Genomic DNA, 144,179 nt, shown 5'->3' on the forward strand with positions numbered 1-144,179 from the left:
TTAGCACCTAATCCATTCAAGATCTGAAGAACAATATCTTGTTCACTTATGTTAGAACCAGCAATTATTAAAGAATCAGCAAGAGACTGAACTTTATCAACATAATCAGATATGGACAGATTTCCTTTGTGGACATTGGAAAACTGACCTTTCAATTGAAGCAATCTGGCACGAGATTGACTAGCAAATCTCTGTTCAAGTGCTCTCCAAACTGCAGAAGAGGTATGATGATTAGCCACATAAGCAAGAACACCCTCAGTCATGGATGAACAAATCCATGACAGAAGAAGCTGATCACGTTTCTTCCAGTGGTGAAAGGCAGGATTGAGAGCTCCATTGATGAAGAATTGGGGGGGCGATATACCAATGAACAGAATATCGTCCAAATCGTGGCCGATAACCGTAGGCACAACCTGAGACTTCCAAGAAAGGAGGTTAGTACGATCAAGCTTGATCGTGAGAGAGGTAGAAAGAGAACTCAAAAATGGATTCCAAACAGAGGGGGAAGAAGCAGCGGATTGTGCAGACACGTCTGGTGCAGGTGCTGTGACTGTCTGAGGAGGATCGGAGGGTGGAATCGACGACTCCTTTGAAAGCAACTGATACCATGTAGAAGCTAACAAGCTAAACAGAAAAAGGTAGAAACCAAGAAGCAAAGAAATCTCAGAGAGAAAGTAAAAGACAGAGGAAAATTTAGCTGAAAGCTTAACTCTTGAAATGAGTTAAGTCCCTTTATTTATACCACTCAATACAAGATACAAGAGAGTTAGTTAAGAAACTAACTGACAAGAAACTAACTAACTGAAATAGAAAAACAATAAACTAAAACAAAACAGTTAGTTAATACCCACAAACCATACATTGTTTATTTAACACATAATTAAACTTGAATTAAGCAAAAGCAAATTAAACAATATTATAATAATTAATTACTTAATAATAAATTAACGACCATTTTTGATTATGTTGTCAATAGCTTGAAGTGACTGAATGGCTGATTGAATATAGTAGCTAAGAGCTCCAACAATAGGACCAAGTGGATCAGCCTCAAGTTCTTCCTTCAAATCATCATCTGCATTGGGCAATGGCTTAGTTGGATCCTCATCGAAAGCCTTGGCTTGCTCAAGGTAAGAGTTCATACGAGGTGTAGCAAATAAACGCATCCTATCAACATCTCCTCTTGAAGCAAAACGCTGTCGATCATGAGATGTCTCGGAAGAGAGTAAGAAAGGACGTCCTTGTTTTTCGTATATGTCTTCTGATTTCATCAACCTCGATAGTTGTTGTAACTCGAATCTCAACATCTCAACCATCGAATAATTAGGGCTTGACTCATCAACAAAAGCAACGCCGTCCTCCAACATGTTTTGGGCATCAACAATCTTGTCTCGTGCCTCCTCAAGTCGTTTATCGTTAGCCATAGATCTCGCTTCTTTCATTGTCTTTGCAACAAAAAGACGGTTATCTTCCATCATCACATCTTCCTTCTCTGTCTCTTCTACTAGTGTTTCCTTTCGCCTTATGTTAACGCGTTGAGGAGTTACCCTAAATAATTTCCCTCCAGTGCTGCACATATAAAGATAGAATATGTGCAAGTATTATCGTCGAGTCTCACATATTTTAATTTAACATATATATAGTACTTGTTGGATAAATCTCCATATTAACTGTCACATGGAAAATATCTTAAACAAGTTTAAGGAAAAATAAAGTAAAATTTTTTACAAGGCTCAAGAGACTATTATAACTATGCTATATATAAAATTGTTGCTAAGTGGTTAAGAATATAAGAATAAGTGAAATATTATTAATTAAGTAATAATTAATTACCTATAATTGTAATCAATTGTTAGAACATCTGCACCCCTTGGCTTAGGAATAGAAGGAAGAAGAAGGTGTACTAAGACCTTACGTATCTCTTTGTCATAAAGATCACCAAATGAAATGGTAACAGAGCCGGCGTCGATGTCCTTCGATTGAGGGTAGTTTCCGGCAGAAACATTCTCAATGCTCGATTCTGTTTCGACTTCTGTGAGAGTTAGCTTTAAGTCTTGAACAACCACAGTTAAAAGACCAGCCAAACACTGAGAAAATGCAATGCTCAAGTTGTCTTCATTTTGAACAGCTGAGAATGTTCCTCCTGCACTGTTGTCTGCCACAATCTTCAGCACCTATATAACCAAAATTATCACAAATATTTATTGTAAATGACTTTTCTATCTAATTTATAATAACAAGTTTATTTCCTCAAAATAAAAAAGATCGCATTCATCTTTGATTTTGAACTAGTATAAACTCCTAACTTTTTTAAATATCTCATTAAAACTCTATTTTATCTATTTTACATTACAACATACATCAACTTCTTTAACATCCATCACCAAAATCTTACACATTTTAAAAACTTTATTATATTTTATAATAATAATTCATACACACATCTCTATACAAAAATAATTATATTAAAATTCAAAAAATATATCTAAAACAATGAATATTAATTAATATTCTATGAATAGTATATTTAAAGAAACTTTAAAATTAAAAAAAAATTCATTTTTTTTTTTGAAGAGAGAAGCTATTGTGAGTGTTTTAAACGTGCTTTAAATAACACTGTTGATATATAAAAGTTGGCTAATTAGCAATTTTTCTTCCCGAACTTTGACATATATCAAATCATGCCCCCTGAACATTTTTGGCGATTAAAAATTCCCCCTGAACTATTGAGATTGTTAGATTTAAGGACTTTTGTCTCATTTAATTCAATTTTCTGAACTATTGAGATTGTTAGATTAAGGACTTTTGTCTAATTTAATTCAATTTTACTGTTTCAGTGATTGTTTATGTACTAAACCATGCTCCCCAGACTTTGATATCTAGTAAGTTATATCTCTTAAATTTTAATATGTACTAAATCATGCCCCTGAACTATGATCCATGTTAGAATTTTTTTTATTAAAATTAGATAAAAGTCCTTAAATCTAACAATCTTAATAGTTCATGGGAATTTTTAATGACAAAAAAAATTCAGGAAATATAATTTAGTATATGTAAAAGTTGAAGGAAAAAATTACTAATTAGCCATAAAAGTTTAATGTTACCATATATGTATATATATAAATGAACTTACTGTTGGATCATGGTCTGCCCCAAAACCAAATGTGTAAACAGGCACATTCCCAATCTCAACTTTGGTAGCATCACGAGGGCCATTTTGTTGACCATCAGACATAAGCATAATACCAACCACACGACCTTTACTGAGTGTTCGATCATTAACAACTTTCAACCCAGTTTCAAGGCCAGCACTAATATTAGTGGCACCTTCCGCAATTAAAGCTGTCACTAAATTCTCAATCTCAGATTGAGCATTTTCAGTAATCTGACGCAATGGGCATAATCTCATCGAATTACCATTGAAAGTAACAACTGACAATCGATCAATTGAACTAAGTTTCTTAATCACAAATTGCATTGCCATTTTCATTTTTGCTAACTTCTCACCACCCATTGACCCACTCACATCTAAAACTGTTACAAGATCAACTCCAGATCTATCGTTACCAAGTCCTGACCCTGTCAATTCCAACATCACTTTCAATTTGTTTTCTTCTAATGGTGCTTCTGACTTGTTGATGATTGATAACTTTGTTTTCCCTTCTGGAAATTGTGTCGAATTTTTCTCTGTGTGTGTGTCACATCCCAAATTAATTCAATATTAATAATGCATATATAAAAGGATAGGAAACACTCTCTAATTAAAAGTGAAGCAAGTACACAATATAGTTATTTAAGATATTTTATAAAATTTTGAAATATTCAGAAAAATTTAACATGCCGAAAACATAGTTTAAAATGTTTGTTGTACGCGTATAAAATAGATTGTTTGAACATTATTTTTTATATTGTAAGTTATTTCGAATATCTTAAAATTTTGAAGGATGTCTCTTAAATAGCTATAACGGACTAAACTTTTTTTCTAAATATCAAAATATACAAGAGTGTATCGGTGCTTCCATTTTAAAAATTCATCAAAGCACCCAAAAAGATATATAATTTACAAATATATAGTAAATTTTTTAGATAGGCACTACAATATTTTTTATTTTTAGTCAAAACAAAATTTGTGACTAAAAGTAAAAAAGTTGTGACTACAAGGTCCGTGACAAAAAATATTAGTCACAAAAATTACAATTAATTTGTTGTGACTAAAACTAAATTAGTGACAACTTGTATTTAAAAACTATGTTTTAGTCACAAGTAATATTTTGTTGTGATTAAAAGTCACATTTAGTCACAAAAAAATTATGTTGTGACTAAAAAATTGTCACTAAATGGGCATCACTCTTCCAGTTACCTGTTTTTAGTATATAAAGAAATTATTAATTAACCAATTTGATAGTGTATATTGTAATTATAAAACTAAACATTTTGCATGTTTTTTAATTTTCTTGAATAATTTATAATGCGCGAAAATTAAATTTTAAATTGTTAGTTGCACGTCGGTTTCTATTTTATTTTATAGTAAATATATAATTTCATGATAAAAAATGAATTGTGACTTCAACAATTGAGATTGATATAACTAACCGAATAATACTGTTGTAACCATCATGGTTACATTTTTCTTTTACTTATAATAGCAGGTTACCAATAGGTAAAACTTTCTTTTTTAGAATCAATTAATTACAATTAATTATTTTCTTAAAATAATTAATTAAATATTTAACAGTCTAGCCATTTAATTATAATATTTACAATGAAATTTTATTTTTTATTTACAAAAATTAAACTTCTTTTTACACAAATTAGAATTCTCTTCTTGTATAATAAATTTTTAAATAATTAATTATTTTTAAATGATATTAAATTATTTTTTTTATAAGTAGAAGAACTAAGTATGGATTTTCTTATTCGAGTTTGAGGTTGTTTCGTTTTCTAAGAGAGTTTGACTTTGTTTTTTTGACTCTGGTTTGGTTTTTTGAGTAAATGACTCCCTCATCAGAAAAAAAAAATGGAGGAGTTTAGCCTCTTTTTTTTTTTTTTTTTTTTTTGAAAAATACATTTAATCTATTTCACTTTTTACTTTTTAAATATTTAAATAAAAAAAACTAAATAATTAAGTGTAATAATTTTAAATTAAAGTTATAAGTGTAATAAAATTTTAATTATAAAATTATATGTGTATAATTTTAAATTATAAAGAATTTTGCTATAAAAATTTTAATAATTTAAGAGCAAAAAAAGTTACTAAAGGATCCTTATTTAATAATAAATTACAAAAAAATAATTAATAATTATAATTAATTTATTTTTAAAATATAATTAATCTTGATTAAAATTTTATAAGGAAATAAATTATTAGGTCACTATTAGGTTATAAGTTAATTATTATTTATTTTTAATTAATTTCTAAATTAATCACAACCATTCAATGATAATCTAATGGCTAAAAAAAATGTAACCATGATGGTTACATATTTAATGTAACTATTAAAACCTCCTCTATATTTATATATGTAAATGTAATAATTAAAACCACCGGAGTTGGTGTATACTCTAATGCATAAGCTGCCAATTAACTATTAAAATCAACATAGTTATTAAATTTTTATTGAAAACGAGTAATTTGTAGCATAAATACTTAAATTTAACTCTTAATTGTAAATAAATATCTAAGTTTAATTTTTAGCAGTATTAATGCTAGCTTAAGTTATTTTTTGGAACTCTGTAGGTAAATTTTAAGTCATTATCCATGTATTATTTTCTTATTGGTATATTTAAATTACTTTTATAAAAAAAATTAAAAAATTTAATGAGTTGCACCAATTAAAAATTGACACGTGACAATTTACTTAATATTTAACAGTTAGGTACTTACAAAAGTTTCAGAATTATAATTTAAGTATTATTACCGCCAAAAATTAAACTTAGTATTTATTTACAATAATTAGGAGTTAAACTTAGATATTTATACCGCAAATTACTCAAATAATATATATAAAATAAGTCATTTAAATAAATATAAAAAAACTTGTTAAAAAGCTTTTAATTAATAAAATTAATTAGTAGCAAATAAATAAATAATGTAATATTTATTATGGTGCAAATTTGATTCATATTATATGTTATGATAATTTTCACCTAATTTTTAGCCTATGTTAATTAAAATATGCTAAAATATAATAATAAACTATTTTTATAACCCATACTCTAATTAAATTTATATAATCTACTACTCACATATATAGTTGTGAAACATATATATATATATATATAATTATGACATTTTTAGTATGAAGCATATAATGTAACAATTGTTGTAGATAATATGAAGCATATATATTTATGACATTTTTAGTATGAATGAAGCATATAGTATATAAATGAAAAATTGAAAAAAAAAAAAAAAAAGCACAAACCTGGTACATCTTGGATTGAAACAATTTGCTCATCATCATTGTAGCTCATTTTGCCAAATAGATTAATACGAATTAAGCAATCTCTTGCACAAAAAAATTATGAAACATAATGTCAATATTCAAGTTAATTAATTTTATATATATACATAAATTATTGGTTTCAGCTATTTTTATATGTTATATATATTAGAATATTTCTAATTAAGGAAATAAAATAATATTATTGATTCTGATAAATGAATATTTTATATTCATTGAATCTGGACAGAATCAATTACGTAATATTCTATATATGGTCAGATTTCTATATTCATTACCTGATTTGATTTCCTGAATTAATTGTCATAATATTCTGACAATTAATGTGGCATAGATACTGATGGAGTATCTCACCTATAAATATAGGGTCTCGGTCCCCGAGCTCCTCACTCATTCTGTTCATAACAGCAAATTCCATCTAAAGAGAGTTGAGAGAGCGAGGAAGCCCGATTACCCATGGTAGTCAATTTCCTTTGCAGATCAAAACTTATGTGGGTTTGAAGCTCAAGATTCAATGGCTGGAGGTATTTCGATCCTTATTCATAGTGTATATATGTTTGATTAATTCCGCACTTAATACTTAAACATATACATTTCAGTTTATATATATAAATGTCTAACAGTTGGTATCAGAGCGGTTTTTATCTCTGCCTTGATTTTAGTTTGAGTTTCATATATATATATATATACTCGTATATACAGTGTTTATATATATATTTAATTCAGTGTTGATATATGTATTTATTTTCGTTTGTGTATATATTTATATATTCATATTCATTCAATCCCAATTATATATATACATATATATTTTCATACATATATACTTGTTTATTCATTGAGTTCATACATATATATATTCATATACAGTTTATAAATATATATATATTTTTCTTCATTTCATTACGTATATATGTTGTATATATATATATATATTATTTATATATCTAAATGCTATATACAAATATATACATATATACATTTCATCTTTATATATATACATACAGTATTTTTATTTTTCTGTATATATATATGTATATATATATATTTATATATATATTGTATATGTATTAATACATTCATATATTAATATAGATTGTTCTAAGCATGAAAATCCACTTTGAAAAAACAAAGAAATCTCAAAATTATTTTTCAGAAAATTTTGGTGATTTTTAAAGTCTTTGTTTTATGTATTTTCGATGCATAAAATCTATATGAATGTCTTAATTTTGCATTTAGATTCATTTGGAATTGATTTCATGATTTTTGGAAGTTTAAGGAAATTTTATTATGTCGTTTATGGCAGTGTATTTTTCAAAAAAAAAAAAAAAAAGGGAAAAAAAAAATTTCGATTTTTTTTTTTTATATATTTTTTATTTATTTGGAAATATAAATTATTCTCCTATTGTTAATTTAGTCAATAAATTGCATTCATTAATTTCCATTTTTAATTTAATACATATATTTAGAATTAATATGTTATTTAGTATAAACTGAAAATGGAAATTTGTTTTAATATGGTAATTAATTACATGATTTATTTAGGCATGTAATAATTGTGCAATTTGTATAATTGTGCATTTAATTATTTATTACCAAATTTATGTAATTTATTGTTTAAAATAATAAAATTTGAAAAATCTGCCATTAAGTATAGTCTTTAATTTTGCATTTAATTCATTTCATATAATTAATTGTACTAATTTGTATAATTACCTTATTTATACAAATTAATTATTAGTATAAATATTTAAGATATTATATGGTCATAAATGCATAATTAATTATATATTATGGAATTAAGCATTTAATTTATTATCATACAATAATTGTATTAATTTGTATTTATTTGGCAAATTTATGTTTAATGCAATTAATTTAGATTTGTATGATTTAAATGCTATACATAAATTCCTTTTATAGTGCTAGATATATTTAGAAATATTCAAACATTAAGATAGGTTGAATATTTTATATAGCACATTAAGTTTCATAAAACTTCATAAAATATTCATAAAACTTCCTAAAATGAATAAAATATGAATAAAATGTAAGTAATTTTGTGGTTTGACATAAGAAAACATGAATTTGGGACAAATGCTCATATCTAGAACGGTTTTTAATGATCTTCGGACGACCACACTAGGAGCATTAATCTCAGTGATTGTCTACTATGTTAATAACGAAATTACTTTTAGGTAGAGCCCAATACCTAATGTCAAAGTGAAAATATAATTTTATATAATTAGGGAGTAGCCACAGCATCCTTATTTGTATAAAATTATATATTAATTAAAATTCACCTTAATGGACATAACTTGTAATTAATTATATAGGTATAATAATTTTACCCCACAGGGATTTTATTATATTTGTATAATTAATTAGGATAATATGTTAAATTAAATTCTCTTAATTTACCCCACAGGGAGTTATGGGGATTTAATTTAATAGTGTTATCACAAATTTAATTAAAGATAGATAATAAACCTTCATTTTCCAAAACTAATTGTTTAATTAAATCTATCATAAAGTTCATCTAATTTTATTAAATTTAAAATTTAGCCCACAGGCAATTTTGGATTTATTAAAATTTTAATCTTCGATTTATACTTTGGTGTCTAGTGAACCACATAATTTTAAATAATTAGGGAGTAGCCACGGCATCCTTAATTATATAAAATTATATATATTAAGTGGATTAAGATCACATAATGGACATGAATTATGTGAACATAATAATCTTACCCTACAGGGATTTTATTATATTCACATGATTAATATGTTAAATTAAATTCTCTTAATTTATCCCACATGAAATTATGTAGATTTAATTTAATAATTTTATCATAAAGTATAAAATTTTGAAACATTTATAAATAATTAAGTGTTTCATACCTTTCATTGAGATAGAAATATTAAACTTTAAGTTTTTCATAAATTGTGTAAATCTATCATAATCTACATCTAAATCTAATCTTATTAAATTAAAAATTTAGCCCACGGGCAATTTTTGTTTAATAAGATTTCATATTTAAGCATGTTTATTCATTGGTAAAAACATGATTCATTTAAACCTCAAAACTATATATGTAATTTTATTACATCACTATTCATAAATTTCTTCCATACTAGTAGAAAATTTCTTCCATAAGAGTAGAAATTTTCAAAATTTATTACGATAATTTCATCTAGCATATACGGTTTTCTTGTATAATTAAGAAAAATAAATCACACTTTATTATCACCAATAAATTTTAATTTATTGTGTATGAATTCATTCTAATATAGTTAATGTGATTATTAACACATAGTGGATTATTTTAGATTGTTATTCCACATTCATAATTTCTTGCAAGGTTTACAAATAAACCTAAGAAAGTCAGTGACTGTGAGCAAATCTTATCCACAGACAAGATAACTTCTCACATTTAGAAGTTTAAGGAACAAGCAATATAGTAGTGACTTTGTTTTAAAATTGGCAAAGATCTTTATGTTCCAAGATTCTATTGAAACTTGATTTAGACACATTTAGAGGTCTTTACTACAAATGATGTCACTCATAAAGATATGCAAGTTCAATCTGACAATAAGAAATGTGTTATTAATAAGAATTCTTCTACATTATAGCACCAAAAATTATGGAACATATCTCCATAAATAGAATAAATGTTAGTAAATGGTGGGGATCTTCATTACACTAGATTTTACTAACTTTATTTAGAACTTGTGTGAATTTCATTAAGAATATGTATTCCAACAAGTCAAAATCGGTGCATACTAGAATTCTATCATATTAGAAATCATACAAGTCAATTAATTTTGAAGACATGGACTCAAATTTTGCATCTCTTTTTTAACGATTACTCACATAAATAATTTTTCTACAAAAGTATGGATTTATATGTTTCAAAGACATTTAAATCTTAAGTAGAGAAATGGTGCATTTTGCATATTAAGATAGTGAGATCAAATATAAAATGGAGAATACTACATCAAAATTCGTGAGTATGGATAAACTCCCAGTGTATTTGTAAAGTTTCTTTAAAAGCATGGGTTCATTGCCCGATACATATGCTTGGTACACCCAAATTATAGTGTGTAACGATTTAAGAAACTAAGCATTTTTTGGACATGGGGTGGAGCCTACATAGCAAACTCCAATCTTTCCTAAATCTTTGTCTATTGATACTCAACAATGGGGTGTACATATCGAATCGTGTTCTAACCAAAGTTGTTTCTCAAACATATTTTGAGTTGTGATAAGGTTGAAAACCGAGCTTGATGACATGTACACATTTTATAAATACCCATATATAGTTAGAGTACAATTGTCAAAGAAAAGATCCGGGCCCTAAACCATAAATGAGCATATTTCATTTGAAAAGCTATAAGGTTTAAGGGGTACATATTTTATTATCCATCTCACAACACTAGAATTGTGGAATTAAGAATTGACTTGATCGATGGGAGTGATCAATCTAGGAACCTAGTTTCCGAGAAAGATCATTCATATTTTCTCAAACTTCCACCTCAAAGTGTTAGATTAATTATGATTCACAACATCCCTTAAGATTAATGGTTATTGAGAATTCATAACTAATCATTAATAATATACAAGTCATTGGTAAAATTCTAATAAGTTATGTTATTTAGTAATTGCTTACAATTTCTAAAATAACATGTTATTGAACCATTTGCTCTTTTAAGAGTTTGTTGGTCCATCCTTAAGATGACTTATTAGAACAGTAAGATCAATGTTTTCTAGTGATTACATTTTGTACAATAAGAGTTCAACTACAATATTAATTTGAGACACAAATTAAATTATAGAATGATAAAGAATTGAAGTTGTAGTACAATATGCCATGAATGAAGAAATGAATATCTTAAATAGCAATAAAGTTTATCTTTAGTAAAGTTGTCTAATGGGGTGGAGAACATTAATTAAGCATAGGTTTTTTCACCAATAATATTCATTAGGCAACATTGAGAAACATAAAGATATAAAAGAATATTCATTGCTAAGAAATTCATTTTGAACTAAGAATCAATAACAAATGAGATTTACATTCTCACTTGTTTTTATAAAAGATTCTATTATAGACCTTGGCATTTGTTGCTTGTTTTAATTCATTAATCAATTCCAAACAGTGAACTAGAGAAGAAGGTATACGGTACCATAAAGATTTTTCTCTAATAGTGGTGAACATATGCAAGCTTAAGATGTCTACCTATAGATTAAAACAAACATCTCACAAATTGGTATTATATCATCTTTTCCTTTAGGTTTGAAAAGAGAATTATGGAAATAATTATATACCAGAAGGTTAGCGGGAGTAATATTTGTTTTATACGTAGACAATATGTTACTTGCAAATGATGATAAAAGTTTTCTATATAAGTTGAAACAATTCATATCTCAAATTATTATTTTGAGATAAGGAATATAAATAATATATATATTTTTAATTAATTAGAGAGTAGCCACGGCATCTACGATTAAATAAAATTATGTATTATTCATACGATATAACTTTTATCTTTAAGTGTGATAAATTCAACTCGAACCAAAGCATACGAAAAATGATCTCGGAGTGAGAATAAATTAAGAACATTCATTTGCTTCTATTTTAGAAGCCTAATGTATGCCTAAGAGTCTGAATAAGACTTTGCATTACATTTGTTTCAGGATCGTTAAGTAGTATCAGAATAACTAAAGTTAAGACCACTTTATTTTTCATACAAAGTGATGAGGTATCTTTAAGATACTAAAAATTATATTCATACATATTTTAAGATGAATTGACCATATGGAAATATAGTTAACCAATTAGATTCTAACATACTTCACTGGTTGTATTTATTAACGTAAATCAATATTTTATTACGTCCTTAAGATTACCAGTAAGTTATATTGTAGAGAATCTTGATTGTTATTTCACTATAGAAGTCAGGTTCATTTATTGTTTTGAGGATACATCTCGTATGATGTATTATAGAGTTTCATAGTAGGCCTAGAGTTCAGAATTACAGTTTCATTAGGCCATTAAGAAAATTTTGCGATAAATTCGGCTACAATATTTATGGCTAATAACTCTAAGAGTACTGGTCGAAGCTAGCATATCGACATTAAGTATTTAGCCATAAAAAGGCGTGATAAGTGGTCATTAATCACGCAAACTGAATTGGGTGATCGCATAGATCCTTGACTAAAGGCATGCCGCAACACAAATTCAAGGATCATAAAGTAAATATGGGATTCAGTTAACCCATATGCAGTTTTTTTTATTTGTACAACCAAAAATTATTTAATGAAACTCTAATTTCGATATTTTCTCATATTTATGTGCACCTTAATTTCATCTGAGAAAATTATCGTAAGAGGACCTGAATAAACATAAGGGTTAGGGTTTATTCACTTAAGTACATTGCCACATAAAGTACATTGTTATATAATAAATATATCGTAATACATGGAAGATAATACTCGACTTATAATGAGGACATGTCGCTATGATTCGTATGTTTATTATATAATGAGGAACGTTTGGGTTTGAATGTTTTAGTTTAAATGCTGACCAAGTGGGAGAATATTAGAATATTTCTAATTAAGGAAATAAAATAATATTATTGATTCTGATAAATGAATATTTTATATTCATTGAATGCAGACGAGAATCAATTACGTAATATTCTATATATGGTCGATTTCTATATTCATTACTCCTCGGGATTTGATTTCCTGAATTAATTGTCATAATATTCTGACAATTAATGTGGCATAGATACTGATGGAGTATCTCACCTATAAATATAGGGTCTCGGTCCCCGAGCTCCTCACTCATTCTGTTCATAACAGCAAATTCCATCTAAAGAGAGTTGAGAGAGCGAGGAAGCCCGATTACCCATGGTAGTCAATTTCCTTTGCAGATCAAAACTTATGTGGGTTTGAAGCTCAAGATTCAATGGCTGGAGGTATTTCGATCCTTATTCATAGTGTATATATGTTTGATTAATTCCGCACTTAATACTTAAACATATACATTTCAGTTTATATATATAAATGTCTAACAATATATACCCATCATGTTCTTAATTGATTGGAAAACATCATACCATATTAGAAAATAAGTAAATATAGTTGTATAATTATTTAAAATTTTGAGCTTGTAAGTAGTATAAATATAATAATTTTTTTAGTAGTATAAGTAATTAATATTAATCAAATTCTGTTAGTACTATGAACGGACTTCGTTCCTGTCGTAATTAAAAAGAAGACTTATGCTACATCATTTTGTTCAGACTTAGTCTAATAATTTAAAATTTAAGTCTTATATTTTGAATAAAATACTAATAGAGTGTTAATGAAACTAAACAAAAATTACACTTATACTAACATTAAATATACTAATTAATAAAACAAATTATAATTATAAAACATAAACAATCCAATCTAAAAAAAAATGTCATATATATATATGATATGTGTAATTTTTGTAGTACATAATTTAGGTATATATATTACATTAATTTATATATATATTATCTTACACCAAACTATTATATATATGTATGTATATTATATTAAGAAAACTTTCAAATATAGACACAATATGAACTCAATCATAATAAGAAATGTGCACGTGAAAGCTCAAATGGCCAGCCATCATATATATATATAAATTTATATATAAATAAATATATAGAGTTCATCTTCTTGAAAAGTTAGCTATAGAGCTAGAGCATGCATGCATATATATATACTAGGTGATTGTTACGTGCCAAGGCACGTAGTGTTAGTTTTATTTAATATTTTAGTTTTTTATTTTAATTAATAATTAAAATAGTATAATTATTTGAACGATTTGTTTTATAAAAATAAAATATGTGTCAGTATATTTAGTAAGTAAAACATAGTTGTGTTATAATAATGTATGTTATTAATAGTAAAATGTACATTAATCTTCTAATTGAAAAAAGTTCTATTATCTCATTTCATATCTAATAATAGCTACACAACTATATATTTATAGACTTTCACATTCTTTGCAAATTACTAATAAGCACCAATAATATTTTCATATTCTAATATTTTTCAACCTTCTCCTCTTGGTGGTAAAATTAAAAATAAAACTAAAAATAAGCACAAACATATAAGGTAAATACTAATTACAGTAATGTCGTTTTAACATCTTAAAACCAAGAAATGTCGTTTTAACATCTTAAATCAAATCACCACTTGTTTTTGTTATTTCTTAACATATAAATTATTGGTTGATTTTACAATATATCATTTTAAAAATAATGCACTAATGTACTCTTTATTTTTTTAAGATACCGTATTATAGAATTTTTCTAAACAAAATTAATTAATTGTTGAATAATAATATATAAGATTTTATCTATATTTTTATTTTTTAAAAAATAAATAAAAAAATTATTAATATTCTACAGATAGGTTTGTTAGAGAGATATGTGGCATGATTTTTTTAATTTAAAAAGAGATTATTAATATTTAAAAGATTGTTTAATTTTTTGGGTTTAATTATTGGGTTTATTTTTTAACGGGAGATCAAACCTAATCGTTAAAACCAAGAAATGCCGTTTTAACATCTTAAATCAAATCACCACTTGTTTTTGTTATTTCTTAACATATAAATTATTGGTTGATTTTACAATATATCATTTTAAAAATAATGCACTAATGTACTCTTTATTTTTTTAAGATACCGTATTATAGAATTTTTCTAAACAAAATTAATTAATTGTTGAATAATAATATATAAGATTTTATCTATATTTTTATTTTTTAAAAAATAAATAAAAAAATTATTAATATTTTACAGATAGGTTTGTTAGAGAGATATGTGGCATGATTTTTTTAATTTAAAAAGAGATTATTAATATTTAAAAGATTGTTTAATTTTTTGGGTTTAATTATTGGGTTTATTTTTTAACGGGAGATCAAACCTAATCGTTAAATTTAACAGAATATTCTTTTTATTTTTAAGTATATTCTGTTAAACCAAGAAACCAAGAAACGCCGTTAGATAGGCACTTTTAATATATAAAGATATATAAATATATATATATTTATATTTAAATTATCTTACTACAAAGTTTATAGTATATATAATATATATGATTTAACAAAGCCTTAAATTGAAGAATCAAAGAAGTTTTAGGTATGAAAATATGTCCTTACATTGGATGTTGTAATGTATAGATGGAGCCTTACGATTCTCTTTCTCCTTCTTCTCAGCTTTTGACTTATATAATTAAAAACTACAAAGTTCTTGCGTTTGGTTTATAACCTAACTCATCATGACCAGTACTACTCCTAGTTAACATAACATATCTAACTAAACCAAGCTAATAAACCCTACCTCACAAATAGCTAACTCGAGTTAGGTCACAACTAGCTCCCAAAAAGTTTTTTTTTTTTTTTTTTTTGCCCTTTTTGGTAATATTATATATAATAAAACAAATAGTTCTCTGGTGGTCCCTTTTTGTAGGTGGAGATGTAATATACATATTAATTGAAAAAATATCTAAACCACCATATCTCAAGAGCAACAAGCACTGTATTAGGTGGGGTGATTTATTTAAATATAGCATATGCTGTCAACAGGTTTTTGAATATAAATAAGATTCTTTGACCACCAAATTATATTATTATCTCCCGTCAAGATAAATTTGGCTAAGGTATAAACAACACCATTAAAAGATCTATTAGAATAAACTAATACCTAATAACTCTAAACCTATTGTAATATTATCTAAGACTAAACCTAAAGAAGTAACGATAGAAGCATTTGTTTTTAATTTTAAACACAACATTCAATCAATTAGATTCAATACTGATGTTTTTATTTGGTGTTAGTTAAAGTTAGTTAAGTCTAGCTATTATTCAGTTACAACCAGTAGATTTTTTAAAGCTTCATTTTCGACAGTTAAGTTAGTTGGAGACAATATTGTCTTTCCAACACTCTTGGACATTGCCTTTAAATATCAACTTCTTCTACAATCAGAGTTATTTTTTTTTAACTTCTATTTCCTCCTCTTCTAAATTCTCTCTGTACAGAAATAAAGCTATAGAAATGTATCCTCTTATGAGTTCATTGTTGTTCGTGATTATCACCATTGTAACACCAAGTGTGAATCAATAAAGATTAAAGCCAAAGGCTGTTCTAACCGAGAAGTAGACAATTGCCACTGCAAAGTAAAAAATCTAACCTTTGGTGGAAGATTAAGAGACAATCTTTTTCCCCCATCCAACAAACCACCAGATGGAGAATCACGAAGCACGACCTAGTGTTAGATTTAGTGTGACTATGTAATATGCCACATAAGCAACTATTTTAATTAACTAATCAAGTTAGTTAAAACCTATACACGTGTCGGTTTAGTTAGTTGTAGTAGTTGTGTATTAGCTCCTATAAATACCATGTAATCGTAATGAGTAGTCTAATCTCTCTGCTTGTAAAATTTAGATTCATATCAATAAAGAAAGTGCTATTTTATTTCTGTTTAAGTTCTTTAAAGTGGTTCATTGGCTTTGTTAATTGGTTTCGGTTAAGTGCTTGAGTGGAGTGTTCTTGGATGTATATTGAACTCTCTTTGTGTGTGAGATTGAACTTTGAATCTCCAACAAGTGGTATCAGAGCTTGGGTTGATCGAAGATGGATCTTGGAGCTGTTGAAGTTGAATCTTGATCAATCAAGAAGGTGATCTGCTCTGTTGTTTCAAGCTTCAGAACTAGGTGATCAATCGAGCAAGAAGATGGGGAATGTCAAATTCGATCTTGAGAAGTTTACAGGGAAGAATGACTTTGGATTGTGGCGAGTCAAGATGAGGGCACTTCTGGTTCAACATGGTCTGCAGGATGCTCTATTGGGGGAGAAGAACTTGCCTATTGATTTAACAAAATTATATAATTAAATTAAAAAAAATTGAAAAAACTAAAATTCGCTTGCTTTTAGCCTCGGTTGCTACGCTACATATGGCGCCGGTTATTAGCTAGGAACCGACGCCATAGGTACCCCTATGGCGTCGGTTCCTAGCTAATAACCGACGCCATAGGGGTACATATGGCGTCGGTTCATATAAACCCTTTAGCGTCGCCCTGATTAGCGTCGGTAGCAAATTTCGCGAAAATCGACGCTGAAATGGCTTAAAAACCGCCTCTAAAGGGGGGTTTTTGTAGTAGTGGTTTCCTCTTTTTCAAAAAAAAAAAAAATCGATTCACACACCATATTTTTCATAAAGTTAATAAAAAACTTTTATATCAAATTTACGAATCTAACCTATATATAGACACACTCAAATTTAATTATGTGAGTTTTGGTTAAGAATATAGTATACATTACCTAATTAAGAAATTTTAAATATTTAAAAAATACGATATTTATAATCATATCCAAATGACACACCAATGTAACAATAATTAAATTTTTTTTCTTAAGGATCAAAATCTCAAACCCCATTTAAAAATTAAAAAAATACATTACCTAATTAAAAAAAATTAAACATACATGTATTGCACTTAAGATCACCCAATTAAACCTAATTAAAAAAAAAAAACTAATTATACGTGCATTGCACATAACATCAACCTAGTATATAAATAGATGTGAATTGGATTAGATCCCGTTAACATCTAATCTATATAAATACATATTACACAAGGTACTATTTTTTACAAAAAAAATTATAGTTTTATGTTTAAATAATTTTTTTTTACATTTTTACGGTTTTTCATAAAAACAACACGAAAATAACAAGAAAAACTACATAAAAATAACGGAAAAATAGCATCAAAATAACAACAAAAAATAACATACAAATAACAAAAATTCAACAACAAATTAATAAGAATACAACATAAAAAGACCGTATTTTCTGTAAATAAAATCAAAAAAATCGTAAAAATGTTTAAAATTCCGTAAAACCGTATTTTTTATAATTTTTTTGTTATTTTTGTGTATTTGTGAAATAAGTAGGAATTTTATTAAGTATTTTAAGAATATTCCTAATTAAAGCATAAATAATAATATATTCCTATTATATTCTTTAGCCTTTTGTTTTTGTTTTTATTTTTTTTGTTTTTTTTTCTTCTTCTTTTATAATTTGTTTTTTATTTTATTTTTTTATGGCAGCTATTGGTCATAATTTGTTAGAATAAATATTTTACAGATAGATTGTTGTATTGTATGGATATAGATCAATTATAATGCTTTATCTCTAGCTAGATAAATATTGACAAAGATTGAATAATATTTCTCAATGTGATCTCTCTCTTTTTTTTTTTTTTTAAATGGTCACCTGTGATCTTTGTCAGTTTGTATTTATAAATATGCAACATGTGAACTAAAATAATCATGTGATTAACGTTATTTTATTTAGCCACGTGTATGATTGTAATTGTACAATAGAAGTGACCAATATCACACACACGTGTATGATTGTAACGTTACTTATTAGCCAATTTATTGCCATATTAAATATCTCAAAATGACAATGTAAAGATCTAACATTTTTTTTTAAAATAAAATAACTAATTTTATTAGTAAAAGTTAAATAATACATTAGTTATTAAATAAAGAAAAAAAAATTTAACCAAAAAATTTCGTATTACCATAAATTAATGATGTGCTACAGTATTACTATTTCACATTACGTTGAAGATATACACTTAAAAAGATAAACAACGAGAACCTAATAGATTTAATAAAACAATCTCACTCTCAGAAAAAAATAGACTGATTTCACGATAACTTTAGGATCACTCTCTACGAAAAAAAAAATAGAAAGACATGAACAACTTTGGAGAGGAGGAAATCATCTAAGCAGCATGAATATGAGAATTTTGTGCTTGTGAAGAGGAACCTCCCATAAAGAAAGAATATTTTAACTACAAATAAACAAAATATACATTAGTAAGGAAGAAAAAATAAGAAACATATTTACAAACTAACTGTAGCACCATTAAAGGCATAATCTTCTTCTATACAATGGTATTTTTATCTCTTTCCAAAGCTATCTACCAAACTTTATCTTTTTTTTCACCTTCTTTTCTTTATGGAATTTTTTTTCACCTTCTTAAGCATGACCATAATCATCATATATATTTTGAATATCCTGTTGTATGATATATACAATATTGAGCATAGTTAAAACTTTAAAATCCCACAAAACTATGTTCTAGTTCTTTCAAATGTGATACACAAGAGCTGCAATAATAACCACAAAAACTTGTTGAAAAAATAAAAGTGAAAGTCGAAAGTCAAGCATAAAAAATCAATCCAACAACATTATTATAGTTATCTTGAGCATCTGTGAACTTCCTACAAAATAAATAAAATTAAATTAGTAGATTAAATATTAACATATATTAAAATAATATTCACAAAAGTAATATTTTTTTTTCAAAAAATTAAAAATAAAAATAAAAAACTTGTACGATGTAAGGATGTAAAACAATAAATGAATAAATTAAAAGACTGCTATTACATTTTTCATATAAAATTAGAATAAATTATCAAAATCATAAATAAACTAAATTCAGATATATCTACAACTGAAACTATATATTTAATTAAGTAAATTTATAACTCACCAAAATAAAAAAAATAAAAATATATCCTAATTGAAATAGTAATTATTTAATTAAAAAATGATAATAATGTAACAAGAAATGAAAAAAAAACATTTAATACTCTATATGAGTAAGAGAAGGAAAAATAAAAATAAAACATTTAATACTCTATAAAGAAAAAGAAAAAGAAAAAAAAAAGACAAATAACTTTATCAAACTAAAATAGTCTAGAAGGAGTTGAATGAACCTGCTGCAATAAATTTACTATTGTATCTTCTAAGCGATAGATTAAACTGAATATAAGTGTTCTTAAAGTTAATTATGATGCTAATTTTTTTTTCATCTCACTTTATTTTAATTATTTTTGTATATAATGATATGAGAATCAGATGACCGATTAGTTGACTCGTTTTTCTGATTCTTATATGTTGGTTGTGTTTCCAATAAAAGAAATATCCTGATTTGATTGCAGATTGCTATTAATAAAATTGCATAATTTCTTAAAAAAAAAAACTAAAATAGCCAAGTGTTTCTAAAAAAGAAAAATAGATGAATGTTTTTCTTTCTTTTGTTGAATGGTAATAATGTCACATGCTCATAACTCAATTTAGAATGAAATTATAATTTTAAAGAACATGCTCATAAGTCATAACTCAATATTTTATTTTTTAAAAAATGAACATTTATTGAAACTAATTTGAGTTTAATACATTATCAATAAAAAAAAAGAGAAATTATCCATTTAAATTACTTTTTCATCCACCTTAATGCACAAACTGCTAATTCATACGTACAACACGAACATAAATTAGAAATATCTTACAAAAAATTAGATAACAAACTAAAAATATCATCCAAGAAAAATACAAATAACAAAAAAGATCTCATAAGTCATATCTTAATAACACTTTTGATTGGCCATAAATCTAGAATATATTATATAATACTATTTTATTTCACCTTCGTGTGCATTTTTTCTAAAAGTTTTTATATATATAAATATTACTAAAAATTGTTATTTTAGTGATAATTTTTAATCTTTAACATATATTATTTTTTATGATTAAATATCTTTATAATGATAATTATTTAGAGATAAATTGTTGTTAATTTAATTTTAATAACTGTTGGGCTAAAAATACATTTAATGATAACAAATTGTAATAAGTTTGTGACTAATTTTTTTAATAATGGACATTAATGGAATGATATATAATTTATATTTAATTACAATTTTCTTAGTTTTAGTTAATACTATACAAATATTACTTGTGTGAAAAAAAGACTTTTATCTACTTATTTTTTTTTATCAAAAGATTAAATTTAATTATTAGTCAATTAATTGGAGATCGATGACAAATGTGTTTCTTTCATGCCAGCTATTTTCACACCATTCATATTGATTTCTTGTGTAATATTTGTCTATATATAATTTATTAGCACATGTGATATTCAATGAGAAAAAATAAATAATCAAGTTCTAAGATAGTTAACCCGAGTTAGCTATTTAACTATGGTTAGGGTTAACTAAACTGTGGTTAATTTAACTAAGGGTAGTGGTTAAGGTTGGAATAGTTGAAAACTAATAAAAGAGAGTAGCAAGTCTTCCTTAACCAAAAATATCACATTGAGTTCTTGGTGAGAAGCTATAAGAACAAGGATCATTTCTTTTGTTCTAACACACATTAAGGTAAGTGATATTTTATTAATATTTCGATTTTTAATTTATTTATTGTTATAACTATCTTTATTACTAGTTTATATTTTCAAATTTTGAAGTTTGGACAATGATCAACTTCTACTAATTTATTATTGGTTATATGTAGATTTTTAGTAAAAATATTATTTTCGCGCTATTTTTTATTTTTGGTATCTAAAAAAATTATACTCAATTTATTTTTATATATATAACGTTGTATATTGTAGTTATACTAGATATCCCTATATTTAAAAAATTTTAAATAATTAATAATATCAAAAATAAAATTCAAAATAATAAGTTACACGTATATGTAAAAAAACATGCATGAGTACAACTATCTGTTTAAATTTTTATATAAACATTATTATGAAAAGAATTAGGATATAATGCTCTTATATCTTTGGTGTAGTAACTAAATCTTTTTTTTTTAAAAAAAAAAAAGATCAAAAACACTTCTACTTAAAATATTACACATGGGCTAAGATTATTTTATCGGCTGAAAAATAATAAAATCAATATATATATGTTACATTGTATTACATTTTTTTATTTTAATGTAATATCTCTCACAATTTTGCTCATTTTTTGTTCATTAATTTATAGCTAGATATGGGAGATGAGAAGAGAGGTAGCATTGCATTTTTCTCAACATATAGACCACCACTACCATTGGACATATACTCGTCTCCTCTTTTAGTAACATCAAGAAAAGATGAGCTTCACATGACTGATGGACTTTCTTACAATTACAATGCCCAAATCATTCCATCAAATGCTCTTAAAAAGATTCTCACTCGACCAAAAATGGCTTCTGAAGGCAATGAGGCCGATGTAGACTCAGGTCGACTCTCGGCCATGGTTTTTGTCTCTGAGCGCGAAAACCTCGAAACACTTCACATTGCTCTCCAATTCAAAAATGATGATGAAAACTCTCTTAGAGTGAAAGTCTTTAGTTTTTCTGATGTTTTCGACACATTCAATGGTATTCGAATGGAGGATAGCGGTTGCATTGCAGGTGATCAAAGCTATTTATTTATTATTTACAATTTGACATCTTAAGATGTCTTACACCATATCAACAAGGTACCTATAATTGATTATTAAATTAAAATGCATCAATAATAATTTATCATTTCTTATAGTGCGTGGTACTTTAGTTATGGTGCCCTTTAATATTTTTTATTTATTAATTATAGCGGTTGTAGTCCTTCAAAAGAAAAAAAAATCTACAAATTTTAATATATATTATATGTAAATTATATATATACATATTAATTATAATAAATATCGGTATAAGTACTCAAAGTTTTAAGTTTGTAAGCGACATAAAGTTTTTTTTTTAGCAACATATTATAAGTACACATGTGTAACTTAACCTACATATTTATGTCTAAATCCAATTACTAAAACAAATGATTTAGAATCTGTGTCTTATATATGTGTGTCATGTTTAAATTAATAATAGAGTCTGTACTGACGAGATTAGAGAAAAATTATAGTTTTACAAATATTAAGTACTTATGTCGTAAAAAAAAACATTAAATTTATACTACTTACAAACTTAAAACTATAAATATATATGCTGTTATATTTACCTTATTAATTATTTTAACTTGTCTTTCAAATTATATATTTCACAATTTTCTCTCCCAATCTACATTGTTACCCTCTGTCGCAGGTGATTATCTTGTTTATGTCACCACCAAAGATGAATCGAGAGATCGTCGTCAACCATGGACTGCTGTCTACAAAACTAACCTTAAGACTTCCAAAACTAGTCGCCTTACTCTAAAAGGTTGCTTCCTCCTCTCAATTTTTATTATTAAATTGCCCTTTTTTTTAGTGATATCTAACTTGAATTGTGATAGTAAATATTACATATGTTCTTTATAAATTTTAAGTGCATTTTCATATTTTGGTAAAGTTTTGGAAAGGTAGATCAAAGAACTATGAATATATAGAATGTTATCTTGAAAAATGTAATTTGATGTGGTATATTCAGGCCGGCTGGCTAAGGTCATTTAAATTTTGGGATCTTACTTTCAAAAATATATAAAAATATATTGAAAAAAAGAGCTGAGATGTAAAATGACTCTAAATTTAGAAACTAAGTTAGTAAATGTTTTCTATTTAAAAAAATTAAGAAAATAGCTAAATATAATAAATTAGCTAATAAAAATTATAAAAATACATTTGTCACATATTTTTTTTAAAAAAATATATGTAATAATAAAATTAAGTTATATAAATTTTTTAGTATTACATATTATTATATTATAACAAAAATGAATAAATATATTACATCATTAAATATATATATAGCAGTATTTGATATATCGTATTATTGAAAATTAATATACTGTAGTAATAAAATTATATACCACAAAGAAATTATAACAATACTAAATTAATACTAAAATATATATATATCATGCTAACAAAATTATATATACCACTATTAAAATATGAATGCATACCAAAGAATTTGTATATAATAAAATAGAAACTAAATATCATCTTAAATGATATACTATTGACAACAAAAATCATATACCATACAAGAAAACGTATATATACGAACAATAAAAAATAAAACAAATAAATTAATATAATATTATTAAAAAAATTGTATTTATCATATTAACAAAACTATATATCACCTTTATGTATAATAAAATAAAAACTAAACATGCATTATCTAAAATAAAATAATATGCCATACAATAAAACTTATATACCATATAATAGAAAATATATACCTTACAATAGAAATATATATTATAATAACAATAAATAAAAATAAAAATATAGAAGATGCTAATTAAATTATATATCATGCCAACAAAAGTACAATAGAAAATAGAACTTAAAAATTATTTAAAAAATACATATACCATTCACCAAAACATATATACAGAAAATAATAATAATAATAATTATAAAAATATATCTATTCTATATAAATATGGCTATATAACACAATTATTGGTTTATGAGAAATTATTGGGTGACTTTTTTTTTAAATGTTGCAGTCAACATCCATGTAGTTAATTAAACCTAAATATAATTAATCCACCTAAAGTGTTGCAATTAATAATAAATTTGTTCATATTGTTTATTTTTTTATTAAAAATTATTTTCAAATTTTGATATTTAGAATTAATTAAATTTAAATATTATGTTAAATTAAATTTGAATGTTTTGATAGTTTAACGAGATGAGCATTTTCATTAATTGCGAAGATAAATTTAGGACGAATAATAATTTTTTTTAATTACTATTACAAAGTATAATAGTAATTTTTGTTTTTATTTAAATCACTATTATTTCAATGATTATCACTACATTGAATATTATTAATTTTAAATTATGATATTAAAAAAGACTAAAAACTAAAATAAAATTAACATACGTGACTTGGCACGTAACATCTATCCAGTATTTACTAACCAAATTATATACAACAATTAATATATATATCATGATAACAAAATTATATACTACTATTATAAATAATAAAATAAAAGCTAATTAAATATTATTTAAAATAAATAATCATACAATCAAAATATATAAAAATAATAATTAAATATATGTAGCATGCCAATAAAATTATATACATACATTAAAATATTTTTATTATGCTAATAAAATTATATACCACTATTATACATATCAAAATAACAAATAAATATATCATCTAAGAATAATAATATACCATACAATAAAATAGAAATACACCGTACAACAAAATCTATATACCAGCAACCCATAATAACTCATAAAAACTTTAAAAAATTAACATAACTTTTAAATAAAAAAGATTTTAACAAAACTATTATAGATATACCATAATCTTTAAATAATTTGCTTCTAATTCTAAAAAAAAAATAATGATTTTTTTTTTATGTGACAAAAGACAATATAAATAATAAATAGTTTAAAAAGGTCATTTTTCTACAAGTTTTGAAATGATGACATTTACTGTCCTAAGATTTAGGGGCCATATGCTATAATTTTTTGAAATGAGGACATATACTAATATAGTCTCATGATTTGGAACCATTTGCTATAATTTCCCTTAAAAAAAGTATTATAAGACTTAAACTCACATAATTGTGTACTGTGTCATACATCCCAACCAGTGAATATTTATTGTTTACAATATTACACATAATTTTATTTAAATAAAAACCTAATGAAGTTTTTATTTTTTATTTGGGCCTCCCGCAAAGTGTAGGGCTTAAGCACGAGTCTAGCACGCCAATGCATAAGGCCGACTTAGGGTATATTGGATATATTAGTGTGAATAGATATATGGGATAATTTCAAAAAAAAAAAAAACACAACACAAAAAAATTACGAAAAATACGGTCTGTACGAAAATTTCAACATTTTACAATTTTTTAGATTTTATTTACATAAAATACTGTCTTTTGATGTATTTTTATGTTGTATTTTTGTTATTTTGTTGTTAATTTTTTTTTTGTTATTTGTATATTATTTTTTATGTTATTTTATTGTTATTTTGATGTTATTTTTTTGTTACTTTTATGTGAGTTTCTTGTATTTTTATAGAATAATACCGTAAAAATATATAAAAAAAAACTTGAAACATAAAAATATAAAATTTTATAAAAATTGATATTTTATGTAATTATCCATAAATAGATATTCCATTATAATTTTATTTTTTTTGTCACGAACATATTATACATAGATATCAAATGAAACTAATTAATCATCTTATACTTGTAAATGAATTATAGGAGTTGCTGATTTAAGTCCAGCAGTATCACCATCTGGAAAGCAAATAGCAGTGGCATCATTCCAGAATTATGGGGGCTGGGATGGCGAAATCGAAGATCTTAAGACTGATATTTTTGTGATGAACACCGACCCACCCTTGGGTCGCAAAATGGTTATAAGGAATGGTGGTTGGCCGAGTTGGGGAAGTGATAATGTCATATTTTTCCACCGCAAGGTTGGAGATTTTTGGGGTGTATTCAGAGCTGACATTAGCAAAGGTCGCGCAACAGAATTCTTTCGTGTCACTCCTGATGGAATAGATGCTATGACTCCAGCAGCCATCAATGCTACTACTGTGGCTGTTGCAACTATTCGTCAAAAATCTAAATTTAGTGACATTCGGGTAGGGACACAATATCGACACATTGAAGTTTTCGATTCAACTGGACAACAAAACCCTAGACAAATTACGATGAACATAAGACCGAAAGCCGACCATTTTAACCCTTTTGTAATAGATGGTGGAAAGCGCATTGGTTACCATCGTTGCAAGAGTGAAATGTTGAAGGTACGTTACCAATTAATCTAAGAGAAAATTATATTGTATACCCACTTTACTTTATTTGTTTTGATTTTTACCTTCATTTTTCATTCTCTTTAAGATATACCCACAATTATAGATGATGTCCCTATTATACCCCTTAAGTTAATGTAAATTATATGCTAAACTTAAGTGGAAGGTGGGGTATATTTGGCAACTCACTCACAAAAGTAGGTATATTTCAATAAAATATAATATAAGGGTATTTTTGATTAATGGACACAAAAAATGGTATTTTTCAAGTTATCCCTTAATCTAATCATATACAAGAGATTGCTATAAAATCCTTATGTATGGTGTCCAACATTTCTTTTTTTTTTTTTGAAAGAATATGGTGTCCAACATTTCACTCTTGCATATATTGTTTATTAGTGGTATATTTTTTAAAAAAATAATACATTAATTATATTTTATCATTGATAGTAATAATGTATATGTATATGTAATTTATAAATTTAAAATTTACATAACACACTAAAAATTTATAAAAAATAACAAAAATATGTTAACATAATTTATATTTTTTTTTTACGTTTTGAAATTTTTTATTTACAAAATACTTTTTTATTATAAATAATAAACTGTTGTTTTTGTTTTGTTTTATAGTTGTCATGACACTATTTTGGTTGTTTTATAGTTAATTTATCGTTGTCTATTTACTTTTTGTTGAGAAAAGTGTATTTTTGTAAATAAAAATTTTAGGCCGTAATATTGTACGTAAATAAAACATAAAAAATGATATTTTTGAAAAAATCCCTTATAAATAGGGGCTAAGTTGAAAAATACAACTTTTATTAATCAATTAATCAAATTTACCTCTAATTTTATATTTAATTGAAATATACCTCTTTTTATATATATTGTACTCAAAATACCCTGACATAAGAGAGTCACATATAGAGAGTATCTAGAAGTGACAGGGGAAAAAGTGGTACAATGTTTAAAAAAAAAGAGGTAAAAATAATAGATTTTAAAAAAGAGGGTAAAAATAAAAGAGAATAATATAAAAAGGATATAAAGTGTAATTTCCTCTATATAAATAGTTACATATATACAGTAATATATATACTAATAATTAAAAGAATTAATTGATGGAATTTATTACATAATCCCATATTTTTTTTTTTTAAAAAAAAAACGCCAATATAATTTCATGAAAATTGTCTGATATAAATTAATAATATATTTACATATTAGGGTGACTATTCAATGGTTACATTTTTATTGTAACCATATGGTTACATTTTTCTTTAACATGTAATAGCAGGTTACTAATAGGTAGACTTTCCTTTTTAGATTTAATTAATTATAATTAACTATTTTCTTAAAATAATTAATTAAATAGTAGACATTCCTTTTTTAGAATTATTTAATTATAATTAACTATTTTCTTAAAATAATTAATTAAATATTTAACAAGACCTCTTTTAGTAATTAATATTTATATTTAAATTCTTACTTGAATTATTTTAATAATTAAGCCATTTAATTATAATATTTACAATAAAAATTATTTTTTTTACAAAAATTAAACTTCTTTTGACACAAATTAAAATTCTCTTCTTATAATAAATTTTCAAATAATTAATTATTTTTAAATGATATTTAATTATTTTGTTACAATTATATGAACTAAGTATGATGCCTCAAGCTAATCAATCGATAACAAGTGCAGCCATTTTTTTTCTAAAAAATCCTTCAACTTATTTCATTTTTTACTTTTTAAAATATTTAAATAAAAAAATTAAATAATTAAGTGTAATAATTTAAAATTAAGATTACAAGTATAATAAAATTTAAATTATAAAATTATATGTGTATAATTTTAAATTATAAAAATTTTTGCTATAAAATTTTAAATAATTTAAGTATAAAAATAATAAATTGCTAAAAGATCCTTATATAGTAATAAATTGCAAAAAATTAATTAATTAATTATAATTAATTTAATTTTAAAATATAATTAATCTTAATTAAAGTTTTATAAGGAAATAAATGATTAGGTCACTTTCAGGTTACAAGTTATTTATTATTTATTTTTATTTAATTTCTAAATTAATCACAACCATTTAATAATAATCCAATGACTTAAAAAAATGTAACCATGATGGTTACAATAAAAATGTAACTATTGAAACCTCTTCCTTACATATTAATATGATAGTGAAGTGATGAAACTTAAGAGACTACTTAATTAATTACTGAGGCATTCTTAGTTTAGTTAATGTTCGTCATATAGCCATTAAGACTGCTCATGAATTAGCAGTGGGGTGGATGATGAATTAGTTTGGATTAAAGATTATTTATCTTTTTATTGATGCATTAAATTTTAATTATTGTTAATAAGAATTTAGTTTCAAAAAATTATATGCAAGTGCTAATTATGTATATTTATAATTATTACATATATATATATATGTGATATAGAGTGGAGACGATATCGAAAGACAATTCCATAAGCTTGAGTCCCCACAAGAAGAAGTAGGGTTGTTTAGGGTTTCAGGAGTGTTTCCAACATTTTCTCAAGATGGCTCAAAGCTTGCCTTTGTTGATAATGAGTTCAAAGCTGTGTGGGTAGCCGATAACAAAGGATTGCGTATTGTTCATGAGGTACAACCTATATATAAGCATAAGTTGTTTATTGAGGAGTCTTAATTAAAACTTTTTAATCAACTTTTACGCCCGAAATTATACGTCGAATTATTTTTTTAATTTTTTTAATAGCGGTATTTGTTATAGTTACAATATCATCTCTGTAAATTTTTAAAAAATTCTGAATAGTTTACAAAATCAAAAATAGAATTCTTGTAACTATTCAAAATTTTTAAAAATTTACAAAAATAATGTTGTGAGTACTATAACGAATACCTCCATAAAAAAAAAAAAATTCTAATGTGTGATTTCATGTGTAAATATTGATCTTAGAAGTTTATTTATGATTAACATTAATTAATTTATATATTATAGACAAAAGGCCCAGACAACATCTTCGCACCAGTGTGGAACCAAAATCCAGAAAAAGATGTATTGTATGTATGCATGGGACCATCTTTCAATGCTAACAAAAAACTTGACATTTGTGCTATTCCTCAAGTCTCAAGTGGTAGAGGACATTATAAAATTCTCACAGCACTTAGCAATAATGCATTTCCTTCTACCAGTCCAGATGGTAAGCATTTTATTTATTTATTTATTTAATTACATTATATATCCATTATATAAATAATAGAAAGATTATTAGGTTATGAATTATTTCAGAAATACCTAAAAATAATAAAAAAAAATTATATATATATTTTTTAAGTAATTTGTGGCATAAATACTTAAGTTTAAATATTCTTAATTGTAGATAAATACTTAACATTAATTTTTTACGGTAATAATATACTTAAGTTATATTTTTCGAACTTCGGTAAGTATATGACTATCAAGTGTTAAGTTGGTCTACGTCATTAAATTTTTTATTTAAAAATTAATATAAATATACTAATAAGAAAATTATGACAACCTTTTGATTCCAATGACCAATCATGACTACCATTGACACTTGACAGTTAAATATTTACAAAAGTTCCAGAAATATAATTTAGGTATTATTACCATAAAAAATTAAACTAAGTATTTATCTGTAACTGAGGATTAAACTTATTATGCCACAATTTATTTATTTTACTTTTCTACTGATTTGTATTCTCTCTAAATTCGTAAAAATATTATATAAAAAAAATTCATATAAATATATATAAAAAAAGTGCAATTTTAGGTATTTTGTATAAATTTCTTCTCCTTTTAATCATTATATTCTATATTAAGTATTTTTAGTATGTTTGGTAAGTGTGTTACATGAGATTTCACACAAATTTTCATAAAAGTTCAAATAATTTAGTATGACGAACAAAGATTCAATAATAGTTTTGACACTCACGTACAATAATAGACTGTTTGAACTCTAATTTCAACATGTACAGGAAGTAAAATAGTATTTCGATCAACAAGAGATGGAGGAGAAAAAAAATACAAGAATTTATACATAATGGAGGATGCAGAAAGTGGAGATTATGGAAATGGGGAAATAACAAGGTTGACAAATGGGCCTTGGACTGACACACATTGCCAATGGTCACCAAGAGGTGATTGGATAGTTTTCTCTTCAACAAGAGACAAGCCAAAAGGGGCACCAGAGACTGATAATGGCCTTGACCCAGGATTCTTTGCTGTGTTTATAGTAAAGGCAAATGATCCTTCTGTGGTGATAAGAGTGTTGGGAAGTGGAGATGATCTTGGTGGGCATGTAAACCATCCATTCTTCAGTCCTGATGGAAAGAGCATTGTTGTGACTGCTGATCTTGCTGCTGTGTCTGTTGATCCAATCTCTTTGCCTTTGTTTTTGCACTCTGTTAGACCTTATGGAGACATCTTCAGTGTCGATATTGACCCGGATGACATTAACAAAAACAAGAATGTGAAGAACTTCAAACGTCTTACACATAGTAGGTATGAGAATTCTACTGCTAGTTGGACAATGTTTTCAACTAATGACCCAAAAGCATCATGGAATCTACTATTGAAGGAGGACTATGATTATGCACCTACTTGCCCTTATGCATATCCTGATGGTGGTGAAAGTTGGCACATGACTGGTCACCTTTGTATTCCTAAAAGATGTTGTTGAGTAATTAATTATGTATCGAAATTTATGTAGTAAAACTTTTTAAAGGATTGTTCTGTAGATTTTTAATTTATTTTGGTATTTAAAAAAAAATTTAGTTTATTTTTTTTCTCTTTTCATGATCGCGTACATGTTGTAGCTATTTAAGGCAACTAGTAAAATTTTCAAAAAATTCTGAATGATTTACAGTGTCAAAATTTAGATTTAAACAATTTCTTACACTGTATTATAAGAAAAAATAGTTGTGTATGCAATAAAATAAGTAAATTTTATTTTCGACATTGTAAATTATTCAAAATTTTTTGAATATTTATCCGTGATCATAAATAACTATAACATATACGATCATGAAAAATAATAAATTCGTATGCCAAAATAGATAAGAAGTGTAGCAAATATTGTAAACTTACCCATTACATATATGTCTTTGTTTCTCATTTTACTACGTACGAGTAATGAAACTTTGTGAGACCCATCATAAATCAATGTGATTAGTTATGTTGTATGCTTATGTTTTTCAATACTAAAATTTGATGTTCAAAAAAAAAAAAAAATACTAAAATTTCAAAGTATACCCTTCTTCTTGTTTTCAAACTATTGCTATAACAAATATAAAAGATAGAGATAATGGATAGGGAAATTCGATATTACATTTTAAAATTATACACATGTTTAATTATACCACCCATATCAAAGTAGGGAATATATATACTTTTAGGGCTTGTTTGGAACGCCGTATTAGATCGTATTGTATTGTATTGTATTATATTGAATTGGATTATATATCATATTTTTATATAATACTATGTTAAACTTTAATTTATACTAAAATATTATATATTTAGGTGTCCATAAAAGTTATTACCACATATAGTTTTACATAAAAATATTGCATAAAATACAATTTAATATAATACAATACAATACAATACGACTTAATACGGCGTTCCAAACGAGCCCTTAATATCCATACTTCTAAAAATACTCTCCCCATTTCAAATCCTTCACTCTCTAAAATTATTATACATGCTATTACCCATATAATTTATAAATAAAAGTAGAACTTAAAATAGTCGATTGCATGTGTATTAAGAAAAATTACGCTTACAACACAATAAATCATTTTATCTTTTTAAAAAAGAGATAATTTCTACTATAAATAGCTTTCAATGTATACAACATATAAGAATATTTTAGCTATATATATCATCCTCAAGCTTCTTATAATCTTATCCATCTTTCTCTTTCCTTTTTCCTACCAAACATAACCTATATACTTTTGTCTTAGGATGACATCATCTATTTGACACTATATATTTCATTTTTTTTTTAATAATTAATTAATAGGTTGTATTGAGAGATGCATGGCATCCTAGATCTGTTCACGTGGGTTGGAGATTAATTAGTCATTTAAAATTATTATTATTATTATTATTAAAGCAAAGACTTAATTTCACGTGGCTATGTTTGCATGGTATGACTTACATTAGATTAATTATAATAACAATGTTTAGATTCCTTAAATTACAATAAAAAATGTTATCTACCTTATTAATTAATTAGCTTAAACAACTATATCGATACATACACCCCTTAAGAATCCAATTATTTTTTATATACATATATATTGTTATTAAAGTTTTTCGGTGTGTAATTTTTTTTAAAAAAATTTCTTAAAATTTGTCTTAAATAATTATAATATACTTGCTAACTAAATTTTTTTTTTATAAATAATGAAATAAATAACACCCCTTTAATGGGTGCATATCATATAATCTTTTCTTAACCTATATATATAAAAGATAATTAATTAATAGGCACTACAAAAAAATTTACTTTTTTCTTTTTTTGAATGGAAAATGTAAAACTTCATTAACCAACAAACTCCGTCACCAAACAAGGTAACAAATCAGTAGGAACAGACTCCATACTGAAGGTACGATCAGGATACAACTTAGAGGCTCTAGCAAAACTATGAGCCACTGAATTAGCAGATCGTTTAACAAAAATAACCTCAACGGTACTCAAATCCGCAAGCAAATTTTTACAACTTTGAATGACTTGACCAAACAAAGAAATCATACAAATAGAACTCCGTAATGCTTGCACAACCCCAAGACAATCACTCTCCACAGTCACATGATGCCATTGCTTCAATTTGATCCAAGTGAGAGCTTCCTTGACAGAGATAGCTTCTGCAAGGATTGGTTCCACCATGTTCATTGCCAAGATGGTTCGGCCCTCAATTAACCAACCTCGGTCATCACGCGCTACCATACCCGACCCAAAAGACCGCCCATCATCAAATAAAGCTGCGTCTACATTAACCTTAGTCACAACTAAAGTTGTAACTAATTGTAAATTAATATCATTCTTATGTTGTGACTACAAGATCCATGGCTAAAAATATTAGTCACAAAAATTAAAATTTATTGTGACTAAATGTATTTTTAGTCACAATATTTATTGTGACTAAAACTAAATTAGTGACAACTTGTATCTAAATACTATGTTTTAGTCAAGTAAGTTTTTGCTGTGACTAAAAGTCAAATTTAGTCACAAAAATTTATGTTGTGACGAAAAAGTTGTCACTAAAAATAATAGTTTTTTGTAGTGTGGTAATATTATAGATGTGCATGACAACCTAGATCCATCCTAGATCTGTTCACGTGTGTAGCGCGCACCCAATGACTGACCCATGATTTTTGATCTGTGGGGGCTTAATTGTTATAAATATATTTATTATTTATTTTACATTAAAATTATAATTATTTTGTGAGGACTTTTTACTATTTTGTTGTATAATTATTTAACTAAATAGAAGATATTTAATTTTTTTTTTTAACGTACTAATTTTTTTTTGTACTGGGGGCTATAGCTCCCACACTATCATTAGTGTGTCCGTCCCTGGTAGCACCCTCTCCTACATGTTAATATCGCTATTGGTCCAACTTAGTATCATGTTCTATATAGTTTAATGTAATAATTTTTAAAGAGTATTATTAGTCAATCGCAAGACAACATATCTAAAAGGTCTGATGCCTAATAGCAATGTTTTTAATATCACGTGGCTATTTGCATGGTAGAGCTAGAGATTAGTCAATTATAATTATAATGACTTACATTAGATTAGTTATAATAATAATGTTTAGATTCCTTAAATTAGAATAAAAAATGTTACTCAACCTTATTAATTAACTAGAGAACTAATCCGCGCTTCGCGCGGTGTTGGACAACATTTGTTATTTTTTTTTTTTTGAAATTGCTATTTTTTTTACCAAATTACTGATATAATATAGAATATTATATAGTATTGTGAAAATTATTGAAATTATATATTTTTTTATTTTTAAATGTGCATAAGTTTAACAACAAATTCAACATTATTCTCTTTTCTTTTGAAATTATTTAATTAAATATTCAATTTGAAAATACATGTGCTATCTTTTTTTTTAATTCCCTTTGTAGGTTTTTTTTTTCTTTTAAATAGAATCCCTTTTCGTAGTTTGTTATAAAATATTGAATTAGTTGTATAATTATATATGTTTTATTTTTAATTTAAACTAAATAAAATATATATCAAAAAGATTTATAAGCATAAGTGAAATAGAATAAAAATAAATATTATCTTAATTATTTTAATTTGTAAGTCTTTGCTCTGAAATTGTCATAATAATAAATAAAACATACCTAACATAATATCAATATTATTATTGTTTGAATTTTTTTTTTAATATTTTTATTATTGTCATTATCACTATCAATATCATTATTGTTTAACTATTTTACTTTTTTTTTTTATAAATACTTTAACTGTTTTATTTATATTTGTGATTGGTTAAATATGATATAAATAAGTCATTAATATACTAATTAATTTTAAAAAATTCTATAAGAAATCGGTTATGGCTTCATTTTTTTATTTCATTAATTGGTGGTCATCTGTCATTAATTGAAGTATTTATGAATTAACATGAGAAGATAAATAGTTTTTTTTTTTTTTTTTTGACTTGTTAAAAAAAAAATGAGAAATATTTTTTCTTGCATTAATTGTTAATTTTTTGGCAAAGGAATAGTATAATTGTGAATAATCTTTTTTTTTTTTTGCTAAAAGTAAATAAATAAACATTAGCACAATAACACTACAAAGCTTTGTGTAATATTATCAATATCTTTAGCTTTAAGCTTGCTAAAATAGCATTAGTTTTAAGAAGTTGCCTTTAAATATTATCATTTTTATAATAAAAAAAAAATACTCATACAATGCTAACATTAGGATTCCAAGTCATCTAAGTATTCAGTTGTTGCTTTTACTTAATAATAAAATTTAAAATAGCTAAGATACGCAAAAAAATAATTAAATAATAATTAAAAATAGATAAATTATATAATAAAAATATCATAAATATATTCTAATCTTTTTAAATATTTCTATATTGAAGAGAAAGAGAATTTTTTCTCTTTTCTTCAGTTTCTTAAATATATTTTAATTAATATGTCAAAAAATATTTCTAGTTAAAAGATTGTTATATATTCTTTTATATTCTTCCTTTTTATTTTATTTTTTGGAAAAAAAAAATCCTTTCATAATCTTTAGTTGAAAAGAGAAAAAGTTTTCATTCTCGTCAATGAAAGAATTAATATTTTATTAATTATATTTTAAAAGGATATTAATTATTAACACTAATTCATAACAATTTTTTTTTGTTAATATTAATATTAATAATATTATTAAAGGAAAGATTGTAGACTATTTATTACATAACTATAGAAATATAATGTTAATAGCACATTTAATTTACATTAAAATTAAAAATAATTAATATATATACATTATATATAGAGTTTATATATAGAGTATGGAGTATAAAAATAATATTAAAAAACTAAAATACATGATAAAAATTGAGAAAACTAATAATAACATGATAAAACTCATGTAGACTGTCACCTCGTACTTTGGTTGTGCTCAGGGCCGGCCCTAGGCATAGGCGAGCTAGGCCTGTGCCTAGGGCCCACCTAGTCTAGGGGCCCAAAAAAAAAATTTGCCCTTTTAAAATTATACAATTTTTTTGCTGATTTTGAAAAATACCATTTTTTTCTAAATAAGGGCCCAAAAAATAATTTTTACCCTATAGCCCACTACAATTCAGGGCCGGCCCTGGTTGTGCTCATACTCAAGATTAGTAAGTGTCCCTTTAAAAAAATTAGTAATTGTAATACATGTAAAATAATAAATGAAGAAGCATATATATATATATATAAATACACATATATATTACAAAGGAGGTGAGACTATTAGAAAAAATATAATAAAAATTAAGAAGAATTGTGTCATTTTTATTTTATTTTGTAACTAGAGAACTAATCCGCGCTTCGCGCGGTGTTGGACAACATTTGTTATTTTTTTTTTTTTTGAAATTGCTATTTTTTTTTACCAAATTACTGATATAATATAGAATATTATATAGTATTGTGAAAATTATTGAAATTATATATTTTTTTATTTTTAAATGTGCATAAGTTTAACAACAAATTCAACATTATTCTATTTTCTTTTGAAATTATTTAATTAAATATTCAATTTGAAAATACATGTGCTATCTTTTTTTTTAATTCCCTTTGTAGGTTTTTTTTTTCTTTTAAATAGAATCCCTTTTCGTAGTTTGTTATAAAATATTGAATTAGTTGTATAATTATATATGTTTTATTTTTAATTTAAACTAAATAAAATATATATCAAAAAGATTTATAAGCATAAGTGAAATAGAATAAAAATAAATATTATCTTAATTATTTTAATTTGTAAGTCTTTGCTCTGAAATTGTCATAATAATAAATAAAACATACCTAACATAATATCAATATTATTATTGTTTGAATTTTTTTTTTAATATTTTTATTATTGTCATTATCACTATCAATATCATTATTGTTTAACTATTTTACTTTTTTTTTTATAAATACTTTAACTGTTTTATTTATATTTGTGATTGGTTAAATATGATATAAATAAGTCATTAATATACTAATTAATTTTAAAAAATTCTATAAGAAATCGGTTATGGCTTCATTTTTTTATTTCATTAATTGGTGGTCATCTGTCATTAATTGAAGTATTTATGAATTAACATGAGAAGATAAATAGTTTTTTTTTTTTTTTGACTTGTTAAAAAAAAATGAGAAATATTTTTTCTTGCATTAATTGTTAATTTTTTGGCAAAGGAATAGTATAATTGTGAATAATCTTTTTTTTTTTTTTGCTAAAAGTAAATAAATAAACATTAGCACAATAACACTACAAAGCTTTGTGTAATATTATCAATATCTTTAGCTTTAAGCTTGCTAAAATAGCATTAGTTTTAAGAAGTTGCCTTTAAATATTATCATTTCTATAATAAAAAAAAAATACTCATACAATGCTAACATTAGGATTCCAAGTCATCTAAGTATTCAGTTGTTGTTTTTACTTAATAATAAAATTTAAAATAGCTAAGATACGCAAAAAAATAATTAAATAATAATTAAAAATAGATAAATTATATAATAAAAATATCATAAATATATTCTAATCTTTTTAAATATTTCTATATTGAAGAGAAAGAGAATTATTTCTCTTTTCTTCAGTTTCTTAAATATATTTTAATTAATATGTCAAAAAATATTTCTAGTTAAAAGATTGTTATATATTCTTTTATATTCTTCCTTTTTATTTTATTTTTTGGAAAAAAAAAAATCCTTTCATAATCTTTAGTTGAAAAGAGAAAAAGTTTTCATTCTCGTCAATGAAAGAATTAATATTTTATTAATTATATTTTAAAAGGATATTAATTATTAACACTAATTCATAACAATTTTTTTTTGTTAATATTAATATTAATAATATTATTAAAGGAAAGATTGTAGACTATTTATTACATAACTATAGAAATATAATGTTAATAGCACATTTAATTTACATTAAAATTAAAAATAATTAATATATATACATTATATATAGAGTTTATATATAGAGTATGGAGTATAAAAATAATATTAAAAAACTAAAATACATGATAAAAATTGAGAAAACTAATAATAACATGATAAAACTCATGTAGACTGTCACCTCGTACTTTGGTTGTGCTCAGGGCCGGCCCTAGGCATAGGCGAGCATGGCCTGTGCCTAGGGCCCACCTAGTCTAGGGGCCCAAAAAAAAAAATTTGCCCTTTTAAAATTATACAATTTTTTTGCTGATTTTGAAAAATACCATTTTTTTCTAAATAAGGGCCCAAAAAATAATTTTTACCCTATAGCCCACTACAATTCAGGGCCGGCCCTGGTTGTGCTCATACTCAAGATTAGTAAGTGTCCCTTTAAAAAAATTAGTAATTGTAATACATGTAAAATAATAAATGAAGAAGCATATATATATATATATATAAATACACATATATATTACAAAGGAGGTGAGACTATTAGAAAAAATATAATAAAAATTAAGAAGAATTGTGTCATTTTTATTTTATTTTGTAACTAGAGAACTAATCCGCGCTTCGCGCGGTGTTGGACAACATTTGTTATTTTTTTTTTTTTTTGAAATTGCTATTTTTTTTTACCAAATTACTGATATAATATAGAATATTATATAGTATTGTGAAAATTATTGAAATTATATATTTTTTTTATTTTTAAATGTGCATAAGTTTAACAACAAATTCAACATTATTCTCTTTTCTTTTGAAATTATTTAATTAAATATTCAATTTGAAAATACATGTGCTATCTTTTTTTTTAATTCCCTTTGTAGGTTTTTTTTTTCTTTTAAATAGAATCCCTTTTCGTAGTTTGTTATAAAATATTGAATTAGTTGTATAATTATATATGTTTTATTTTTAATTTAAACTAAATAAAATATATATCAAAAAGATTTATAAGCATAAGTGAAATAGAATAAAAATAAATATTATCTTAATTATTTTAATTTGTAAGTCTTTGCTCTGAAATTGTCATAATAATAAATAAAACATACCTAACATAATATCAATATTATTATTGTTTGAATTTTTTTTTTAATACTTTTATTATTGTCATTATCACTATCAATATCATTATTGTTTAACTATTTTACTTTTTTTTTTTTATAAATACTTTAACTGTTTTATTTATATTTGTGATTGGTTAAATATGATATAAATAAGTCATTAATATACTAATTAATTTTAAAAAATTCTATAAGAAATCGGTTATGGCTTCATTTTTTTATTTCATTAATTGGTGGTCATCTGTCATTAATTGAAGTATTTATGAATTAACATGAGAAGATAAATAGTTTTTTTTTTTTTTTGACTTGTTAAAAAAAAATGAGAAATATTTTTTCTTGCATTAATTGTTAATTTTTTGGCAAAGGAATAGTATAATTGTGAATAATCTTTTTATTTTTTTTTGCTAAAAGTAAATAAATAAACATTAGCACAATAACACTACAAAGCTTTGTGTAATATTATCAATATCTTTAGCTTTAAGCTTGCTAAAATAGCATTAGTTTTAAGAAGTTGCCTTTAAATATTATCATTTCTATAATAAAAAAAAAATACTCATACAATGCTAACATTAGGATTCCAAGTCATCTAAGTATTCAGTTGTTGCTTTTACTTAATAATAAAATTTAAAATAGCTAAGATACGCAAAAAAATAATTAAATAATAATTAAAAATAGATAAATTATATAATAAAAATATCATAAATATATTCTAATCTTTTTAAATATTTCTATATTGAAGAGAAAGAGAATTTTTTCTCTTTTCTTCAGTTTCTTAAATATATTTTAATTAATATGTCAAAAAATATTTCTAGTTAAAAGATTGTTATATATTCTTTTATATTCTTCCTTTTTATTTTATTTTTTGGAAAAAAAAAAATCCTTTCATAATCTTTAGTTGAAAAGAGAAAAAGTTTTCATTCTCGTCAATGAAAGAATTAATATTTTATTAATTATATTTTAAAAGGATATTAATTATTAACACTAATTCATAACAATTTTTTTTTGTTAATATTAATATTAATAATATTATTAAAGGAAAGATTGTAGACTATTTATTACATAACTATAGAAATATAATGTTAATAGCACATTTAATTTACATTAAAATTAAAAATAATTAATATATATACATTATATATAGAGTTTATATATAGAGTATGGAGTATAAAAATAATATTAAAAAACTAAAATACATGATAAAAATTGAGAAAACTAATAATAACATGATAAAACTCATGTAGACTGTCACCTCGTACTTTGGTTGTGCTCAGGGCCGGCCCTAGGCATAGGCGAGCTAGGCCTGTGCCTAGGGCCCACCTAGTCTAGGGGCCCAAAAAAAAAAATTTGCCCTTTTAAAATTATACAATTTTTTTGCTGATTTTGAAAAATACCATTTTTTTCTAAATAAGGGCCCAAAAAATAATTTTTACCCTATAGCCCACTACAATTCAGGGCCGGCCCTGCTCATACTCAAGATTAGTAAGTGTCCCTTTAAAAAAATTAGTAATTGTAATACATGTAAAATAATAAATGAAGAAGCATATATATATATATAAATACACATATATATTACAAAGGAGGTGAGACTATTAGAAAAAATATAATAAAAATTAAGAAGAATTGTGTCATTTTTATTTTATTTTGTAACTAGAGAACTAATCCGCGCTTCGCGCGGTGTTGGACAACATTTGTTATTTTTTTTTTTTTTTGAAATTGCTATTTTTTTTTACCAAATTACTGATATAATATAGAATATTATATAGTATTGTGAAAATTATTGAAATTATATATTTTTTTATTTTTAAATGTGCATAAGTTTAACAACAAATTCAACATTATTCTCTTTTCTTTTGAAATTATTTAATTAAATATTCAATTTGAAAATACATGTGCTATCTTTTTTTTTAATTCCCTTTGTAGGTTTTTTTTTTCTTTTAAATAGAATCCCTTTTCGTAGTTTGTTATAAAATATTAAATTAGTTGTATAATTATATATGTTTTATTTTTAATTTAAACTAAATAAAATATATATCAAAAAGATTTATAAGCATAAGTGAAATAGAATAAAAATAAATATTATCTTAATTATTTTAATTTGTAAGTCTTTGCTCTGAAATTGTCATAATAATAAATAAAACATACCTAACATAATATCAATATTATTATTGTTTGAATTTTTTTTTTAATATTTTTATTATTGTCATTATCACTATCAATATCATTATTGTTTAACTATTTTACTTTTTTTTTTTATAAATACTTTAACTGTTTTATTTATATTTGTGATTGGTTAAATATGATATAAATAAGTCATTAATATACTAATTAATTTTAAAAAATTCTATAAGAAATCGGTTATGGCTTCATTTTTTTATTTCATTAATTGGTGGTCATCTGTCATTAATTGAAGTATTTATGAATTAACATGAGAAGATAAATAGATTTTTTTTTTTTTTTTGACTTGTTAAAAAAAAAATGAGAAATATTTTTTCTTGCATTAATTGTTAATTTTTTGGCAAAGGAATAGTATAATTGTGAATAATCTTTTTTTTTTTTTTTTGCTAAAAGTAAATAAATAAACATTAGCACAATAACACTACAAAGCTTTGTGTAATATTATCAATATCTTTAGCTTTAAGCTTGCTAAAATAGCATTAGTTTTAAGAAGTTGCCTTTAAATATTATCATTTCTATAATAAAAAAAAAAAATACTCATACAATGCTAACATTAGGATTCCAAGTCATCTAAGTATTCAGTTGTTGCTTTTACTTAATAATAAAATTTAAAATAGCTAAGATACGCAAAAAAATAATTAAATAATAATTAAAAATAGATAAATTATATAATAAAAATATCATAAATATATTCTAATCTTTTTAAATATTTCTATATTGAAGAGAAAGAGAATTTTTTCTCTTTTCTTCAGTTTCTTAAATATATTTTAATTAATATGTCAAAAAATATTTCTAGTTAAAAGATTGTTATATATTCTTTTATATTCTTCCTTTTTATTTTATTTTTTGGAAAAAAAAAATCCTTTCATAATCTTTAGTTGAAAAGAGAAAAAGTTTTCATTCTCGTCAATGAAAGAATTAATATTTTATTAATTATATTTTAAAAGGATATTAATTATTAACACTAATTCATAACAATTTTTTTTTGTTAATATTAATATTAATAATATTATTAAAGGAAAGATTGTAGACTATTTATTACATAACTATAGAAATATAATGTTAATAGCACATTTAATTTACATTAAAATTAAAAATAATTAATATATATACATTATATATAGAGTTTATATATAGAGTATGGAGTATAAAAATAATATTAAAAAACTAAAATACATGATAAAAATTGAGAAAACTAATAATAACATGATAAAACTCATGTAGACTGTCACCTCGTACTTTGGTTGTGCTCAGGGCTGGCCCTAGGCATAGGCGAGCTAGGCCTGTGCCTAGGGCCCACCTAGTCTAGGGGCCCAAAAAAAAAAAATTTGCCCTTTTAAAATTATACAATTTTTTTGCTGATTTTGAAAAATACCATTTTTTTCTAAATAAGGGCCCAAAAAATAATTTTTACCCTATAGCCCACTACAATTCAGGGCCGGCCCTGGTTGTGCTCATACTCAAGATTAGTAAGCGTCCCTTTAAAAAAATTAGTAATTGTAATACATGTAAAATAATAAATGAAGAAGCATATCTTTATATATTAAAAGTGCCTATCTAACGGCAATTCTTAGTTTAACAGAATATGCTTTACAAATAAAAGGATATTCTGTTAAATTTAACCCCAAACCCAAAAATAATCGTCCACCACTAATCGTTTTCTCACTCACCATTAATCGTTTTCTCACGCATTAACATAATTCCTGGAACAATCATTATTCGAATCAAGCCTGCCTTGCTTCGTTTTCAGTGTATTTCATTCGGATCGGATCGGAAAAACTATGGCTGAGCACACTGAGAGCGCGGAGGCGAAATCGGAGTCTTTGATCGAGAAGATTACAGAGAAGATCCATGGTCATGGCGACTCTTCATCCCCCTCATCCGACTCTGAATCGGAGCAAGTGAAACCGGAATCTCCGTCTTCTGTTAAGACCAAGATTTTCAGGCTTTTTGGGCGAGAAAGACCAGTTCACCAGGTTTTCGGTGGAGGAAAACGTAAGGATCTCTTTCACTATTTTTATCTTTTTTCTTTTTTCAATCCCAACTTGCTTTATCAGTAATTTTTCTGAGGTTACTTGGGTGTCCTCTCCATGTGTTTACCTTCTAGTATATATATATAAATACACATATATATTACAAAGGAGGTGAGACTATTAGAAAAAATATAATAAAAATTAAGAAGAATTGTGTCATTTTTATTTTATTTTGTAATAGATAATAGTAAGAGAATTGAGAAGAATATAGTAAGAGAATATATGAGATTTTTTTTTTTCAAAAGAAAATTACCTGATATTTTTTTTTTCTTGCAACTATAACAATTGAATAGAATTTACTTTCTCTGTTGTGTTGAATTTTCATTTGTGACGATAATCTTGCAAAATATCATATAAAAACAACACTAACATGACAATAATTTTCAATTACAGTGATATATATTACTTGAATATTTTTGAATAGCTCAAAAAGAAAAAAAAAAATAGAAGAAACTAAAATCTTAAGAAGACATAAAAAGAATACATGAATATTTTCAATTACAGTGATATATATTACTTGAATATTTTTGAATAGCTCAAAAAAAAAAAAAAATAGAAGAAACTAAAATCTTAAGAAGACATAAAAAGAATACATGAAAGTGATTTTCTATATGATTACAATACCAAACTCATATAACATTTGGACTTTGGAGCTTCTAAATATATATAAGTACATAAATTTTAGGGGTCGTATAGTCTTTACCAATACCAAAACATATTATATATATGTATAAAATAAATAGTGTTATTACTAACCTAGTCTTTTGAACTTTCAAAAAGTAATGTATAATTATTAATATTGATGATATATAATTTTATTATATTAATTAAAATTTATATTGTCTCAAATATAGGAAGGTGGAAGAGTGTATATGTGTATATATGCATTGTATCTTGATACATTAATTAATCGTAACTATTATTTTTGTAGAGCTATTATTATTTTGTAATTGTATATGTTAAGAAATTTTTAAAATAATAAAGAAATAAAAATAGATAATATAGAATATAAGAATATTAGAAATCATTGCGGATCATAAATTATGTATGTGAATATACAATTATAAATAATATATGTAAATAATGTGTAAAATAATATTGTATATGTGTGAATATTAAGTACTGAATTTTTTTATATATATATAGAAATGAATTTTATTACTCATAAACTAAATTATATATATATTTTTTAAAAAACTCAATTATATATGATCTATAAAATTCTATAAATAAATAATATATTTTGTGCTTAATAAAGACTAATTATATATATCAGTGGAAGGAATACCAATAGTTTTTATATGTTACAAAATGAATGTACATATTAATAGTTTTTTTTTTTTTTTTTAATGTTACAAAATTAATGCAAACACACTTTGATTTTATTGGAGAAAATGTTAAGCCCTCAAAAATTAGAAAAAATAGAATAAAAAAGATAGAGAATGCCACCTAAATCTTTTGATGCTTTCCTTTATATATATTGATATATATTGATTAGTCACGTCGGTATTTGGATTGGAGATTAATTAGTCATTTAAAATTATTATTATTAAGGCAAAGACTTAATATCACGTGGCTATTTGCATGGTAGAAAGATTAGTCAATTATAATTATAATGACATTAGATTAGTTATAATAACAATGTTTAGATTCCTTAAATTAGAATAAAAAATATTATTACTCTACCTTATTAATTAATTAGTTTAAGCAAGTACATCGATATATACATCCCTTATTCTTATCTATTCAGAAAAATCTAATTATTTTATAGTCACGTACGTTATATATATGGTTGTTAAAGTTTTTTGGTGTGTAATTTTTTTTGAATTTTTCAAAATTTTACAAGATGTGTCTTAAATAATTAAAATATACACGTTCATAAAAAAATAAAAAAAAATAAAACTATTTTTTTTTTCTAAATACTAATATAAATAAAAAGGATCAATGTATCAGTGCATAATTAATTAATATGGTAGAGTAACATCTTTTGTTCTGATTATTTAAAGAATCTAAACATTGTTGTATATATATATACTTTTGTACTTCATGTGCATATCATGGGTATATGTTGGTCAATGATAATAAATTATTTAAGAAAGACTTGAAGAAGGCTGTGATCTATGTTTGCCTATATTATAAATAGTATAAGATCTAATCAAACAAATCACACACATTAATCCTTAATGGTTCATTAATCATCCACTAATTAAAAAACAGAAGAAAGAAAATGGCTCAAGGGAACTATTATTGCTCATATCCGATTAATATAGGTAAGGCTTCTACTCCATATATTTTCAGTAGTACTCTTATAACATTATATATTTATATATTAGTTAAAGAAATATCCTCAAATATATTATATTCCAATTATTTTCAATGAAATATTGTTAATTGTAAAAAAGGTGTATAGATTCATGTCAATTAAATTTGTGTCGGTTTAATTCATATATATGCTATTCATCATTATCTTTATATATTCATTAAGATTTTTATTATTATTATTATTATTATTATTATTATTATTTTGCTAATATTATTGAGACTGAATTAGTTTAGTTAAATAAAATTTACAGTTAAAAAAATATATTTTAACTTTTATTTATTATTTGATGGTGTGTTAACATAATTAATTATTATATAATTATTAATTATTAAATATATATAAATATATAGATACAGATAAGGAGAAGGGAGGAAGCATCGGTTTCTTCTCGGCATACCGACCGCCAGTGCCATTAGACATATATTCATCCCCACAGTTTCCTCTGTCATCATGTGAAAGGGAGATTTTTATGACTGATAGGAATCACTACAATTACAATGGCCAAGCCATTCCATCAATTGCTCTTAAAAAAATTCTCACTCGCCCTAAATTAGCTTGTCAAGGCTTTAATGCGGCTGACGTTGACTCAGGTCGTCTTTCGGGCATGATTTTTGTGTCTGAACGCGACCATCTTGAAAAGCTTTACATAGCTTTTCGCTTCAATGATAGAGTTAAAATCTTTTGTTTCGCTGATGTATATGGCACATTTGATGGTGTTCGTATGGAGGATAGAGGATGCGTTGCTGGTGATTATCTTGTTTATGTTACTACTAAGGATGATCCTGGTAAACGTCGTCAACCATGGACTGCTGTCTACAAAACTCATCTTATCACTGCCCAAACTAGACGCCTTACCCCATTAGGTTATTTGCGACACTTTTCTATTGACACAAAAAGATTTTTACGTCTAACTTTTTTGTATCAAATTATAACACTTTGACTTAATTATCAATTATAGGACAAGCTGACTTAAGTCCTTCAGTATCACCCTCTGGAATGAGTATAGCAGTGGCATCATTCGAGAATAAAGGTGGATGGGATGGTGAGATTGAAGATCTAAAGACAGACATTATTGTTATGAATGTAGAAGAGCCTTGTTGTCGCAGAGTAGTTATAAATAATGGAGGTTGGCCGAGTTGGGGAAGTGACTTTGTCATATTTTTTCATCGTAAGGTTGGAAAATATTGGGGTGTGTTCAGAACTGACCTTAGTAGAGGAGAATGCATTCGTGTCACCCCTGAGTACACGAATGCAATGACTCCCGCGGCTATTAATGCGACCACTGTGGCCGTTGCAGTTATTCGTGGAGATCATCGACACATTGTAGTTTTTGACTCTACTCAAAGAATGCAACCCAATCAAATCACTTTGTACATAGCACCAGAGGCTGACCATTTTAACCCTTTTGTCATTGATGGTGGAAAACGCATTGGTTATCATCGTGCTAAGACAAACTTTCTACAGGTACACTTCAGAAAAAATTGTGATTAAGTTTCGCTTTCAATTACAACTAAAATTTGTCTGTAATTTAAAAATAGTACTTATAAATAATTTGTGATTTTTTTCACTAATATATACATTAAATCACAATTTTTTTTAGTGATAACATTAGTTTTACAAAAAAGAAAAAATATTTACTATAAAATTACTAAAACTTTGTGCTTTATTGCATAAAAAAATGGATGTAAAATTTACCAAAGTGTTACTTTTTCTTTCATTAGTTTTGTTTGTGCAACAATTTTTTTTTATATATACAAGGTGATTGTTACGTGTCAAGCCACGTAGTGTTAGTTTTATTTAATATTTTAGTTTTTTATTTTAATTAATAATTAAAATAGTATAATTATTTGAACGATTTGTTTTATAAAAATAAAATATGTGTCAGTATATTTAGTAAGTAAAACATAATTATGTTATAATAATGTATGTTATTAATAGTAAAATGTACATTAATCTTCTAATTGAAAAAAGTTCTATTATCTCATTCAGGGCCGGCCCAAGCATTGGGCAGCTTGGGCCATTGCACAAGGGCCCCATTTTTCTAAGGCCCAATTTTTTTTTTTTTTTAAAAAAAAAGGCCTATTTTTTTTTTCTTTTTTTTCCTATTATCTATACATAAATAAAAAAAAAATTAATTGAAAATTTATGAAGCAATTTTTTTTTTTTTTTTAAAAAAAAGCTACTAATAGAATTGTAGTTTTAATGTACATGGGTTTTTTTTTTTTTCCTAAAGGGCCCAATTTTAAAATTTTGCACAAGGCCCCCAATGCTTGGGCCGGCCCTGATCTCATTTCATATATAATAATAGCTACACAACTATATATTTATAGACTTTCACATTCTTTGCAAATTACTAATAAGCACCAATAATATTTTCATATTCTAATATTTTTCAACCTTCTCCTCTTGGTGGTAAAATTAAAAATAAAACTAAAAATAAGCACACACATATAAGGTAAATACTAATTACAGACCATTTCCTCTTCTTTTTATTTTTTTAAGCCCAAGCCCCAAAATCTCTAAGCCAACACAATCAATCTTCTTCTTCCCCGATAGCAATGAGTTGCCCCTTCTGTAATTATTTATATTATTTTTTTTTGAATTAAATTCTCTTACATATACAGTCTCACATATATATATATATTTATCTATACATTTTATCTTTTCTATGTAATTACAGAAAGGGCAACTCAGTCTCACATTTATATTATCTTTTCTAAACATTTTATCTATATTTTTCTTTTGTAAAAAATAAATAAAAAAAAAATTATTAATATTCTCCCAAGATAGGTTTGTTTGAGAGATATGTGGCTAAGATGATTTTTTTTAATTTAAAAAGAGATTATTAATATTTAAAAGATTGTTTAATTTTTTGGTTTAATTATTGGGTTTATTTGTTAACGGGAGATCAAATCTAATCGTTAAAATTAACAGAATATTTTTTTATTTTTAAGTATATTCTGTTAAACCAAGAAATGTTAAACCAAGAAATGTCGTTAAATAGGTACTTTTAATATATAAAGATATATATAAATACTTTGTGTTTATTTACAGTTAAATACCATTTTTTTTTTTTATCTTTTATGGTAAAAGTACCAAAATATTCAAATTATTTAACATTTATCTTTTTTGCCCTTCTTTTAAACCTATAGTAAGTATATTATTAAAAACAATTACAATGTATTTTAAAATATAATAAGTATTTTAATTTATTTCAAACTAAAGAAAATGGAAAACTATTTTAAATTATAATAAAATAATTTAAATTTACATCCTAAAATTAATTTCAATAATATAAGACTAAAATAAAAATTAATTCTTAAAACTAATTGTTTCTGTTCCATACATATATACTAATTAAATTTCAAATATTCATCATCATGATTTGCAAGTCATTACTCCAAAATTTGTTACTAAAACTTATAACTAAAAGTAAAAAAAAAAAAAACTTATAATTAATTATAAATTATTATTTTTACGCTATAACTAAAAATTCATTACTAAAGATAACTTTTTTGTTACTGTATACATAAATTAGGCATGGATGGATAACTTAAAAAAATAAATATACTATAACCTAATTAATATATACAATATTAATTAATTTTAAATTAATTATTAATAAACCTTGTTCACAAAATAAATAGCTAATAACTAATTTACTTTTGTGACAGGGTGGAAATCATGATATTGAAGAAAATTTCAAGGTGTTGGATTCTCCATGTCCAGATGTAGGATTGTTTAGGGTTTCAGGAGTGTTTCCAACCTTTTCCAAAGATGGATCTAAGCTTGCATTCGTCGATAATGATTTCAAGAATCTATATTTAGCGGATAATCAAGGATTGCATAAAATTTATACGGTAAGTAGAGAAATTACGTTATATACTTCTTTTAATTTGATGCTTTTAATTTTTATTTTTTTAATTTAAAATTTATTATTTTCACTTCTTTTTTCAATCATTCTACCAATTTTACCCCTATTGTTTCACGATACTTTTCATAATTCTCTAATAAAAATTTTGCGTCAACTGTCCTATAAACTTACACATCTATCTACAAAGAACATAAATCTATTATGTTTGAAATTATGTCTTAATTATATGAGTGTGTGGGGATAATTTAGGTATAATACTCATAAAAAGAGATATATATTTGAATTAAATTTTATATAGAGGTAAATTTAGTTAATGTACAAAAAAAGTGGGTATTCTTCAACTTCTCCCCTATATATTTTGGACATTCTATTTTGCACAAGTTATTAATTGGACTATCTATTTTGTTAAATGACAAATTAAACCTTGTATTTTTAAAAATACTACAAATAGTACCCTAAGCACATTTTTCTCAAAATTAAACTTAATAATAACCCGATCTGGATGTGTTATAATAATACTAGTTACAATTTATATTTTTTGTATCTGTTTGTGTTAGAAATTATTTTTAAATTGGTTATATTAAAAAAAATCGTCTAAAATTGAGCTAAATTGAGCTCCAGATACTACTTATTATTATTTTAAAAAATATAAAATATTAACAAAATAATTGTGATTCTAAAAAAACAAAAAACAAAATAAATGAGTGTAACTTTTATAAAATGTACAAGATTCAAAATAATATTATATGTTAGATGAACATATTTATTGACTTGATAAAATAAAAAATTATTCTATAGCTAAGTCCAACTAATGTAAATATATTTTTAATAAGTTTTAACATTATTTCTTTTTATATGACGATATATAATATAGTTACTTAGAAGATTTTACAAATTTTCATAAAATTACAAATCATTTTTATAGAATGTCAAAAAACATAATTAAAAATAAGTATTGTTGCAAAAAGATATATTTTTCAACATCCTAATAATAGTTACAAAATTTCTAAAAAACAATTGTGGAAAATCTCTTGAAGCTGCATTATATACCGTTATAGAAAATAAATAGAGTTGCAAAAAAAATTAAAATTTAAGTTTTTTTTAGGGAATTACTTTATATATTATTTTTTTAATTTTTTTTTTTAAAAAAAATTACAGTTTGGGTTGTTCCAGTAATTTTTATTAGAATTGCTATTTAGATTTTGATTGCGATTTAGATTGCTTCGTTAGTTGTTACGTAGATTTTTGTGTGGATTTCCATAAAATTATATATATATAAAAAAAAATATTTTAAAATGTAAAAATAAAAAAAATCTTTTTTTTCTTTTAGGCAACAAATAATATTAGCATTTTCGGACCAGTTTGGAACCAAGATCCCGGAAAAGATACATTGTATTTCTGCATGGGAGAACCTTTCAACCCTAAAGCAGCCGTAGCCATTTGTGCCATGCAACATGTTCGAAAATATAACCAAAATATCAGACAACTTACTGCATGCGGCACTAATAATGCTTTTCCATCATCCAATCCACAAGGTAGTAATTTCTTTTTATCTAATTCATCATATTCGTTTTGGCACTTGGATAAATTATAGCTAAAATACTCATATATCACTATAAGAAATGTCATTTTTCAAAGTTTTTCCAGTGCACATTTGCAGTGGCTAAATCTAACTTTTACAGCACATTTACGCGTTGAGAAAAGGTATTTTTGCCCGCGCTTTTCATTTTGTACTGACAAAAGTTCTAATACCAACATTGATTTGCTAACCCATTTTGCCAACACATCAGAAGTAAATTCTATTTTACCAGCGCAATACCAAACTTTTGCTAGCACAAAAATATGGTGGTAAAAGTGACATTTCCTGTAGTGTATGTTTGTATACATTGTAAGCTATTTATAGTAGAAATACCTCTTCTTAAAAAAAGATAAAATAATTTACTGTGTCAAAAATAAGATTTAACATTTAGTTGTACGCGTATTTTTTCTTAATACACGAAATTGACACTTATTATAGTTGCTTTCTATATGAATGAAAATATATCTATTTGGCTTTAGCTTCTATAATCTTTTTTTTTGGCTTTTAGATTTTAAAAAAATTCTTCTAGGTGGGTTTGGATAAAAAATAAAAAGTTATTTTTTTTTTTTTAATTTAAAAGTCCATTGGGAAGAAGCTAAGATTTGTAGTTTCTTTTAAAAGAACTTTTGAGAAGTTATTTTTAAAATTAAAATAGTTTAAATAATTATTAATTTACTCACAATTTTTTTTAATGATATTCAAACACTTTAAAAAGTATTTTTCATATATAATAGTTATCCAAACAGTAAAAATGAGTTAAAGTTTATATTTATCTTATACTTCTAGCTATAATCAAAAGTAAAAACTTAATCAAACAGAACATCATTTGATACAATAACTATATTGTGTAGTTAACAAGCAAGGCACATTATAATATACACATAAATATATAGTGTTTAAGTTAATTGCTGTAACGGGTTTGTAAGTTCATAACAGGAACAAAAATAGTATTTCGATCTACAAGATATGGAGGAATAGAAGGACACAAAAATCTATACATAATGGAAAATGCAGAATGTGGTGAGTTTGGAGGAACAACAAGAAGGCTAACAACAGGGAATTGGACTGATACACATTGCAGTTGGTCACCAAATAATGATTGGATAGTGTTCTCTTCATCTAGACACAAGTCACCATATGCACCAAAAACTGACAATGGTCTTGACCCAGGATTTTTTGCTGTGTTTCTAGTAAATGCAAATAATCCTTGTGTTGTGGTAAGAGTATTTGGAAGTGGGTATAATCTTCAAGGCCATGTAAATCATCCATTTTTTAGTCCTGATGGTAGGAGCATTGTTGTGACTTCTGATCTTGCTGCTGTCTCTGCTGATCCAGTCTCTATGCCTATTCTTCCCCACTCTGTTAGACCTTATGGAGATATATTTACTGTGGATATTGACCCATATGATATTAACAGGAATTGGAATGTGCCGTATTTTAGACGTCTTACACATAGTAGGTATGAGAATACTAGTGCTAGTTGGACAAAGTTCTCAACCAAAGATCCACATGCAGTATGGAATAGTCAATTGGAATCTAACAAAGATCATCACTATATGCTCAAATGCCCTTATGCACATCCTAAAACGGGTTGATAGTACTTTCTTTAGTACTTAAATTATTACATTTATAGTACTTACATTTGTATTTAACTTATTCTTTTAGTGGCCAAAGTACAAAAGTTATTACAAATTTAGGTATTTAAATTACTTTTTATTTTGCAGCAAAAATACTAAGATTATTATGCTTGTAAAACTTAATGCCCAAATTAACTTTTTGGTATTTAAGTTTGTTGACGTAATAATTTTAATATTTTTACGGCTAAAAAAATAATTTAAATATTTAAATACTATAAATATAATAATTTAAATACTTTCTCCACTAAAATAATAATTTAAATACTTGAATACTAAAAAATATAATAATTTAAATACTTTAATAATTTATTACACGTTGTCATTTCATTATCTCAATTCCAATAATAATATCATATACATTAGTATATGTTTATTTCCAATGTAAGCTCTTTATATTGTTTCTTGTTTTGAATATGGTGATAATAAAAACCGAACTCTAGCCTTACTTTTCCTTGATGTTCTTACCATAAAAGTTCTTTTTATATATTTCAAGTTATAGATAAGAAAATTTGATAATTTTTTTATCATTTTTTAATGGACTTTATATTTTGTTCCATTTTATTTATATTACTATTATATTCTTATTCGCATTCTTATTTATCGGAATCAAATGCAACATTTGATGCTATATATAAATTTTGTAGCAAATATTACCTCAACATTATACACTCAATGTTGACCTTCGAAGCATATATCCACTAACACTGTAGCAACAAAAAATACCATTTGGAGATATACAGAGTTGCACAAAAAATATTACAATTCAAGCTCTGTATTTAGATCTGATTAAGAGAGAGAAGCAAAATATTACAAGAATGGATGGAATACATGGTGTTGGTGTTGGTGTTGGTGATGGTGGTGTCAAGATTGCATTGGCATCATAGAAACCGAGTATGGTTCGTGACCGTGCATCCTCAACCGATAAATGCAAGTATGAGAAGGGCTTCCATGGTTTGAACTGAAATCTAACCTCATAGTATCAACAACGTTAGAGCCCACTGACTCCAACACATTGAAGGTCTGTGCATTGCTCTTCTCAAGGTCATAATTGAACTCGGCTAGAAGAAACATCTTCTCCGAATCATATGACCATTCAGAATTTTGCTCCTGCAGCCACCCGGAGACTCTGCAATTCTTCGGAGCACTTGATCTGTCGAAAGCAACACTCTATACACAACACATATATACCTTAGTGTTAGTACAACATGCACATAGAGGAGAAAAAGTAGGCACTAGAAATGCAAGACAGAAAACCAATATGAAACTAACTTTAGTATAGAATTATAAAATAATTACTCAGAATACTCCGAGTTTTGACTTTTAGAAAGAATTAGAAAATTTCCAAACAGTAATTACCAAACAACTGTGCTGGCCTTAGAGAATTTCCAAACACCCAAGTTTAAAATTTCCCAAGAAAATTGGAAAGAACAACTCAAAAGCAACACATATTTGTACCATTAATCAGAATTTATTAAAGCCATCTAGCCTATTATTACCCTTTGTTAAGCCTCATGACACTTATATGACAGTTAACCTTTGACTGTTCATTCTGTTATTGAGTTAGTTAGCTACTGTGTGAGTTAGTTTTCTGTTGTGTGGGTTGTTACACATTCGGTTATTCTGTTTTGGCTTAGTCTCAGTATTGTTAAGCTTAGCTTTGTATATAAGGCTGTATTGAAAATCTGTTCAATGAGATTAATCTTTCTTCTCCATTCTTTCCTTTCTTTCTTCTCTGTTCTTCCCTCTTTCATAAATCTTTGTTCTGCATTTTCTTTCATCTTGTTCTATGATTCTATTCTGCAATGAATCCTAGATTTAACATGGTATCAGAGCGTTGGCCTCCGCTCAATGTTAATATGGCTACTCTCGGATCTGCTCGTGGTGGCAACTCGAACAACACATCTGGTTTCAATGGTGGTCAGGCAGCTCAGCCTCGGATTTCAACTCATCAAGAACCTGTATACTTTAATCACAGTATTTCAATTCGTTTGAATAATCACAATTTCCTTTTGTGGAAGCAACAGGTCTTAGCTGCAATCAAAGGCAATCGCCTTCTAAAGTTCATCAAAGATCCACCACCAGCAGAATTCCAAACTCCTGAAGATCGAGTGCAAAACAGAGTAAATCAAGCCTTCATCGATTGGGAGATTCAAGATCAACTCCTAGTCTCATGGCTGCTATCTTCGATGACAGAGAGTCTCTTGACTCGAATGGTGGGATGCGATTCAGCACAGCAGATCTGGTCTACACTGGAGAAGCATTTCACATTGCAAGTGTCCTCGAAAATTCTTGAGTTTCGTACGAAATTGCAGAATTTAAAGAAAGGTAATCTCAGTCTTAATGACTATCTCCTGAAGGTTAAACAATCGGTAGATCTCCTTGCTTCTGTGGGAGAAGTCTTGAGCGATCGTGATCATGTGGCTGCGATCTTCAAAGGCCTTCCAAGCGAATACGATACCTTCGTCATTTCCACAAACACCAGAACTGAACAATACACAGTCGGAGAAATCGAGGCACTGCTCCTAGCTTCTGAGTCCAGAATTGAAAAATCTGGAAAGGAATTCGATGTGAGTGCAAACCTGGTCACTGGTGATCAAGATCAACATTTAGACACCTTGATGGAGGCAAATCTTCCCTGGAGAAGGTTCAGACAGCAGTATGGGAGAGGAAATTCTCAGGTTTATAACAACTCAGGTCAGTTCAATCAACCTGTGTTTAGAAGCTTTAATTGTGGAGATAGTTCTGGTGTGAAAGGTAATTTCTCCAATTTTCCTCCCTATCAAGCTAACAGAACTGGTACAAACCTGAATAATAAGGTTCAATGTCAATTATGCTTGCGTTTTGGACACACTGCACACGACTGTTTTTATCGTTTTGACAAGTCCTTCTCAGGAACTAAACCAGGTGCAAGCAATCAGGTCACTGTACCACAGAAACCCCAAGCTAATCTGACCACCAACAACAGTTCTACTGATTCTAATTGGTATCAAGACTCGGGAGCAACAAACCATTGTACTCCTCAAGCTCAAAACCTGGCTGTTTGCTATGATTATGAAGGGACAGACCAAATGCATGTGGGAGATGGTACAGGTTTGTCAATAAAGCATATTGGTCATTCTTTTTTTACTCCTCAGCATGCATCTCATTCTCTTGTTCTTAATAACTTACTCCATGTCCTTGAAATTACAAAAAATCTCATGAGTATTTCTAAATTTGCCAAAGATAATAATGTGTATTTTGAATTTCATGATGATTTTTGTTGTGTCAAGGACAAAGTGAGCAATATTACCTTGCTGATGGGAATCCACAAGAATGGCCTATATACTTTTGACAAGTCTCAACTTGGCCCAATCCAGTCAGTTCCCACCTCTAGAATCAACTTTCAAGACTTGCAGCAGCCAAGTCATAGTCAAACCAGCAGCCCACCCATTAATGAAAGCACTCTATCTCAACCAAATTCCAAGTGTACTTTTGTGGCAACACTCAATAACTCATCTGTTACTGTATCTAATTGCTATAAGTGTAACACAAATGTACAAAACAATTTTACCTTGTGGCATAATAGGCTTGGTCACCCCTCTGAAAAAGTGGTCCAAACTGTACTCAAATCTTGTAACATTTCCAATGTTAATAAAGATTCTGAATTTTCCATTTGCTCAGCTTGTTGTCTTGGTAAAATTCATAAATTTCTATTTCCAAAAGCATCTCAAACTGTTATTTCTGAACCACTTCAGCTTGTGGTTTCAGATCTTTGGGGACCATCATTTGTTCCATCCTTTAATGGTTACAAATATTATATTCATTTTGTTGATGCTTACTCTAGGTTCACCTGGCTGTATCTTCTTAAGAACAAGTCAGATGCTCTCAAAACCTTCCAACACTTCAAAGCTGAAGCTGAGTTACAACTTGGCAAGTCTATTAAAACTCTCCAAACTGATTGGGGAGGTGAGTGCAGGTCTTTCACTTCCTTTCTTACTGATTGTGGCATTCATCATAGACATCCTTGTCCTACAACTCATCAACAAAATGGCCTTGCTGAAAGAAAGCATAGGCACATCGTTGAAAATGGACTTGCCCTTCTTGCACAAGCCTCATTACCTCTAAAATTTTGGGATGAAGCTTTTAGGACTGCTGTTTATTTACACAACAGACTTCCTACTCCCTTGCTGCAACAATGTTCTCCTTTGGAAACATTATTTCACACTAAACCTGATTACACTACCTTTAGGACCTTTGGATGCAAATGTTATCCCAATATTAGACCTTACAACAAACATAAATTGGAGTTTAGGTCTGCACCCTGCACGTTTTTGGGATATAGTTTGAATCACAAAGGTTACAAGTGCCTTGACTCGAAGGGTAGATTGTACATCTCTCGTGATGTTATTTTTGATGAATTCTCTTTTCCTTATGAACAAGCTCACAATCAGCAAGATCATACACCTGATCCTATCATCCCATCACATGTTTCTGCTGTTATACATGTGTGTTGTCATTTTAAAACTCCTTTTTCTGCAACAGATTTAGTTGCACCAGCAGAAACTGACACTGCTTCTGCATCTATATCTATTGCTCCATCTGATGCTGCTGTTGAGTTGAATAATGTTCCAACTCCCACTCACAATGACCAACATGCTTTATTTGATACTGCCATTCCCTCTAACCTTTTTGTTGGACAGTTTCCTACTAACAGCAGGTGTGCAGATCAGTATCCGAGTGCTGATACAGGTGGCTTTTCAGGATTATCTCCATGTTCTTCGAATGCTGGTTCTGACAGTGTTACACACACTGATCAACCTTTCTCAACCTCCCCTCGAGTACCAGTCATACCAGATTCCAGAACTGCTCCTGTTTACTCATCTCCTGATGCCTTACCATTAGTTGCTGGCTGTGTTAATGCTCCAGGGAAACACAACATGCACAGGATGCAAACCAGGTCAAAGATGGGTGTTTTTAAAACCCAAAGTGTACCTGGCTTCTAGAGAACCAACCTCTCTCAAAGAAGCTCTTCAACAAGAACAATGGAACAATGCTATGAGTGATGAAATACTTGCCTTAGCAAGAAATAGAACTTGGGTTCTTGTTAGACTTCCTGAAGGGAGACAAGCAATAGGCTGCAAATGGGTGTATAAAATCAAGGAGAATCCTGATGGGAGTGTGCTCAAAAACAAGGCTAGACTTGTGGCTAAAGGTTTTCACCAACAAGCAGGCTTTGACTTTACAGAGACTTTTAGTCCTGTGGTTAAACCTGTCACTATTAGGGTGGTTTTGACTCTAGCTTTGTCTAATGGTTGGCAAATTAGACAACTAGATGTCAATAATGCTTTTCTCAATGGTGATTTACAAGAGGAGGTTTATATGACTCAGCCCCCCGGTTTTGAAATCCCAGGTCAAGAACAGCTTGTGTGCAAACTCAATAAGGCCATATATGGTCTTAAGCAAGCTCCTCGGGCTTGGTTTGACAAATTACAACAGAGTTTGACATCCTTTGGGTTTACTCCTTCAAAGTCTGATCACTCCTTGTTCATTAATCACTCACCTACATCAACAACACTTGTTCTTGTGTATGTTGATGATATTTTAATAACAGGGAGTGACCAAACTGTTGTTAACACTCTTGTTGCAGATCTGAATACTCGGTTTTCTCTTAAAGATCTTGGCAAACTTCGATATTTTCTTGGTATAGAAGTGAGCATACCGATTCAGGCCTTCATCTTTGTCAAAAGAAGTATGCACAAGACTTACTTGTCAGGGCTCAAATGTTTGGTTCCAAGTCCTCTCCAACACCTATGACAAGTGGTCTTCGGTTGTCTGCACATGAAGGGGAGCCTCTTGCTGATGTTCAGCAGTATAGATCCATTGTTGGTGCGTTGCAATACCTCACCATTACTCGACCCGAACTATCCTTTAGTGTGAACAAGGTGTGCCAATTTATGCAAAAGCCATTGTCCACTCATTGGCAAGCTGTCAAGCGCATTCTGAGGTACATTAGTGGCACAATGCATTATGGTCTCACCTTTTCCAAACCTGAATCTCATGACCTTGTTGCCTTTTGTGATGCCGATTAGGCTTCGGATCCAGATGACAGAAAGTCAACCTCGGGGTATGCCATCTTTTTTGGTTCGAATCTCATTGCTTGGAAGAGTAAAAAGCAACAAACCATATCTCGGTCTAGTACTGAAGCCGAGTATCGAAGTGTTGCAAATGTCACTGCTGAATTGACCTGGCTGCACTACTTGTTTTCAGAACTTCACATTCACATGCCTCAGCCTCCTACAATATGGTGTGACAACCTCAGTACGATTATGCTCACACAAAATCCAGTTTTACATGCTCGCACTAAGCATATAGAATTGGATCTATATTTTGTCAGAGAGAAGGTGTTGAACAAGATGGTTCAAATCAAACATGTGGCTGCCCTTGACCAGATTGCAGATGGTCTCACCAAAGCCATTTCTAGTCAAAGGTTCTCTGGTTTTAGAGACAAACTCAGAATTACTGATCATCCCATTCTGAGTTTGAGGAGCGGTGTTAAGCCTCGTGACAGTTATGACAGTTAACCTTTGACTGTTCATTCTGTTATTGAGTTAGTTAGCTACTGTGTGAGTTAGTTTTCTGTTGTGTGGGTTGTTACACATTCGGTTATTCTGTTTTGGCTTAGTCTCAGTATTGTTAAGCTTAGCTTTGTATATAAGGCTGTATTGAAAATCTGTTCAATGAGATTAATCTTTCTTCTCCATTCTTTCCTTTCTTTCTTCTCTGTTCTTCCCTCTTTCATAAATCTTTGTTCTGCATTTTCTTTCATCTTGTTCTATGATTCTGTTCTGAATCCTAGATTTAACACCCTTGAAACTTTATTACATAATACCAGCATATGAAATTCTATTTCTTGCATGCCACATCATGTGACAAGCTTCAACAAATATCAGCGCATAATCATTTACATACACTAAAATCGGAAGAACCATCCAACATCAAAACATATACAGAATCAGCTCAGCCCCATACACATCTAAAACCACAACACAACAAAATCTAAGACTGGTCTATAAAAACACCATTATTGATCCAAGAAGTGCGATTGACAAATAAGAAAACTGATATACAAATATTCAATCAAAAATATATAGCCACAGTGTCAAAGATGAATACAAGTTATAAATAAAGGGTATTAGAGATTCATCCACAAACTAAAAAATCTATTTGGCCAATTTCATCACAGACGTTTTTGGTAAGAGATGCACATTACCATACATAAAATCTGATGGGTCTATAGTCATACAATCCATGACATATCAACTTGCCTAGAAATCATCATCAACATGTTCCAATACTAAATATTCCTTGTCAATATAAGCATTGGCAAAACTTATCAATATAGTGCTGCTGTAATTAAATCATTCATATATCACATGCAATAAGCATGAAATTTTCTACCATAACAAGACTCCAAAACAAGGTTATTCGCTCTATATGAAATCGTATGTAGAGAAAATAATACCTTGGCAACATGTTCCAGAGTAAGAGCTTCAGGAATAATTGCTGTCCTGAGCCTAATCTCAACAAATCCACTACTGCCCTTCAATGCAAAACATTGTCCCGGCTCTCCAAAACTCGGCTTTAACATCTTTCTGGCATCATTGTGAACATCATAACTTGCACTCCTTAAAAACCACTTGCCTCCTTTTCCTACCAAATAAGGTTCAGAGTGTTTCACAACCATGCCTCCACCAATACCCAAAGCATAATCCACCCGCCCAACCCCATCAGCTGCGTGTTTCTCAATCTCCTTCAATACCAAATCTCTTGCATACACTCTAATGTCATTCAAACTAGCTTTTCCATTACCAACATCATCTCCTGTAATTTTGTTCTTCAGTTCTTCAAAAATCTTATTAAACTCATCCTTAGACAACCAATTCACATCTTTCAATTCACCCAATGATCTCGCTAAAGATTCACCTTAGGACTCCAATTCAATCAATCTGTTCTCTAAAACAGACCATTTTTCCTCAATCATTTTCCCAACTTCTTCTCTCAACCCTCCAACCTCATTATCAATCTTCCGATCAACGACCTCCACCAATTAGTCAAAGTCTTATTCTTCTTCATGGTTGCTCCTCTCAACCCTTCCATACTTCTTATTTTTCTACATTCATTCTTAAATTTTTAGATTTCTAATCAAGGCTTGCGGGCTTGAGACATCACAAAGTGGGCTTGAGACATCACATTCAAAGTTTTGAAATATTTTCTTGCTCAAAAATGCTAAATATTATCTAGGGTTCAGACTTTATTATATTTCTCGTTTTAAGAAAAATAAGTTCATTTTTGAACAGCCCTAGTGGTGATGTAAGAGTTAGTAAGGCCACTTGAAATTAGTTTAGCATTCTGTTATTTTTTTTTTTTTTGTTACAAACTAATTCATTCTAATGTAATTTTCACTATATAAATACCATTTTCTACTCAAGACTTGATTAACTTAGTATTGAGATTCATGAATCAAAGTTTGTCCTACTATGATTTGTATAGATAAGTTCAATTTTCACAAAAAAGAAAAAATAGACTAAAATATTTCTTAATATATAAATAATGCTCCATCATTGGAGGACTAGGAATTTTTTTTTATTTTTATTAGGAGACTATAAGAGATTTGAACTTGTTATAATGTACATTTTTACATTAAAAATATTAGACGATGCATGACTCCATCACATCATATGAGGCAATGAATAGTTTGCTTGTTTGGACGTGGATCGTGATTAAATAAAAGACAAAAAAATAATGGAAAATATGCAATTATAAGAATATCATAGTTAAATGTATAAAAATATTATTGGCTCCATATAGCACTATCTATCTCAATCTTTCTGTTATAATTAATTAATAGGTAATATTGAGAGATGGCATCTAATCCAAGATCCTTTCACGTGGCTATATAGTCATTTGAAAATTATTATTTAAAGCAAAAGACTTAATTTCACATTGCTATTTCCAGGCTGGAGAGACTATTAATCAATGATAGTTATTATGGCTAATTTGAATTTTTGTCTTTAATATTTAACATGTACCAAATCATATTCTTTAAATTTGACAGGTTATTTAAAATTCTCTAAATTATTAAGATTGTGAATTTTAGGACTTTTGTCCAATTTTATTATACAAAATTTGACGTGGATAAAAATTTAGAGAGCATAATTTTGTACATTTAAAAGTTCAAGGGACAGGATTTAGAGACGTCAAAGTTTAGAAGGTAAGATTTAGTACATGGACAATCGTGATATTAGTAAAATTGAATGAAATTTTACACAAATCTTTAAATTTAACAATTTCAATAGTTCGGGAAAAACTTTTAATGACCTAAAAAGTTCAGGGGGCATGATTTGGTACATGTCAAAGTTTAGAAGGCAAAAGTCCTAATTAGTATCCTCTTAAAAGGGATGCATCGATGCATTTCTATCTGTTTTAGTATCCGAAATAATTTTTTAGTCAAATTTTTTTTCATGGTCATATACATTATAGTTATTTAAGACATTCTACAAAATGTTAATAAATTCCAAAAGTTTAACACGCCAAGGGTTCAAACAGTGTGTTGCACCTGTGATTATTTTATTTATACGCTTGTAAAATAGATTTTTTGAATATTATTTTCTATATTGTAAATTATTCTAAATTTTCAAAATTTTGTAGGATATCTTAAATAGTTATAATGTATAAGAATATAAAAAAAAATAGACTATGAATTTTTTTAAAATGTCAAAACAAGTAGAGAGTGTATTGGTACATTCCTTTTACGGAAGTGCATTGTAGAATCACCCATTAATTTATATGGGACCCAATATTAAAATGAACTAATAATGATACATCATGTCTTGTAATGTTTGGCATTTTAAAGTACATCTTAGCATATTCCTTATTATTTATTAAAGAAAATTTTTGTTTCATGCGTGGCTAATTGGATGGAGAGAATAGTCAATGAAAATTATTAGGAGAATCAATTATATACTATTTTTTAATATTTTTTTATTTTTTATTTTTACGGTTTAGATTGCTTGATGGTTTCTTTATAGTTTACTATGTGGATTAATTGAGTTATAATTTAACTTGCTCTGTTAGTTACTATGTAGGTTGCTATATAAATTTTCGTAAATATATATATATATAAAAAGCTGCTAAAAATGAAAAAACTCGTAACTTTTACTAAAATTAGACAAAAGTCCTTAAATAAAAATTCAATGGGCATGATTTGGTACATGTCAAAGTTCAGGGAAATTTTTAGATACTTTTTTTTCCTTTGAGTTTCTTTTCATTGAGTTTATTCTTAAAATTTGAATGAGATTTTTTTTTTAAAGAAAAAAAAAACAAGAACAAAGAAAGTGAGACACATGTTCATTTAACTTATTTTATTTTTATTTCTTTAAGAGAGAAATTAATTATCATTAAACAACATCTGCCATTTTTTTTATATGTCACTCCTTGGCATGTCATAGTTGTGCCACATTTTTTTTAATTTTGTTATTAATTTTTTCTAAAGGAATCTAAACATTCTTGTTATAACACCATACTTCTTTGGTCAATGACAATAAATTATTGAAAATTTTATTTATACCCCAAAAATTTTTAAAGACACTTAATTTTAATAATTTTTATTTCATATAAAATTTATATCTTTAATTATATTAAATTTTTTAATATTTTTTCTTCCAATTGATATTCTTAAAATAAAAAATAAAATAGTATATACATGATTTAGAATAAAATAGTATATTTTTAAAAATAAAAAATTATATGAAATTTTCTTAGGAAAAAAAAAATATATACATGAGTTAAAAAAATTATGAAAATAAAATCAAAATAAGTATTGAAATTAACATAAAATAATGTGAGGAAAAAAATAAAAAAATATTAAGAATAATTTTTAAAAAATATTTAAGTTTATATTTTTTTAAATAATAGAGTGTATTTATTATTGGGTGATTCTACAATGCACCTCCTTAAAAGGGATGTAATGATGCACCCTTAACTTGTTTCGGCATCTAGAAAAAATTTTTAGTCTAATTTTTTTCATATTCATGTACGTTATAACTATTTAAGATATCCTACAAAATTTTGAAAAATTCGGAATAATTTACAATATAGAAAACAATATTCAAACAGTCTATTTTACACGCGTATAAAATAAAATAGTCACGCGTGCAACACACTGTTTGAACATAATTTTCGGCGTGTTAAACTTTTCCAAATTTCTTATAATTTTGCAGGATGTCTTAAATAACTATAATGTACATGACCATGAGAAAAAATTTGACTAAAAAATTATTTCAGATGCTAATGTTAGAGATTTTATTACAATGGAAGAAAATCAAAATATTACAACTCTATTATAATACAATACAAGGACCAACAAAGAGATTAAATAAATGTTACAACAACATAATATACAATATATATATACACTATATATATATTATATATAAGAAATGTAGAAGAAGATAAGAACACATGCAATATAATATATGTATATATATAACAAGAGAATAATATATATATATAAACACTCACTCACAACCTTGAGTGTAGATTAGTGAGGATCACCATGACTTGAACAAGGTATTACACCTTTGTCCAAAAGCTTATTTCCCCCTATCTCTAAGCACTAAGGGAACTCTCTAGGAAATAGCTTTGGGAATTATCAAGCCTTAGGGTTTTCTAGCAAAGTGCTTTCTTGATAGAAAACTTCATCTCTTACAAATGAGCACATTAGACTCCTTTATATAGTGTTTAGGTGATCACACTTAGAATTCAAACTCACCATCTCATTTCTCTCATATAATGAGCATTAATATAGTTTGTAACAACTATATTTCAAACCATTTGAATCCTATCATCAAATTGTGTAACATCTCTTTTATTACACAATATTATGATCAACCAAAAGAAGTTACAAAAGCAATTAACTTTGTAACTCTTCTCCATGTTATAAAGTGTAGGTTACAATTTTAGGTTAAATAAATTATATGTTACACAATTTATTTACCAAACACCTAATACATATTATTCACATAATAATATATATTACTACATTTTAATCTACACTTATTATATTATAAAATAATATAACAATCCCCCACTAGATTAAAATGTGTAACACACTTGTAACATTTATTTAATCAATCAAAATATTATATCAACATTCCCCCACTTTGATTGAATAAATACACACTTTCAAAGAAATCTTGCTTAGGTGCATTAGGTAAAATATCTTTCGACTTGAATTTTACCTTAGTGTAGTTACCACAAAGTTTGATGAAATTTTGGTTGCCGTAGCATTGAACCACTATTTCTTTAGTACAAACCGGTGATAACACACACACCCTCGCTAATGCTCACTTGAGACCGCGTGTCTCGCTCTTGCACCGTTAATGGTCATGTGCAAAATTCCAATTCATAGACTCTCTAGAGAATACTCCCAATTCTCATAAGAGGCGGCACCACCTCTAGTCCATATAGGTGGAGTTTTAGTGTCTCACCACTCGTTAGACACTTCTTAAGCTTAAGTGAGTTTTCTTAAGCTTAAGCTCCATTAAAAAACCTTTTGGTTTTAACCCTCAATTTTACAACATGTACTCATCCATAGATGGGACAATTGAGTACCACATTCACTCTATTGACTTGTTATTACCTATTGAACTTAAGACTAGATTTTTACTAGTGTTAAGATAGGTTACCATCAATGAGCAAAACGCTAAGGGAGTTTAGGTCCCATCCCTCGAAAATTCATGCTTTAATCTTGTACGGAGATTAAGCGATTTGTTATAACCTCTCACTATTGATTCCATGTGAATCATGCATGCCAAAAATATAGTGTTCACTTTGTGACCACTTTTCTCCTTAAGCACTTAAGCTTTGAAAATTCAATCATAAAAGATTAATTTTCACACAACTCAAATTCTCAATATTTTTGATACCAAGCATATCAAATTAAACACTAATTTAGACACCAAACATGTCTAAATTGCACTTTATTTTAAGACATCAAGTATGTCTCAAATTCTCATATTGGAGTGTGCACCCCCACACTTTCACATTTGACTTATCAAGATAATATCTTGATTTTAAAATATAGAAGACAATTTTGTCTCTATAACTCTTTTAATTAATTTCCTTCTTGAAATTATTTTTACTAAATTTTGACACCAAAATATGTCAAAATTTTACATATGCACATAGCCAAATTTGATTTAGAATTTGAATTCAAAATCAAATAAATTAATCAACAATGTCTCAACACATTTTGATTAAATTTGTGGCTCACCCCCACATTTCTAGCATAAAGTGTATATAAAATATCACTTTTGTGTATTTCCTCTTGAAATGACTTTTTAAGATCACCTTAAAAAATATCATTTGACATTTTTAGTTTTCTCAACAAAACTAAAATGTCAAACTCACATTACTACTCATAAAATAATGTGATTATTTTTACCATAATTTTAAAGTTATCTCCTCATTGAGATTAGCCCAAAATTATACAAAAGTTAACAAAATTCTCATCAATTTTGTTTACAACTTTGATTATTTAAGAATAAAAATTGCTTCACTATTTTTTGAATCTACATTGATTCATTTACTTTTGAGTCCAAAATTGCTCTTCCAATTTATGGCTCATTTCACAAGTTTGGATCCACTTTTAATCTATTTGTTCTTGCTATGACAAGACAATTCTCATAAGTGTAACTCTCATATAGTTCACTTTTCTTATCTCATAGTATGAGATGATTATCTCTTATAATCCAATAAAAGATGTAACTTCTCAAAAGCCATCTTTTATTATCTCATAAAGTGAGATGTTCACCACCAAATTGAAAAAGAATTTAAAATATTCTTTATTCACAAAATAGATGATTATAATTCTCACAATAATAATAATAAACACTATTTTATTACTATCAACATTATTATCATGCTATATGTAACTCATATATTAAAATAATATGTATGTTACTGATCAATATCTCATATGTAACATACACATAATATCAATATTAAATTCACAATATATATGTTACATATCTCATATGTATATAATATATATACTATAATATACATATATATCATATACACATAATATATATTAATTACACAACTATATATGTTACATACCTCACACATATATAACATATATACACTTTAATACACATTCATGATATATATTATATATAATATATGTATTATATATGTATGTCTCATATAAATACATAGAAATAATTATTTCTGCATATTTAATCTCACTAATATATATTATATCACATGCTCTACATATATATAATATATATTACTCATATATACATGTTATATATTATATATCTCATATATATACATATAATAACATAATATAAATTCAAATATCATATATATAATATGATATAAACACATGATCACATATATGTCACATATATATAACTTATATATATATCATATATATTACTATCATATAAAATAGTAAATCACATAATATTCACCATCATGCTCACCCATGAATGACTTTCACATTAAATCTCTTATCCTTGTATTCTCACAATCTTGATTTATCACCTCTTCCATTGAAAATACACTATATATATATTATATATAAGAAATGTAGAAGAAGATAAGAACACATGCAATATAATATATGTATATATATAACAAGAGAATAATATATGTATATATAAACACTCACTCACAACCTTGAGTGTAGATTAGTGAGGATCACCATGACTTGAACAAGGTATTACACCTTTGTCCAAAAGCTTATTTCCCCCTATCTCTAAGCACTAACACTACTACAAAGTTGGCTTTTCCCAACGGTTAATAAGGGGGTCAATTATGAAAACCGTTGGAAAAAGTAAGAGGAGATTTTTCCCAACGGTTTAGAACCGAAACAAAAAAACCGTAGGGAAAAATAAATGCCAACGGTGGAGAACCGTGGGCAAAACTAAATGGATTTTTAAAAAAGGAACAATAAATGCCAACAGTGTATAACTGTTGGGAATACTAAGCATTCCCAACATTTTATAACTGTTGGGAATACTAAGCATTCCCAACATTTTATAACGGTTGGGAATACTAGGCATTCCCAACAATTTATAACTGTTGGGAATACTTAGTATTCCATATTTGTTTTGGTAAATATTTTTTTTTTTTTGCTTAATAAAAAAAATTTGTATTTAATAAAAAAAATAATAAAAAAAAAGTTTCAGATTTAAAAAAAAAAAATTGTACTTTTTTTACTTAGTAAAATAAATATGTATTTAATTAAATATAATACAAAATAAAGTTTCAGATTTAAATAATAAAAAAAATTACTTAACTAATTTATAATTTGAGAATTTATAAAATTGAGAAGTTTGGATTTTATATATTTTCAATTAGAGGATAATTTTATAGATTAGTTGTATTTAAAAATTTATTATGAAAGTTATTAAAAAAAAATTATTGTGAAAGAGAAAAATTATTTTAATTTTTTTTGTCTTAATATTTAAAATATAATTTACTTTTGTTGGTTAAGTATATGTTTTAAGAATATAAATTGGAAGAAAAAAGTTAAAAAACATAGTATAAAAAAATATATATTTTATATAAAATAAAAATTGTTAAATTGGGATGTCTTTATAAGTTTTGTTTTTTAGGTGTAAATAAATTTTCTCTTAAAAAATATATATATTTTAAGGAATTTTTCTAAAAATTTAATTAATTGGAGGTAAAATTAAATTAGGTATAATTTATGAAATAATCAATTTTTTTTTTTTGAGAAAATAAAATAATCAGATTAATTTAAATATTTTAGTAAATAAATTTAACTTTGGGTATAAAAGGAAAATAAGAAACCCTAACCCAAACCCAAACCCTATTTCATCTTCTTCTTCCTTCCGCCCCTCTTCTTCCTCTATTTCGTCTTCACCCAATCTGCCTCCACAGACCGCCATCACCATCATCCAAAGCCGCCTCCAGTACAGACCACCATCACCATCATCCAAAGCCGCCTCCACCTCGGTGTCTCCACTGCCCCTTGATTCGACTCCGGGACAAATAAATCAAGTGGCGGTCGACTGGACGAAGAAATTCTCTATCTCAACGAACCTCAAATCCTCTGCCTCAAACATGAACCGATCGACTGCGACGAAGAAATTCCTCGAGGTCTTGTGCTCCTGTTCCAGTACGATTGAGACGAAGAACTGCCTCGAGGCGTGGATGAGTGCGACGCCCCTATTCCAGTATGATTGCGACGAAGAACCGGTCTACCCTCAAGTACACGAACGATGCCCATTGGGTGAATGAGACGATGTCGTTTCTAGATTTGTTGACGGGACTGTCCAGCAACACGTTGAGCATGATGGCATCGTACGAGAAGCGAGGTGCTCGCCGAAAACAGAGGGGAACGAGTTTTGGGCAAGTCTTTGTTCTTAGTGTTCTGGGTTCTATTGCATCTTCGAATTTCATTTTGAAACCCATAAAGTCTATGAATATATAATTGATATGAATATACATTTGAGTGTAATTCCTTTAGGTATAATTTATTTATTTTTTAGTGTATTTGTTTGAGTTGAATTTGTGGTTTATGAATCAAGAATTTGTTGTTGTGAATCAAGAAATTGTCTGTTAAATTTTTTTATTATTATTTTTTAATTTTTATTTATATTATTATTATTTTTTAAAATTTATTTATATTATTATTGTAATTAGATAATTATTCATATATAATAAATTAGTTTAAATGTATTTTTTTAATCTAGATAATATTTTTACTAACAATTATAAATAGTCATTTAAAGTTATTTTTTCTAACACTTTATAACTGTTGGAAAAAGTAACTTTTCCCAACAGTTATAAACTGTCTTTTAAAGCTCCGCATTTTTATGACACCCACATAGCCAACAGTTTTAGGAACTGTTGGGAAATAGTATAAATGACAGTTATAAACTGTGGGGAAAAACCAATTTTGTAGTAGTGTAAGGGAACTCTCTAGGAAATAGCTTTGGGAATTATCAAGCCTTAGGGTTTTCTAGCAAAGTGCTTTCTTGATAGAAAACTTCATCTCTTACAAATGAGCACATTAGACTCCTTTATATAGTGTTTAGGTGATCACACTTAGAATTCAAACTCACCATCTCATTTCTCTCATATAATGAGCATTAATATAGTTTGTAACAACTATATTTCAAACCATTTGAATCCTATCATCAAATTGTGTAACATCTCTTTTATTACACAATATTATGATCAACCAAAAGAAGTTACAAAAGCAATTAACTTTGTAACTCTTCTTCATGTTATAAAGTGTAGGTTACAATTTTAGGTTAAATAAATTATATGTTACACAATTTATTTACCAAACACCTAATACATATTATTCACATAATAATATATATTACTACATTTTAATCTACACTTATTATATTATAAAATAATATAACAGCTAAAACAGATAGAGGTGCATCAATATATCCATTTTAAGGGGGTGCATTGTAGAATTTTCCTTTATTATTTTATGAGGTGCAAATATATATAACTCCCTTAAATTATTAGAGAAAGACTTAAATAACCCTGTGATCTGTGTTTGGATATTATTATAAATAGTAATGTTCTAATCAAACAAATTACACACACATTAAGTCTTGTCATTCTTTATATCAAAAAGAAAAACTCTTGTTGATTCTTCACTATAGCAAAAAAACAAGAAAGAAAATGGCACAATATCGGGGCAGTTATAGGTAAAGCTTCATACTTAACATTTTTTTATCTTCATTCGTAAATATGCCTTACATAAATATAAATAGAAATATATATATATATATATTTAGAAAGAAATTTTCCTATCCTATATTATATTCTAGTTATTTTCAATGAAATAATGTTCATTGTCAAGAAAAAGAAAAAAATGTATATATTTATGTATGTAAATTAATTGTATTGCTTTAAGAGATTATTTCACAAATACATAAAAATAATAAAAAAAAAATACAAAATGCGATTTTACGGAATTTTAAATATTTTATATTTTTTTTAATTTTATTTACAGAAAATACAGTCTTTTTATGTTGTACTCTTGTTAATTTGTTGTTGATTTTTTGTAATCTGTGTGTTGTATTTTGTTGTTGTTTTGATGTTATTTTTATGTTACTTTTATGTAATTTTCTTATTGTTTTCGTGTTGTCTTTATAGACAACTGTAAAAATATAAAAGAAAATTCTTTAAACATTAAAATGTAATTTTTTTACAAAAAAATTGTGCCTTATGTAATTATCCCTTATTTTAAATCATATTCAGTATTCAATTTATTTATATCTTTATATATAATATCTAATACTTTTTGTTGGTTTAACAGAATAATTTAAGAATATAAGAATATTTAGTTAAATTTAATATTTTTAGTAAGATTAGTTTTATAAATATACATAAATATTAATATTATTTGTTTTAGGTTAATTAAGCTTATAAATTTTAAATTAATTTAAATATATATAAATTATTAATATATTATTTGTAACATTATTATTTTATTATTATTATTTTTAATATTGGGAGTACGTTTAATTTTAATATTCTTAAATTTAATATTTCTTTTCCTCAAATTTTTAAAACTTTGAATATTTTTTAAAAAAAATTAAAAATTTAATAAATGGTTTCCTTTAATTTATAAAATTTAAAAAATACACATAACGAAAATAACATCTAGTATATCTATTCATTAAAAGTAATTTTGAGAAATTAAAATGTTATGTGTTGTGAAGAAATAATATATAAATGTATATTAAAATAATACTGAATTTTAATAAGATAATTGAGACAAAAGAATTTCACAGCTAATACTAATAGTATATTAAATAAATATATAATGAATATTTCTCAAAGAGTATTAATCATTGATAGTTACTAAATATATTTAATTATAAATATTAATTTTAAAAATATTAAACTAATAAATTTTGATACAATTACAAATAATAAAAGAGAAATTTAAATCTTTATACTTAATTTAGCTGCTTAATTAATGATTTGATGGTTTTTTATTAATTATTCCCATGATTAATTAGTCTTAATTTTTTCTCCAACATTTATATATGTATAGATACGGAGAATAGAGGTAGCATCGGTTTCTTCTCAGCATACCGAACACCAGTGCCATTAGATATATACTCATCCCCATTTCCTGTGACATCGCGCCATACAGAGCTTCATATGACTGATGGGAATCACTACAATTACAATGGCCAAGCCATTCCATCCGAAGCTCTCAAGAAAATTCTCAACTTTAAATTGGCTTGTGAAGGCAATGCGATTGATGTAGACTCATGTTGTTATTCAGTCGACGAAGATTCAGGTAGTTTTTCAGTTGATGAAGATTCAGGTTTTCTTTCAGGCGATATAGATTTAGAAAATCTTTCAATCGATGTAGATTCAGGTCGTGTTTCGGGCATGATTTTTGTGTCTGAACGTGACCATCTTGAAAAGCTTTACATAGCTATTCGCTTCAATGATAGCCAACCCAAAGTCAAAATCTTTTGTATTGATGACATATATGACACATCTAATAATCATGATGTTTGTATGGAGGATAGTGGTTGTTTTGCTGGTGATTATCTTGTTTATGTCTCCACTAAAATGGCTCCTCCTAGACGTCGTCAACCATGGACTGCTGTCTACAAAACTAATCTTAACACTGCTCAAACTGAACGTCTCACCCCACCAGGTTACATTTACTTTCTTTAATAATTTTATTATATGTATTAAGAATATATAAAAGTTTTCGTATAAATATTCATAATTTTTTTATTTCATAATAAAATTAGAGGAATTACTACATATACTATTTTTTTAAATGTGTTTTCTATGTGGTTTGCTATACGGATTTTGGTTACGATTTAAGTTGCTACATTAATTGTTATAGGAGTTTCTATATATGTGAAAATTTCTTTAAAAAAAATGTTTTAAAATGTAGTAATGAAAAGAAAACCCCATAAAATTATTATTCAAAAAGTTTATTTGCGACACTTTTCAGCTAACAAAAAAAATTACAACTAACACAAACTTAATTATTAATTTGTGTACATTATGTATAAAAAAAATATTAATTATATGCACGCATACATACTACAGTAGAACATCTATCTAACAACAATAAATAATCATTAATACTATATCATAATAGAAATATTTTAAAGTAAATATAATTTCATACATGTATTATAATTTAAAATAAAATTATTAATTTTACATAAATAAATTTACAAAATACATATATATATTTTATTAAGATGTAATTATTCTTATATAGAGGTATACTTTGTTAATACGGGACTTAGAAAATGTATAACTAATTACAATTTAGAGGTTATTCTTATTTATAACTGACCTAAATTGGGACTTATTTTTTTATAACAAATTAGAGGTTATTCTTGAATAGAGTATTCTTAAATATTATAGAAGTTCTACTGTAGTATAAATACTAATTAAGTTTATTTATTTTTCTTTCTCTCGATGTTGCATTTGCAGGAGAAGCTGACCTAAATCCATCAGTATCACCTTCTGGAAAGATGGTAGCAGTGGCATCATTCCAGGGAAAAGGTGGATGGGATGGTGAGATTGAAGATCTAAAGACAGATATTTTTGTGATGAATGTAGATAATCCTTCTGATCGCAAGTTAGTTATAACCAATGGAGGTTGGCCGAGTTGGGGGAGTGACAATGTCATATTTTTCCATAGTAAAAGGGATGGATTTTGGGCTGTGTTCAGAGCTGACATTAGCGAGGGTTCACAATCAGAATGCATTCGTGTCACCCCTGATAACATAAAAGCAATGACTCCAGCGGCCATTGATGCTAACACTGTGGTTGTTGCAACTGTTCGTGGAAACTATCGACACATTGAAATTTTTGATTCTACTAAAAAAAATATACAAATTACTGTGAACATAGCACCAAACACTGACCACTTTAACCCTTTTGTGATTGATGGTGGCCAGAGTATTGGTTACCATCGTTCTAAAACTAACTTTCTAAAGGTACACTTTAATTTTTTGTTTTTTTGCTTTTTTGATTAAAATTAGTATTTAAGTACAAGTTTAATATTAGCTCTACACAACAATTTTTATGACTAATTAAGAATGCATTAAATCACAATAAATTAATTGTGATTTTATTTTACTAAAATACTAAACGACAAACAACCAAATTGTTAATTTTTCTTTCATTAGTTTTGTTTTCTAGATACCAACTGTTAAGTCTTACATTTTAAAAAAAAAAATTGTGGTTTAATAAATTATATTTTGCATTTATTTACAGTTAATATTTTATATTTATTTTACATTTTTTTACAGTTTAATATTTTATATTTTGCATTTATTGTGGTTTAATATTTCTATCTTTAGGGTAGAAGTATCAAAACATTCAAATTATTTTTAAAAATTTATCTTTGTTGCCATTTTTCTAATCCTATAGTAATTTCAACACTAAAAATAATTACAACATATATATTTTAAAATATAATAAATGATTGAAAATATGTATTTTAACTTATAAAAATTTAGCCTTTCAAAAAAAAAAAAAACTTATAAAAATTTAGAAATATTTTAATAGAAATTAAATCCTAAAACTAATTTTAGTAAGACTAAAATAAAAATTAATTTTTAAAATTGATTGTTTCTTCTTCATTCTTCTCTTCTCTTCTTTTTAACCCTACATCGGTTTTTTGTCATTCGTCCTTCTTTTTCTCCTGTTTAAATTTTGATATCTTTTTAATAAAATTGTTTTTAGCTACAAATTTTGATATTTATTTATAAGTAAACACAATTACAACCAAAATCTTCCTTATCTTTTTGTCACAAATATTAATCATGGGAACTATATTATTTCTTTTTCTAATGATGAAACTGCATGTATATTAATTAAATTTCAAAATATTCATCATCATTAATTGGTTTTAAATTATTTATCAAAAAGGCTTGTTAACACAATAAATAGCTAATAATTTATTTACTTTTGTGACAGGATGGAAATCATGATATTGAAGAAAATTTTAAGGAGTTGGGTTGTCCATTTTCAGATGTAAAATTGTTTAGGGTTTCAGGAGTATTTCCAACTTTTTCTAAAGATGGCTCTAAGCTTGCATTCGTCGATAATGATTTCAAGAATTTGTGGCTAGCTGATAGACAAGGACTGCATAAAATTTATACAGTACGTACCTATATATATATAACAAGTACGAGTATTATTTTTTAAAAAAAAAAAAAAACAAGTACAAGTATAAATGATATATTTTTTCGACATCTCAAATTATATTGTTAGAAATTTAAAAAAAAATGTGGAAAACCTCTTCAAGATATAATCAACACCATCATAAAATGGAAAATGATAACAATGCCTATAAATAAGAATAAAAAACAACTACATCAAACAATATCTATATGTAAAGTTATTTGTTTTTGTTTTTTCTTAATGTAGGCAGAAAATAATAGCATCTTCAAACCAGTTTGGAACCAAAATCCAGGAAAAAATACATTGTATTTCTGTCTGGGTGAACCTTTCAATCCTAAAGCAACCGTAACCATTTGGGCCATGCAACATGTACGAACATGTAAACAAAGTACCAAACAACTTACTACATGTGGCACTAATAATGCTTTTCCATCATCCAATCCACAAGGTAATTACTTCTTTTCATCTAATTTATTTTTAGAAAATTCTAGTGTATTCATGCCCGACTCTGGGCATAGGTAGGCCTGTACCTAGGGCCTACTTAGCCCAGGGGCCCAAAAAAATAACTTTTTTGCTGATTTTAAAAAATACTATATTTTTTTTTCTAAATAAGGGTCCAAAAATTTATTTTTTCCTACGACCCATTATATTTCAGGGCTAGCCCTAAGTGTACTATTTTATTTACGTTCTTTTTAACACTTAAATTATAGCTGAATTGCTCTTATATTTTGTGTACACTTAAATTAATTTCACCTAAATTTTTTTATAAAAAATTAGAATGATTTATTGTATCAAAAATAGGGTTCAAACATTCAACTGCATATTTTTTTTTCATACATATTCGACTATTTTAAATTCTATTTTTATTATCATAAATTATACGGATAGTAACATGCATAATATAACTATAATGTAGACCATTATATAGAAAAATGAATTCAAATACTAAAAATATAGATATCCTTAGGACAAAAATGACATACTTATTATAGTTGCTCCCTATGCATGAATGAAAATATAATATTTTATAGTATGTTATTTGCTTCAGAATCAATTAATAATAATACATTATTTGACACAATAAATAATATAATTAACAACAAAAGCATGTTTAAATATATATAGCGTTTAAACAAATTTTTGTAACGAATTTGGGAAATGGTAACAGGAACGAAATTAGTATTTCGATCTACAAGAAATGGAGGAGAAAAAGGATACAAGAATCTATACATAATGGAAAATGCAGAATGTGGTGAGGTTGGAGGAACAATAACAAGGCTAACAGAAGGGAATTGGACTGACACACATTGTAGTTGGTCACCAAATAATGATTGGATAGTATTCTCTTCATCTAGAGAAAAGTCAAATGAAGCACCAGAAACTGACAATGGTCTTGACCCAGGATATTTTTGTGTGTATCTCGTGAATGCAAATGATCCATGTGTTGTGGTAAGAGTATTTGGAAGTGGGGATGATCTTCGAGGGCATGTAAATCATCCATTTTTCAGTCCTGATGGTAGGAGTATTGTTGTGACTTCTGATTTTGCTGGTGTGTCTGCTGATCCAGTCTCTATGCCTATTCTTCCCCACTCTGTTAGACCTTATGGAGACATATTCACTATACAAATTTATCCAAATAACATTGCAAGCAACCAAGATGCAATGCATGTCAAACGTATTACACATAGTAGGTATGAGAATACTAGTGCTAGTTGGACAAAGTTCTCAACTCAAGACCCACATGCAGCATGGAATAGTCAATTAGAATCTAACAAAGATCACCACTATATGCTCAAATGCCCTTATGCACATCCTAAAACAGGTTGATATTGCTTTCTTTAGTACTTGAATTATTACAATTATAGTACTTATATTTGTATCTAACTTATTCTTTAACTGTCAAAAGTACAAAATTATTAGAGTAGTGAAACTTAAGTATACCTAAATTATTTTTTATTTGGAGCAAAAATACTAAGATTATTATGTTTGTTAAACATAAGTACCTACCTAAATTATTTTTTTGGTACTTAAGTTTGTCAACGTAATAATTTTAGTATTTTTGCTGTAAAAAATTAATTTAGATAATTAAGTGCTACAAACATAATAATAAAGTACTTTTGCCACTAAAATAATAATTTAAATACTTGAATACTATAAATATAATAATTTAAATACTTCTTGCAGCAAATATCACTATTTTTATTACATGCGCCTTTCTTAATTTTGTCATTTTCATTTCATCTTCTTAATTCCAATAATAATTAATATATGTTTATTTCCAATGTTAGCTCTTGATCATCGTTTCTTGTTTTCAATATGGTGATAATAAGAACTACCCAATCACTAAAATTGTCGTGGTTTAATTAAATGTGCTTTTTATCAGAAAAATGGTCGTGTGAAAAACTAATTTAGTTACACATTGTACTTAAATACCACTGTAAAATTGCAAGAAATTTTTGGTTATAACTAAAATAAAAGTGATTGATTAATGCTTAAATTTATATATTTTAAGATTTTAATTGTATATATAAATGTATATAAAATCATTTAAATTGAATATTTTTATAGTTTTAGTTGTAAAATTATTTTAGTTGAAAATATTTAATTTATTTTGATTTTGTGTAATTTTTTCAAATGTGAGCAAAGTTGTATAAATGAAAATGATGTCTTAAAATTGGAAGTTGAATAGAATGTCTAGCATCATTTACGTTAGGAATTATTTTAGAAATACCTCAAAATAACAAAAAATTTACGTAAAAATGGAATACAATATATTGTTTTTTATACTTTTTTTTTTCTTACACACCGTTGCTTCAAGTTGTTCTAAAAAAGATATTGATTACACGTTTATTTTTAAGTTACGAAAATACAATATAATATTATGGTAACATGAAAAATACCAATCCTTAAAATGTTAAAAAATAAAGAGTTCGATTTTAGATACTTTGGGTGTAAATTAGGAGATATCTACATTATATATCCATTTTATTTTATTTATATCTATTTTTACCTTTATTTTTATTCTTTAAGATACACCTACTTTTATAGATGATGTTCCCTATTACCATTTAGGTTAATATAAAATATGTGCTAGACTTAAATGGAGACTAAGAATATATTTTAATACTTAAAAAGTAGGTATATTTTAATGAAATATAATATGAGAGTATTTTTTATTAATAGATAAAAAAAAATATTCATCAAGTTGTGTATGTCTTCACTTATGAAGATTAGGCTTGCAGCCCAAAATGAAATAACTCTTTAGTAGTAGGCCCAATTCACTGTTAGTTTCTCAGAGAAAATTAGATTCTATATCCTTTTTATATTGTCCTCTTTTATTTTTATTCTATTTTTTAAAGTCTATCATTTTTACCTCTTTTTAAAATACTTTGTCAATTTTGCCCCTGTCACTTCAATATACTCTCCATGTGACTCCATTATGTTAAGGTATTTTGGGTATAATACATATAAAAAAAAGTATGCTTCAATTAAATATAAATTAGAGGTAGATTTAGTTAATTGATAAATAAAAGAAGTATTTTTCAATACACCCCCATCTCAAACTCAGAAGGGCCACAGCGCGGTCCTCCTGGAAATTTTCAAGCAACAACAATATTCTTGACTCAGTTTTCGCCACTTTAGCAAGGATAAAATTGTGTTCGAGCACCATCTCTTTTTGAAGATAGGCGAATTCTTCTCATAACACACGCATGCTCAATACATGCAATGCTTCCATGGCTTGTGTGTTGTTATAACCGCGAGCATGGTATGCAGAAAACATGTACTTACATGTTGATATGTCAGGTGAGATTTTTTCTCAGTACATTTGCTCAACAACAAACTTAATCACATCAATCATAACTTGATTTCCATAAAGAAAAGCTGCATCAATGCATCATAAGCAGATATTTATATTCATGGTATGCAGTAATAGTTTATCAATGAGCAAATTCAAACAGAAATTCAGTACCTGTTCACATCAAGTTGAATTCATTTTCGAGATGGCTTGTTCCAAAAGACTTAAAGTAAGTGTCAAGTTTGTGTGTGATTTATGTATGCAGATATCAGTTGGTGCCGCTACAAGAGTAACAAGCAATTTAATTCTCTAGAAGCTGTATAAATAGATCCAGACACCATATATTCAGAGTTTTTTTTTAGAAATTAGGATCTCCGCCTAACCCTACAATATTTGGAGACCGAAAAATTATAACAATTGCTATGTAAGTACTCAGTAAGGACTCGAATCTCGACATTGTTGTGGGAGCAAATCACATGCCTGACCATTTTGAGCTACCCCTATTGGGTGACATGAAAATTTGAGAACTAATAAGGAATCACAACATCACACTGAAAAATTTATAGCCAAGAATACAAGAAGAAACTTTTCATGAAGAAACATTTGATGGCACGCATATGAGCATAATGTTTTCCAAGCTGATAAATAATAAAAAAGAAAAATTAGACTAGCTTAGCAGAATATCAAAGGTACCTTCATTAGAGCAGTGAAAGTCATTGCCTGTGGATAAAACCCATTACGAATCATCATGGAAACAAGAGCACAAGCTGATCAGAATAGTTTAATTGCCATGTCAAACTGAATATCAAGGAAGAAAGCTTGTATTATACACAACCACTGGACAATATTATTTGATCTCATGATGAAGAAAATGGAAGAGAAAACAGCCTACTTCCTTAGCTTCAACAAGATATACAATAAATATATTTATTCTATATAAAATATGGCTATATAACAGAATTCTTGGTTTATGAGAAATTATTGGGTGACTTTATTTTTTTAAATAAAAAAAAAATAACAATGTTCCCACTTAAAGTGAGGAATAATAAATTTTTTTAATTACTTATATATATATATATCTTTTTTTATTTTTTATATAAAGTGTGCAATTCTTGGTTTATGAAAAATTTATGGGTGACTTTTTATTTATATTAAAAATAAAATGGTTTATTATTAAAAATAAAATGGTTTATGAAAAATTCATGGGTCACTTTTTAAAAATATGCTAATTAAAAGCTCACGTTAATTATAAAAAGTGAACCAATATGCCACTTAGGTTATAGTTTATATTTTGAAGATGCGTGTTTCTTTTTTCTGTTCAAATGAAGGAATTTCGACTTGATTCTAATCTCATCAGCCAAAGCTTTCTCCATCGGTTCCAAAATCTAACTTTATTTCTCAAGTTTTCCCAATCTTGCTTAGCAACCAATCAGAGTAGTATTTTAACTGTTTTATTCAACTTGATTGATGTCTTGAATTGTGTATCCAGTTTTCTTGATTTCAAGGTATTGTTACGAGGAGGCCACTGGTGTTGCAACTTCATAACAGTGAAGATGGTTAGACTGAGTATGCTGAGTTTCTTCATGCTCCTAGAAAGAAGTACACTGATTTTGGTGAGTTTATTTTCTTATTTGGGCATTTCTTCTCTATTAGAGTTAATTAAATTGGTTAGTTCGGTAATTACAGTTAGTATTCTAACTAACTTCTACCACTTGGACATGGATATATAAAGAGGGCTTTTTCCCTCTTCTCTGTAATGTTTTTCACATAATAATAAGAAATACAATTTCTCTATTTCTGTTATGGTATCAGACGCAAACTAATACACTTCCGCTTCAATCTCTAATGGCGAGAACAAGGTCCACAGGTCCTTCCTCCTCTGACCCATCTCCGCCTACAGCTCCGGTCGTTGCTTCGATCGAATCTCCACCAGCAGTTTTGCCTCCAACTCAGGATCCAAATGAGCCGCATCCCGCTCCGATCCCATCTCCTTCGCAAGACTCTGGCTCCGACGTCAATGGCCACAATCCTGGAACTCAACCAGCTCATCGATCCACATCCGGCATCGATACGAATCACACAGTTCTTCACCGTTCTGAACGATCCCAACCAGTCGATCACAAGAGCCCATATCACCTCAACAACGGCGATCATCCTGGGTATCTTCTTGTTCCCACTCCTCTGACAAGTCAAGAAAATTTTCTTTCTTGGAAACGCGCTGCCTCCATCTCCATTGCAGCAAAGAACAAAACTCAATTCATTGATGGTACGTTACCTCGTCCCTCTCTTTCTGATCCTAATCTTAGCTATTGGATTACTTGCAATAACATGGTCATGTCCTGGATTCTCCAATCTGTTTCTCCCGACATTGCCAAGAGCATTATGTTTCAAGATAAGGCAGTTGACATGTGGAATGAACTCCATGACCGTTTCAATCATGGTGATGGAACTAGGATCTTTGAGCTCCAAACCTCTATTTCCAATCTTAAACAGGGGGATTCCAATGTCACATCCTATTTCACTCGTCTCAAATCCATTTGGGATGAACTCCGTGAGTCCCAATCTTTTTCTCCCTGTGTTTGTGGATGCACCTGTGGTGCTATGAAAAAATTGCAAGATTGCTATAACAGGGATCAAACCATTCAATTTCTCATGGGCCTCAATGAATCTTATGCCCAAGTTCGAGCTCAAATCCTTCTCCACAACCCCATTCCCCCTCTGTCCACTGTCTTCTCAATGATAGTTCAAGAAGAGCGTCAGCGCAGTCTTGGCACTAATCCCATCATTGCAGCCACTTCCTCTTCTCGACCACCTGCTCCTAAAGCAAAGAAACCAAGACCAATGTGTTCTCACTGCAAGAAACCGGGTCATTGGGTCGATAAATGCTATTTTATCCATGGATTTCCCCCTGGATATGGAGACAAAAAACGGTCCGAAGAACCATCCAAGGCTGCCATAAACCAGGATACTTCATCCTCGACTGGCTCAGCACCTCCAATGACTCATGATCAGGTCCAAGAACTCATCACATTGCTGAGCCAATCACTCAAGCAATCAATTGAGACGCCTCCGTTGGTATCCAACCTCACAGGTACCATTCATACCCCTTTTTGGATTATTGACAGTGGTGCCACCCACCATGTCTGTCACAATCCTAATCTTTTCCAATCCCTTCCTCACAAAACTCTTACTAACAATGTTACCTTACCCAATGGACACCAAGTCCGTGTCACAGGTATTGGTACCATTAAAATTAATGACCATATTACTCTACATAATGTCTTGTTCATACCTGATTTTCAACTCAACATTTTTTCTGTTAGTGCTTTTCTTGAACAAACCAATATGAACATCTCTTTCACATCTAACTATTGTTTTATCCAGGAATCTCACAAGACTTCCAAGATTGGGATTGCTAAAAGGCTTCGCAACTTATACTTGCTGCCCCATACCCAACAAGAGGCTTCTATTTTTTCTTTCAATCATTGTAATAATCTTTGGCATAACCGCCTTGGACATCCTGCAATGCAAATTACAACAAATATGAATAAAGAAGTTTCTTTTTCTAATAATAAACATCATTCTTCTTTTTGTCCAATCTGTCCGTTGGCCAAACAAAAACGTTTATCTTTTCACTCATCAAACAATTTATCTACTCATTGTTTTGATCTAATCCATCTTGATATTTGGGGTCCTTTTCACATTATTAGCACTGAAGGTTACCGTTATTTCCTCACCATTGTTGATGACTCAACACGACACACATGGATTTACTTCCTTAAAAATAAATCAGATGTTACCAACATCATACCAGATTTTTTTTCTCATGTTGCCACTCAATACAACACTGCCATTAAAGCAGTTCGTTGTGATAACGCTAAAGAGCTCAATATGACCTCTTTCTATGCAACAAAAGGCATCAATAAATACAATTCTTGTGTTGGTAGGCCTGAACAAAATGTCGTCGTTGAACGTAAACACCAACACATTCTTAATGTGGCACGGGCTTTACTCTTCCAATCACATTTAAATTTGGTATATTGGCCATACATTATACACACTGCTGTTCATCTTATCAATCGTACTCCATCTCGACTATTAAAGTTCAAATCTCCCTTTGAACTACTCAACAAAACTTCACCACAATATTCCCACCTTCGGGTATTTGGATGTCTTGCCTACGCCTCAACTCTTCCCCCAACACGACACAAGTTCTCTCCTCGAGCCTCCCCTTGTGTCTTCTTGGGTTATCCAACTGGCATGAAGGCCTACACTCTCTTAGATATCCAAACAAACCGAATATTTCACTCCCGAGATGTCGTGTTTCACGAAACAATATTCCCTTTAAAAACCAGCAACAACATACACAACCCATTTGTTGATTCTCTTCTTCCAAATACACCATCATCATGCCTCCCTGCCCCTGCTTCTAATTCCCCAATTCATCACACCATCCCCCCATCTGAAACACCTCATACTATCAATAATGATGACACACGCAACAACCTCCAACACGATGCTGGCCATTCCACCAGCAACAACAACACAAAATCACCCACATTGCCAGCTTCAACTGAGCAAAAAATATCCAAGTTTGGTCGCAAAATCACCAAACCTGATTACTTGGCTGATTACACATGCTCCACCACCCATTCCATAAACCAGTTTTTGTCCTATGACAGATTAACGGATGCTTTTCGAGCTGCAATTTTGGTTGCTCACATTCTCCCTGAGCCAACCAATTATAAAGAAGCATGTGCATTCAAAAAATGGCTCGATGCCATGGACAATGAGCTAACTGCTCTAGAACAACAAAACACTTGGGTTGTTGTCCCCCTACCCCCCGGCCAACATGCAATTGGCAATAAATGGGTTTACAAACACAAATATGGGGCTGATGGGGCTGTTATACGATGCAAAGCCCGCTTGGTTGCCAAAGGGTACTCCCAACAACCTGGTGTGGATTATCTCAATACCTTTGCACCCGTGGCTAAGTTTAACACATTGAAAATTTTATTAGCCTTGGCAGCCATCAAAAATTGGTCTCTCCATCAACTCGATATCAATAACGCCTTTCTCCATGGCGATCTACATGAGGATGTCTACATGACCTTACCTCAAGGATACAAACCAAAAGCACCTCTTCCACCCAATGCCGTATGTAAGCTCAACAAGAGTCTATATGGCCTCAAGCAAGCATCCCGCCAATGGTTTGCTAAACTTAGTTCAACACTCATTGCTTCTGGTTTTTCACAATCCCAATCGGATCATTCTTTATTCCTTAAAAACAAAAACAACATCTTCTTTGCAGTTTTAATTTACGTTGATGACATAGTCATTGCCACCAACAATGATGCTGCTGCTACCGTGTTCAAACAACACTTGAACTCCATATTCAAACTCAAAGACCTCGGTCCCCTTAAGTTCTTCCTTGGTCTCGAGATTGGAAGATCTCAATCTGGCATTTCAGTGTCCCAACGACCCTTCGCCCTACAGCTTTTACAAGACACTGGTTTTTTAGGTGCCAAACCCGCTTCCACTCCAATGGAGCCTAACAACAAACTAAGCAATGATTTAGGTGAAATTCTTCAAGACCCTACTTCATATCGCAGTCTAATAGGCAAGCTCATATATCTCACAATCACTCGGTCCAATATAACATTTGCAGTAAACAAACTTAGTCAATTCATGACTACTCCTCGCCTTCCACATCTTCATGCTGCACACCGTGTGCTCCAATACATCAAAAGTACACCAGGACAAGGGTTGTTTTTCTACTCCAACACTCCTCCCAACCTCACTGCCTATGCTGCATCTGACATACCCGATCCCAGCATCTCCCTCAAAGTGTTCTCTGACGCGGACTGGGGCACCTGCCCCGACACTCGACGATCTATCACAGGCTACTGCGTCTTCTTAGGGGATTCTCTCATCTCATGGAAATCAAAAAAACAAGCCACAGTCTCTCGTTCATCTGCAGAAGCCGAATATCGCGCCATGGCTAATGCCACTTGCGAAGTTACTTGGATTACATCTCTGCTTCAAGATTTTCCCATCACTCATCGGCTCCCTGCCAATCTCTACTGTGACAATGCTGCAGCTATCCATATATCCGAGAATCCCGTCTTCCATGAACGCACCAAACACGTCGAAATCGATTGCCACATCGTCCGCGAAAAGCTTCAAGCTGGAACACTCAAGTTACTCCATGTCCACACAAAACTCAACATTGCCGACCTACTCACCAAACCACTACATTCCTCTCAGTTCAACAATTTGTTATCCAAAATGAATGTAAAAAACATTTACATATCATCTTGATGGGGGGTATTAGAGTTAATTAAATTGGTTAGTTCGGTAATTACAGTTAGTATTCTAACTAACTTCTACCACTTGGACATGGATATATAAAGAGGGCTTTTTCCCTCTTCTCTGTAATGTTTTTCACATAATAATAAGAAATACAATTTCTCTATTTCTGTTATTCTCAAAATTTGTATACTATTTTGCTGGTGATTTCTTGACGTATGTGAAATTTACAATTTATTTAGTCCATCTACAATGATTGGTAAACCAATCCACTAGTAAACTCTGCTACATACACTGAAGCTCTTCCTGTAAATTGTTATTCATTCATTAACTTTTTCATATAAGTGTTCGGGTTGATCTTTATTTGTTTAGCTGGATTCTATGGATAATTATCCATGTTCCATTATGCTGTTGTTAAACCACTTCTCCTCTACGCTCTTTTAATGGTATAATGACTAGAATCATGTTTCCACTGGCAGTTGTAAACTTGACAGTTATAGCTCTTCCTGGGTTGACCAAGGTTGTTGTAGGTAATAATTCTCTTCTATTTATTTCAGTCAAAGGAAGTAGTATTTCATTTCTTTATTCGGTAAATATGATGGATATATAATATCAAGTACCAAATATTTGCGGATGTAGAGGGACAACCAAAAACCATTGGTGAAGATATTGAAAATATGGTTCCCTTTAAACCACTCTTTGTTGATCATTTATAGAAGAATTGAAAATTTTGTTTTCATATACATAATTTCAACAACAGTCTTCTTTTGCTCTTCCTCATACTTATTGATATTTTCTATTTTGTAGCCCAACTCTATCATATTGGCTATATCTCCTGTAAATCAAGATACTGCTACATCAGATGCAATAAAACTTGCAAGAGAAGTTGATCCTTTAGGTAGTCTGATACTTCCGTGTCTTATTTTGTGTTGATCGGTTTTCATTTACAGGCTAAGAAATAATTTTTCTCCATTATAACTTATGTTTTAGGTGAAAGAATATTTGAAATGCTAACAAAACTTGATCTTATGGACAAAGGAACCAATGCAGTTGATGCAAGTATATTAGCATCTTCAATGCATAATTAAATTGGACAAGAAGGTGGCATCTATTACGTGGCATCTGTTAGCACCCCTTTTTTTCAAATACATCTGCACTATTGTTTTTACTCCATAAAACTACTACAATACCTACTCTATAAAATTTTTGTTCCGATATCTTACTATTATTAATACCATTTGACTTGGATGTAGAAAAAATTGAATTATACAATCACAAGGAAAAAATCATACGTGACAAACCAACATGCAGATAGGAAAAATTTCCTACACCACGGTATATTACAAAACATATCATGTTATTAAAATTAAGTTAAAATTAAAAAAGATACTAACAATCTCATTTGGAATGTAGATAGCGGCATATTTTTAATTCGCATATTTTTAAAAAGTGACCCATGAATTTTAAATTTGATTTTCACTATTACTTTTCAAATAACGCCACACATTAATTAAAATTAGTTTTTAAACTATTTTAAATTATATGATTATTTATTAAATCTTTCTCAATTAAATTATAGAGCACCTAACATAAAATACGTGTCTGCACGTAACTTTCTTCTAGTATATATATATATGGTCTGTTAGGTCTTCCTTATTTCTTTTCCTTTTTCGGGCTTTTGTGATTTTATTAAGGGAAATTTACATGGTATACTAACTTTTGCCATTTTTTTACAAAAATACTGTCAAGCGGTATTTTTTACTTTTTACTGTGTTTTTTTATAAGTTTCATACTGCAGTATACTGTGTTAAGTTTTCACTGGTGTTCTACTAGTGTTTTACTAGTGTTCTACTGTTGTTTTGAGTTGTTCTGCTTTGTGTTTTACTGGTGTTTTATAAAAACACAGTATTTTTGAAAAAAATTCCGTGTGACAGTATTTTTGTAAAAGTTAACCAAAATTCCAGTATTTTTGTAAATTTCCCTTTTATTAATGAGTTCTTTTAGTTATTAAATTATTGTGATCAAAAATAAATTATTTGGGATCTGTGAAAAATCTCAGCTTGGATTTCTTTTGATGTTCGAAGGCTTCTTATCTACATTTATAGAATTGATAAGCACACATGGAAAATTGGCTTTTCTTTTTTAAACCTTTTCTTCTTGGTTTTTTGCAATATAACGAAAGGGTAAAAAAAAAAGAGAATGGCTTTTCTTTGGTTCTATGATAATGTCCATCCATTTGTTTTGGGTGTGTTAAAGTTAATTTTGGGATTTCACAGCACATTCGATTGGAGTATGAGTATGTGTAGTATTAGAGTTGAAAACACATATTAGTTTAGGACATAAAATATTATGTATTGATTATATATTACTGTATGAAAGAATTATATATATATAGCAGTGAGTTCAATATTGCTTCTACATTTTTGATACAAAGGGTTTTTGATACAAAATAGGGTAAAAGTGTTATTTCAGTTCCACTAATTCAACTTATTCATATTTTGCTTCCTAATTGATGTTCTTATATCCATGGTGTGTGTCATGGAGCATTCAGTCTCTAAATCCAAGTGCTAACTTTTTTTAACATCCAAACATATTATTTGGGTGTATGTATAGCATTATTTAAACATGAAAGCTAGAATTACCAAGTTGTTCATATATAAATGACTGTGGTGGACACCATTTTTTGGCATATGCTTGAGAACATGTGACAGCATATTGCCCTTTTCATAAGGGGCATTCACATAACCAAACAAAGAAAACAAAGTTTCAGATTTCTCATCCTGGCCAATACCCGCACAGCACGCTCAGGTTGGTCTTGTATTTAAGCAACAACATTAGATGGATAGCAATACGAAACGGCTGCAAAAGTGAGTGAAACATGCATGAACAAGTGTAGATATATGGGTGTACACGTCGGGAAATTTGTGGATTTTAAAACAGTTCAAAGACCCCAACACTTTACAAAGTTTTGTACATATTGATATTGATACTATAACTTCCTTCCGTAGAGACCTTCACATAATAAAATAGGGTTGAACCTTTTGAGAAAAACTCGAATTTTGCTCTGAAAAAAATCATAATTCAGATGGTCTTTTGCTCTAATATAGAAGGAGCTCTCAGCTATTCATCTATAAAAGACAACCAAAATTGATCTTCAAGGAATCTGCAATTGTAGATTTTGTATTGAAAATACTTAACAAATGCTAAAATTAAATATATATTAACTTGTATTATAATATTATTTAAAATAATTAAAGGTCGGGTTGGGGGTGGGGGTCAGGTCGAAGTTGAATTCGGGGTGGGGGCCGAAGTTGAGTTCGGGGCTAGGGTCCAAGTACAAGATCCAAGGTTAGGGCCAGGGTCGAGGTCTGGGTTAGGGGCTAAGGTGAGGTTTGTGGTTGGGGATCGAGATTGGAAAAGTCGAGCTTAGAGTCCAGCGCCAAAGTTAAGGACTGCGATTTTAGTCGAGTTTATAATAAAGATAGTATAATTTCACACAACCAATTAATGTAAGTGAGTAGTTAACATAATAGTATTGTATTAATTAATATTATACAATATGATACAATACAATACGATGTTCCAAACAAGCTCTTTATGTTTTAAAAAAATTACCGATCAGACTCTCTATTTTAATAAATAACAAATCATACCTTCTATTTTTCATATGGTATAAAATACACCCTAAGCTTGTTTTTTTCTTTAAATATAATCAGCTTCAAACTAATTTTCAGCACCAACATATACAAAACCATGTAATTTGTATGGTCATAGAAAAATTAGATTACTATCATATTATATTTTAATAAAAAATTAAACTTAATATCATTTTGTACCATTAAAATGAAAAATAATATCTGAATTATTATTTAATAAAATAGGAGGCTCTATTATTTTTGAATATGTTAAAAAAAGATTTAGAAATAATTATTGATACTGGCATGTTTACTAATACACTAATAAGTAATAGAAATCAATGGTAAGGTTTGTTTACTTACATTATTAAAATTAGAAAGGGAGAACTTGATTAAATAAGGGAGTCTCCACTAATTTTGTAAAGAATGTCATTAATGGCATGTTTACTAATAAGTAATGTGAATCAATAATAAGGTAATCATTCCCTTACATTTGTTTACTTGTATTATTAAAATTAGGAAAGGGAGAAGTTGATTAAATAAGGGAGAAAAGAAAGGGAGAACTTCCCCCACCAATTTTGTAAGGAATGCCATTAAGGGTAATTGATTTTTATTATTTTTATTTTATTTTTAATATTAAATATATAATGACAATTTTGTCCTTTAAAATATGTCTTGCAAAATAACTACCATATAATATAGTTTAACTCAAAAGGGCAATTTAGTCAATTTAAGCATTCCAATTACGTTTCCTAATAAAGTAAACAAGATAAATCACAACTATTCCATTTCTAAAAAATTTTAGTAAACAACATATTACAAATATTGATTCCGATTATTTTTCATTTATTCCGTTACATTTCTCCATTAATTTATTCCGATTCTGATTACTGTATAGTAAACGTGCTATAAAGGTAATGGATTTTAATTATTTTTATTTTATTTTTTAATATTAAATATATAATGACAACTTTATCCTTTAAAATATATCTTACAAAATAGCTACCATGTAATATAATTTAACTCAAAAGGACAAATTAGTCAATTTTAGTATTCCGATTACGTTTCTTAATAAAGTAAACAAGATAAATCACAACTATTTTATTTCCAAAAAAATTTAGTAAACAATATATTACAAATATTTTGATTACTTTTTACTTATTCTGTTACATTTCTCCATTAATTTATTCCGATTCTGAATACTATATAGTAAATGTATTGGCTTGACGCAGTAATTGCATATACCCTATTTAAAATCCTATTAAAGTTTGTGCTAATAAAATACAATTTTATTAATACATTAAGTACCGCTAAACGATTATTAAATTTATAAAGTTCTAATCTCAAAACTATGAATACATTCACAACAAAAAGCGTTAGAAGAACCACGTCAAAAAAAAAGTGTTAGAAGAAACTTGGGATTTATGAAGAAACTTAAAATGCTATTTTCATAATTGAAGTATATAAAAATGGTATTATTGACATAGTTCACCTGAAAATTGGGTTGGGCCCAATAAAGCCCATTAAGTCACCTCAGAACAAGAATCAAACAAATATTCAAACACAAACTGTCGCATCGGTCGATGGTCATTCAGTTTTCCCCTTTCTCGGATTTTCCCCCAATTTTCGATTTTGAAATTTTTCTAGGGTTTCGGTTTTCGATTTGAAAACTAACACTCAGAAATCCAATATCAAATTGCAGTTGCAGAGTTCAGAGAAATCCAATGTCGGCTTCGACCGTATCCATTACGGCGAATCCCGGTACTCGGCGGAGGTCGGCGGTTGTGGTGTCAACAGAGAAGTCAAAGAATATCGAGTTGGTTTCCGCCGAGCCCCAAAACAAAACCGGTGATGATAAATCCACCACCGGAAATGGCAGAGATCTGAGTCACCATTCGATTAGGAGTGAGGCTGTTCTCGAGCGAACTTCAAGGGAAGCCGTACAGACCAAAAAATCTGCTGCGACATCCACGGTCTCGCCTCCGTTGACAACCAACGGTCGGAGAAGTCGGAAGGTCGCCTCTCCGAAGCCCCGTTGGGCCACCGCCCTTAGTGTCTTCGGTAAGAACTTCGTTCTTCTGCTTTTGCTTGCTGGTCTTGTTCAGATTGTTAGGAAGTTTGCTTTGGGATCTGGAGATGATGGGGAAGGTGGTTCTCCTTTAGCGTTTTCTGATTTCGAGGGTAGAATTGCGGAAATTGAGAAGCTTTTTAAGTCTACTACGAAGATGATGCAGGTTCAAGTGGAGGTCGTTGATCGGAAGATTGATCATGAGGTTGGAGGGTTGAGAGAAGAAGTTGGGAAAATGATTGAGGAAAAAGGGTCTGTTTTGGAGAATAGATTGATTGAATTGGAGTCCCAAGGTGAATCTTTAGCGAGATCATTGGGTGAATTGAAAGATGTGAATTGGTTGTCTAAGGATGAGTTTAATAAGATTTTTGAAGAACTGAAGAACAAAATTACAGGAGATGATGATGGTAATGGAAAAGCTAGTTTGAATGACATTAGAGTGTATGCAAGAGATTTGGTATTGAAGGAGATTGAGAAACACGCAGCTGATGGGCTTGGGCGGGTGGATTATGCTTTGGGTAGTGGTGGAGGCATGGTTGTCAAACACTCTGAACCTTATTTGGTAGGAAAAGGAGGCAAGTGGTTTTTAAGGAGTGCAAGTTATGATGTTCACAATGATGCCAGAAAGATGTTAAAGCCGAGTTTTGGAGAGCCGGGACAATGTTTTGCATTGAAGGGCAGTAGTGGATTTGTTGAGATTAGGCTCAGGACAGCAATTATTCCTGAAGCTGTTACTCTGGAGCATGTTGCCAAGGTATTATTTTCTCTACATACCATTTTATATAGAGCGAATAACCTTGTTTTGGAGTCTTGTTATGGTAGAAGATTTCATGCTTATTGCATGTGATATATGAATGATTTAATTACAGCAGCACTATATTGATAAGTTTTGCCAATGCTTAAATTGACAAGGAATATTTAGTATTGAACATGTTGATGATGATTTCTAGGCAAGTTGATATGTCATGGATTGTATGACTATAGACCCACCAGATTTTATGTATAGTAATGTGCATCTCTTACCAAAAACGTCTTTGATGAAATTGGCCAAATAGATTTTTTAGTTTGTGGATGAATCTCTAATACCGTTTATTTATAACTTGTATTTATCTTTGACACTGTGACTATATATTTTTAATTGAATATTTGTATATCAGTTTTCTTATTTGTCAATTGCACTTCCTGGATCAATAATGGTGTTTTTATAGACCAGTCTTAAATTTTTGTTGTGTTGTGGTTTTAGATGTGTATGGGACTGAGCTGATTCTGTATATGTTTTGATGTTGGATGGTTCTTCCGATTTTAGTCTATGTAAATGATTATGCGCTGATATTTGTTGAAGCTTGTCACATGATGTAGCATGCAAGAAATAGAGTTTCATATACTGGTATTATGTAATAAAGTTTCAAGGGTAATAATAGGCTAGATGGCTTTAATAAATTCTGATTTTCCCAGGCAGGGATAATGGTACAAATATGTGTTGCTTTTGAGTTGTTATTTCCAATTCTTTTGGGAAATTTTAAACTTGGGTGTTTGGAAATTCTCTTAGGCCAGAACAGTTGTTTGGTAATTACTGTTTGGAAATTTTCTATCCTCACATTTCTTATGAATAAGATATTCATATATTTATTTTGATACAAGTGGGGATCGAACCCTTTCCCCCCAACTCACACACACCCATTAGTAGATATTCATATTGATCAACAGTGAAATATGGGAGGAATGGAAAATTTTTTATGTGTGGAAAATAAAGTTAATTGATACAAATTTCTTTCTAAAAGTCAAAACTCGGAGTATTCTGAGTAATTATTTTATAATTCTATATTGAAGTTAGTTTCATATCGGTTTTCTGTCTTGCATTTGTAGTACCTACTTTTTCTCTTCTATGTGCATGTTGTACTAACACTAAGGTATATATGTTTTCTGTATAGAGTGTTGCTTTCGACAGATCAAGTGCTCCGAAGAATTGCAGAGTCTCCGGGTGGCTGCAGGAGCAAAATTCTGAATGGTCATATGATTCAGAGAAGATGTTTCTTCTAGCCGAGTTCAGTTATGACCTTGAGAAGAGCAATGCACAGACCTTCAATGTGTTGGAGTCAGTGGGCTCTAACGTTGTTGATACTATCAGGTTAGATTTCACTTCAAACCATGGAAGCCCTTCTCATACTTGCATTTATCGCTTGAGGATGCACGGTCACGAACCATACTCGGTTTCTACGATGCCAATGCAATCTTGACACCGCCATCAACAACACCAACACCAACACCATGTATTCCATCCATTCTTGTAATATTTGCTTCTCTCTCTTAATCAGATCTAAATACAGAGCTTGAATTGTATCTCTCTCTCATTAGATTCTGGATACTAGTCAGGGATATTTTGCTTGTATCTATGCTTTTCTAGTGTAATCATTTTGATGTGTATCTTTTACGGAAGTGAAATAGGATGTTTTGTTGCATTTGCAGAGTCTTTAAACTTAAAAGGAGAGCCCAAAATCTATGAATTTGGACATTGATTGGGTCATTCCAACACCATTTGTTTTTTTATTATTATTATTATCAACTTTATTTTGAGTTGAAATTAATTTGTTCATTATGAAATGTCAAAATATCAGTGAAATCTAAGTTGTTTGGTCTCATTTTTCGTTAATTATTTATCATTTTTGTGCAATTTTTGTGTATGTAATTATTGATGATAAATAATTTTAGGAAAAAAAGAATTAGATGATGTAAAGATATTGAGAAGAATTACTCAATATCAAAAATTAAAATGAAAATGAAAAGGACAAAAAGTTGAACATATTTTATAGAGAACATTTACTCATAATGTGATAAAAGTCACGTGGGTAAATGCTACGTAGATACTGGAGTAATTGAAACATGACAGCCACGTGTTGCACATGAATATTGTGAACGTGGGTGATTTGAATATTGGGTTGGGCTTGTCCATACATGAGAAATTGGATTATATTCAAAAATACCTCTTTTATTTATCAATTAACTAAATTTACCTCTAATTTATATTTAATTGAAGCCCACTACTTTTTATTTGTATTATACCTAAAATACCCTAACATAAGAGAGTCACATGAAGAGTATATTGAAGTGACAGGGCAAAATTGACAAAGTATTTAAAAAAAGAGATAAAAATAGTAGACTTTAAAAAATAGGGTAAAAATAAAAGAGGACAATATAAAAAGGGTATAGAGTCTAATTTCCTCTTGAAAAGGTGTGTCGTCATTGTTTAAGGAAACTTACAAAAATACTGAAATCTGGATTAACTTTTACAAAAATATTATTACACAATTTTTTTTTTTTAAAAAATATTGTGTTTTTATAAAACAACAATGAAACACAAAATAGAACAACTAAAAAATAACCGTAGAATAACAGTAAAAATTTAACACAATGCATAGTATAAAACTTACACAGTAGTTTTGAAAAAAATTCTACCCAACAAAAAAAAAAGTAAAAAAGCTAGAAATTTCAGTATATAGTGTAAATAATTGTTTTTTAGTGTAATTGACAATCCATTTTAAGCCCAAAGTATTACCCGTATTAGAGGAAATTACATTGTATACCCACTTTACTTATTTTATTTTTTACCTTTATTTTCATATTCTTTAATATATATATACTCACTTTTATAGATAATGTACCTATTGCACCATTTAGGTTAATATAAATTATATACTCGACTTAAGTAGAGAGTAAGAGTATATTAGGCCACCCACTAATAAAAGTGAATATATTTTAATAAGGGCTATTTACAAAAATATGGGAAATGGAAGATAAGTTTTGATATATATGGCATAAAAACTTAATTGTACTAAATATGGCATTTTTTAAAAAAAACTTAAAAATATGGGAAAAGTTCATTTTATTTAAAAAAGAATGCCATAAAAAATTTTAAAATTGTATTTCTTTTTTTTTTTCTTCTTTTTCTTTTTCTTTTTTATCTTTTAAAAAATAAAACACTAAAAAAAATTCTCAGTTGAAGCTATTTTTTTTTACTCAAACTGAAGCTACTTTTTTAAACTACTACTTTTTTGTTTTTGTTTTTTTATAGAAATTGATGCAATATCAAAATAATTTTATCAACGTAATAAATTAATAAACTAATTAATTCTATATATTAAAATGAACTAATTATTTTAATAAAAGTAGTAAAAAAATCAATTCATCAACACCATAATGAACAAAAAAAAATACAGTATAAAAAATTATAATCTAAAAATGATATAAACTTTAAAAACCAGTTTCATCAACATTAAAAAAATTAATAATTTCATTAAAAGTAGCAGAAAAAAAAAATTGTTTCATCAATAAAATAATGAAAAAAAATTATAATCTAAAGACGTTACTAGCTTTAAAAACCAGTTTCATCAATATAAAAAAAAAAACTAATTATTTCATTAAAAGAAGCAAAAAAAAAAAAACCAGTTTCATCAACAACGCAATGAAAAATACACAATGCCTAATAACTAAACTTTCAAAAAAGATACTAAATTTAAAAACCAGTTTCGAACATATAAATTTTATATTAAAGAGACAAAAACGCAATAAAAACCATAAAAGAATAACAAAAAAATAGTGGGAGGGAGAAACCAATTATTAATAAAGCAACCAAAATAAAAATTAACTGATAATACCAGTTTCTTGGAATTACCAAATAAAAAACTGAAACTTAAAAATCAATTATGAACAATAATAATGTTAAAAAAAAGTTACGAAAATAATAAAATAATAAGTGTGTCAGAAACTGGTTATTTAAAATAAAGCAGACATTTTTGTTCAAATATCAGACAATAATAAAACTAGTTTTATACAAACTAAAAAATATACAATAACATCATAAAAATAGAGCAACTCCATTACAGAACACTTAAAACCTGTGAAACCAGTTTTGATGCTGAAAAATCATAACAAAATATAAATGTTAAATAATAAAGCTAACTGAAACCAGTTTCATCAAACAACCAAATAAAAAACACACACACAAAAATACAAAAAAAAAAATACTAATCAAATAAAATCAAAACACACAATACATACCAATAATTTAAAAACTAAATATAAGTGTAAGTTCTTAACCGAGAAACAAAATAATAAAAAAGTAACTTAAAATTAAAAATATGCAATAACATAATAAAATAGAGCAACCTCATTGCAGAACTCTCAAAACATGTGAAACCAGTTTCGAACCTGTAAACCCAGTGAAACCAGTTTCGACTCTATGAAAAATCATAGAACACCTTTTAAATCTAAACAATTTTTAAACATAAGAGGCTAGGCCTAGCTCATTTTCTAAACAAATAATCTTAAAAATAAACTGTTGTTTTACAGTTCATGGTACTCATGATATACTTTAACAGTTTGACTAGCTCAATCAATTAGTTAATAAGTTAAAATAAATATTTTAAAATGAGAAAGATATTATGCACTCAAAAATTTTTGGAGTAAGAATTGAAATTCTCTTAAGATTTTTCTAACTCTGTTCTAAAACTATCATTATAAGAAGATAATGTAGATTAATATGAGTTAACACAATGAAACTTTATCCTGTCGCCCACTTTACATTGGTCTAGAACTCTACAAAAGTCACTGCCACTAGATACATTTTGCCCGTTCACAGATAGAATTTGATATCACCTAATAAGAGTCTTCCATAATACACACTTCATCAGCTCCACTGAATCGATGGAATGGTTTTAGTCTCTGCAGAACACACTTCATCAGCTCCACTGAATGATGTAACTTTTGACTCAAAGAATCTGTAAAAGAAAATCCAATTTTCTCAAAAAAGAAAAAAAAAAGATTTACTACTTAGAACGAGCACCCCACTAACCCCAAATTAATATTCAACTAAACATTTCAATTCAATTCAATCAACGAGCACCCCACTAACCCCCAAATTAATGTCCACAGCTTTGGCAAACTGTGTAGGAAGGTGTCTTAAGATTATTCTAAGTTTCAACACATGATAATTTATTACAACATAATACAGAGATTAAAAATTAAATCAAAAGCAAATATCATCAAATATATGCAGAAGCAAATTAAGTTAATATTATACTCAATCTATCAATCAATAATATTTAAAAAGAAATGATGAAATGGCCTCAAAAATCTTGGTAAAAAACCAATTACAAGAGAATTCAGCAAGAAACCTGAACTTGAGCAGACCCTTTGGTCTTCAAGGTTAAACAATCCACCACAGCACTCCATTTTTTAGAATAGTTATCAAGTGACCCTTTTGGTCTATAGTATTCCGCATCCGATGAACTTGGAAGCGGCATCGACCAAGTCTATAGTATATATTGAATTGTAATCAAGTCTAATTGGGTGTACCAAGCAAATTAGTGGAAATTAAAAAAATTGGGGAATGAAGAGAAGGTGTTCGAGAAAATTACGCAGAGGAAAAACGAAGACTTACAATAACAGAACCAGAGAGAGTCAAAGCAGGCCGAGCAGGATAATTTGCGAACGGTGCCGGAAACTTGACTCGGAGCCTGACCAACTTCTTCCTCAGAGAAGAAAATGAGAGAGGCAGCCGACTAGAGAGAAAGAAGTTGAAAAAATTAGGGCTGAATAGACAAACCTAGAATATGGAATTTGAAAATTAAATTTACAAAAAAGTGGCAAATAAAATACCATAAAAAACATTAACTTTGAACAAATGCCATATAAGGGTGGTAAAGTTTAAAATGCCATATTTATTAAACTTTTTTATAAAATTCCATATTTGGTGTAATTTTCACTTTTAATAAAATATAATATGAATGTATTTTTTATTAATGGAAATAAAAAAAAGATATTTTTCAATTTATCCTTTAAAAAATACAGGTGGAAGGCCCATGACCAAATAGGGCACCTTGCAAGACGATCCAGTTAAGACTTAATTATTTACTCATTCTTCTAAAGAAAATATGTAATTAAATAGTCTTAGAAATTATTTTTATTCAAAAATTGTGAATAGTATAATATGTATTATTCAAAATTGTGAACATATGTTGGAGAACCATATAAAATTATCATTATTAAATTAAATTGTTAGGTCAAAGTGCCCTGCTCACGCATGTTTCACTATAAGGGATCTTCTATGCTGCACTTGAATCGATGCATCCTATTTCCACATAACAACAAAATTAGTCTAATTTTTTTCATAATCATATATGTTATAATTATTAAAAATACACGGTAAAATTATAAATTTTTTCTAAATAATTTACAACAAAAAATATTATTTAAATAATTTATTTCACACGCTTATAAAATAAAATAAAATATGTGTATGCAACTGTTTGAATTTTGCTTTTGACATATTAAATTTTCTGAGAAATTGTATACAATTATATATATATAAATAGACTAATTTTTTTTTTCTTGAATACTAAAAGAAATAAAAAAAAATGCATCGATACAACCATGCACCATACAATTTTCCTAATTATTATATATAAAAAGTAACTATTATTAAAGATAAATATTAAAGGATACTTTAAAGTGTTAAGTACCACAAGATATGACTACATAAGGGAGTGATTGTGACAGTTAGTAGTCCTATAATCTGTAAGGAAAAATAGCAAATAAGTTGTGCAATTCCACATTGACTAGAAGATGGCATGTGTGATGATTCTGAGATTGTGTAAGTATGAGACTACACAGTTGAAGATAACTTAAATAGATTGATTGGTACTACCTATATTAACAAGGTAGATCTTATTTTTTGGTAGCCCATCACGAAAGAATTCCACAGTTAAGCATGTTTGATCTAGGGTAATTTTAGGATATGTGATGAGAAATTTTTTTAGAGAGCATGCGAGTAAGAACAAAGCACGCTGAAAACACTCGTAAGCAATTATTTAAACTCTACTTTTGACATCATTTTTTTTTTAATTTCTCAAAATAACTACAATGTATATAATTATATATAAAAAATAAATTAATTTTTTTTCTTAAATACCGAAACAAATAAAAAATGTATGAGTGCACTCATGCACCATAAATTTTTCCTAATTATTATAAAAAAAGTAACTATTTCTAAATAAAAATGTTAAAGTGTTAAGTACCACAAAATATGACATCCCATTAAGTCGTAAATTTTAATTTAAAAAATATTAAAAATCTCTAAATACATAATATGTCACATCAATACTTAGGTACATTAAGATGCTTAATAACAATATTCATTTGTAAAACTTCATGTTGTGATAATGTTAGTGAGGATGGTCTATTAAGAAACTAGATTGGCAAAGAGAAAGGTTCAATTAATGTGTTCCACACATAAAAAGGGAAAAGGCTTTTTTGAACACACATCTCATCAGATCACCACAAATCCAATCCACCCTCCCCCAAATGCAAAACCCATCATTACACTCGTTTCTATCAAATTTCAATTACCTAAAAACAACTCCATCACACTTTATTTATTTAATTATTTAAAGAAATAAATAAGAGGACAGTATGTATTAAAAAAATTATATATTAATGTAAAGTAGTTATTAATTAATAAAGAACATTTTAATAATTAAAATAAAAAAAATTATAAAAGGAATTTTAAAAAAAAAAATTACTCTATATATTATTTTTGTATCTTTTTTTATTTAAAAAAAAATTATAGTTTAGACTACTTCATTAATTGTAAATCTTAATTATGATTTAGGTTGATTTTTATGTGGATTTCTATAAAAATATAGAAAAAAAAAACTACTTTTAAAGTGAAAATATATATATAAAAAAAAATCTCTTTAAAAAATAATATGATTAGTCATGTTCTAAGTGTAATGATAATTAATATGGCAAAAATAGATTATCTTTTGTTTAAAAAGTTATTTTTACACTTTTTTTTTTGTTTGAAAGAGGATTTTTACACATTTCAAACATAATGAAATTCAAACGTTGCTATAATAATGTCTACACGTGTGTTTAATAGGTTTTTATTTATTGTTATGATTTCTTTTGAAAATTAAGTTAAATAACCTACTCTTTCTTGTAGATTGGAACTTAGAACCTCTTTCTTGTAAACTATATTTATATTCACGGTTGAATAACCTACCCAAATAATAATTTGGAAAACTATTAAAGAAAGAACTATAAAAAAAAAAAAAAAGCATTGAGCATTCGGGTAGGTAGTAGTTTTTTAAAAAAATACTATTGTTATTAGGTGTTATAGTATCCAACAACACTATAAGATATAGTTCTTTATTAATTTTACTTGTTAGTAACTTATTTTTTTCTCCAACCAAGCTTGCCGATTTTTTTTGGGCTTAAGTGTGGTTTGGTCGGGATCTATATGCTACTGTGATTAGTCTTGTTTTTGTAACATGATTTATTTCATTTTATTTCGTTATTGGTTCGTTTTTTTGTTTTACGGTGCCTCACTATTGAATTATTGTTAGTAGTTAAGATAACAGGCTCCTGTAGTTGAACGAGTTGCTAATGGAGTAGATACGTACATTATATAATAGTAAAATGCTTAAACTAATGAATTGAATTAACCTTCTACAACAAATCTATTGTTGTATCTTTTAAGTGGTAAAATAAACTGAATATATGTGTTTTTAAAATTAAGTGTGTTACAACTTTTTTCATTTGATTTTATTTTATTTTCTTTTGTAAAATTATTCGAGAATCGAACAGCTGATTAATTAATTTATTTTTCTAATTTGAATCCAAATTGTATTTTCAATAAAAAAAATGTCCTGATTGACTGATTTCTTTAATAAAAAAATATAAACCTTTAAAATATACTAAGAAAATAAATAAATAAGAGAATTGAAAAAAAGGAAAAGAAGATAAGAAGAATCAACCAACAACCCACATTTCAATTTTCATATTATTAATATTATATATATATAAAAAAAAATCACACATTTATTTTTTATTTATGTTGTCTTAAAAAATTAATTAATACAAAACCGAAAATAATAAAAGAAGATAAATAGATTTAGAAAATTTAAATAGAAATGAAAGTAAATTTATAACCCCAAACATTCAAAACACAAATATGTATGTGTTGTGTTCCTCTGTTTTCACTCAAAGCAAATAAGAATAAGATAGATAAGGTCAAGAACAACACCCATCCAATACCAACATCAAGATCTCTTTCATCCATCATCCTTTTTTCCATTTCCGATCCTTTTTTTCTTTCTTAGATTCTCCATAAACCGATCTGTTTCACCAGGTATCTCTCTATCTATCTGTCTATATATTTATTGTTTTTTTTATTTAAATATATATTTATTTTGTTAGTTGATTCTTTTTTGTAGTTGTAGATGATCGGTTTTTGTTTATATGTTCTCTCCTGTATTTTGTGGATTTTTTTTTTTAAAAAAAAAATTTTGATGATCGGTTTACTGAAAATCAATGTATGGTCGATTTGAAAGGTGAATAATGTTTATTGTTATTGTTATTGTTATTTTTATTTTGGTTGATGAGTGGGTTTGTTTTTTTTTTTTTGTTTTGAATATTTTGATTTTTTGGGGGCGATGATCGTGTTGTGGTAGTAAGTGGATGATTTTTTTTTTTTTTTGAATCCGATTGTTGATTATTGTAGAGAAGTAATATATACATTGTAGATGGATTTTCTTTCTTTTTTTCTTTCTAAAGATTGTATTTTTATTTTTATTTTGTTTTGGGTGTTTGGGAAGCTTTGTTTTAGGGAAGGAAATGAAACTGGTTGTGTTGATATTTGTATTTTCTGTATTGGTAACTCCTTGATACTATGTTGACTAGCTGGGCATGGGTATCAGTCATAAGTGTATACTTTGGCTATTTTATATTAGGACTTTGTATGTGAAGAATAACAAACTAGGGTTTTGATGAGCTTTGTTTTTTTCATTTTGGGTATTTTGAGATGCAGAACATTTTTTAAGGGATTTGGGATGTTTTAAGTGGATGTGATTTGCATGGGTTGAGGATGCCAGAGTTGCAAACTGGAGTGCGGAGATCGAAACGAATTGGTGATCTTCAGCCTTCCCCGCAACAAATTGATCTGGCTGAAAACTGGGAACTTCCTGCTCAGAATAAAACTAGGAGGAGAGTTGGAGGTGGAAGAGGAAGAGGTGGTAAGGCAGTTGCGAAAGGGCAGTCACCGGCGATACTGACAAAACAGACTGCAGTTGGACGAGGCCGTGGAACTAAGTTGATTGATTTAGAACCCAAACCTTCTGTGGTTGTTCCTAAAGCACCGGGTTACAATTGTGTAGACGTTGTAGAAGACAAAGATATCGAAATTGTGGGTGGTAGAAGTGCTGACAAAGTAATGGGAGTTGAAGAAGAAGCAAGCACAACTCCTGTCCCGGATAGGGTACTAACTGTTTGCTTAATTATGCATTAAACTATTTTTGCTTCTAAATTGATTGGCATTATTTGTGGTACCATATCATTGAAAAAATGAGTAGGACTTTCTCTTACTTGACACTGCATTTCAACTCTATTTATCCATTCAGTACGAATGAAGTGGCTTGGATATACTAGATACATTCTCATTTTACATAGACTGGCTGTGAAGTTACTCGTATCTAACTGCTATTATGACGAAAATATTGTCTTATCTTTCTGTTGTGGGTTGCAGGTACAGGTGGGAAATTCTCCTGTGTATAAGACAGAAAGGAAGTTGGGCAAGGGTGGTTTTGGTCAAGTCTATGTTGGTCGAAGGGTTAGTGGGGGCAGTGGTAGAACGGGAGCTGATGCAGTTGAGGTATGAATGTAGACGATAATCTTGTTTTAATGTTTCAGATAGCTAATCACAAGATGCCTGAAGTTTGTACAATTTTTTTGGTAGGTGGCCTTGAAGTTTGAGCACCGAAATAGTAAGGGATGCAATTATGGCCCCCCTTATGAATGGACAGTGTACAAGTAAGTACATTGTTATTGCTGTCTACTTTCATAATCGAATATGATAGTTGTCTGATTTTCGTAAACATATTATCTAATTGATTTTATTTTATGTTCTTTTAGTACTCTAAATGGATGTTATGGAATTCCATGGGTTCATTACAAGGGTCGCCAAGGAGATTTCTATATTCTGGTGAGATTTGATATTGATACACTTATTAGAATATTTTCTGAATCATATATTTGGTGTATAACATACTCTGGATATTTCAGGTCATGGATATGCTTGGACCCAGTCTTTGGGATGTTTGGAATTCTCTCGGACAGTCGTAAGATACTAAGATCTCTCTATTGTATCATGATGTTTCATTCTATCATACTCACACAGTATATGCATATCTAGGAATATTTTTTTATAAGTAATAGTTGATCTAAACTTGTTAATTTCTAAACTAGGATGTCACCAAATATGGCGGCTTGCATTGCTGTTGAAGCAATATCAATTCTTGAGAAGCTTCACTTGAAAGGGTAAGTTCTTCATAAATTCACATTTTTCACCATGTTTCTAGAAACACTTCAATTGTAATATCCTTCCAACAAATGCATTGTTGATTATTTTCAAATTTTCTAATTCTAAATAGGTTTGTGCATGGAGATGTAAAGCCCGAGAATTTTTTACTTGGTCAACCTGGAACAGTCGATGAGAAGAAACTATATCTTGTTGATCTTGGACTGGGTATTGTTTCTTTTCCGACTTCTTATCCTTTCAACCGTGTCATTTTTCTGAATTTTCTCACAAAAAACTTATAAATGGTTTTGTATGTCTGCATGCTCATGGCATTGATACTTGTTATTGTGATGTATTCTCTTTCAGCCTCTAGATGGAAAGATGCATCTTCTGGTCAACATGTTGAATATGATCAGAGGCCTGACATATTCAGGTGTGCATATTTTATTACTTAGAGGTATTATAATTTTTATATTTGCAACAAACCTTCTCGTGCTCAATTTTTCCATTATCATGTAATTGCTTTTGGCAGGGGAACAATAAGATATGCAAGTGTGCATGCACACTTAGGTCGAACTGGCAGTAGACGGGATGATCTCGAGTCATTAGCATACACATTAGTCTTTCTCATAAAAGGAAGGTTACCCTGGCAGGGTTATCAGGTGAGCTGTTGCTTTACGAAACGTGCTTAAAACTTCTGATATATGGTTACACTCTCCCTAACATTGCTCTAAATCTGCAGGGTGATAACAAAAGCTTTCTGGTATGTAAGAAAAAGATGGCTATTTCTCCTGAGTTGATGTGCTGCTTTTGTCCAGCACCATTCAAGCAGTTTCTTGAAGCTGTTACAAATATGAAGTTTGATGAAGAGCCAAACTATGCCAAGCTGATATCATATTTTGATAGCCTGATAGAGCCAATAGTACCATTAAGACCAATTAGAATAGATGGTGCTCTTAAGGTAATCAAAATATATTTAGTCTCTTCTGTGTGTTTGATGTTCTTCCTTGAAACTAATTTTTAGGCTTTTTAAAAATAGGTGGGGCAAAAACGAGGAAGGACGCCCATTAATCTAGAAGAAGATGAGCAACCAAAGAAGAAAGTACGACTAGGTAGTCCAGCAACCCAGTGGATTTCAGTATACAATGCGAAGCGGCCAATGAAACAGAGGTGATTGCTGATTGGATTTTTTTCTCTTCTATTAAAAGAAAGGATTAGCATTGCATTTTTTCCACATTTCCTCCTCTGCTGTAAGTCATTCATAATTGTTCTTAGAGCAATGTTAAGAGATCGCAATTTAGTTTCTCATGAATGAAGTTTGCATCACGTTTTTTCTTGTGACTCTTTAACTTATATCATGTTTGTTTACCGTGCAAACCATTCTATCCTGTGGCATGTCAGGGTGAGAATGAATTTGTATTACCAATTTAGAATGCATATACATTCACAGCTTACATAAATGAATAAAAACTTGTGCACATTAGTGTCTTGAAACTAGCCTTGTCCAGAAATAAAATGAGAGTTATGTTGCTAAGTCTTTTTGCATAGCATGAAGTAAACCTCTTCTTGGTCTTGTAGGTATCACTATAATGTGGCCGATGCGAGGCTTCATCAACATGTAGACAAGGGAAATGAAGATGGGTTGTTTATCAGTGCTGTGGCCTCATCTGGAAACCTTTGGGCTCTTATTATGGATGCTGGCACTGGTTTTTCTTCACAGGTTTATGAGCTGTCAACATTTTTCTTGCATAAGGTATTGTAAAGAGGACCGACTACTATGATCTATTGTAGAATATTAACTACTGTGATATTCTGTCATTATTAAATCATGTTGCTAGGCTTTTCATAGCGAGTGTAGCTCATTTTATTTCTTCTCAGGATTGGATCATGGAACAATGGGAAAAGAATTACTACATCAGTTCAATAGCTGGTGCAACTAATGGTAGCTCTTTAGTCGTTATGTCCAAAGGTAACATTAATTTCTTTGCTGCATATGAATCAATATTGAAAATACCATTAATGTTTGTAGAATAGTGTGTCGTTATGTCCAAAGGTAACATTAATTTCTTTGGCTGCATATAAATCAATTATTGTTTGCAGAATAGAGTGCTTGCACCTGTGATTATTAGCTATAGCCTATAGGAGCATGAATGTGAGCTTTTTGTTTACCTTCAATGTCTGGTCTTGAATGTTCGAGTCAGGCTAGCTTAGTTATTTTATTTCTATGGCCATCCTGGTATAGAAACAATACCTGTCAACATACTTATGTTAGTGATATTACGGAAAATAATGTAATTTAAACATATGAAAGAATCAAACTCAGAGAGAGTCAAGGTGAAAAGTGGATTATTACTTTTTGCTTGAGAAAGGAAATGAACTTTATATTGCATAAATTTGATATTGTTCATCTGTTCTGTATTACTTGTTTCCTATTTTAATAAATCGATGCTTACTGTTACTCTTGATGGTGCATCATTTTAGGTACCCCTTACACCCAACAATCCTACAAAGTAAGTGAATCTTTTCCATACAAGTGGATAAATAAGAAGTGGAAAGAAGGTTTCCATGTCACATCCATGACAACCGCTGGCAACCGATGGGGTTTGGTCATGTCCAGGAATGCTGGATATTCTGATCAGGTAAAGACTAGTTATAATCAGCTCCCTAAATTGCTAGAAATATTATTTAGAAGTTCCAACATTTTTCCCGGTTGTTCTAATTGATTTCGAACTACTAGGTTGTGGAGCTCGACTTTCTGTACCCAAGTGAAGGTATACACAGACGATGGGAAAATGGTTACAGAATAACATCAATGGCTGCCACTGCTGATCAAGCAGCCTTCATTTTGAGCATACCGAAACGTAAATTAATGGATGAAACTCAAGAAACTCTGCGTACCTCTGCTTTCCCTAGCAGCCATGTCAAGGTAAGGAAAACTTTCAAACTCTGGTAAATTAACGAAACATCAATCGCCTTATCGTGTACCTCAAAATATTTTCTTTGTGCAGGAAAAATGGGCGAAAAATCTCTACATTGCATCGATTTGTTACGGACGAACGGTTTGCTAGTCGTTGTCGATCGAAGAATGTAACATTAAGATTTATAGCCAGCCAAATTTTGAGAGCTATTATTTGGGATGGAAGAAAAGGCGAAATACCACACACTTGTTATGAAAATATACCAATGTAAAAATGAACAAGAGAGTGGGAATTGGCATTGAAATTTGAATATGGAGAGAAAGAAAGAGAGAGAGAGAGCCTTTGAACCAAAGCTGAGTTTCAGTCAGTGACTTGGAAATTTCAACCAAATTGTGCTTTTTAACTTATTATTACCCAAAAAAAAATGTTCTTTTTATTTTGTTCCATCCAAAAAAAAGAACCCGTTTTAATCAAAAAAGTTATATCATTCCTTAGATTTGAAAAGGGAAACATTAAAAAATGTACCCGAGTGAAACTATTGAGAAATATTAAAAATAATATGTGAATTAATATTATTATGTTATGGTAAGTGAAACTGAAAATGGTGCATGTGGTAAAATGTATTTATTTTTGTTGAGATTTTTTTTTTAAAAAAAAAAATAGAAATTTTTAATAAGATTTTCTTTGTTTTTTTTAATCCTTGAGATTTATAGTTTTAGTCTATTAAAAATGATAACAATTAAGGTTTTTTTTTATTATTAGTTTTTAATAAAATGTTAAGTTCCTACGAATAGTTTTGATATTCTTTTAATCCCATATATTATTTTTTTTTTTTTTTAAATTTACGGTTTGAGTTTCTAAAGTGGTTGCAGCGCTAGTTGCAATAGGGGTTTCTATATGATTTTTTGTTACAATTTAAGTTGCAGCGTTAGTTGCAATAGGAGTTTCTATGTAGAATTTTGTAAAAATGCAAAGAAAATTATTTTGAAGTATAAAAATAAAAAAATCATAATTTGAAAAAAATTACAAAATTAGATTTTATTTACATAAAATAGATTTTTTTATGTATTTTTATGTTAAATTATTATTATTTTGTTGTTGATTTTTTGTTATTTATGCATTATTTTTTATGTTGATTTCTTGTGGTTCTAGAATACCGTAAAAATATATAAAAAAAATTATAAAAATTAGTATTTTATGTAATTATAAACTCTAGTATTACAAATAAATAAACCACTCAAGTATGATGATTTCTAGCCTCAACTCTATATAAGAACTTTTAGAGGAAAAACTAAAGTTTCACATTCTTGAATTTTGATTTTGTTGATTTAAAAAAAAAAAAAGACTTTTTTTTTGTTCAATTTTATTTTCTTCCATCCAACAAAAAAACCCTTTTTATTTAAAAAACAAGTTATATCATTCACCAGATTTCAAGAGAGAAAGATTAAAAAATCTACCCAAGTTTAAGAAACATTAAATAAAAATGTGTGTGAATTAATTTTTTTTTTTTGTTTTATGGTAAGTGGAACTGAAAACAGAATATGAAAAATATATTCATTTTAGTCTTTTATATTAAGGGTTTTTTTTTAAAAAAAAAAAAATTAAAAATATCTGATAAGATTTTTGTTTTAATCCTTGAGATTTTTTATTTTTGTTAGGCAATCAAGTCTTCAGATTAAAAATAATAACAATTATGCTTTGTTTAAGTTCTTATGCATACTTTTGACATTATTTAAGCATTACTTAATACATTGATGATATTTCACACATTTAAATAAATATTTACTCTGCAATCTTATTAATTAAAAGTACAAATTCACTAATAAAATAGCATGAAGATGAGTTGGGACAAACTCCCTACTAAATTGACGACCTAAAAAAGAAACAAACAGTACAAACTAATAATTAGCCGCCTTATTCGCAGATTATTTAATAAAAATATTTAAAGAATAATATAGACATTGTTTAACAAATAAATACTAATTATAGTGAAAATAGTGTTATGAAATGATAATTTTTTCTATTATTATTATTAAAATCTACAATTTAGAGTTTTTAATTTTTAATTTTTTTGTTTAAACCTAGTTCAAACTAAACTCATACTTAGCATTGTTATTAAGCACCATAAGTTAGCGTCCTATAAATAGTTAGATGATTATAATAGTTATTATTAAAGTAAAATAAGTGAGATTCAATATTAAATTGTAACATAATTTTTTTTTTTTTTTTGAAAAAAAGATACTTGTTATTTTATCTAGAAAAGAGTTTCGTTTACAACAACAGAGTAAATAGGAGGAGGGATAGTCTCCAACCAAAAACAAGCCTCATCCACCTCCTAATGCATGTTTAGCCAAACTATGAGCCGCCATGTTGGCATCACGCTTGACACGAGAAACACATACATTTGGGAAAAAGGATAAAAGACTAAGTACATCAACAATTTAGTCACTAAAAGATGAAATTGAATTGAAGGGAGCTCGTAGAGCATTTGAGACCAAGAGAGCATCAGTTTCAACATAATTGATTGGTAATTGGTGTTGTAAAGCCATGTTCAAACCAAAAAACAAAGCTTTAGCTTCCATTTCATGCGACAAGAAGTTGCCCTTCATTGGCATTGAAAGTGCAGCAGCAATAACATAATATAATACATCATAAAAGTATGAGGCACTATGAGTATTCTTTATTATTTTTCATTATAACACTCTTTGTGTTTAAAGAAAAATTAATTTATTATGAATTATAATATTAACCTTAAATTAATTATAAAATGTGTAAAAGAAAATAATTCACTAATTTTGAGTTTATAAAAAAAAATCTCATTTTCTAGGGAAAAAAATATAAATAGAATTACTCATTTTTTTTCACTTATTTTTCTTTCCTAGATTTACTACCAAACACTTATTTATTTAATTTTATTTATTTTTTGAAGCAAGAGAAGAAAATTTTATTCCAACAATTACTGAACAATACTTAAACAGCAACCAAACAACTCAAAAATTGTTTATAAAACAATCAACACTATTATATCGTTTTCTCTTTTAGAAAGCTACTAAACATCTTATTTTTTAATTTTTTAATTTTTTAATTTTTTTCTATTTCTCTCTTTTATACTTTTTTTCTTCTTACCAAACATAATGTTATTATGCACAAAGTTGCAAATACTTTCCAAGGGAATTCTTCTGGAGTGTTTCGAAAAAAAAAATACTCACAGCTTTGTTTGGAAGGGCATTTTAAAGGCTAGAGTTTGTGTAGCAATTAATGGTGCTTGCTCTATCATCGTAACAGGGCTCGAGAACATAGATATTTGGTGGCAACCGTGGATACCATGCATGGCTGAGCTATGAAGAATTCGGAATGTTATGAAAATGTTAGAGGCAAAGCCCCTGGTTTGACATGTGTCGCCGACTTAATGTATCGCAGTTCAAAAAGTTGGTATGCTTTGTGAATCCCATTCTCTTTTGGAGTTAATCTATCCCGAACTGAGGTTCCTTTTCAAAAAAAAAAAAAAAAAAAAAGACAATATGGGAGAATAGGGTTTTGAGAAGGTTCCAAATGGAATAAGGCCCGAGTAAATATATTTGGTAGGGGTGAGCAAGAGTCGGTTTGGTCGGTTTTTTACACAAAAAAAAATCCAAAATTATTTGGGATATAGCCTTAAAATCTGACTTGCATTGGGTTAGATGGATTTAAAATATTATTTGAAGGGCTCTTGTTTTTGGAGTTATACTAGCAACTGTGATTTTTAATTGGTATTGGAAAAAATTCATCAAGCTGAGACACATGAGATAGATCTGAGGATGGAAAATTAATTGTATAACTCATTATTATAACATGAGAAAATGGATTATGCCAAGATTGTGTGGTGTAATATATTGGTTCCAAAGCATCATTCGTGAGAAATATTAAAATTAATGTATAAATATTTGTTCTTAAAAGAATTATAAATTTTTAATAAGATTAATGAGATAATAAATTTAATTTTGCTAATATTGAAAAAATAATAATAAAAAAAATCCACTAAGCCATAACATTATCTCAACTTATAAGGCTAACTAAAAAAAAATCTCACTAAAAAAAATATATTTAAACAATAATATTTATTCAAAAGCCCATAGATTTTCCTTTCTAATGGCTTCCTCTTCTTCAGGAGTGAAATCATTTTCTATATTGAATGTCTTCCTAATCTCCTCTGGGGTCTTTCCTTTGATCATATCAGCAACCGTTTGGCATGTTAAGTCAAGTAAATCCTTGATATTAAGATAATTTGCAGCCTGAAATAATGTCAATTAAAAAATTAGTAATTACTAAAATAGAAAGAATGATTCCAATAAATGTTTAATGTAGTATATATATACCATGATAAGATCATAAAGTGTGGCCTGATCAACTTTGACAAAGTTTGCATCCCAAGACTCGAGATCAACATCATTAGGGGAATCAATGTGCTTCTTACAGTATTCGATGACCATGGCAAGAATGTTGGCGGTGACATTAGGTACAGGAATGGCATTATCGGCGCAACCATCTTCGATCATAAACTTGATCATTTGAGATTGCATCGCAACAGCCTCTTCCATCTCAAACGATTCACCATCTGAACTAATCAAGGTGATCTTTTTTGAGGACGACGATGATGATGACATCGCTAAAACATTTGTGTTTTCTTTTGTTTCCATGTGTAGAAAGTAGTTTGAACAATGACAAAGAATTTCTTTTTGGAATAGAGAACAAGAGAATGATGATGAGAAGGCTCCTTTCTCCTTGTTTTGATTATTTATAGGAGACTAGGAAGGAATATAGTCTCGTCCTAGTTTTATTTGGAATAGAATTTATTTAGTTTAGTTTTAATTACTTAATTATCTTTTAATTTTTGGACTGAATTTTTAATTAAAATTGATAGTATAATTTAGATGTATATATATATAAAAAAGAAAAAAATGAAAGAAAGGTTTCCTTTTAAGGTGAGATTGACTTTTTTTTTTGACTGTTTCATAGTTTTTTATTATTATTCTTTTAAAAGATTTTTCCGATTCAGTTAAGAAAATTAATTTATTAAATGGAAATAATAAAACTAAAATGATAAAATTAGATATTATAATTTCAAAATTTAATTAGCCTTTCTTTTAAAAATAATATAAAGGCTGAATGTTGTTCGTAATTTTGTTCTCAAAAAAAAAATATATTATTCGTAATTTTTATATCATTTTTTTAAAATGAGTTTTTAATATTATTGAAATAAATAGTCAATGCATTATTATTTTTTTTAAAAAAAATAGTCAAACTTGACTTGTATATCTATTAAAACGTCCCTTCTCCATAATAATAAGAGTATAAAAATAAATATACATTACACGAGAAAATAGTCAACCATATTCTCATGTATACATGAGAAAATTTTTTATTTAGCAATACATTAACATACAATCTGCATAAAAGTTAAATTTTTTTTAAAAAATAAAAAAAAAATGTTAAAAGATATTTACGGTGTCTAGTACTTTATGAGGTGTAATATTATTATTAATACTATTTAATATTGAGTTACACTTATTTTATTTTAATAAATATTATAAAAAAATCACTAATAATTATAGGGTAATATTTTATCACATTACTATTGGTATCTCATAGCAATACTTAAAAAAATTAATCAAAAAAAGAAAAGTGGTGTGTTGTAGTGGGATTTTTTTTAGATGAAATTAGTTGCATTAGTTTTACCACATACACAGTTACAAAGAAATAAAAAATTTGGAGGAAAAACTCAAAGTTTCATTTTTATTTTGTTCAATTTTATTTTCTTCCATCCAACAAAGAACCCTTTTTATTTAAAAACAGTTATATCATTCATTAGATTTCAAAAGGTTAACATTAAAAAATGTACCCATGTGTCACTATTGAGAAAAATTAAATAAAAAATATATGTGAATTAATAGAACATCACTAATAGAGTGTCAAAATAGCGACGTAGTACTATAATTAAGTACTTTTCAAAAAATTAGCTCTCAAATTCCGTGTTAAATCTTGTGTCAAATTTAGCACATTAAACTAAATTTAGCATATATTACAAAAAAATCTTACTTTTAGTCACAACAAAATTTGTGACCGAAAGTAAAAAAATTGTGACTAATTATAAATTAGCATGCCTATAATGTGACTAAAAAAATCTGTGGTTAAAAGTATTAGTTACAGGCCTTTAGAAGAAATTTGAAAATGCTCTCCGTACTGTTCCGTTGCCGTACTGTGTAAAGCGAAGACCCCTGTTCTGGGCCCGTTTGGGCCGTGCGAAGAGTGACGGAGGACGCACGGTACGTCCGGCCACCATTGGCCATGGGTAGTGGGCCACTACCTACAGACACGAGCCCATGTGTCTTAGGGTTTGATACCCTTTCCTTTTTGAATCAGTCGAAGGTTAGTGTGGATTTTTGTTGCGGTCACCTTTGCCTATTCAAGGAAAAATTTATTGTTCCATCTCTGTCTGGTTTTGTCTGCGTTTCTGGGTTTGTCGTGGGTCCTTTTTCAGGAAAGCTGATAATGGCAGCCATGAATATTCTTCCCCTTGTCGACGAAATCATCCATGAAACTGAAAACTTTTGTTTGGACGACTTCTCCATTGATGTCACCCCAGATACTGAGCTGGCCAAGGAAACGATAGCACATTCGGTGGTGGGAAGGTTCTTCTCGAAGAAGACGGTCTCGAACGGAACTCTGCGAAAGGCCCTTTCGGGTCTGTGGAAACTCCACCCTGGCTGGAGGTTTCAAACGGTGAAACCCAGGACCTTCATTTTTCGGTTGGGCTCTTCAAAGGAAGTTAAGTATGTGCTAGACAATGGCCCGTGGAATCTCTGTAGCGGATTCTTGCTGGTGGCTGCTCTTCCGGAGGATGGTAAATGGGAATCAGCAGACCTTTCAAGTATGGATATTTGGGTCAAGGCACGGGGCGTTCCCCTCCCGTTCTTGACGGAGTCCTGTATACAACAGATGGCAAGTCGGATGGGCAAGCTTCTTCAGGCGAACAAGGTTAGGAAAAATGGTGTGATCCTTAACGACTATTTGAGGTTCCAAGTGCGGTTGAACCTGGCAGTCCCTCTCCTGGCAGGTGTCTCTCTCCCTGAATATGGTCAAAAAAAGGTTTGGAGTTTTTTTAAATATGAGAAATTGCCTATTTTTTGCTTTAAATGTGGAGTTATTGGGCATGTGGAAACTGATTGTTCTGGTAAGAAGCGTATGGTTACTGTCCAGGATGGGAGAAATATCCCATTGTTTGGTTCATGGTTGCGGGATGGGTCAAGACTGGAGAATGGCTTTGCGTTGTTGGAAGTGGAAAGTTTGAATGATCGCAATAGGCTGGAGAATTTTGACCCGGTCCTTGAAGAGATGCCTCTTAAGGATGGCCAGGATCATGTTATCCCGGTTACGGCGGCTGTTAGTAGTGGCGGCCATACTAGAGTGGAAAGAGATGGGATGGAAGGGGTGGTCTCACAACGAGCTGATAACTCCTTCAATGTTGCTTATAACGATTATGTGGACACTTCTAAATTCCCCTCCCAGCATGTGGTACATGTTGCAAAGTTGTTCCAAGAGAAATTGGGGCCGATTAAGTTTGGAGCTAACCGGGAGGATGGGGAGAAGGGCAAGGAGCATTCCGGAAAGATTAAGAAGCTTAAAAAGCCTAGAGTTGTGGGACCTCGCGGGATCCCCAAGAATCCTATCTTTGGGAAAAATACTCAGGAGCCCGGGAATATGGCTGGATCTAAACGTAAGAAAGTTGATTCGGATCAGGATTTTGGGTCTAAATTCACGGATGAAAGTCGAGGGAATAGTTGCCTTATTTTTGTTGAGAAAACTCGAGTCAAAGATGTGTTTGCTGAGACTAGTGGAGTTAATGTACTTGGTGAATCGAACAATCTAGAGGATAGTGAGGAACAAGCCAAGAAAGCTCGGATGTTCTTGAACTCTTTGAGATCGGTGGAGGGCTCTTTTGAAGGGATTAAGGATGGAGATGATGTGAGAGATCTCATAAAAGATCCTGAGTTGGTTCCGGCCGTTCAAATAGGTCAGGGTGAGAGGGGTTTTGAGTCTTTGGAATCCGATGCTAGAGTCACTGAGTCTGACGCTAGTGTTACTCACAGAGAGGGAAAACTAGCTGTTGAATCTGGGGTTGTGATCCAGGATTTTTCTATGGCCGAGGAGGCGGGCCGATTCATGCCCCCCAAAGCCCCATGAAGATCCTTTCGTGGAATTGCCGAGGACTTGGGAGTCCGTCGGCTAAGAAAGCTCTTCGAGCTTTGGTTACAAGGGAAGATCCGGATGTTTTATTCTTGATGGAAACTAAATTAAGTGGCTCAAGGATGAATGGGGTGTGGCGAAATTTGGGCTTTGGAGGTGCCTCAGTTGTTGAGGCTGTTGGGTCAGCTGGTGGGACTTGCCTTTGTTGGAAAGCTGGGTTGGATGTTCAGGTGATGGCGGATTCGGTGGATGTTACTAAAGTGGTCTTTTCTAATGTCCTCAACGGTCCTGCTTGGCATTGTCTTTTTGTCTATGGCCCGCCTTCTAGAGCTGCGAGGAGAGAGTTTTGGGAAGAAAGAACCTTGGAGGTTTTGGCCTTGAATCACCCTTGGCTCTTGATGGGGGATCTTAATACTATCTTGGGCCAACATGATAAGGTTGGGGGCCGAGAGGTGGAGGAGAGTGATGCAAGCGATCTTAATGATTTACTTGATTCCACGGGTGGAGTGGATCTGGGTTGCGTAGGGAATCATTTCACTTGGACTAACGGGAGGTGCTTCCAGGACTTAATTAAAGAGAGACTTGATAGAGCGTTATGTGATCCGGAGTGGATGATGTCCTATCCGAAGGCCGGTGTGCGTGCTCTTGCTATTAAGGACTCGGATCATGCTCCTTTGGTTGTGGATCTCCTTTTTGATCGTGAGAGGTTTCACACCCCGTTCAGGTACCTGGATGCTTGGTCTAGAGATGAGGGTTGCAAAGAGGTTATTCAGAGGGCGTGGGCTATAGATGTGAGGGGTGCCAAGAGCTTACAACTGGTTACCCGCTTGGATAATACCCGACGCTGTTTGGCTAAGTGGAATAAAACTCATTTTGGAATGTGCAAGGAGAAAATTAAGACCCTCAACAACTTCTTGGTGGAAGTGCAACGAAGGATGCCTTCGAAAGACAATCTGAAATTGGAAGCGGACATCTTACTTGAACTAGATGAAGTGGAAACCCGGTATGCGGAGATCTGGAAACAGAAATCCAGGGAACTTTGGTATCGCGATGGGGATAGGAACTCTAAGTTCTTCCATGCTGCTACCGTGATCAAACGCAAGAGGAATTTCATTAATGTTGTTCGGGTGAATGATACGGAGTGGATTGAAGGTAGACAAGCGGTTGGTGAGCATTTTCGGTCAAATTTCATGTCTATTCTGTCTTCGGTGTCCCCTGAGGAACCCTTGCTTCACGACTTGGTCTCTCGGTCCATTTCGGAGGATGCTAATCAGCTACTTATTCGGGTTCCCACGGTGGAGGAGATTCGGAAGGTGGTTTGGTCCATGCCCCCTCTTAAGGCTCCGGGGCCTGACGGAATGCCTGGGAAATTCTTCAAAGATCATTGGGAGACGGTGGGAGGAGATGTGGTGGATACGGTGGTCCAATTCTTTGAAACAGGGGAGTTTGTTAAGGAGATTAACCAAACTTTCATTGTTTTGATCCCCAAAAAGGGAGGAGCTAACTGCTTTGATGAGTTTCGTCCTATTAGTCTGTGCAACTTCACGTATAAAATTATCTCTAAGATTTTGGCGAATCGGTTGCGTCCTCTCCTTCAAGAGATCATTTCGCCTTTTCAATCGGCTTTTGTCCCGGGTAGATGGATCGCTGAGAACAGCATCATGGCCCATGAAATCCTGGATTCTTTTAACAAATTGAAGGGAAGGTCGGGGTTTGTGGGTTTAAAGCTGGACATGTCAAAGGCCTACGATAGGATTGAATGGAGCTTTTTAAAGAAGACCATGGAAGCCTTCGGTTTTGAGACGAGATTTATCCAGATGGTTATGAAATGTATAAACTCTGTGTCCTATTCGATCTTACTTAATGGCGGCCCGTTGAAACAGTTTCGCCCCGGTAGAGGGCTTCGCCAAGGTGATCCTATCTCGCCATACCTGTTCATTCTGTGCAATGAAATCCTTTCTAGGTTGCTCTTGAAGAAAGAAGAGGCTGGTCTTGTTTCGGGGGTCAAGGTTAGTCCTCAGAGCCCGGCCATATCTCATCTCATGTATGCTGACGATCTCTTTATATTTTGCAAAGCTGATATGGGTGAAGTAGGGGCAGTTATGGATAGCATCCAGGTTTACGGCTCTTGGTCGGGTCAATGCTTGAATGTCCAGAAATCGGCGTACGTTTTTTCGAGAAATGTGGGTGATTCTACTCAGGCTGAGTTGGTTCAGTACTTGGGCTTTCGGAAGTTGTGCAAGGAGGATAGATTCCTTGGGAACCCGATTATCTGGTCGAATAGTAAGGTTAAAGATTTGAAGTTTATCAAGGAAAAGATCTGTTCTAAGATTGAGGGATGGCGGTGTAAACTTCTCTCTCAAGCGGGGAGGTCTACTCTGATCCGAGCCGTGGCCCAGAGTACTCCGGCGTATGCTATGGCAACTTTCCTTTTCCCTAAATCCCTGTGCCATGAGATGGATCAGGCGGTTCGAAAGTTCTGGTGGATGGGTAGTGATAACAAAGATCGTTTCCTGGCGCTCTGTGATTGGAATTCCTTATGCTTACCTTTGGATAAGGGTGGGTTAAATTTTAAGAAGTTTGCTGATATTAATCTTGCTTTGGTCGCAAAACTTGGTTGGAAACTTGCTATGGGGGAGGATTCTCTTTGGTGTAAGGTCTTTAAAGCCAAGTACTGGGGAAATAGGGACCTAACCTTTTGGAATTCTAAGATGCCTAGTAATGCATCCTTTGGTGCTAAGGGTATTATGGCCACGAGAGATCTGATCAGGAATGAATCTTGCTGGCTTATAGCGGACGGAAGCAAGGTTGACTTGTGGAATTCTCCTTGGATACCGTGGTTAGACTGGGACATGTCTAGGGCTGCCTTCAATCCACTTTGTGTTCAGAATTCCATTAAGGTGTCTACTCTACTTAATGAGAATGGGGAATGGTTAGACCGATTGACTCATAGGTGGTTTGTCCCCAGTGTGGCTAGCTCTTTGTCCTTGATAGGGCGGCTGCATACATCGCAGGAAGACCATCTAGTGTGGAAAGATGCCACAAATGGGTTATTCTCTCCGAAAGCGACGTATAAGTCTATAATCAAGGGCCGTTGGGGTGAGACTGACCAGCTTTGGCATCGGATTTGGAAACTCAAAATCACGGAGCGGTTGAGAATGTTCCTTTGGAAACTTTGCCGAGACATAATCCCTTTTGGAAGTCGTCTCCAAAGAATCTTTGGGAATGAAGTTAGATGTATTCTTTGTGGGAAGGATGAGGATTCGGCCCACCATTTGTTCTTTAAATGCCCTCTCGCAAAAGCTGTGTGGTTCGCGAGCAGGTGGGCTCTTCGAAGTGAGATTCTATGGTTTGACTCGCCTAGAAACATGGTTGAATGGCTTCTTTCCCCCGGCTTCCTCCAAGGAGCTGATGATAATGTTTCTGGGGAATTTACTAGGTTCGGGATTTGTTTGTTTGATGTGTTGTGGTCTGCCCGAAACTGTGCCTTCCATGAAAATGTTAATCCTTCTTGGCAGGGAGTCTTAGCTAAGGTGAACCATACGTCTGCTAATCTGCGAATTGCTTGGGATATTCCGAGTGTTACTGGTTCATTGCAGTAGAGTTTGACAGAGATTTACTCTAGAAAGTTGGTGCTGCTGGTTGATGCAGCTTTCAAGGATTTGCGCGCTGCTGCTGGGATTGTTGTGACCAATTACGCTTCTGATCATGCATTGGAGGCTGAGATGCGGGCTGTAATTTATGCAGTGAACTGGTGCAAAGGTAGGGATTGGAAGCAGGCTGTTTTAGTTTCGGATTGCCAGCTGCTGGTGCACGGCATCCATGCTCGCAGAACACCCGATTGGCGGCTTGCTGGTTTGTTTTGGGAGCTGGTGCAGATGCTAGATGATCTCTCGGAGGTGGAGCTGGTGTGGCATCCTCGAGCTACTGTGCAGGTGGCTCACAATCTCGCGCGGTGGTCTCTCTCTAATGCATTTTCTGGTTTTTTTTCTGCTGAGGACTTGGCCCCTCTTGTGGCCATGTAAACTTTGTTTTGTGTTTGTTTCTTTTTTCTGGTTTGGTTTTTCTCTGTTTTGTGACTCTCTGGTTTTGTTTAATGAGAAGGTTTCTCCAGCAAAAAAAAAAAAGTATTAGTTACAAAAATCACAATTTATTGTGACTAAAACTAAATTAATGACACAACTTATATTTAAACATAGTATTTTAGTTACAAGTAACTTTTTCTTGTGACTAAAAATCACATTTAGTCGCAAATAAAATATATGTTGTGACTAAAACGTTGTCACCAAAAATAATTTTTTTCATAGTGGTACGTTAATATAACATTTTTAATTACAGTTTTACTATTAAGTATTAATGATAGACTTTAATATTCACTATTTTTTTTAACAAAAAATAGCAACTTTCATTAATTAAAAGTCCTTCAAAAGTAAGGATAATAAATTAGTAGGAACAGACTCTTTATTAATCACACAATCAACTTTTGAATAATAGTCCCTAACTAAAAAGTGGGCTACTTTATTCGGAGATCGCTTAACAAAATGAACTGGGACATTAAACAAATATGATAACAAAAGTTTAGACTCATGAATTAAAACGCTGTATGGAGAAAACATACGGACTTTACTCTTTATAGCATGCACCACGTTAACACAATCAGTTTCCACCATAACATTAGACTATCCATGAGCTTTCATCCAACTTTGAGCTTCTTTGATTCTAACTACCTCAGCAATCTCTAAACTAACAACTCCTAATTTGGAGGAATGGAAAGCCTTAATTAAAGAACCCTCATGATCTCTAACAACAAAATCGAAGTCATGCATAGCAATTAGATTGATTAAACAAAGCGCTATCTACATTAATTTCAATCATGTTAAAACTTAGTTTAGCCCACTGCTCATCTTTCTCACAAACATCATGATTGTTAGGAGAAAAACGACAAGAAAAGTATTGAGCAGATATTCATTGATCTAAAGTGAGTTTTGCAAATGAGATCACTTTATCAACCACAGGTATAGCTTTTTGAAAGATGAGATCATTACAGCATCTCCAAATGCTCCAACAGAGCATCACTGCTGCTTCTTTTTTGTCACTTTTCTTGTGCTTAAAAGCATTTTCGAACCAACCAGCAAAGGAGCCTTCCACACTTGCACAAGCAACACCAGAAGCTTTCCTCCAACTGTCTCGAGCGAACGCATAATCAACAAGACAAAAGACTTTGTTGGTCGAACAAGACAGCATAAAAGAATTCGAACTAAGGATCATAAATGATACAATTTGAAGAGCTTACTTAAAAGTTTATATAAAAATTATCTAAAATTTCATCATGAATGAATGATCAATGCGAGAAGAATGTCTAAACATGTGTCTTGCATGTGTCCTCTCACCACTGTACAACGCAAGGCGATACATGATATATGCATCCTAATAAGAAGTACGAAGATATGTAAAAAGAAGACGAGTTATTACAAAGAACAAGTATACTGCGAGATAAATGGAGGCGAATATGCATAAAAATTTATTTACGAGCAGCACCTTACAAGTTGGTATCTCGGTAAAATAATCGTCTATAGGATAAGGCCAAATAAGAGGTTATTTGGCAATTATACATAGTAGCAGTTGAATAAATGTGGAAATTGTCTACGTTTCTTGAATAGTAATCAAGATAAGAACAAATGTAATAACTATCATTCTTGAATCTTTATAAATAGTAGCAGAAACCACTGAACAAATGAAAGGAAATTAGAAGAGAATACAAAGATCTTTACAATCAATACTTGTGTAATACTTGTCCTCTTTATAAACAAAAAACACAGAAATAAGATACTCATTGACTATAAAAATTTAATTTCAAAACTACATAAAACTTTATTGTGTATTATTTACAAACTTCATTGTGTATTATTTACAGTCATCTTTCAATATTATTTAATTGTCAAATAAGACTCAATTAGTAATTAATGAAAAATCGCGTTAACATAATTAAATATGCATATTACACCACAAAATAGATTAACAGCTTTAACCAAAAATTAGTTTAATATCACCAAAATGGAAAAAAAAAAAAAAAAGCTTTAAAATGAACCCAAAAATCAATTTTGCTGAAAGTTAGCTCTCCAAATTCCTTGAAGAGTTTTTATTACAGAATAAATAAATAGTTTAGCCACAAGAATATTTTATCCAAACATACCTTATCATCCTCTACAGAGTAAAAAAACTTAAATTATCATACAACTGCACTTGTTTTTTTTTTCTTTTTTTGGACCAATTTTATGAACATGAACAAAGAATAAACATCACAATAAGTCAATTCAATTACTTTACAAATGCCAACTTTTAAATCTCACCCTGAAAATGAGCTCGTGCTGGCTGTTCCGGTAGAGCTCACTTGGGAGGGCCAATCATATCAGCTAAACCAACAATGTACAAGGTTCGCAATTCGATGGTAGCCACCAAATTACTAAAAGAGGAGCGGTTAAAGCTACTGAGATTACTTTCAAAGCAGTTGCCAATCGTCTTCATGTGAACAATCATCTTCGTTGTTACTAGGCAGTGCTTCGAATGAATCGCTAACCTCGCTACTATCTCCCAATACATTACTGTGGCTCACGGGCTTTGGCAGATTTTGTGTCACGGTGAACAATGGTGCACCTTTAGATTCTTCTGCCAACTTTTTACCTCGGAGACAAAAGTCATCAAAATCATCTGAAAACCATGAATGGATACAAGAACAAAGTATTAGTCTTGAAGTTGAAAGTTTATAAAGCACTAAACCTTAACTAAGAGAAAAGACTTACCTTTATCACGGCAATAAAATCCAATTGCTAATGATGGATCAATGGAATCGAGGGCCATATGTCTTACGACACTGCATAAACAATATAAGATTAAAAATAATGCACGGCATGGAAGACATGAATGAGTATGAAATTATGAATATGATAGAAAGATAAAGAAAAATTGAATCGAGAATGGAAGAGCAAGACTCGCCTGCTGTGGTACGATGAAGTATCAGCCTCTACACTATTCCTACCAATATCAATTACCTGAACAAATGAGCATTCAAACATTAGCAATTAAGGTATGATGGGAAAGCTAAGTAGACTATTGCAAGATGATAGAACATATTAACTCGTTATGTCCACAGTTTAGTGGCTAATTTTAGAACAATAAAAGGGCTATACCGGCTGAACTTCATGAGGATCAAGGTAAAATGCTTTATCATCTTGAACACCTACAATGTAAGTTGACGCACCCGGTCTACCACCCATTATACCAAGACTTTGGGGAAATGTGAATGTAGACCGTAAAGCTGGAATGTACCTAAAAAATAAATTTAGAGATTACCATCTCAAATATCCAGGCAAAACTTTACAATGAGACTACCTCTCTCAATGCTTCAATGGTAAATTAATACGAAGGTAAACTTATATCAGATAAATTTTGGCCTATGTTGGCAAAGAATTTATGAAATTTCAAAGATGAGCTGCAACTTGAACCTCTTAGCTCTGGCACAATTATATAGAGAGAGGAAGGTAGCACATATAAGTTCAATAATCTAGAAATTTAAAAAGAAAGAATCCAGACTATCGGAATTTCATATGTTTAACTAACAAATTCTAAATCAATTTGCAGAGTGATAACTCAAGCAATTGAAATTTCCAATAAAGGGAATGACAAATTCAAATTCCAACAATAAATTTGGATATTTAATCTAGGAAGCAAGGAAAGAAAAACTGTATAACTAAAACAAAACTGAATAACTAGTAGAGCATCTACATAAATTTCAAACAGTAAAAAACCTGGGATTAATTGTTTCGAGCCCGAGAACCAAAGGGACCAATAAAAGAATAGGTGTCCAACCAGCTTGACCTCTGGAAAACTCAGAGCAATGTCTATGGGCGTCTTCAACACATACAACTGGGGCTCCACCACGTTCGCCGTCTTCATCTCCAGAAACAACATAAACAACCATAGGAAGTGGTTGGTTCTCAAAGTCATTGGCCTCTCTCTTGCATTTCGCTAAAGTTTCCCATGAGCGACACATAGCATATGGGCCCATCCATGAGCCTGCAGTAAGATTGTAAGCCTTTCCAGCTAGAAGAAGATTGTGGATGGAAAAAGGTGATGCTTCCGAATCACCAAATAGATGCAATATGTCGATGTAGTCTTGGTCCAAGGGCTACAAATACACAAAAAAACAAACGACCATAATTATAATATACGGGCATCATTGTAACCAGGGTTGTCAGAATTGAGGATAAATTACAGAATAAAGCTCTACTCCCTTGCCCAATAAGGAAACAATAAACTATCGAACTCATTTACATCAGCAGCAACAACAACAAAGGCATCGAGAAAAGAACTTATCCAATGAAAATAATTAAAAAGATAAAATAAGAGATAATCTGAAATGATTTGCATCATATGGTAAATGTGGATCCCTAGAAGACTAGAACAACAATTTTATGTCAAAATTTAATAATAATAAAAAAAAAATATCACGTTTCCACAAGCCCATCTTACCTTTTGTAATTGTCTTCTCCAAGATCGTCCCAATCTATGAAAAACCAAAGCCTGTGGACAAGTAAAGCAGTAATTAGAATAGGGTTGATGCGCCATTCAAGCTTAAAGGTTATAAGGGCGAGGAAATCATACCTGAGCCACTAGCATCTGGCTACTCCGAAGCATGCAACCCCAGTTTACATCGCTAGTGTATTTCAAATCTCCAAGAGCACTGAAACCTGGATTTGGGGAACACAGTTTTTAGGTCAGCAAACTACAAAATGCAAACAACTCAAAGTCAAAGACACATAACTAACTACAAACCTTTCCGATATGTCATTAAAATTCTTGACGAAAAATCATGTTCGAAATCTGCTAAGCCACCATTAGTGGGAAAATCTACTAAGGAATCATCTGGGGAGATTCTATAACATACACCAAGAAGCCATATGTCACTTGTTGAGTTAGATATGCCAGTTCTAGCGGATCCAAGTATACGCTCGTGAAATCTTCTCATTGGGCCAATTGTCACAGCCTTCCTCACAGCTGCTGTCCACTTAAGGTATCTTGAACGAATCGATTTCTTATCACAGGCCGACGATGACTCACTATGTGCTTCAAAGACGGAAAATGCCGATGAAAGAAAGTTGACCATAGGGAAAACTTGGAGTAGCTAGAGTCCCTATAACCTCACTCTCAATAAATTGATGTTGGATTTTCCTATCTGTGGAATTTCTTCAAGTTTTAGACTTTAGTGAAAAACTAACTTAGGTCTTACAAACTAAGCAAAGTCTTACTTTGTTCAAGTGAACATGTCAAAGAAATAACAGCAACAATCATTCATTTTGACGTTACATCATATATACAGTGACAAAGTGTCATTTTTTTTTTCATTTTGCAATATCAATGAAAAAAAAAACCATAAAACAGAAAAAGCAGCAGCAGCCATTAATTAACTTTCTAAAATTATCAAAAGATCAATCATTTACTCCATTAAATATCTGATGACAGCAGATGATTCATCAAATATTAACCCAATTACAGTGATGCAAAGACAATTTAATAATTAATAATAAAAAAACGAAATTGAACCAGCAAAATCATCCAATCGGGAGCAGGTGGTAATAATCATTTACCCGTAATCCTTGATCAATTAAGGAACTCATTTAATGTCATAATCCCAATAATTTAGACAATTTAACAATGAAAAGTAGAATCATAATTGAGAGACTAGAAAAAGTACCTTTAGGCGAAGAAGATGACGGAGGGACATGGTACGAAGTTGTAGGTGGAGTCAGTTGAGGTCTCGTGTTGTTGGAGAAATTTAGAGAGAAGTCGGAGAAAATTAGGGCTACGTCGTCGGTGTTATAGAGAGAGAGAGAGAGAGAGGAGAGAGATGAAAAGAGGGGCATAAGGCGTAGCAGAAGGGAGAATGAGACAGCGATGGCGTGTGGAGTTGTGCTGTACACTGACCCGGTTGCCTAGCCCAATTTTACAAGGCCCAATTTCATATTCCACCCAATTTGGCCCACTTATAAAAATTACATATTTTATGGGGTTTTAATTTATACACATTTTTTAAAGGAATTATTTCAGAAATATACACAAACAACAAAAAAAAATTATAAAAAAAATAGTGTACGGAATTTTAAATATTTTTTATTATTTTTAAGATTTTATTTACATAAAATACGGTCTTTTAATGTTTTTATGTTATTGTTGTTTTAATATTTTAATATTGTTTTGATGTTGTTTGAATATTGTTTTCATGTTATTTTTTTGTTGTTTTCGTGTTGTTTTTATAGACTACGGTAAAAATATGAAAGAAAATATTTGACTGTAAAAGTGTAATATTTTTTAACAAAAATAATATTTTGTGTAAATTTTTATTTTTAAAATATAGTTTTGAATAAGGAAATAAATTCAATATGTAAAAATGGGAAGTAAATACAACAAATAAATGGGTAAAAAAATAGTTATTAAATTCTAAATAGTGGTTATTTAATTTATTTAATATTAAAATGTGAGTATATTAAATTATACATGATATAGTAGTAATTATTTACAATATAAATATCTTGATGTGATTTTTTTTTTCCTCTCTCCATCTCTTTTATAGTTTTATCTCTAAAATTTATAATATTATTTTATTTATTTTTTTTGAAAGGGATTTATAATATTATTTCAACTTACCTTGATTTGATACGTGAGAAGCACATATTTATTTAACCGTCTCACAGAAAAATAACGAAAACAAAAATATCATATTAATTTTAACTAAACTCTAAAATATCGACCAATTTTATGGATTACTATAAAATATTCTTATATTATATTTAAAAACTACCATAGGGTATATAAGTTTGTTTTGTTAATCAATTTTGTTGGCATACAAACACTTAAATATATCTTTTATTTCATATTTTATGATCAAAGATCTACAATATATTTTATTTTTTTTTTTGAGTAAAAGACCTGTTATTATAAATTAGAAACAGCATTCATTTACAATAACAGAGCAAATTGGAGGAGGTATTTCCTCAAACCAAGAACAAGTCTCATCCACCCCTAAAGCAAACTTTGCCAAACCATGAGCAGCCATATTGGCCGAACGTTTGACATGTGAGATAGTTACATTAGGGAGAAAGGAAAAGAGACAAGAGATATCTACAATCAAATCATGAAAAGATGAGATTGAATTGAAGGGAGCTCGTAAAGCATTCACCACCATCAGTGCATCGGATTCAACATGAGTCAATGGAAGTTGATGTTGAATTGCCCAATTGAAACTATGAAAAAGAGCAGAAGCTTCCATTTCATGTGAGCTGAAGTTTCCCACAAGTTTCTTAGAAAGAGCAGCCACAACATAACCATTAGAATTCCTAATTACAGCACCAACACCGATTATACCTTTGGTAGAGTCGACTGCAGCATCGACGTTCATTTTGAAGTGACTTCGATCAGGTGGTCGCCACAGTTGAGCAGCAGGGACTGCTTGTATTGGAGGCTGTGATGTCGAGCTTTGAGCAGCAGCTGCAGAATTCGAGTTCTGGTGCAACTGGTGCAGAGAGAAAGAGCCAGTAGGTGCTGATATTCCATGTCGTAGCTGAGCAGTTCTGTAGTTGGTGAGGTAGATGACAGCAAAGGAAGCTAACTCATGAGCAGGCCGTGCTTGTTGTCCATGAACGACACGATTTCGTTCGTTCCATATAGTCCAAAGGGTACAAAACAGTTGCTCCATTTCAGGCTTAGAATATAATGTTGATAGATGAAGAAGGTAGTCACCTTTATACATAGCAGCAGCATGTTGCCAATCAAAGGTCAAACCAGAGTTTCGCCACACAGCTTTAGCATAACGGCAATGAAAAAGAGCATGTCCAACTGATTCCCATGCTTGTTTACAAACTGAGCATGTGGAGTCAGTAATAACTTTTCTCTTGACCAGCGAAGTGGCAACAGGAAGCGCATCATGAACAGCCCTCCAAGCAAAGATTTTAACTTTTGGTGGGAGTTGCAAAGACCAAAAGAATTTCCACCAAGAAGAGTTCACACTATTGCTTGAACCTTGTTCACTAGCATCAAGACTAGCAGCAAGATGATAACCCGAGTTTACCGTATAGAAGCCATTACTAGTATGATGCCAAATAAGATAGTCACGGCTGCCAAAAAAGCTCAAAGGAATGGTTAAAATTCTTTCCACATCCAAAGGAGTGAAATACTCATGAAGGAGGGGTACATTCCATTGTCGCTCCTCAGTAATAAGATTTGCAACAACACCATTGGGAGGACCCTTGTAATGATAAGGCAAGAAAGTACTATGCCCCGGTAACCAAGGATCAAAGCCCGACTGAATAGCTCTACCATCACCAATTTTCCAACGTAACCCCTTCACAAGGAGCTCTCTAGCCCAATGAATCCCTTGCCAAGTAAGAGACGGGGAGTGACCCAAAGAAGCCTCCAAAAAACTGTTATTGGGAAAGTACTTACTCTTGAGGACACGGCTAAGGAGTGAAGCAGGTTTTTCATAGATGCGCCAAGCTTGTTTAGCAAGGAGTGCTTGGTTGAAGTGAATGAAAGAGCGGAAACCCATACCACCATCTGATTTTGATTTACAAAGAAGATTCCATGATCTCCAATGGATTTTTGAGCCATGTTCATTTAAACCCCACCAGAAATTCGCCATCATGGATTCCACTTGCTTGCAGAAATAGGTTGGTAGCCGGAAACAACTCATGGCATAAGTAGGGATTGACTGAACAACAGCTTTTAAAAGCACCTCTCTACCCCCTGCTGAAAAAATCTTCTCATGCCAGGTATTCATGAGCTTCCAAATCTTCTCTTTAATGTGACTAAACATCTCCTTTTTATCCCTACCAGAGTAAGAAGGCAGGCCCAGGTACTTTTCATGACATTCACAAATCGGCATAGATAGTTGTTGATGAAAAAACACTTGGGCAGCAAGAGTGGTATTTGGAGAGAAGGACATAACTGATTTTGCCAAATTAAGTTCTTGACCAGAAGCTTTGTGGTAGGTGTCCAGGACCCTCTTAATAGCAAGACAAGATCTCTCGTTAGCGTGGCAAAAAAGAAGGGTGTCATCAGCAAAGAACAAATGAGTGATTGGAGGAGCATGACGTGTCAACTTGAAACCCAAAAGATTGCCAGAATCCTGCTCATGTTGTAAAAGTCTAGAGAAGCCTTCAGAGCAAATCAAGAACAAGTATGGTGATAATGGACATCCTTGTCGAAGACCTCGGGATGGAGTCAATTCGCCCATAACTTCACCATTAATGAGAAATGAGAAGCTATTAGTGGTAAGGCAACACATGATCAATGAAATCCATCTTTCAGCAAACCCCATTTTCCGCATAACTTCTTCAATGAACTTCCATTCCACCCTATCGAATGCCTTACTCATATCAAGCTTAAAAGAGGCAATACCATTACGACCAGCCGTTTTATTTTTAATGGCATGTACCAATTCAAAAGCCACCAAGACATTGTCGGTGATTAAGCGGTTGGGTAAGAAAGCACTTTGAGCTTCAGAAATAACCAATGGAAGAGCAAGCTTGAACCGAGATACTAGCACCTTGGTGACAAGTTTAGAGATCACATTACAGAGGCTTATTGGTCGAAAATCTTGCATGCGATGAGGTTTCTTGACTTTGGGAATCAAAGTAATGATTGTCTTGTTGAGAGTAGTAGGATCGGCATGATCATTAAGAATGCTGAGAACAACCTTTGTTACGAGATCACCAACAACAGCCCAATTCTTTTGATAAAACATAGCTGACATACCGTCGATCCCCGGACTTTTATCAGCCCCCATAGTGTGCAAAGCAGAGTATACTTCATCTGATGTGAAAGGCTTAATGAGGGAGTCATTCAAGTCATCACCTACCATTGTTGGAATACAAGAGAGCGTGGAGGTAAGGGCTGCATCATCAATGTTTGAGGCTGTAAAAATGTCAGCAAAATAGGCTTGAACAACAGTTGCGATTTCCTCCTTTGAATGAACTTGTTGACCCGAATCATTGAGAAGGAACTTGATTTTGTTGGTCGACTTTCGAGAAGATGCCTTAGCATGGAAAAATTTAGTGTTGCGATCGCCACAAGAAAGCCAATCAACCCGTGATCGTTGATGCCAATAGACCTCTTCTTGCTCAAGAAGTTCTTCAAGGACAGATTCCACACTTTGTAATTCTTGGACATGATCACTGGTGCGAAAAGTGCTATTATTTAAATCAGCCACTTTAGATTGCAAAGCATTGATATTTTTCTTCATTTTACCATACTTGCCAATATGCCAACTTTGCAAATTTGTTGCACAAGAACTTAAACTATGTACCATGGCAGCAATCGGGTCAGCAGAAAAATTAATATTCCAGCTTTTTGAGATGATTTCAGAACTTTCAGGGTCGGCCAGCCATAGTTTCTCAAAGCGAAATCTACTTCTGCTCTTTGCTGAAGTATCGGGCAGTGTGGCACATGAAAAAACAGCAGCAATGGCTCTATGATCGGAGTGGTAATAATCCAAGTGTTCAACGGTTGGAGCAAGGAAAAAAGATAGCCAATGATTGTTGACAAAACACCAGTCAAGACGCTCCTTAAGTGTATGTACAGCAGTCCGATTTTTTATCCAAGTGAAAGGATCACCAATGTAAGGCACTTCTTGTAGAAAACATTTATCCAAAGTAGATCGAAAAGCCTCCATTTGGGATTCACGTCTTAAAATACCTCCCGATTTGTCATTGTTGGACAAAATTTCATTGAAATCACCCATAGTAAGCCAAGGTAGAAGTGGAGCAACATCGCCAAAACGCTGAAATAAAGTCCAGGAGTCCGATTTATTAGCAAGCTCAGGAGCACCGTAAAAGCCAGTAAAATGGAAGTTCGGCCAGCCATTAAATTTCATGTAACAGTCAAAGAAAGTTGGTCCCATATTCAGCAAAGTAACATCTACCACATCTGACCAAAAAAGCATTAAACCACCACTCAATCCAACCCGAGGAACCTCAAGACCATTGGGAAAATGTAAAAGCTGTCGGATTCTAGAAATAGAATTTTGAGCGAGTTTTGTTTCCATAAGGAACAAAACGTGGGGAGATTGTTGTTGAACAAGCAATCTAAGGTGTCGTAATGCATTCGGGTTCCCCAATCCCCGTGCATTCCAGCTTATTATTTTCATGATGAGTTGCGGGGTTGCCTTGCAACCTCCGCATTTGAGTCGTTGGAGAAGCTGGAATCCTCAAAATCGGAAACTAGAGTCTCAATATCCTCATCTCTTGACAACGGAGAAGAAGATGTATTATTGGTATTGCGGCATCTCTTGAGCAATTTTCGCATGGAGAGAGAGTCATTTGGCCGTTTAGGGGTGGTGTTAGGTGACTGATTTTCTTTAGCAAAAGAAACAGCAGAGGCAGAGTGCGTGGTAAGGGGCTGTGAAGGCATGGTGAGGGTGTTTTGCTGAAGGCGTGGGGTGATGGCAATAGGATTGAGAACAGGTGGATAAGTTGCAAAAGTGGAGGAGTGAATGTCAGGCACATAAATATGTGAGAGGTCTGTGTATAATGGGGGTGCCGAGGTATTTGGTTTGGAGGTAGTGAGTGGGCAGGAAACATGTGATGTTGAATGAGACTCAATTATTGGTTGTTTGCCTTTTACATCAACATTTTGAGTGAGGGGCTGACTTATGGGATGTTGTGTGGAGTCAAAATGAGCATGGTTTTTGGAAAGGGAGCTGTTATTTGGTGGAGATTGTTGAGTGGGAGGGATGCAGTACGATATTGGAGATTGAAGAGGGGGTCTGTCACGGTTGGAATTGGAAGTAGTGGGAATGGATGGATAACAATTGGTGTGATCAGCAGTGACATTGAAGTGATTAGTTGGTGGGGAATGGTAATGGTTAGGAGGCCGTGAGTGGGATGTAAACACTGTCAGGGAATCAAAGGCATGACTATTGACAACACTTCTTGGATTAGGGCCAGCATTAGAGGATTCACCTTGATAGAGAGGAGATGGATAAGGCTGAGATCTTGAAACCAAATTAGGAATAGATGACACTATAGCCTTGCGTGCAAGTCGGGTAACAAAAGGCCATGCATTAGCTTTAGAAAAATCTGTTCTATACTTATCATATCCCGTTGTTGGAAGCCTAGCACCCTTCATCCATCCTTTCCATAAAAGCAATACATTTTTCAAAAGGGTGTCCAATGAGTCCACACTCAAAGCAAAATTCCGGTAGAAGCTCATAACGAAAATCAATCCAGAAATCATCTTTTATACGGGGCAAACTAATCATCCGCCCTCTAGGGAGCGGTTTGTTAACCAAAAGCTTTACCCGAATTCGAAGAAAGGGGCCCCATCCTTCATCAAGGGACTCCTCATGGACATCGACATATTCACCAATGATATTCCCTAAGGCCTTGGCAAGAGTTTTGGATTTGCTAAGAAAAGGTAGTCGATACACTTGAACCCAAAAGCAAGTAGAATTGAAGGTATTGGCTGAGGCATTTTGCAGAGCATCTGGTGTGCAGAAAACCACAAGATGATTTTGAAAGTGCCATGGTTCTTTATTCATAACCCGGAATTGATCTCCTTCACAGCCGAAGGTGACCTTAAAATACTCATCCCTATATTCAGTGATTGTAACCGGAAAACGACCCTTCCAATGATCGGACATTTGATTGATAAAAGTGGGCTTGTGGACATAATTGTGGGTGATGACTCGAGCAAGAAGTGTAGGGGTTGAGATGGGATTGGTGGGGGGAATCACATCATCATGGAGAAGGATGACTGAACGTTCTTCATCAGTTAATTTCAAAGTGGAATCCATAGAATGGAGGAGAGGATCAATGTCTGAAGACATGGTAAAACTGCTGGTGCAAACAGAGGAAGAAAGGAGGAAGGGAAGAGACGACAATGGCGGATGGGAAACTGTCAGAACGGGATGGAGGGAAAGGGAGGAGTTTGAAAAGGTAGTTAAAATGCTAAAACTGTTAAGATTGCATAACTGCTACAGACCCAACACAGGGCACTTCCACACCTAATTCATCCTACAATATATTTAAGTACTTGAATTGTAAAAACTATTTTATTTGTTAATTTATAGTATGAAAACAACTGAATCCATATCACTTGTTTGGAATTGTGTAGAATTGAATGAGTCGATTTGATCAATTGGGATTTAATATACATAGATGAATATGTATCTTATTAAACTAACTAGTAATTGTTATTGTTGGCTATGAGAAGAAGAAAAATAGTGATGTATGGCAAAAAAACCACCTGGTCAAGAATAACCAACAATATATTTAACAATGAATGATTTTTCATAAAAAAGATAACATGTAAAGAAAATAAAAGAAAGAAAAATCATCTCAACTCACTTGATGATATTTTGCTTCCTAAAGAATATAATATAGTTATACAAGTTTATTTAAAGATTCAAAAAACAAAAACAATTTTACATTTTTCACTCATCACCCACCACAAAGTAACTGGAAGCCGATTTGGAGACGGAGCACAACTCACACGAACAGGGTAATAATTGCAGCGTTGTTACGTTAATATCTTAAGAATAATCTTCGATGAAGTTAAGCGCCTTTGCCATTGCTCCATGGCTTGAGAACTGCTACGACGATGATCACAACGATGATGAGAAGGATTATGATTGCAATGCACATCCATTTCCTTGAATTCTTTTGTAGTGACTTAGCCCTTTGAAGAGCCGTATTCCCTTGATGCACGTGATCCACGGCACTTGAAACCTGCGAGAGATATTGCATGATTAGATCATCCAACCAAATCTGTCATCCATGACCAAGAAGAATTCTTTCAAAATTATGTACCTGTGATTCTATGTTGTCAAGCAAATCCCCTTGTGCCTCCACCAACACCGCCATGTCAAGGAATATCTACATATAATAACCGACACAACTTAGCTCCTGAATCAAAACAATGAATGCCCTCTTTGTAGTTGGTACAATCTAAATTGGCCTTTCAATCCAAGGTATCTTGTTTAAACATTCTTAATAGATCCTGCAAGCTTTTAATATGCCATTGATGAATAAATTCAAACTTCTCTTTTCCGAGTTAACAAAAATTGACATCTTTGGCTGCAACTTAATTTTGTTTTTAATTTCTAGATATTACATTATTATCATTTCTGATTATTAAAAGAAAGAAAATGTTACACTGCAACTCAAAGCAGTTGAATCGGTTACAACGACCTACTTCGAGCATCTTTTTCACGCCATCTGATTGCCTTAACAATATTTAAAATATGACAAAAAAGAGCTAACTGACTATGAGCTCAGATTTTAGTAAGAGATCTGAAACCTAGGTTGTGTGCTGTATTATAAAACAAAAATGACATTCTCAACGATTTGGTATTCATCACTTCAAAAAGGGTTATAAATACCTGTTGTAGATCAAGAAGTTTTCTCTCAACATCTCTCACAGCATCATGGCGCTCTTGAATTTCTGCAAGGGTATCCATTATCTGCAACCATTATGTTCAATAAAAATTCAGATGTGGACTACTTGCTAATGATTAGGTTAACAACAGATTTCAGTAAATTGAATTGAGGTCAAACCAAGATAATTTATTCATACTGGACCCCAAACAACGTCCCTAAGTTATTCAACTTGTTTGGAGAATATTGGTAAGGGAAATGAGAAAAAGAAACATACCCGGCCTCGGCCCTGTTCCTGGATAGCCTTCTGGAATATTTGTTCACTGTCTCCTGTCTCAATTAATCGCTCGATTGTCTGTATACATTATTAAAAGATTAGAAATGAACTTTGAATGACGTAATAAATATTTATGATTAAGACTCATTATGCTTCACCTCTTCATCAGCTCTTGTCCCCGTTACTGTGACCATGAAAACCGTCAAAAAATGAGAATTGCATTAAGATATATCATCAAAAATGACAAACCAAGTTGCAGAAATAATATCAGAAAGCAAGATCAGAATAGTTATATTAACCTGTAAATACACGTCTCTCAACAACTTCTCGATATTCTTGATGGATGTTTTCCCTTAAAGTCTGAAAAATATAGTTAGAATGACAAAGAAACTAAGATGGGAGAGAAACCAATTCAATAAAAGGTGTTTCATCTTCTGTACCTGAAACTCAGCCATCTTATCCTTCAATTTCTTTTTTAGGGAACTGCAACAAAAATGGTTCACAGAAAATTTTAGTTGATATTCAGAAATCTATATGCTGAAAAAGTACACCTGATGATATGTTGTAATGTAGAGAACAAGAAATAAAGCAAAAAGGACAATGAAATCCTGTTAGCCTTTTTTTTGGCTTCGAAAGCTGCCAGGATGCTAAGTCTGAATTTTTATAAACTGGGGTTTGAAAAATAGAAAACAAGGTGGTCACATGTCACACAATCCTTCCTGTTTGTAGGTCAGTCTAATTAAAATTAAGTTATCAAAATGATTAGGGAAAACATTTGCGTTGATACTTGTTACAAAATTTATTGTTATCCTATGTTAGTTTGTCTTCTACATTGATTTCGGCAGTAAGGGGTATAATCAGGCGAGTCTTGCATGCATAAGAAGTTAACACAGAACAATATGCCAAGTACCTAAAATTCATTATATAAATGTATTTCTTCCCTGAGATTAATTTTTGGCAGAAACCTTTGGTGATCTCTCAATTTAATGGCTTTTATATCTGATTCTACATGAATGAAAACATAAAGAAGCAATTCAGGAGGGTGACTTACAGAGTTGTCGACATTCTTGACCGATCTACACCCGTACCCTTTCCACAACCTGGCTTTTGTCTATTTGCTAAATTCTGAAATTAAAAGAGAAACAAACCAAATTAGTGACCTTAAATTTAAAGGAAGCCTCACAAAAGCAGCAACATGTTTTACCTCTCGGTCAAGTTCTTCGATTTTTAACTTCACTGATCGAGCAATCTTTCCAACTTCATCAACATCCTTCTCCATTCGTTGCTTGATTGCTTCAAACAATTAATGTAGTTGTTAGTTTTAAGAGAGAAGTCAAGAGCTAAAGTCAGAGAAGCATCAAAGGTTGAGTAGAAATCTCAAACACCAAAAAAAAAGTGTTTATTTACAGCAGTCATGTAAAGGTGTCTTTCTTCATGGAGAAAGCACCCAGCTCTCCCTCAAATAAAGAAAGAAATTATGGAAGCATCAATAAAAACATGAGCAAATGATTCATAAATTGGTTTGATTGTTTTGTACATACAATTTAACTATCAGTGTTCTCCAAATACAGCTTTTATATATAAGATACTATCAGAATTACTCTTATGTTTTCTAATAAGAAATGATATATTATGTATCAATATAAAAGATGACAAATAATCATCATTTTATAGTAATATGACATGATATACAGGGCAAGGCATAAATAGCATAAAATATGACAATTTACTTGATACGCACACTACAAGGTTTCATTACCTTTCATGGCAGGAGCCTTGGTAACGGCCTTGGACTCCTCATGTGCATCCTACAGAAACATTAGCTATAAATTACTTCAAATTGTTTGAAAAAAAAAAATTACATGACATTTTATGCCAGCAAAGCATCAGCAAAAAACAGGCATTGTAAAATCATCTATGCTATATCAGGTAGCCCCATTGCTTTATGTATGTCGCTCTGGTGAACAAAGAAGCTAAGCTGACTCTACTAGACAATACAATAAAACTCTTTGTTGCGTAATTATGAAAGCTTACAGTTGATTATCTATGTCTGTGAGATATCAAGTACTTGAGGAGATGCCCTTTAAGTAAGTTCATGACATGTTTAGGAAAGTAAGACATGAACATTGAACATCCTATCAGGTCTAGATTGCTTCTTTCACCATGAATTATAAATAATCGAGTGTGTAAACAAGCTACAATTTATAAAACTTTGGAAAAATAAACCAAGCCGAATAACAGAGTATAGCTATCTAAAAGAAAGTTAAGAAATGATAAGCTAACATGCATAACTCTTTTCATATTATATGAATTAAACAAATGCCATATGTTCGTGTCAATATGACGGTATGGTATGTGTATATTAGGCCTTCAATATACCTGTAATTTTCTGAGTAGCTTATCCAGCTTCTCATTTTGTTTCTCAATCTCCTGAACCTGTAAAAAGAAAAGAAAAGGAAAAGAACGTGTGAGAGACAAAGAGAGATCATAACAGTGTCAGTTTTAAAAAGAAAAAAGAAAAAACGGGAAGAAAAAAAAGGACGTGACATCACATTTTAGACACAAACTTTCATTGAAAAAAGCCAAAATTGAAGAAACAAAATAACATTGCCCAGGCTCATACGATGACCAAGGCCTGTGGGTGAAGATATATATTTATATATATTGACCTTGTTTGGCTAATCCCGGAGGTTGAATCCATATTAAATAAGATGTCATAGACATAGAACCGAATTGATGGACAGATAATAGAATAAAACTTTTACCTTTTTGAAGAAACTCTCCAGTCCTTGATCTCCTGTATTCATGGGAGCTTGTGTTCCTAGCTCAATATCTCCATCTCTAGAAGGCTGACCCCGTGGGATCTCAAAAGAATCCTGCAGTCATTAAATTAAAGCACGGATTTAAGAGACTTATTTGAGTTACACTAGTTTTTAGCATACATTTAACCGAAATTTAGTGTAGTTGTAAAATGAATATATAAAAATAATTGAGTGAGTACATAAGTTTTTGCAGCGAGCAGATGCCGACATTCAACATAATAAGGCTCGGGTAGTAGCTAAAGGCTATACACACCAGTATGGCGTTGATTTTCTGAACACTTATTCACTAGAGGCAAAGTTGGTTACAGTTAAGATGTTTACTTTCCTTAATAGCAATCCATGGTTGGTGAGTTTGTTAAGTTAATGTCAGTGACCCTTTTCTTACATGGGGATCCCTTCAGAGAACACTTTCTTCTCATCACAACTAAGTAAACTCTTTAGTCAACCTAAGACCCTCCACTTTCTAACTAATTTACCAACCAAACTAAGAGAGGAGAGAATCTAATAACAAAAATTTGTTATTTTGCAATTAGATTCTCTCTCAGCAATTTCTTATTGCCCAAGTTTCTTATTCAAAGGTGAGAATAGAGTCAATGGACCAATCAATTCTGATTTACAAGCTCTATACATTGTATTGTTTTTCCTCTTTACAAATTAATGAGACAATAACATGAAAAAGTCACAACAATATAACCAAAGAGGATTTAACAAGGACATTTCAAAATCCAGAAAAAGCATTCTAAACAGCTAATTGATTATGAATTTAATTCTCTCAACAAATTTCAGCTCTCCAAATTACTCAGTGATCAAAATTTACACCACCATTTTATTCAGTCATAACCACACAATGATCAGAGTAATCACAGCTATCAAAATCATTCAAAATTGCTCAAATACAACAATTCTAAGCTCTCCAACCAAAACAAATTCCACAACCCAACAATTAAATTTTAAATTTTGCTAAACTACAGATCCACAAAATCCACACACAAATCCAAACCGGACCAGATCAAGACAAAATTCGAAAAAAAGAAAGGCTCCAAACACGTCCAAACAAACCAATTCCCAAAAATAAAAAAATTGAAAACCCAATCAACCAAAAAAAACGAAAAAACAAATAAAGAAGGAGAATTTACCGTTAGGAGGTCGTTCATTGTGGAAATCAGCTACCGAGAATTGGAAGATCAATGCTGCTGTTTTGTGAAATTAAGAAGAGAAAAAGGAAAAGTTAACGTAAAGGACCTGGTTTTGTTTGGATTGAAGAGGAGAGTGTGATTGAGGTGGTGAAGAGGAACGCAGGTGAGTTTTTAGGGTTTTCCAGGAGAGAAGGAAGGAAGGGAACAACGTGGGTTGCTCTCTTTCTCTTTCTCTCTCTCTCTTTCTGTGTCTGTGTTGGAATGTTGAAAAAACCACCAAAGCAATAAGCAAAGTAAAGAAAGAGACAGAGAACGACAGATCGATTGATTATTGGACCCTCAAACCACTAAACCTTTCCTTTTCTATTTATTTTAAATTATAATTTATGTTTTTCTAAATTTAAGATTTTTTTTTTAATTAAAAAGAACAATTTTTTAGGAAACAGGAGAAACTTGGAATGAGAAGTGTTAAAAAGAACATGTAGTGTCTGATATCTTTTTATGTGTTAATATTGCTATTAGTTTAATTAAATATCAGGTTATATATAGTTTAATATAATAACTTTTAAGAAGTATCGCAAGACGACACGTGTGCTAAATAATATTAGTGCCAAGTAGCAATACTCATTTATTTAAAATGAGATATTTAGTTTTTAAATTGTTATTTTATACATTAATGGAACTAAATAATTTATAATATATATTTCATATTTGGTATGTTTTAAATATATTAATGGACCGAGCACAAGTGGTTTATAGGAGGTTTTTGGGAGGTATGTGTGAATTCTGGAATGGAATCTCAGCTTGTGTAATTTAAAAGTATATTAATGATTTGTTTCGATAAAAATGTATAGAGAATTTTTTTTTTTTTTGGGAAAAAATGTATAGAGAATTGCTAGCAAGTATTATTAGTGTTTAGTATCTTTTTTTATGTCATACCGCTATTAGTTTAATTAATTATCAAGTCTCAAATAATTTAAGAAAGACAAATTAAAGAATATCGCTAACTAATCGTACGGCACCACCTATAGAAAGTGTTGGGCACACTGGTGCCCAATAACAATGCTCAAATATATATAGAGAGTTATTTATTAATGGACTATTGATTAGGGTTGTACAAAAAAAATTGTAAACTGCCCAAACCGAATAACCCACCCAAATCGAACCGAAAAAACCGATAAAAATTACAAAATGAAATAACCAGAAAAAATTACAAACTGCCCAATCTGTTAATTGAGCGGGTTGAAAATAGGTCCAACCCGCCCAATGAAACCGACCAACCCGATTTTGCACCTTTAATTTTTTTTTTTTAAATTTTTAGTTTTTATTATATCTTTATATATTAAAAGTGTCTATCTAACGGCAATTCTTGGTTTAACGATTATTTTTAATGAAGCTTTTTTCTTTTTAATAAAAATAGACGGAACATTAACGTGACGTTAACCATCTCTCCCTACTCCTCGTTTGTTTGTTAGTTTCAAAATCCAAACTAATCTGTTGAGTTTTGCGATTTTTTGGTAAAGCGATTTAGTGATGAAGCCTAAACCCTAAAACATTTTCAAAGTCCAACACGATTGAAAGCTCCATTAATTCTTGATGTGAATCTGCTGTAGAGAGGAAACATAGTCATGGCTACGTCCAAAACCTTAACCATTCTTCTCTAAATTTGCCATCGATTCCAATCCCAAAAGCCCGATAAAAAGGTTCGATTACAGCTGCAACAATTGATGCGACTGAACGAGCAGAGAGGTCTATGAAACAAATAACCCTATCAAAATGTGCGATCGATTCCACCTGTGACAATGGGTGTGACAGGACGGGTTGAACCCTTTTCGTTAGTAAGAATTGCAGGCTCATATGTGTTCAATCTCCCATTATTTCCAGACCCAAAATTTGTTTACCGAAAACGAAATCAAATCTCTACTTATGGTTTGATTTGGATTTGGGTAAAACTCACTATTCCTCTACCTTCTCATCCCCATTTTCTTTGAATTTCACTCTTCCCAAAAAGAAGATCCCTCAAACCCATTTCATCATTAGTGCTTCATCAGCTTCAAGAGATGTGAAGCCCCACAAGTCTTCGCATCTTTGAAATCCTTCCCATACATCTCAGGTAGAAAATCAAAATCAAAATCAACAGTAATAGTTTGATTGTAAGGTAATGAACTATGACCCTTTTCTTCATATAGATAGGTCATAATTTTTGGATTGACAATGGAGAGAATGTTAGCATTTGTAGTGACGTTTAGTCAATGCTTTCTTTCACCCATTTAGGGTTACGTTGAAGTTAGATACAATAAGCCATTCTTCTAAAGTTGTTTCATTTTAAAAAGAAATTATTCATTTTTTTTGTTTGAAAAAAGGACTTTTTCACTTTGTTTTTTTTTTTTTAGAATTGAATTGTTTGATTTCTCACACGGTCTTCATATATATCAACCTTATTTCTACAATTTGGATTCAATTATTTCCCCAACTCTATCCCTAATCTTCACTGCATTTGATTTTCAGTCTTTGATTTCATTGATGCATATATATATATGGATAATTTTTTCTTCCTTGATTTTGTTATTAGAACCATGATTTTAGTGGTCTAGACGACAAGTGTCTTTGTTTCTACGTACATTCTGATTTGGTCAGTTTCTTTTTTATGTATGTTGATGCTACAATGAAGAAAATCAAAAGCTATCCAAAAAAATCAGATAGTTTTATTTACCTTTATTTTCCTTGATGGTGATTCTTTAAAAATTCTATTTCAAAAATTGCAGAATGTTTTTAGTTTTTCATTTTTCATTTTTCATTATCAAATGTTAAAAGTATTCAATGTAATTAATTATGTGGGAAAGAATGTGTGTGGATAATAGGGGTTTTGGAAGTTTTTTTCTAATCCCCATTCTCCCATTCTCTTGCCTGTAAAGTATTTAAAGCAAGATATTTTTCAGATGGATCCTTAATTGATTTCTCAATCCCACTGTACAGGGCACAATTAATGTCCTGCGAGCGGCGCTGGATGCCAAGTTGAAGCGCGTGGTTATCATGTCTTCAATATTAGCCATTGTAAGAAATTATTTATAAGTTGATACTTAGTGAAGAAAAGAAATGTTATTGTGTTGCTGCTCATAGAGTTTCTTAATTTTCTGTTTATCTAGATTTCACAACTTATAAGACCTGCTGCTCATAGAGTTTTTTAATTTTCTGTTTATCTAGATTTCACAACCTATAAGACCCTATGCAGTGAATTGGTCAAAGATAATTTGCTGTCAATAATTTTCTTCTTGTGAATGGTTAACCAAAGGTAAGTTTGATGAGTTCTTAGTTTTTTTACATTGTAAATGAGACAATTTGGTAGTTCAGTGATGTTTGTTCTCAAATGGGATAGTGCCATTGTAACGCCCCGATATTTTGCCTTATTTTACAAAAATACTATTTTCATGCATAATTTGAAAAGATAAAAAAAAATAATTTAAATACAACAGTGGATTTTAAAAAAAATCAAAATGCAACAGAGAAGGATCCTTCATTTGTAAAACAAGATGCAGTAAGTAAATAATTTTAAATAATGCATTTCCACTGTGTTAGATTTATCAACTGCTTAAAATAAAACTAAGGCACCACCGGCGTTCTAGATCGTTTGTCCGCCCGTAGCCGCTCACAGTATACGTACCAGAACTGACCCTGCTCACTATACATACTTCCCTGTCTAATACCTGTAGGGGGAAAGTAAAGGGGGTGAGCTAAAAGCTCAGTAAGGAAATGCTTATCAAACAATACCATATAATATCACACATACCATTAATGTATTTATTAAGTTTTAGCAATATCATACATGCTCTTTTATAACTATAACCAAATAACTGTACATATGGAAACCTTTATCATACAAGTCTATACTATTTGTTCACACCGTACACATATACAGAGATCATAACTCCAATATCATACTCATAACATAATCATATCAATACTATAAATAATAATAACATTATCACAATATTGGCATATCATAGCCATTACTTACATAACCCGGGCCTAGCCTGACCCTACAATATCCTGGGCCTAATCTGCCCATATAATAACATGGGCCTATGCAGCCCTACCATTGTTATAGGATAGGGTATCTCTATATTCAACAGTAACATCACTGTATCATACCCACCATAACAATCTCATACACGACTCAGTAAAATGCAGGGTAGGGTATCTCTACATTCAACGGCCTTATCCCGTATCATACCCCACCATGGTACCCCACTTTACCTGAGACGTTAGCATACAACATACAACATATAACATGCAACATACAAATACATCATACAACACAAAACCTGAAACATACAAATACAACATACAACATATACAAGTCATACAACCATAATCTATGTATCAATTCACAAACTCATATTGTGTCCATACCACACATTCTCAGTACCACATACATATTCATAAAAACAAATCATAAGTCATATTTCAATACATAAAGAATTTAAATTTATGCAGATAAACACATACAAAACTATCTAATTTCCTTACCTCAAATCCCGCTGCTTAAGAGTTGTTATCTCGTCACTACTACCTATAATAAGACATGGGTCAAGGCCCTAATATTAAAATTCGTACTCTTACAGTACAGCAGAAAGATTACTATTTTTGACCAATAACTACACTAATTCAGTAAAAGTTGTCTGCATAAAAATTATAGGAAATTCCATTATCTTTCCAACGATATAAAGATCATTAAAAATGGATTAAAACTGAGAGAGTTATGATTGTTTTACTGAAACTATTTCTGAGAAGGAATATGGAGTAACGAATTATACGACTTAGCAAAAATACAAACTTTTTGTATTGAAAAGTTCAGAACTAGAAGATAACATCTTCATGAAAGTTTTAGGAAATTAAATTCCCTTTCCAATGATACCAAAATCTCTGAAATTGGAATTATATTCAAAGAGATATTACAATTTTACCAAAACAGTTTTGGAAGAACAAGATTCAAGAAACGAATTACATGATACAGAAGGAAACTAACTTTTCGACATAGTATAACTCCGAATTCACGAAATATTTCTTCATGAAACTTATGGAAAATTGAATAAGCTTTGAAACCATATATAGATCATTAAAAATGGACAAGAATTGAGAGAGTTATGGTATTTTAAGTGAAAGTACTTTTTCTGGGAATATGAAAAAAACGATTTACAACAAAATCAGAAAGATGATAATTTTCGACATAGAATATCACCGAACTGGTGAATAATTTCTTGATAAAAATTTTAGATCATCGAATAAGCTTTCTAACGATATAAAAATCGCTGGAAACGGATCAATATTGAGAGAGATATGACTATTTTACTAAGACAATAATTTTCAGAAAAAAAAATAAAAACGAGATTTTATAGTTTAACCTAAAAGTTCACAACAATAAGTGGAAGAACTCTCTTACCTCTTGATGACTCTTCTTAATCAGTGCTAGATCTTGAAATCTCAAATTATTAGAATGGTGATGATGATCTCAATGTTATGTTGATGAAAATCATGAGTGTTATTTGGCGAAGAGAATGAAACAAGAAGGAAAATTATAAATCTTTGATAGGTAGCGAGATGGATAACTTGTAGGATATAGGATTTTATGAGTGTCCTCTCTAAGAATTGTATTCAGGAGAGATTGAGATTGAGTTTTATTTTTCTTAGGGTTAGAGACTCTGCATATTACGTATCAAGAATGTGATAGATTTAGGTTTTATAATCTAATTAAATCTATAAAAGAAAATAATAAAATAACCCCTATAATCTGATGCTAATTTAACTCTAAATAGAATAATTAAATAAAAATCTTATTTGTTAGATATAAGTTTTAAATTTAAATTTTAAAACTTAGGGTTTCTATACTAAACTTAACAGGTCGTCACTTTGTAACCTGATTTTGACCCCAATAAAGTTAAAATTACGATAACTCTATTTCTACATAATTGATAGATCTTTGAATTATCTTTCCAACGCCACTGAAATCACCTCAATCCGAGCTCTAGAACTCCAGATATGATTGTTTTAGTAAAACAGTTTTTAATCTTGCGAATTTATCCAAACCTACGAATTTTTAACATTAATTAATTAAACTCACTAAATATATTATAAAACCCTAATGGACCTTCATATTGGGCTTTAATTAAACGATTACTTACTCTGTAAAAATACCATAATATTTTACTTTCGTAGTTAATACAACTTTAACTCTCTAGAAAATTGGTACAACTACTCTAAGCAATAATATCAACTCACTAACAACACAAAGAAACAAGATAATTATCCTCGCTCAATTAATACCCAAAAAAAAAAATTAAATACTATTTTAATCTGGATATTACATTCTACCCTCCTTAAAAGAAATTTCGTCCTCGAAATTTAACTTACCAACACTCGGGGTGTTGAGTCGTCATGTCTTTCACCACTTACTGCATTACCTCATTATCTACCATATATATGGACCCAATAAACATGCATTTAACCTATGTCTTATCAGTCAATCCATAACACATAAAATATACACAACTTAATTAAGTATTA

At 29.9% G+C, this 144,179-nt stretch overlaps 10 protein-coding genes across 15 annotated transcripts; 5 read left to right on the forward strand and 5 right to left on the reverse strand.

Moving 5' to 3' along the window:
• Positions 1-698: 698 nt before the first annotated feature.
• On the reverse strand, positions 699-16,014 carry LOC115723301 (probable E3 ubiquitin-protein ligase EDA40). The gene is made up of 5 exons (XM_030652741.2): positions 15,670-16,014; positions 6,423-6,503; positions 3,131-3,684; positions 1,831-2,171; positions 699-1,566 (listed from the first exon to the last, which is right to left on the reverse strand). The coding sequence occupies exons 2-5, from the start codon at positions 6,469-6,471 to the stop codon at positions 945-947; spliced, it is 1,566 nt and encodes a 521-aa protein (XP_030508601.2). The 5' UTR covers positions 6,472-6,503; positions 15,670-16,014; the 3' UTR covers positions 699-944.
• A 5,501-nt stretch (positions 16,015-21,515) lies between these two features.
• LOC115723393 (uncharacterized) lies at positions 21,516-75,704 on the forward strand. 3 transcript variants are annotated; one of them, XR_009684578.1, is made up of 8 exons: positions 21,516-21,751; positions 22,371-22,778; positions 23,442-23,558; positions 26,533-27,080; positions 29,541-29,723; positions 30,081-30,282; positions 31,082-31,937; positions 75,666-75,704. XR_009684578.1 is itself a non-coding variant. In XM_030652866.2 (7 exons), the coding sequence occupies exons 2-7, from the start codon at positions 22,373-22,375 to the stop codon at positions 31,783-31,785; spliced, it is 2,160 nt and encodes a 719-aa protein (XP_030508726.2). In that variant the 5' UTR covers positions 21,516-21,751; positions 22,371-22,372; the 3' UTR covers positions 31,786-32,287. The 3 variants fall into 3 exon arrangements, 1 of the variants encoding a protein (XP_030508726.2); XR_009684577.1 differs by lacking the exon at positions 75,666-75,704 and adding an exon at positions 36,298-36,363; XM_030652866.2 differs by lacking the exon at positions 75,666-75,704 and having other exon boundaries at positions 31,082-32,287.
• Positions 45,822-51,805, forward strand: LOC115724218 (uncharacterized). The gene is made up of 4 exons (XM_030653698.2): positions 45,822-47,200; positions 47,296-47,801; positions 50,012-50,197; positions 51,542-51,805. The coding sequence occupies exons 1-4, from the start codon at positions 46,807-46,809 to the stop codon at positions 51,803-51,805; spliced, it is 1,350 nt and encodes a 449-aa protein (XP_030509558.2). The 5' UTR covers positions 45,822-46,806.
• On the reverse strand, positions 54,191-61,504 carry LOC115723969 (SUN domain-containing protein 1-like). Its single transcript, XM_061104310.1, has 2 exons — positions 60,929-61,504; positions 54,191-54,594 (listed from the first exon to the last, which is right to left on the reverse strand). The coding sequence occupies exons 1-2, from the start codon at positions 61,148-61,150 to the stop codon at positions 54,289-54,291; spliced, it is 528 nt and encodes a 175-aa protein (XP_060960293.1). The 5' UTR covers positions 61,151-61,504; the 3' UTR covers positions 54,191-54,288.
• LOC115723970 (uncharacterized) lies at positions 71,049-77,806 on the forward strand. 2 transcript variants are annotated; one of them, XM_061104307.1, is made up of 6 exons: positions 71,049-71,177; positions 72,536-73,156; positions 73,960-74,468; positions 75,454-75,639; positions 75,907-76,108; positions 76,829-77,806. In XM_061104307.1, exons 2-6 carry the CDS (start codon positions 72,646-72,648, stop codon positions 77,485-77,487), a joined length of 2,067 nt encoding a protein of 688 aa, XP_060960290.1. In that variant the 5' UTR covers positions 71,049-71,177; positions 72,536-72,645; the 3' UTR covers positions 77,488-77,806. The 2 variants fall into 2 exon arrangements, with proteins under 2 accessions (XP_060960290.1, XP_060960292.1); XM_061104309.1 differs by lacking the exon at positions 71,049-71,177 and having other exon boundaries at positions 72,508-72,787; positions 73,026-73,156; positions 76,829-77,544.
• Positions 77,807-90,898: 13,092 nt separating this feature from the next.
• LOC115722609 (SUN domain-containing protein 1) lies at positions 90,899-94,049 on the forward strand. Its single transcript, XM_030651854.2, has 2 exons — positions 90,899-92,222; positions 93,400-94,049. The coding sequence occupies exons 1-2, from the start codon at positions 91,125-91,127 to the stop codon at positions 93,703-93,705; spliced, it is 1,404 nt and encodes a 467-aa protein (XP_030507714.2). The 5' UTR covers positions 90,899-91,124; the 3' UTR covers positions 93,706-94,049.
• Positions 94,050-101,294: 7,245 nt separating this feature from the next.
• On the forward strand, positions 101,295-107,174 carry LOC115721997 (casein kinase 1-like protein HD16). 2 transcript variants are annotated; one of them, XM_030651114.2, is made up of 17 exons: positions 101,295-101,654; positions 102,333-102,779; positions 103,047-103,172; positions 103,257-103,330; positions 103,433-103,502; positions 103,583-103,638; positions 103,766-103,837; positions 103,951-104,045; positions 104,184-104,250; positions 104,350-104,479; positions 104,560-104,778; positions 104,857-104,987; positions 105,396-105,570; positions 105,696-105,786; positions 106,299-106,456; positions 106,555-106,743; positions 106,826-107,174. In XM_030651114.2, the coding sequence occupies exons 2-17, from the start codon at positions 102,390-102,392 to the stop codon at positions 106,883-106,885; spliced, it is 2,103 nt and encodes a 700-aa protein (XP_030506974.2). In that variant the 5' UTR covers positions 101,295-101,654; positions 102,333-102,389; the 3' UTR covers positions 106,886-107,174. The 2 variants fall into 2 exon arrangements, with proteins under 2 accessions (XP_030506974.2, XP_030506975.2); XM_030651115.2 differs by having other exon boundaries at positions 101,443-101,654; positions 102,327-102,779.
• A 3,294-nt stretch (positions 107,175-110,468) lies between these two features.
• LOC115723167 (SKP1-like protein 1A) lies at positions 110,469-111,458 on the reverse strand. The gene is made up of 2 exons (XM_030652599.2): positions 111,091-111,458; positions 110,469-111,006 (listed from the first exon to the last, which is right to left on the reverse strand). Exons 1-2 carry the CDS (start codon positions 111,409-111,411, stop codon positions 110,833-110,835), a joined length of 495 nt encoding a protein of 164 aa, XP_030508459.2. The 5' UTR covers positions 111,412-111,458; the 3' UTR covers positions 110,469-110,832.
• A 9,583-nt stretch (positions 111,459-121,041) lies between these two features.
• On the reverse strand, positions 121,042-124,940 carry LOC115722747 (cysteine protease ATG4). 2 transcript variants are annotated; one of them, XM_030652044.2, is made up of 9 exons: positions 124,710-124,940; positions 123,791-124,190; positions 123,620-123,705; positions 123,488-123,538; positions 122,764-123,143; positions 122,146-122,284; positions 121,952-122,007; positions 121,759-121,829; positions 121,042-121,666 (listed from the first exon to the last, which is right to left on the reverse strand). In XM_030652044.2, the coding sequence occupies exons 2-9, from the start codon at positions 124,119-124,121 to the stop codon at positions 121,458-121,460; spliced, it is 1,323 nt and encodes a 440-aa protein (XP_030507904.2). In that variant the 5' UTR covers positions 124,122-124,190; positions 124,710-124,940; the 3' UTR covers positions 121,042-121,457. The 2 variants fall into 2 exon arrangements, with proteins under 2 accessions (XP_030507904.2, XP_030507905.2); XM_030652045.2 differs by having other exon boundaries at positions 123,791-124,201; positions 124,710-124,886.
• A 7,314-nt stretch (positions 124,941-132,254) lies between these two features.
• On the reverse strand, positions 132,255-137,962 carry LOC115722780 (syntaxin-132). The gene is made up of 13 exons (XM_030652091.2): positions 137,619-137,962; positions 136,426-136,536; positions 136,040-136,096; positions 135,420-135,468; positions 134,865-134,953; positions 134,712-134,785; positions 134,101-134,143; positions 133,960-134,020; positions 133,819-133,844; positions 133,661-133,738; positions 133,389-133,469; positions 132,817-132,882; positions 132,255-132,735 (listed from the first exon to the last, which is right to left on the reverse strand). The coding sequence occupies exons 1-13, from the start codon at positions 137,634-137,636 to the stop codon at positions 132,562-132,564; spliced, it is 927 nt and encodes a 308-aa protein (XP_030507951.1). The 5' UTR covers positions 137,637-137,962; the 3' UTR covers positions 132,255-132,561.
• Positions 137,963-144,179: the final 6,217 nt, after the last annotated feature.

The sequence above is a fragment of the Cannabis sativa genome, chromosome 9 (assembly GCF_029168945.1).
Source record: "Cannabis sativa cultivar Pink pepper isolate KNU-18-1 chromosome 9, ASM2916894v1, whole genome shotgun sequence".
Classification (NCBI taxonomy): Eukaryota; Viridiplantae; Streptophyta; class Magnoliopsida; order Rosales; family Cannabaceae; genus Cannabis; species Cannabis sativa.

Excerpts from the sequence above, each read along its gene's own strand:
- LOC115722780 (XM_030652091.2), bottom strand. Across the intron at positions 134,144-134,711 it reads TCAAGAATGTCGACAACTCT|TTCCCTAAAAAAGAAATTGA; the intron begins GTAAGTCACCCT and ends TTTTTGTTGCAG. Across the intron at positions 133,739-133,818 it reads GGACAAGAGCTGATGAAGAG|ACAATCGAGCGATTAATTGA; the intron begins GTGAAGCATAAT and ends TAATGTATACAG.
- LOC115723167 (XM_030652599.2), bottom strand. The coding sequence starts at position 111,411 with ATGGAAACAAAAGAAAACACAAATGTTTTAGCGATGTCATCATCATCG. Across the intron at positions 111,007-111,090 it reads CACTTTATGATCTTATCATG|GCTGCAAATTATCTTAATAT; the intron begins GTATATATATAC and ends ACATTATTTCAG.
- LOC115724218 (XM_030653698.2), top strand. The coding sequence starts at position 46,807 with ATGACTGATAGGAATCACTACAATTACAATGGCCAAGCCATTCCATCA. Across the intron at positions 47,802-50,011 it reads CTAAGACAAACTTTCTACAG|GGTGGAAATCATGATATTGA; the intron begins GTACACTTCAGA and ends CTTTTGTGACAG. Across the intron at positions 50,198-51,541 it reads GATTGCATAAAATTTATACG|GCAACAAATAATATTAGCAT; the intron begins GTAAGTAGAGAA and ends TTTTTCTTTTAG.
- LOC115723970 (XM_061104307.1), top strand. The coding sequence starts at position 72,646 with ATGACTGATGGGAATCACTACAATTACAATGGCCAAGCCATTCCATCC. Across the intron at positions 73,157-73,959 it reads TGAACGTCTCACCCCACCAG|GAGAAGCTGACCTAAATCCA; the intron begins GTTACATTTACT and ends TTGCATTTGCAG. Across the intron at positions 76,109-76,828 it reads TCCATCATCCAATCCACAAG|GAACGAAATTAGTATTTCGA; the intron begins GTAATTACTTCT and ends AAATGGTAACAG.
- LOC115722609 (XM_030651854.2), top strand. The coding sequence starts at position 91,125 with ATGTCGGCTTCGACCGTATCCATTACGGCGAATCCCGGTACTCGGCGG. Across the intron at positions 92,223-93,399 it reads CTCTGGAGCATGTTGCCAAG|AGTGTTGCTTTCGACAGATC; the intron begins GTATTATTTTCT and ends TTTTCTGTATAG.
- LOC115723969 (XM_061104310.1), bottom strand. The coding sequence starts at position 61,150 with ATGGTTGTGAAACACTCTGAACCTTATTTGGTAGGAAAAGGAGGCAAG. Across the intron at positions 54,595-60,928 it reads CTCTGGAACATGTTGCCAAG|AGTGTTGCTTTCGACAGATC; the intron begins GTATTATTTTCT and ends TGTTGTGTATAG.
- LOC115723393 (XM_030652866.2), top strand. The coding sequence starts at position 22,373 with ATGGGAGATGAGAAGAGAGGTAGCATTGCATTTTTCTCAACATATAGA. Across the intron at positions 29,724-30,080 it reads GATTGCGTATTGTTCATGAG|ACAAAAGGCCCAGACAACAT; the intron begins GTACAACCTATA and ends TATATATTATAG. Across the intron at positions 30,283-31,081 it reads TCCTTCTACCAGTCCAGATG|GAAGTAAAATAGTATTTCGA; the intron begins GTAAGCATTTTA and ends CAACATGTACAG.
- LOC115723301 (XM_030652741.2), bottom strand. The coding sequence starts at position 6,471 with ATGAGCTACAATGATGATGAGCAAATTGTTTCAATCCAAGATGTACCA. Across the intron at positions 3,685-6,422 it reads TTCAATCCAAGATGTACCAG|AGAAAAATTCGACACAATTT; the intron begins GTTTGTGCTTTT and ends ACACACACACAG. Across the intron at positions 1,567-1,830 it reads ACAATTGATTACAATTATAG|CACTGGAGGGAAATTATTTA; the intron begins GTAATTAATTAT and ends TTATATGTGCAG.
- LOC115721997 (XM_030651114.2), top strand. The coding sequence starts at position 102,390 with ATGCCAGAGTTGCAAACTGGAGTGCGGAGATCGAAACGAATTGGTGAT. Across the intron at positions 103,838-103,950 it reads GAGAAGCTTCACTTGAAAGG|GTTTGTGCATGGAGATGTAA; the intron begins GTAAGTTCTTCA and ends AATTCTAAATAG. Across the intron at positions 104,779-104,856 it reads GAATAGATGGTGCTCTTAAG|GTGGGGCAAAAACGAGGAAG; the intron begins GTAATCAAAATA and ends TTTTAAAAATAG.
- LOC115722747 (XM_030652044.2), bottom strand. The coding sequence starts at position 124,121 with ATGGTCAACTTTCTTTCATCGGCATTTTCCGTCTTTGAAGCACATAGT. Across the intron at positions 121,830-121,951 it reads ACTTCATCGTACCACAGCAG|TGTCGTAAGACATATGGCCC; the intron begins GCGAGTCTTGCT and ends TTGTTTATGCAG. Across the intron at positions 121,667-121,758 it reads ATTTTATTGCCGTGATAAAG|ATGATTTTGATGACTTTTGT; the intron begins GTAAGTCTTTTC and ends CATGGTTTTCAG.